Source organism: Macaca nemestrina, chromosome 15 (genome assembly GCF_043159975.1).
Source record: "Macaca nemestrina isolate mMacNem1 chromosome 15, mMacNem.hap1, whole genome shotgun sequence".
Taxonomy (NCBI): domain Eukaryota; kingdom Metazoa; phylum Chordata; class Mammalia; order Primates; family Cercopithecidae; genus Macaca; species Macaca nemestrina.
In genome coordinates, this window is record NC_092139.1 from 97194113 (window position 1) to 97327726 (window position 133614).

Here is a 133614-nt window from a genome sequence, read left to right on the forward strand (position 1 = left end):
AGAGTTCAAGACCAGCCTGGGTGACACAGGAAGACCCCATCTCTACAAAAATAATTTTAAAATATTAGCTGGGCATGGTGTTGTGTGCTTGTAGTCCCAGCTACTCGGGAGGCTGAGGCCAGAGTATCGCCTAAGCCCAAGAAGTCAAGGCTTCAGTGAGCCATGATCATGCCACTGTCCTCTGTCCTAGGACCTCTCTCTCTCTCTCTGAAGTTCCTTTCTGCCCACCACTACGTCTGTGACATCTTTTTCTCCTGAACATGTCTCCCACCCGCCCCTCCTCTCCCTGCAGAGAGCTGACCCCTCATCTCCTGCCCTCCTCCCTTCCCAAAGCTGCCCTCATGGAATCCACCTTCATAACTCTTTGCCAAGGTCTGTTATCCAATATGCGAAGTGAAATGAGAGGAGCCAGGGACAAAGACAGATGGGCAGAGCCAGGCAGAGAGGAACAGGCAGGTTCATAAGTGTAAAATATGGACAAACCTGCCATCATCCATTCCCTGGGACAAATAGATCATCACCAAATGGGCTGCAGACGAGCAAAGAGACAAATTACCCAGCTGTGGCAGTGTCACCTGCTCCTTATTGATGGGCTTTTATGCTCAGACCCAACTGTTCTCTGAGAACTGTATCCTTCAGCTCCTATGGGACCCCAAACAGGAGGGAAAGGGACAAGAAAGCTTTTATGTCTCACCTGGGGCAAGAGCCACAGACCTAAATCTCAGCCTTTCTGGACTATGCATCATATGCAGATATATGAATCATGTGCCTTTGACAGAGTGCCACATAAAAACATTAACATGCGCGGTGGCTCAAGCCTGTAATCCCAGCACTTTGGGAGGCCGAGGCGGGCGGATCATGAGGTCAGGAGATCGAGACCATCCTGGCTAACACGGTGAAACCCCGTCTCTACTAAAAAATACAAAAAAAAAAAAAAAGAAGAAAACTAGCCGGGCGAGGTGGTGGGCACCTGTAGTCTCAGCTGCTCGGGAGGCTGAGGCAGGAGAATGGTGTGAACCTGGGAGGCAGAGCTTGCAGTGAGCTGAGATCCGGCCACTGCACTCCAGCCTGGGCGACAGAGTGAGACTCCGTCTCAAAAACAAACAAACAAACAAACAAAAAAACATTAACAGGCCAGGCAAGGTGGCTCACGCCTGTAATCCTGGCACTTTGGGAGGCCAAGGCAGGAGGATCACTTGAGGTCAGGAGTTCAAGACCAGCCTGACTAACATGGTGAAACTCCATCTCTACTAAAAATACAAAAATTAGCTGGGTGTGGTGGTGCACTCCTGTAATCCCAGCTACTCCGGAGGCTGAGGGAGGAGAATCGCTTGAACCTGGAAGGCAGAGGTTGCAGTGAGCCGAGATTGCGCCACTGTACTCCAGCCTGGGCAACAAAGCGAGACTCCGGCTCAAAAAAAAAAAAAGAACAAAAAGTGCTACTCCGCATATAGATTATAAATAATACAAATACTAGGGGGAAAAAATTAACTTGTTAAATATAGAACAATTTCAAAGCTGGTGGAGTGGATTATAAACTGTTTATGCTATTGCCACAAGGTGGCGCCACTTTAGCAAGGAAGTAAATGCCCACATCCTGTCATTACTGAGCAAATTACACGGTTGTTGACTTGCTTGGGACACTAGCAATTGCTTTTTGTGCTATTATTTGGACAGGCACTGTTATTATAAACATCTTAAAAAGGCTATAACAAGACCGGGTGCAGTGGCTCATGCCTGTCATCCCAGCACTTTGGGAGGTCGAGAGAGGCAGATCATGAGGTCAGGAGTTTGAGAACGGCCTGGCCAACATGGTGAAACCCTATCTCTACTAAAAATACAAAAATTAGCCGGGTGTGGTGGCATATGCCTGTAATCCTAGCTACTCAGGAGGCTGAGGCAGGATAATTGCTTGAACCCAGGAGACGGAGGTTGCAGTGAGCTGAGATTGTGCCACTGCACTCCAGCCTGGGTGACAGAACAAGACTCTATCTCAGAAAAAACAAAAACAAACAAACAAGAAAAAGGCTATAATAACATCATTCAAGCATTCCTGAAGGAGAGGGGCTAGTGCTGAAAAGCATGTCCTCAAATCAACACCTTTGGAGTGGATATTGGACATGATGAGATACTGTGAAGAAGACCAAACCACCTCCATGACAGGTGGTGCTGTTAATTTAGTAGACTGCCCGGAGGTACAGATAATGCTGCAAAGACACAAAGCAGGATCAAAAGCAAAAATGTGGTCAGATGGTTGTGCAGATTTATGAGTTATGTGAGTGCATTTCATCTCCTACTCGTATTCTTGGAACACAAAGTTTTGAATCATGTTAAGTTTACAGCAGGCATCCTTCTTGTAAAATATGACATTTAAACTAGGGAGGTTGGCCAGGCGTGGTGGCTCACGCCTGTGATCCCAGCACTTTGGGAGGCCAGGGCGAGTTTGAAACCAGCCTGGACAACATGGTGAAACCCAGTCTCTACTAAAAATACAAATATTATCCAGGGTTGGTGGCCCATGCCTATAATCCCAGCTGCTCCGGAGGCTGAGGCAGGAGAAGCACTTGAACCTGGGAGGCAGAGGTTGCAGTGAGCCGAGATGGTGCCACTGCACTCCAGCCTGGGTGACAGAGCTAGACTCTGTCTCAAAAAATAATAAATAAATAAATAAATAAATAAATAAATAAATAAATAAATAAAGTATGACATTCCTGGTCCTCCCCAGCATAAATCTGGCCACTTGAGTCCACTCCTGGAAGCAGGGAGCTATGAGTCGAATTGTGTTTCCTCAAAAAAAGATGTTGAAGTCCAGGCCGGGCGCGGTGGCTCAAGCCTGTAATCCCAGCACTTTGGGAGGCCGAGACGGGCGGATCACGAGGTCAGGAGATCGAGACCATCCTGGCTAACACGGTGAAACCCCGTCTCTACTAAAAATATAAGAAAATTAGCCGGGCGAGGTGGCGGGCGCCTGTAGTCCCATCTACTCGGGAGGCTGAGGCAGGAGAATGGCGTGAACCTGGGGGGGGGCGGAGCTTGCAGTGAGCCGAGATCGCGCCACTGCACTCCAGCAAGACTCCATCTCAAAAAAAAAAAAAAAAAAAAAAAAAAAGATGTTGAAGTCCTAACCCCTAGTACCTCAGAATGTGACCTTATTTGGAAATAGGGTCTTGACAGAAGTAATAAAATTAAAATTAGGTCATTAGGGTGAGCTCTAATCCAGCATGACTAATGTCCTTGTGAACAGGGGACATTTAGGCTGGGCACAGTGGCTCTTACCTGTAATCTTAGCCCTGTAGGAGGCCGAGGTGGGCAGATCATTTGAACCCAAGAGTTCAAGACCAGCCTAGGCAACATGGCAAAACTCCATCTCTATAAAAATGCAAAAATTGCCGGGCGCGGTGGCTCATGCCTGTAATCCCAGCACTTCGGGAGGCCAAGGCGGGTGGATCACCTGAGGCTGGGAGTTCGAGACCAGCCTGACCGACGTGGAAAAACCCATCTGTACTAAAAATACAAAATTAGCCGGGCATGGTGGCGCATGCCTGTAATCCCAGCTACTTGGGAGGCTGAAGCGGGAGAATTGCTTGAACCCGGAAGGCGGGTTGCGGTGAGCCGAGATTGTGCCACTGCACTCCAGCCTGAGCAACAAGAGCGAAACTCCGTCTCAAAAAAAAAAAAAAAAAAGAGCATTCAGTAACAATTCAATAAATTTGTGCTTTTAGGATGGATTTGCTATTTGCAATTCCATTTCTTTTTTTCTTTTTTTTTTTTGAGATGGAGTCTTGCTCTGTTGCCCAGGCTGGAGTGCAACGGCACAGTCTCGGCTCACTGCAACCTCTGCCTCCCAGGTTCAAGCGATTCTCCTGCCTCAGCCTCCTGAGTAGCTGAGATTACAGGCATGTGCCACCACACCTGGCCTCCATTTCTTTTTTAAAATTATTTTTATTTCTTTGGCTGGGCAAGGTAGCTCATGCCTGTAATCCCAGCACTTTGGGAGGTGGAGGCAGGCAGATCATTTGAGGTCAGGAGTTTGAGACCAGCCTGGCCAACATGGTGAAACCCAGGGTCTATTAAAAATACGAAAATTAGCCAGGCGTGGTGGTGCACACTTGTAGTCCCAGCTACTTGGGAGGCTGAGGCAGGAGAATTACTTGAAACTAGGAGGCAGAGGTTGCAGCGAGCTGAGATCATGCCACTGCACTCCAGCCTGAGTGACAAAAGGAGATGCCATCTCAAAAAAAAAAAAATAATAATAATAATTGTTTTTTTCGAAACCGGGTCTCACTCCCATTGCTCAGGCTGAAGCGTAGTGGTGTGATCTCAGCTCACTGCAGCCTGGACTTCTTGGGCTCAAGCGATCCTCCCACCTCAGCCTCCAGAGTAGCTGGGACTGCAGGCCCGCACCACCATGTCCAGCTAATTTTGTTGTTGTTGTTGAGACAGAGTTTTGCTCTTATTGCCCAGGCTGAAGTACAATAGTGCGATCTGAGCTCGCTGCAATCTCTGCCTCCCAGGTACAAGTGATTCTCCTGTCTCAGCCTCCTAAATAGCTCAGATTACAGGCATGCACCACCATGCCTGGCTAATTTTTTTTGTATTTAGTAAAGATGAGGTTTCACCATGTTGGTCAGGCTGGTCTCAAACTCCTGACCTCAGGTAATCCACCTGGCTCAGCTTCCCAAAGTGCTGGGATTACAGGTGTGCGCCACTGCATCTGGCCTAATTTTTTTATATTTTTAATAGAAACGGAGTTTTGCCATATTGCCCAGGCTCGTCTCGAACTGCTGGCCTCAAGTAATTCTCCCTCCTTGGCCTCCCAAAGTGCAGGGATTACAGGGGAGCCACTGTGCCTCGCCCCCATTTCTTATTCTCTCCTTTTTTTTTTTTTTGAGACAGAGTCTCGCTCTGTCGCCCATGCTGGAGTGCAGTGGCCGGATCTCAGCTCACTGCAAGCTCCGCCTCCCGAGTTTACGCCATTCTCCTGCCTCAGCCTCCCGAGTAGCTGGGACTACAGGCGCCCGCCACCTAGCCCGGCTAGTTTTTTTTGGTATTTTTTAGTAAAGACGGGGTTTCACCGTGTTAGCCAGGATAGTCTCGATCTCCTGACCTCGTGATCCTCCCGTCTCAGCCTCCCAAAGTGGTGGGATTACAGGCTTGAGGCACCGCGCCTGGCCTATTCTCTCCTTTTTAAGTGATGATGAAATGAAGGCCAGGAAGTGGTAAAAATCTTTTTGAGGTAACACAGCACCTTGGACATAGGAGGTGCTCGATAAATTTTTTTTGCTTTTTTTGTTTTTTTTTAGACGGAGTTTCTCTCTTGTTGCCCAGGCTGGAGTGCAATGGCGCAATCTTGGCTCACCGCAACCTCCGCCTCCCAGGTTCAAGCAATTTTCCTGCCTCAGCCTCCCTAGTGGCATGTGCCACCACGCCCGGCTAATTTTGTACTTTTAGTAGAGACGGAGTTTCTCCATGTTGGTCAGGCTGGTCTCGAACGCCCAACCTCAGGTGATCCACCCGCCTCGGTCTCCCAAAGTGCTAGGATTAGAGGCGTGAGTCACCGCTCCTGGCTAATAAATATTAATTACTGTTTGTGAGGGGCTTTTAAACTTGTCATACCATTTATTATTACAGTATTCCCATTTTTACAAATGGGGTAACTGAAGCTTAGAGAAGTTAAATTGCCCAAGGTCACAGAGAAGTAGAAATTCTACCTCAGGCCTGTCTGCCTCCACCATCAAGTGACATGCTAGAGAAATTCAAATCTCTGCAGTCTGGCCTGAAGAGAACAGAGAACAGGAGGAGTACTACTTATTTCCAAAGGTGTTCTAGGTCCAGATAGGAGTTATTACCTGCAGACTGCTTTCATTCAGGTTCAGTACTCCAGTGTGGTGCCTTGGCTGAGCCTCTGACCATGCAAGGTCACCTGGGCCAGGTGATGTTTAATGAGTAGGGCGACAGAGCAAGACTCCATCTCAAAAAACAAACAAACGAACAAACAAAACAACTGTGTTATATAAGGTCTTGTCCCAATAAGAATAAATAAACAAGAACAAAACCTTTAAATAAGAGATCTATAACTGTATAAAAATAAATAAAGCTAATGCAACAAATAAATAGTAAGTGGGTAGGAAAAAATTCACTGCAAAGTAAGCAAGAGCAGGAAGAATAAAAGAAAGCCAAAAATAAGGCAAGGTCAAGTACAATTGCCAGAGGCAGACATACAATTTGGCTCTGAGCTTCTGAAGAGCAAGAAGAAAACCTGGCCGGGCGCAGTGGCTCAAGCCTGTAATCCCAGCACTTTGGGAGGCCGAGGCGGGCGGATCACAAGGTCAGGAGATCGAGACCACAGTGAAACCCCGTCTCTACTAAAAATACAAAAAATTAGCCGGGCGCGGTGGCGGGCCCCTGTAGTCCCAGCTACTCAGGAGGCTGAGGCAGGAGAATGGCGGGAACCCGGGAGGCGGAGCTTGCAGTGAGCCGAGATCGCGCCACTGCACTCCAGCCTGGGCAACAGCATGAGACTCCGTCTCAAAAAAAAAAAAAAAAAAAAAAAAGAAGAAAACCTGATTACTTGAGTTACAATCTGTGTAAGAGAAAAAAAGTTAAAATTTACATCCAGCCGGGCGCGGTGGCTCAAGCCTGTAATCCCAGCACTTTGGGAGGCCGAGGCGGGTGGATCACGAGGTCAGGAGATCGAGACTATCCTGGCTAACACGGTGAAACCCCGTCTCTACTAAAAAATACAAAAAACTAGCCGGGCGAGGTGGCAGGCGCCTGTAGTCCCAGCTACTCGGGAGGCTGAGGTGGGAGAATGGCGTGAACCCGGGAGGCGGAGCTTGCAGTGAGCTGAGATCCGGCCACTGCACTCCAGCCTGGGCGACAGAGCAAGACTCCGTCTCAAAAAAAAAAAAAAAAAAATTTACATCCATACATGGAGTTCTGTGCATTTCTTAGAAAATTGTATTATAAAATATTTAGTGATGGGTGAGAGAGTCATAATATATTAATGAAAGAAAAATTAACAAATTGGCCAGGTGTGGTGGTTCACACCTGTAATCCCAGCACTTTGGGAGGCGGAGGTGGGTGAATCAGGAGGTCAGGAGTTCAAGATCAACCAGGCCAAGATGGTGAAACCCCATCTCTACTAAAAATACAAAAAAATTAGCCAGGCGTGGTGGCGTGCGCCTGTAATCTCAGCTACTTAGGAGGCTGAGGCAGAGAACTGCTTGAACCCGGGAGGCAGAGGTTGCAGTGAACCAAGATTGCGCCACTGCACTCCAGGCCACAGAGCAAGACTCTGTATCAAATAGAATAAAATAAATCATAAAACAATAAGTAGTATGTGAAAGCAATGGGTCAGTGGATTATGCAAGTTAAAAATTGTTTTTCTTTCTTTTTTTATTTTTGAGACGGAGTCTCGCTCTGTCGCCCAGGCTGGATTGCAGTAGTGCCATCTCAGCTCACTGCAACTTCCGCTTCCTGGGTTCAAGCGATTCTCTTGCCTCAGCCTTCCCAGTAGCTAGAACTATAGGCACACATCACTGCGCTCAGCTAAATTTTGTATTTCTTTTAGGGATGGGGTTTCACCATGTTGGTCAGGCTGGTCTCGAACTCCTGATCTGCTGATCTGCCCGCCTCAGCCTCCCAAAGTACTGGAATTACAGGAGTAAGCCACTGCTTGGTCAGGCGAGGTGAGCTTGGTGACTCACACCTGTAATCCCAGCACTTTGGGAGGCCGAGCTGGGAGGACTGCTTGAGACCAGGAGTTTGAGACCAGCCTGGGCAATATAGCAAGATCCTTGTCTCTACAAAAAAAAATTTTTAAATTAGCCTGGCATGGTGGCGCCTTTAGCCCCTGCTACTTGGGAGGCTGAGGTGCGAGGATCTCTTGATCCCAGGAGTTCAAAGCTGCAATTAGATATGATCGTGTCATGGCAGCACTCCAGCTTGGGTGACAGAGTGAGTTCCCATTTCTTTACCAAAAACTGTTTTTCTTTCTAGCTGTTTCAGTTTTCTATTGCTGTGTAATAAATTGCTACACATTTAGTGGCTTAAAATAACATACAGGCCAAGCGCAGTGGCTCACATCTGTAATCCCAGCACTTTGGGAGGCTGAGGCAGGAGAATGGCTTGAGGCCAGGAGTTTAAGACCAGCCTGGGCGACATCCCAAAACTGTGTCTCTACAAAAAGATAAAAAATTAACATGGTGTGATGGTGCACGCCTGTAGTCCCAGCTACTCGGGAGGCTGAGGCGGAGGGATCACTTGATCCAGTGGAGGTTTAGGCTGAACCGTGCTCTTGCTACTGCACGGCAGCCTGGGCGACAAAGGGAGACCTTATCTCAAAAACAAACAAAAATCACTGCTCTACAGCAGAGTTTCTTTATCTTGGCATTATTTACACTTTGGCCTGGATAATTCTTTGTTGTGGGGAGTTGTCCTGTGCATTGTGGAATGTTGAACATTGGCTTTTACTCTTAGAGGCCAGGAACATCCCCCAGTTGTGACAACCAAAAAAAGTCTCCAGGCATTGCCAAATGTCCCCTGTAAGGCAGGGACCACTACCTGAGAACCACTGATCTGTAAGAGCAAAGTGTAAATCAGGTGAGATATGGATGAAACCACTCCTAGATGAAAATTGCAGCTCTACCAGTCATGGCTGTGGGTAAATTACCTCGTTTCAGCCTTATTCAGTTTTCTCAGATATAAACTGAGGATATTATAGCGACCAAATGTGGTTTCGAAAAAGGTCGAAATAGTCTGGGCGCGGTGGCTCATGTCTGTAATCCCAGCACTTTGGAGGCTGAGGCGGGTGGATCACCTGAGGTCAGGAGTTCCAGACCAGCCTGGGCAACATGGTGAAACCTGTCTCTACTAAAATACAAAAAATTATCTGGGCATGGTGGCGTATCTGTAGTCCCATCTACTCGGGAGGCTGAGGCAGGAGAATTGCTTGGGTCCCAGAGGCAGAGGTTGCAGTGAGCCGAGATCGTGCCACTGCGCTACAGCTTGGGCTACAGAGTGAGACTCTGTGTCAAAAAAAAATAAAGATAAATAAAGCATGCAAAGCACTTTGCAGAGTGCTGTACATGGTAAGCATTTAAAATATGGTAGCTACTAATATTGTCCAGACCATAGTTGAGACCATAAGTATTTCCTTATGACCGTCACTCATTCATTCAACAGGTATTTATTAACTGGGGTCTGTGTGCCCGATCATAATGAGCTCTACCTGAAGTCCCCCTCAGACCCTTATTTGGTGCATATAATTATCATCTGTGTTTATTTATTTATTTATTTATTTTTTTTGAGACAGATTTTCACTCGTTGCTCAGGCTGTAGTGCAATGACGCAACCTCGGCTCACTGCAACGTCTGCTTCCCAGGTTCAAGTGATTCTCCTGCCTCAGCCTCCCAAGTAGCTGGGATTACAGGCACCCAGCACCACGCCCAGCTAAGTTTTTGTATTTTTAGTAGAGACAGGGTTTCACCATGTTGTCCAGGCTGGTCTTGAACTCCTGACCTCAGGTGATCCACCCGCCTCAGCCTCCCAAAGTACTGGGATTACAAGCATGAGCCACCGCACCTGGCCGAATTCTTTGTGAATGACATTTTTTGGGAAGCTGGGGGTCTCGCTCTGTCACCCAGGCTGGTATGCAATAGCACCATCATGGTTCACTGTAGACTCCAACTCCTGGTCTGAAGTGATCATCCCGCCTCAGCCCCGGTGAGTAGCTGAGACTGCAGGCACGCTCCACCACAATGGCTAAAATTTTTTTTTTTTTTTTTTTTTTTGAGATGAAGTCTTGCTCTGCCACTTAGGCTGGAGTGCAATGGCACAATCTCAGCTCACTGCAACCCCTGCCTCCAGGGTTCAAGTGATTCTCCTGTCTCAGCCTCTGGAGTAGCTGGGATTATAGGTGTGCGCCACCACGCCTGGTTAATTTTTTTTTTTTTTTAAATTTTTGTAGAGACGGGGTTTCACCATGTTGGCCAGGCTGGTCTTGAACTCCTGACCTCAAGTGATCCACCCGCCTCCGCCTCCCAAAGTGCTGGAATTACAGGTGTGAGCCACCACACCTGGTGCACACTGGCTAAATTTTTAATTTTTTTGTAGAGATGGGGTCTTACTGTGTTGCCCAGGATGGTCTCGAACTCCTGGCCTCATGTGATCCTCCAACCTTGGTCTTCCAAAGTGCTGTGATTACAGGTGTAAGCCACTGTGCCCAGCCTATGAATGGCACTTTTATTATCAGCATAATATTCTATCATATCTACTTTTATTCCTGGTCCTGACCTCCCTTCTGGGATTCAAATCCACATGTCTAGCTATATGTCCTCCTGGGAACATTAAATTTGGCAATTAGCTATATGTCCTTCCGGGAACATTAAATTTGGCAATTAGCCCAGTGCCTAGCACCTGGTAGGTAAGTCTTTCCATAAAAATGAGCTATTACCTATCATCGGTGTCACTTTTTAGTCCCTGCTGTCTGATCCACCTCCGTTTGCTACTCCTCACTGGGTTCCCAGTGTCATGTATTTTCTTTTCTTTCTTTCTTTCTTTTTTTTTTTTGAGACGTTGTCTCACATTCTCGCCCAGGCTGGAGTGCAGTGGCGCCATCTCGGCTCACTGCAAGCTCCGCCTTCCGGGTTCACGCCATTCTGCTGCCTCAGCCTCCCGAGTAGCTGGGACTACAGGCGCCCGCCACCACGCCCAGCTAATTTTGTGTATTTTTAGTAGAGACGGGGTTTCACCGTGTTAGCCAGGATGGTCTCGATCACCTGACCTTGTGATCCGCCCGCCTCCGCCTCCCAAAGTGCTGAGATTACAGGCGTCAGCCACCGCGCCCGGCCAATGTCACGTATTTTCTATCAGCAGCCGATTTGTTGTCCCTGTGGGGAGCCCAGAAAACCCAGCCCAGTTCTCTACACCTGAAGCGATGATAATGAAGACACTCTCATGCTAAGCCCATAAGGCCCTAAACAATCAGTTTTGGTGGGGAGAATTTGCTAGCAGAAGGCAGGACATAAAGTTCTCACAGCAGCCTCACTGGTTGTGGCAGAAAACCATTCCTGAGGCCTGGCCGGTGCTTCCTGGCACAGCAGGGGTCCGTGCAGAAGAGCTAGATTTATTCCATTAATATACCGTTACAGCAACAATGTCTTCTGAGTACTCTGGAGCTGTAATTCACATTTCCTGAGGCTGTAGTAGGGATAATTTGGAAGCAGGGCAGCACAGTGCTAACCGGCAGGCTCTGGGTGGGACAGACCTGGGTTTGAGTCCTAGTTTTACCTTTCGCTGTCTGCATTATAGCCAGCCAGTGGCTCTATCATATCTCTCGGTATCTTCACCTGTGGAGTCGGGGTGATTTTAACGCTAGCTAACATTTATGGAGAGATTATTGTTCAGTTAAAACTCAGGGCTGGGCGCGGTGGCTCACGCCTGTAATCCCAGCACTTTGGGAGGCCGAGGCGGGCGGTTCACGAGGTCAGGAGATCAAGAGCATCCTGGCTAAGACCATCCCGTCTCTACTAAAAATACAAAAAAAATTAGCCGGGCATGGTGGCGGGCGCCTGTAGTCCCAGCTACTCGGGAGGCTGAGGCAGGAGAATGGCATGAACCTGGGAGGCAGAGCTTGCAGTGAGCCAAGATTGTGCCACTGCACTCTAGCCTGGGCGACAGAGCAAGACTTCGTCTCAAAAAAACAAAAAAAACAGAAAAAACAAACAAAAAAACAAAACTCAGAAGACGGGGCGAGGTGGCTCACGCCTGTAATTCCAGCACTTTGGGAGGCCAAGGTGGGCAGATCACCTGAGGTCGAAGTTCGAGACCAGCCTGGCCAACATGGTAAAACCCCGTTCCTACTAAAAATACAAAAATTAGCCGGGCGTGGTGGTGGGGGGGCGCCTGTAATCCCAGCTACTGGGGAGGTTGAGGCAGGATAATCGCTTGAACCTGGGAGGCGGAGGTTGCAGTGAGCCGAGACAGCCCCATTGCACTCCAGCCTGGGCAACAAGAGCAAAACTGTCTCAAAACGAAAAACAAAAGAAAAAACACAGTAAATTGTCCCTATTTGACTACTAAGAGCTATTTTAAAATAGAATTTATCTAAGTACAGTAAGGTATAATTATCCCCCTACACCCGTTATAACCCTTGATGACACTAAATAAATAATACACGAATATGGTTCAAAAATGGGCATCGTAGAGTATAAAATGAAGAATGCTTTCATTTCCCACCCAAATTCAGCAATTTCATAGGATGCCAGGCTCCATTCTAAAGCCTTGTATGTATTCAGTGCGCTGAAATTCAACAACCTCACGAGGTAGGTATAACCATTAATATTAATTCTAGGCGGGGCGTGGTGGCTCACGCCTGTAATCCCAGCACTTCGGGAGGCCGAGGCGGGCGGATCACCTGAGGTGGGTAGTTCGAGACCAACCTGACGAACATGGAGAAACCCCGTCTCTACTAAAAATACAAAATTAGCCGGGCGTGGTGGCGCATGCCTGTTATCCCAGCTACTCGGGAGGCTGGCGCAGGAAAACCCGGGAGGCGGAGGTTGCAGTGAGCCGAGATCGCGCCATTGCACTCCAGCCTGGGCAACAACAACGAAACTCCGTCCCCCACCACTCCCCCCCAAAACATAATGATTCTAAAGGGAAGCAGAGGGATCTGGCGGAAAAGTGCCAGCAAATCTAACAGGCCTCCACAAGAGTCTTGAAAGTTTGAGAAGCTTAGGGGTCGCTATATGTGATTAACTGTCAAACAAGAATATTCGCCGGGTGTCCGAAACGCGATCCCCTGGGGCGCCACACTCGGAGCCTACTTGAACCCAAAGAGTCCCTCCCTGGGCCAACGAGGGACCCAATTCCCGCGCCCGGCATCCAGCCTCTACGTGGTTTCCTAGGAAAGGATAGCGGAGGTCCGCCGCCTCAACCAGTCTTGTTAGTGTGGCACAAAAGCGTTCGGAGTGACTGCCACTGTAGCCACTCAACGCCGAGCCCAGGCCTGCTTTTTTGCGGTTAGAGTGAAACTTTCCATTGGTGGAGTCACCCCGAAGGAGGCGGGACGGAGGGGGAAAGTCCTGCCTACCTTGGTCTTCCCAGCCAATCGCAGCATCCAGGTCGCAGAACCCAAGCGGTAGCCTCCGGTTCGGTTGCGCTGTGCGTAGTGGTCTGGGAGACCTGAGGGCGGGGCCGGGAGCAGGCCCCGGACTGCGGGGAGGGTACGCTTCCCGCGGGCGCGCGGAGTGAGGACGGTGACAGCCACGCGCGCGCATACGCGCCCGATTGCAGCGCGGCCCCGCGACCCTAGTCGGCAGCTGAGAGGCGCGCAGAATCTGGGCCGCTGCCGTCTAGGGTTCCCGTCCCGAGGCGTCCCCGGCATCTCCGGCCTGAATCCCGGAGTGCCAGGTCGCGCCTGCACCGACGGTCCCGGCTCCCGTGCCCTCCCAGGAGCCGTCAGGGCCCGCCCCTCAACTCCCCTTTCCGCCCGGGCAGGGTCCTCGCGGCCCATGCTGGCCGCTGGGGACCCGCGCAGCCCAGACCGTTCCCGGGCCGGCCAGCCGGCCACCATGGTGGCCCTGAGGCCTGTGCAGCAACTCCAGGGGGGCTAAAGGGCTCAGAGTGCAGGCCTTGGGGCGCGAGGGTCCCGGGCCTGAGCCCCGAGCCATGGCTGGGGCCATCGCTTCCCGCATGAGCTTCAGCTCTCTCAAGAGGAAGCAACCCAAGACGTTCACCGTGCGGATCGTCACCATGGACGCCGAGATGGAGTTCAATTGCGAGGTAACCGGCCGGCAGCCCCGACTGCTGCGGTGACAGTCGAGGTGGAAACTCGAGAGGTTCTCTTTATATCATCTTAATGGGTGTAGCTAGAGACGGGCAGAACCGGAAGGGGCCAACTAGGCCCAAAACCTCATGTTAAAGATGATTGCTGCTTTTTTTCATAGGGCTTTTGGGTTTTAGCATTTCCTGAAGGTTATTTTCATTCATTGTTATTGGAAGAAGCTGGATGCTCCTGTGATAGAAAATTCCGGATTTCAGTGTCAGGCTTAAGTTAGGCTTACGCTTAAACGCTTGAAAGTTTATTCTTTCATTAGGTAATATTGTTATGTACCCAGGTATTAGAAGTTGCGTCTTGTTTATTGGAAAGCCAATACTTGTTTTCCTTTTCTAAAGCCTACATATTCTGGAAAAAAACCCTTTGAAGAACGATATAATATCTCATACTTACTTTCCACATAGTTTCCAACATGATGATTAACAGCTATCAATTGTTCAGTATTTTCAAAGTGCCAGACATTTGCACATTTAATCCTCAGAACAAACCCATTTATCTAGTAAATGGCAAGGTGGGGTTTTGAACTAAGCTCACAGCCAGTACAGTACTGCTTCTCAAGTAATTTAAGTTCTTGCTACTAAAGGTGTGGTTTGTGGACCAGCAGCATTGGCAGCAGTAACCAAGGGTTGGCAAGCTTTTTCTGTACAGGACCACATAGTAAATATTTTCAACTTTGTAGACTAGAGAATCTCTGTTGGAGCTATTCAGCTCTTCAGCTCTGTCATTGTAACACAAAAGCAGCCTTAGATAAGATCAGCTTCCAGCATGACAGCTTAAGGAACCCATTCCTCTGTAAAACTGGTGAAAATTCTTTTTTGTTTTGTTTCGTTTTGAGACAGAGTCTCACTCTGCCACCCAGGCTGGCATGCAGTAGTGTGATCATGGCTCACTGCAACCCTCACCGACCTCTGTGGCTCAATCAGTCCTCCTGCCTTGGCCTCCTGAGTAACTGGGACCACAGGTGTGTGCACCACACCTGGCTAATTTTTTTTTTTTTTTTTTTGAGATGTCTCGCTCTGTCACCCAGAGTGCACCGGGCTGGAGTGCAATGGCGCGATCTCGGCTCACTGCCACCTCCACCTCCCAGGTTCAAGCAGTTCTCTTGCTTCAGCCTTCCAGGTAGCTGGGATTACAGGCATGTGCCATCACGTCTGGCTAATTTTTCTATTTTTAGTAGAGACAGGGTTTCAACATATTGGGCAGGCTGATCTCGAACTCCTGACCTCATGACCAGCCCACCTGGGCCTCCCAAAGTGGTGGGAAAGTGGTGCTATTACAGGTGTGAGCCACCGCGCCCAGCCTCACCTAGCTAATTTTTGTAGAGACAAGGATTTTGCCATGTTGCCTAGGCTGATCTTGAACTCCTGACCTAAAGCAATCCGCTGGCCTTGGACTCCCAAAGTGATGGGATTACAGACGGAGCCACCATGTCTGGCCCAAAAATTCTTTTTTTAAAATCAACTATTTAAACCCTCCGGCAATGGTCCTGAGGGCAAACAACAAATGAAACACCTATTCAAGAAAATCTACAAATTCGGTAAGAAAGATGAGAGGATATGGTATTTGAACCAAGATCATTCCCTCCTTACCCACTCCTAGCTTAGTGAGGTAGAGCTTCTACTCCAGACTATTGCAAACTGAAACACGGGGCACCGCTCCCTCAGCTCCCAAATCAAATGCTTTCTTCCCAGGAAAAGCTGGACATCAGCATTTCTTATCATACCCAGAGCTACTTGTTGCTGAGGTTAAAACCTGTGTGAGTGCAATTGAAAGTTGGAGCTCCCTTTTTTTTTTCTTTTGAGACGGAGTTTTGCTCTTGTTGCCCAGGCTGGAGTGCAATGGTACGATCTCGCCTCACTGCAACCTCCGCCTCCCAGGTTCAAGCGATTCTCCCACCTTAGCCTCCCGAGTAGCTGGGATTGTAGGCTTGCCCCACCACGTCTGGCTGATTTTGTGTTTTTAGTAGAGATGGGTTTCTCCATGTTGGTCAGGCTGGTCTTGAACTCCTGACCTCAGGTGATCTGCCTGCCTTGGCCTCCCAAAGTGTTGGGATTACAGGCGTGAGCCACCGTGCTTGGCTAAAGTTGGAGCTCCCTTCTTCCACCTAGTCCCTACTTGTGGAACAGGATTGTACCTTGGGCATGGCATACTGAAACTACTGGCGCCCCAATTGCTCATCCACCAGTTCTAGCAGGCTGAGCCTCAGGTTGTTGCGGTCCCCTGCCTCCTTCCACCAAGTGCTCAGTTTCTAGAGTGCGGGTATCTCTCAGAAGCTTTCCACGCTCCTTCCCCCCAGCTCCAGAGCCTTTCTCTGGGATTTTGCCTGAGGAGAGAAGCAGGCCCTAAAACAGATAGCTCCTAATCTCTTTCCAATGGTAGTGACTTCATTTGCAACACTGTGTAGAAATTCATGCCTAAGGGCAATTTGGAGATGTGAAGGTTTTGGTGAGAGGCAATTGGGAGATCTGCGGATTTTTTTTTTTTTTTTTAAGTTAAAAATTTATTGGCCGGGCGCAGTGGCTCAAGCCTGTAATCCCAGCACTTTGGGAGGACGAGACGGGCGGATCACGAGGTCAGGAGATCGAGACCATCCTGGCTGACACGGTGAAACCCCGTCTCTACTAAAAAATACAGAAAACTAGCCAGGCGAGGTGGCGGGCGCCTGTAGTCCCAGCTACTTGGGAGGCTGAGGCAGGAGAATGGCGTGAACCCGGGAGGGGGAGCTTGCAGTGAGCTGAGATCCGGCCACTGCACTCCAGCCTGGGCGGCAGAGCGAGACTCCGTCTCAAAAAAAAAAAAAAAAAAAAAAAAATTTATTGACATTCTGAAAATATAAGGATTGTGAAAAACTATTTAATATTGCTTTTAATTTATCATAGGAGTTACTTCCCAAAAATGTTAATCACAGCTGGATTGAAAGAGTCTTTGGGAAATGTGGCAATGTTGTTTATATAAGTATACCACATTATAAGTCTACTGGAGATCCAAAGGGATTTGCGTTTGTGGAATTTGAAACAAAAGAACAAGCAGCAAAGGCAATTGAGGTAGGTCCAGATCCTGAAGTCAGAACAGGCGAGAGGAAGAGAAGCAGCTCTGAAGATGCAGAGTCCGTTCCTGAATTAGTTGCCAAAGATTCCTGTCCTCCTCCAGAAGGGTAAAAAAAAGAGATCTGCGGATTTAATGGAGATGCAGCCTAGACTGTAGGTCTCCTGGTTTGCTGGAAAGAATTGGGGAATAAGACAGCTGGGAGAAGCCCTTCTAGGATCAGAATAAGGATCAAACATTGACCATAGCATGGTGGCTCACGCCTGTAATCCCAACACTTTGGGAGGCCAAGGCGGGCGGATCATGAGGTCAAGAGATCATGACCATCCTGGCCAATATGGTGAAACCCCGTCTCTACTAAAAATACAAAAATTAGCTGGACATGGTGGCATGCACCTGCAATCCCAGCTATTTGGGAGGCTGAAGCAAGAGAATCACGTAAACCGGGAGGTGGAAGTTGCAGTGAGCCAAGATCACGCCATTGCACTCCAGCGTGGGTGACAGAGTGAAACTCTGTCCTGTCACAAAACAAAACAAAACATGCGCCACAGACCTCTGAGGTGATGGATGTCCCTCCTGCCCTGGTTGTATCATTATACCTTGTATATTAATGAATCAGAATACCGCAGGTACCCCCAACATATGTACAACTATTATGAATCAATAAAAAACAATTTGAAAAGTAAAGTATGTGGCGGAGGTGGAAAAAAATGCTTTCCTCCAAACAGGCACAATTTGATTATATCAGTTTGTAGAGCAAGAGCAAGTTATGCCTCAGTGCATTGTTGAAAATAATAGAACAATATACCCCAATTAGTGGAGCATCATAGCTGGGTGTGGTCAAGGAGAGAAAAGAAGAGAACCCTACCAAAACCACTGTCATCCCAGGGTGACTGTGGGCATACCCAAAGCTGCACCTCCCTGAAGAGCAGTATCATAGGCCTTAACACTCTTCAGGGGAAATGGATTTCACTCAAATAATCCCAGGGTGACTGTGGGCGTACCCAAAGCTGCACCTCCCTGAATAACAATATCATAGGCCTTAACACTCTTTAGGGGAAATGGATTGCACTCAAATAATCCAGCCAGTTACTAAACAAATAACAATTAGCACTGGAGAGGGGGTACCAATCCCCAAAGTTGCTACAGTATATGATCTAAAATGTCGTTTCCAACAAAAAATTAGGAGACATACAAAGAAACAGGAAAATATGACACATACACTGAAAAAAAGCTGGCAACAGAAATTGCCTGTGAGACAAGGGGCCAGAGTTAATGAAAAAGGCTTCAAACTAGCCATTAGTTTCACAGTACTAAAGGAAAATATGATGACAAAGAAGTAAAGGACAGTATGACACTGTTTCATCAATTAAAGAATATCAATAAAGATATAGAAATTATAAAAAAATAAATGAAAATTCTGGAGTTGAAAGTACAATAACAACTGGGCAGGGTGGCTCACGCCTGTAATCCCAGCACTTTGGGAGGCTGAGGCCGGCGGATCACCTGAGGTCAGGAGTTCGAGACCAGCCTGACCAACATGGTGAAACCCCGTCTTTACTAAAAATACAAAAATTAGCTGTGCGTGGTGGCCGGCACCTGTAGTCCCAGCTACTCGGGAGGTTGAGGCAGGAGAATTGCATGAACCTGGGAGGTGGAGGTTGCAGTGAGCCGAGATTGCGCCACTGCACTCCAGCCTGGGTGACAAAGCGAGACTCCATCTCAGAAAAAGAAAAAAAAAAAGGAAGTACAATAACAAATTTTAAAATGCACTAGAGGGACTCAATAATAGATTTGAACTGGGTGAAGAAAGAATTAGTGATTTTTTTTTTTTTTCTTGAGACGGAGTCTCGCTCTTTTGCCTAGGCTGGAGTGCAGTGGTGCAATCTCGGCTTACTGCAACATCTGCCTCCCCGGTTCAAGCAATTCTCCTGCCTCAGTCACTGCACAGTGGCTTTGGGAGCACTTTGGGGGACTGAGGCGGGTGGATCACCTGAGGTCAGGAGTTCAAGACCAGCCTGGCCGACATGCTGAAACCTTGTCTCTACAAAAATACAAAAATTAGTGGGGCATGATGGCGGGTACGTGTAATCCTAGCTACTCCGGAGGTTGAAGCAGGAGAATTGCTTGAATCCGGGAGGCAGAGGTTGCGGTGAGCAGAGATTGTACCACTGCACTCTAGCCTGGGCGACAGAGTGAGACTCTATCTCAAAAAAAAAAAAAAAAAAAAAAAAAAAAAAAAAAAAGAAAATAGATTGATAGAGATTACGCATGCTGAAGATTAGAAGAAAAGAATGAAGAAAAATGAGCAGAGCCTCAGAAATGTGGGAGATCACTAAACATGCCAACATATGCATAATGGGAATACCAGAAGAGGATAGAAAAGGAAGCAGAAAAAATCTTTGGGAAAAAAAAGGCTGAAACTTCCCAAATTTTTTGAAAAACATTAACCTATACATTTAGAAAGCTTAATGAACTCCAAGTAAGATAAATACAGAGATCCACAAAAAGACGTATCATGCTAAAAATGCTGACAGTCAGACAAGAAGAAAATCTTGAAAACAAAAAGAGAAAAAGGATTCATCACTTTCAAGGGAGCCCCAATAATATTAACAGCAGATTTCTCAGTAGAAACCATAAGGGCCATAGGCAGTGGGATAACATCTTCAAAATACTCAAAGAAAAATCCCATCAACTAAGAATCCTGTATTTAGCAAAGCTGGATATAGATGAACTGGACATTTCAAAATGAAGATGATGGCTGGGCGCAGTGGCTCATACCTGTAATCCCAGCACATTGGGAGGTTGAGGTGGGTGGGTCACCTGAGGTCAGGAGTTCAAGACCAGCCTGAACAACATGATGAAACCCTGTCTCTACTAAAAATAGAAAGATTAGCCGGGCGTGGTGTTGCACACCTGTAATCCCAGCTAGTTGGGAGGCTGAGGCAGGAGAATTGCATGAACCCAGGAGGTAGAGGTTGCAGTGAGTCAAGATCGCACCATTGCACTCTAGCCTGGGCAATAGAGTGAGACTCCATCTCAAAAAGAAAAAAATAAATAAAAGTTGAAATTTCTCAGATAAACAAAAGCCAAAAGCTGAGAGGATTTATTGCTTGAAGACCTGCCCTAGAGGAAATACTGAAGTAAATTCTTCAGGCTGAAAGCAAGAGACACCAGACAGTAATTTAAATCCATACAAATAAACAAAGAACACTGGTAAAGGTAATTATGTAATTATAAAAGACAGTATAAATGCATATTTTTTTCCTCTTAACTGATAAACAATCATATAAAACAGTATGTATATAATATTTTGTTGGGCTTACAAAAAATGTATGTGTAATACATTTGCCAATAACAGCACAAAGGAGCTGGGTGGGAGCAAAGCTCTATGGGCTAAGGAAATGGCTACAGATCTTAAAATAACAACTACAACAACATTTTGACCGTGCTAGGATTACACCTGTAATCCCAGCACTTTGGGAAGCCGAGGCAAGTGAATCACCTGAAGTCAGGAGATCGAGAACAGCCTGACCAACATGGAGAAACCCCGTCTCTACTAAAAATAACAAAATTAGCTAGGCGTGATGACTCATGCCTATAATCCCAGCTACTCAGGAGGCTGAGGCAGGAGAATCGCTTGAACTGGGGAGGTAGACGTTGCAGTGGGCCAAGATGGTACCATTGCACTCCAGCCTGGGCAACAGGAGTGAAACTCCCATCTCAAAAAACAAAACAGAACAAAAATCTTTTATTGGGTATGTAAGTTTAATAGATGGATATGTAATAGATGTATGTATAACAATAAGGCCATGAAAAAGGGGGAAAAGGAATGGAGTTATATATGAATAACTCCTATGTAAATATGACTATATATCACTGGAATTAAGCTAGTATAAACCTGAAGCTGATTCTTTCTTTTTTTTGTGAGACGGAGTCTTGCTCTATTGGCCAGGCTGGAGTCCAGTGCCATGATCTTGGTTCACTGCAACCTCCGCCTTCTGGGTTCAAGTGATTCTCCTGCCTCAGCCTTCTGAATAGCTGGGGTTACAGGCATGCGCCACCACACCCGGCTAATTTTTGTATTTTTTTAGTAGAGACAGGGTTTCACTATGTTGGCTAGGCTGATCTTGAACTCCTAAACTCAGGTGATCCGCCCGCCTTGGACTCCCAAAGTGCTGGGATTACGGGCATGAGCCACCATGCACAGCCAATCTGAAGCTCATTCTGATATGTTGAGATTACATAGTAAATCCCAGAGCAACCACTAAAAAACAAAAGCCTGAAAAACTAGTGAAATAATTGTTAAATAAATTTAAATGTTTCATTAGAAAATATGCACTTAAATTAATAGAAAGTAGTAAAGGAGGAACAGAGAAATAAAAATAATGTGAAATACGTCAGGTGCAGTGGCTCACACCTCTAATCCCAGCACTTTGGGAGGCTGAGGTGGGCAGGTCACCTGAGGTCAGGAGTTTGAGATTAGCCTGGCCAACATGGTGAAACCCTGTCTCTACTAAAAATACAAAAATTAGCCGTGCATGGTGGCACATGCCTGTAATCCCAGCTACTTGGGAGGCTGAGGCAGGAGGTCACTTGAACCCAGGAGGCAGAGTTTGCAGTGAGCCGAGATCATGCCACTGCACTCCAACCTGGGTGACAGAGCAAGACTCCATCCCCCCTACCTGAAAAAAAAAAAAAAAAAAAAAAGATGTGAAACACATACCAAAAAAAAAAAGTAAAATGGCAGTTGAATGCCAAGTAATTAGATAACTTCAATGAAATGAAATGGACAAACTCCTAGAAAGACATAAACCACCAAGATTGACCCAAGAAGAGACACCATCTGAATAAACCTATAACAAGTAAAGATATTAAATTAGTAATTAAGGGGACTTGTGGAGTAACTTGCTCTTGGGAACCAGTGTATGGCATCGGGCTGCAAGATTGGCCCGTCCATCCTCAACACTACCTGGCCAATTTAGGGGCCCAGTACCTCTGGATGCTAGACTCTGGGGTCGATTATCTCCACCTGGATGTAATGGACGAACATGTACATGATGGTGTCCAAGCCAGAACAGTGGGTAAAGCCAGTGACTATAAGAGGAGCCAATCAGTACATCTTTCAGCTCGAGGCTACTGAGAACCCAGGGACTTTGATTAAAGACAATTGGGAGAATGGGATGAAGGTTGGCCTTGCCATCAAACCAGGAACCTCAATTCAGTATTTGGCACCGTGGAGTAATCAACTAGATATGGCCTTGGTTATGACAGTGGAACCAGGGTTTGGAGGGCATAAATTCATGGAAGATATGATGCCAAAGGTTCACTGGTTGAGGATCCAGTTCCCATCTTAGGTTATAGAGGTCGCTGGTGGAATAGATCCTGACGCTGTCCATAGGTGTGCAGAGGCAGGAGCTAACATGATTGTGTCTGGCAGTGCTATTGTGAGGAGGCAAGACCCCAGATCTGTGATCAACCTGTTAAGAAATGTTTGCGGGCCGGGCGCGGTGGCTCACGCCTGTAATCCCAGCACTTTGGGAGGCCGAGGCAGGCGGATCACAAGGTCAGGAGATTGAGACCATGGTGAAACCCCGTCTCTACTAAAAATAGAAAAAATTAGCCGGGCACAGTGGCGGGCGCCTGTAGTCCCAGCTAATCGGGAGGCTGAGGCCGGAGAATGGCGTGAACCCGGGAGTCGGAGCTTGCAGTGAGCCGAGATTGTGCCACTGCACTCCAGCCTGGGCGACAGAGCGAGACTCCGTCTCAAAAAAAAAAAAAAAAAAAAAAAAAAAAAAAAAGAAATGTTTGCTCAGAAGCTGCTCAGAAACATTCTCTTGATTGATGAAACCATAAGGAGCCCAGTGTTTCTGTTTACGAAATCTCCTTTTTACTGGAAAACAGAAATATCGACTACCAAATCATAATGCAGTTGAAGCCATTCTGCTTTTTTGAGCAGTTATTCATTTCGGTGATTATGATTGATTGTACAGAGTATTATAAGAAGTTAGGGCCGGGCGCAGTGGCTCAAGACTGTAATCCCAGCACTTTGGGAGGCCGAGACGGGCGGATCACGAGGTCAGGAGATCGAGACCATCCTGGCTAACACGGTGAAACCCCATCTCTACTAAAAAAATACAAAAAACTAGCTGCGCGAAGTGGCGGGCGCCTGTGGTCCCAGCTACTCGGGAGGCTGAGGCAGGAGAATGGCGTAAACCCAGGAGGCGGAGCTTGCAGTGAGCTGAGATCCGGCCACTGCACTCCAGCCTGGGCGACAGAGCCAGACTCAGTCTCAAAAAAAAAAAAAATAGGCCGGGCGCGGTGGCTCAAGCCTGTAATCCCAGCACTTTGGGAGGCCGAGGCGGGCGGATCACAAGGTCAGGAGATCGAGACCACAGTGAAACCCCGTCTCTACTAAAAATACAAAAAAAATTAGCCGGGCGCGGTGGCGGGCGCCTGTAGTCCCAGCTACTCAGGAGGCTGAGGCAGGAGAATGACGTGAACCCAGGAGGCGGAGCTTGCAGTGAGCCGAGATCGCGCCACTGCACTCCAGCCTGGGCAACAGCGTGAGACTCCGTCTAAAAAAAAAAAAAATAAAATAAAATAAAAAATAAAAAAAATAAAATAAATAAAATAAATAAAAAAAGAAGTTAGAAATTGGTGTGTATGACTACATTTTCAGTGAAGCACTTTATTAGTGAATGAGATACTGTTTTTATTGAGAGCCTTGATTTTTTTTTTTTTTTTTTTTTTTTTTTTTTGAGACGGAGTCTCACGCTGTTGCCCAGGCTGGAGTGCAGTGGCGCGATCTCGGCTCACTGCAAGCTCCGCCTCCCGGGTTCCCGCCATTCTCCTGCCTCAGCCTCCTGAGTAGCTGGGACTACAGGCGCCCGCCACCGCGCCCGGCTAATTTTTTGTATTTTTAGTAGAGACGGGGTTTCACTGTGGTCTCGATCTCCTGACCTTGTGATCCGCCCGCCTCGGCCTCCCAAAGTGCTGGGATTACAGGCTTGAGCCACCGCGCCCGGCCTGAGAGCCTTGATTTTTATAAAGAGTAAAAATATGGCTGCATTAAGGTTACAAACAGAAAAGTGTCTTAATGTCTAAGGAGGGCATATTAGCTACACTACAAAAACAATTTTTTTCTGTATTTCTGAAAAGAATTTTGTTGTTTCTCAGCTGTTTTCCAAAAGCAAAGGAAGTTTTCATGTTTTTTTCTATTTTGTGTTATGTGTGATTTGTTTATATGCTTGGTAATATGAGTCGAATGGAATTTAAAAATATAAGTTTGGGTACGATAGTGTACCATTAAAAAATAAATAAATAGTTAGAGATACCTGGGCACAGTGGCTGTTGCCTGTAATCTCAGCACTTTGGGAGGTCAAGGCAGGAGGATCCTTTGAGGCCAGGAGCTTGAGAACAACCTGGGCAACATAGTGAGACCCCAACTCTAAGATATACATAATATATATGAAATCAGCTAGGCATGGTGGTATGAGCCTGGAGTCCCAGCTACTCAGGAGGTTAAGTTGTGAGGATCACTTGATCCTAGGAGGTTGAGGAGATAGTGAGCTATGATTGTGCCACAGTACTTCAGCCAGGATGACAGAGTAAGACCCTGTCTCTTAAAAAAAAGAAAAGAGGCTGGGCGCAGTGGCTCATGCCTGTAATCCCAGTACTTTGGGAAGCCGAGGCGGGCAGATCACGAGGTCAGGAATTCAAGACCGGCCTGTCCAATATGGTGAAACCTTGTCTCTACTAAAAATACAAAAATTAGCCAAGCATAGTGGTGTGCACCTGTAGTCCCAGCTATTCAGGAGGCTGAGGCAGGAGAATCACTTGAACCCAGGAGTTGGAGATTGTGGTGAGCTGAGATCGCACCACTGCGCTCCAGCCTGGGTGACAGAGCAAGATTCTATCTCAAAAAAAAAAAAAAAAGAAAAGAAAAGCAAATCCTAGGCTTTACCTACTAGAGGTCCTGATAGCTTCACCACTGAATTCTACCAAACATTTCAAGAAAAATTACTACAGTTCTTCACATTCTTCACAAATTCTTCAAAAATGAAAAAGAGGAGAAAATACTTATAAATGAATTTTATGAGACTGGTATTACCCTGTTGCCAAAACCAGACAAAGACATTACAAGAAAATAAAACTATAGACAAATATATCTTACAAATGTGGAAGCAAAAATCCTCAACAAAAATACTAGCAAACTGAATCCAGTAACATATAAAAAGAATTATATACCATAAACAACCAGGATTTATTCTAGGAGTGCAAAGTTGGTTTAACATCCAAAAATGAATTAATGTAAATAATGTAATGCATAATATCAATAGAATAAAAAACAAAAATCACATTGTCATCTCAGTAGACACAGAAAAAGCATTTGACAAAATTCAGCCTGTTTTTCATGATAAAAACACTAAATAAACTAAGAAGAGAAGAAGAGTTCCTCAACGTGATAAACAGCAGTTATGAAAAACCCACAGCTAACTTCATAATAGTGAAAGACTGAGGCCAGGCACGGTGGGTCACGCCTGTAATCCTAGCACTTTGGGAGGCCAAGTTGGGCAGATCACTTGAGGTCAGGAGTTCAAGAACAGCCTGGCCAACATGGTGAAACCCTGTCTCCACTAAAAATACAAAAAAAAAAAAAAAAAAAAATTAGCCAGATGTGGTGGTGCATACCTGTAATCGTAGCTACTCTGGAGGCTTACGTGGGAGGATTGCTTGAACCTGGGAGGCAGAGGTTGCAGTGAGCTGAGATAGCACCACAGCACACTCCAGGCTGGGCAACGGAGCGAGACTCCGTCTCAAAACAAGCAAACAAACAAACAAACAAACAAAATAGTGAAATACTGTATGCTTATCCTTTTTTTTTTTTTTTTTTTTTTTTTTTTTTTTTTTGAGACGGAGTCTCGCTCTGTCGCCAGGCTGGAGTGCAGTGGCCGGATCTCAGCTCACTGCAAGCTCCGCCTCCCGGGTTCATGCCATTCTCCGGCCTCAGCCTCCCGAGTAGCTGGGACTACAGGCGCCCGCCACCTCGCCCGGCTAGTTTTTTGTATTTCTTAATAGAGACGGGGTTTCACCGTGTTAGCCAGGATGGTTTCGATCTCCTGACCTCGTGATCCTCCCGTCTCGGCCTCCCAAAGTGCTGGGATTACAGGCTTGAGCCACCGCGCCCGGCCGCTTATCCTTAAGATTAGGAATAAGATACCTACTTTCATCACTTCTATTCAGCATTGTGTTGGAGGTTCTAGCCAGGGCAATTAGGCAAGAAAATGCAATAAAAGACATCTATATTGGAAGGGAACTAGTAAGATCATTTCTGTTTGCAGATGACGTGATCTTGCATATAGACCCTGAGGAATCCACTAAAAAAGTATTGGAGCTAATAAATTATTAGCTTAGTAATGTTGTAGGATACAAGGTCATTATGCAAAAGTCAGTTGTAAATGTATCCACTTGGAATGAACAACCTGAAAATGAAATTAAGAAAATTCCATTTGTTATAACCTAAAAAATAAAAATACTTATAACACGAAAAGTATCTTTTTTTTCCATCCTCTGACAGTTGTGTAAAAGAAAGTATAAAACTTATACTCTAAAAGCTGTAAAACATTTTTGGTTTTGTTTTTTAAATTAATTTTATTTTTTTTTGAAACAGTCTCACTCAGTCGTCCAGGCTGGAGTGTAGTGGTGTGATCTCAGCTCACTGCAACCTCTGCCTCCCAGGTTAAAGCGATTCTCCTGCCTCAACCTCCCACGTAGCTGGGACTACAGGTGTGTGCCACCACACCCAGCTAATTTTTTGTTTTTTTTTAGTAGAGACAGGGTTTCACCGTGTTAGCCAGGATGGTCTCAATCTCCTGACTTTGTGATCCGCCTGCCTTGGCCTCCCAAAGTGCTGGGATTACAGGCGTGAGCCACCGCGCCTGCCTTAATTAATTAATTAATTAATTTTTTTGAGATGGAGTGTTGCTCTGTTGCCCAGGCTGGAGCATAGTGGTATGATCTTAGCTCACTGCAGCCTCTGAGTCCTAGGTTCAAGAGATTCTCCTGCCTCAGCCTCCTGAGTAGCTGGGACTACAGGTGTGCACCACCAAGCCTGGCTAATTTTTATATTTTTAGTATAGACAGGGTTTCCCCTTGTTGGCCAGGCCGGTCTCCAACTCCTGACCTCAGGTGATCCACCCACCTCAGCCTCCCAAAGTGCTGGGATTACAGGCATGAGCCAATGCGCCCAGCCTGGCCTTTTAAATGATTTAATTGATTTTTTTTTTCTCGGGCTTGCACTGAAGTGAGAACAAGTGCAGTGGTGCAATCATAGCTCAGTGCAGCCTAGACCTTCCAGGCTCAAGTGATCCTCCTACGTCAGCCTCCCAAGCAGCTTGGACCACAGGCATGCACGATCATCCCTAGCTATTTTTTTTTTAATTTCTTTTTTTTTTTTTGTTGAGACAGAGTCTCGCTCTGCCGCCCAGGCTGGAGTGCAGTGGCCGGATCTCAGCTCACTGCAAGCTCCGCCTCCCGGGTTCACGCCATTCTCCTGCCTCAGCCTCCCGAGTAGCTGGGACTATAGGCGCCCGCCACCTCGCCTGGCTAGTTTTTTGTATTTTTAAAGTAGAGACGGGGTTTCACCGTGTCAGCCAGGATGGTCTTGATCTCCTGACCTCGTGATCCGCCCGTCTCGGCCTCCCAAAGTGCTGGGATTACAGGCTTGAGCCACCGCGCCCGGCCCTTTTTTTTAATTTCTTGTAGAGACAGAGTCTCCCTGTGTTACCCACACTGGTCTTGAACCTGACCTCAAGCAATCCTTCCATGTTGGCCCTTCAAAGTGCTGGGATTACAAGTGTGAGCCACCATGCCTGGCCTATAAAACATTTTTAAAAGAAGGAAGATATAAATAAGTAGAAAATAGCTCTTGTTCATGGATAAGACGTAACATTGTCAAGTTGGCAGTACTTTGGAGATTGATCTACACGTTCGACATAATCCCTGTCAGAATCCCAGTTCATTTCATTGTAGAAATTGACAAGTCGCCAAGTGTGGTGGCTCATGCATGTAATCCCAGCACTTTGGGAGGCCGAGACAGGCGGATCACTTGAGACCAGCCTGGCCAACATGAAAAAACTCCGTCTCTACTAAAAGTACAAAATTAGCCAGGTGTGGTGGTGCATGCCTGTAATCCCAACTACTTGGGAGGCTGAGGCAGGAGAATCGCTTGAACCTGGGAGGCGGAGTTTGTGGTGAGCCGAGATTACGCGCCATTGCACTCCAGCTTGGGCAACAAGAGCGAAATTCCGTCTCAAAAAAAAAAAAAAAGAAAAGAAAGAAATTGACAAGTCAATTCAGAAATTCATATGGAATCATAAGGGACCCACATTAGCTAAATCTTGAAAAAGAAGCAAGCAGAAAGACTCACACTTTGCGATTTCAAGACATACTATAAAACAACTATAATCAAGACAATGTCACCAGGCACAGTGGCTCATACCTATAATCCCAACACTTTGAGAGGCCAAGACGGGCAGATCACTTGAGGTCAGGAGTTCGGGACCAGACTGGGCAATATGGCAACATGAGCTGAGATCGCAGCACTGCACTCCATTCTGGGTAACAGAGCGAGACTCTGTCTCAAAAAAATAAAATAAAATAAAATAAATAATAATTAGCTGGGCGTGGTGGCAGGCACCTGTAATCGCAGCTACTCGGGAGGCTGAGGCAGGAGAGTCACTTGAACCCAGGAGGTTGTAGTGAGCTGAGAAATCTTGTCTCTACCAAAAATACAAAAATTAGCTGGGCATGGGGGTGCACCCTTGTAGTCCAAGCTACTTGGGAGGACTGAGGCACAAGAATCCCTTGAACCCAGGAGGTGGAGATCGCAGAGAGTCGAGATCGTGCTACTGCACTCTAGCCTGGGGGACAGAGCGAGACTCCATTTCAAAAAAAAAAAGACAGTGTGGTACTGGTGTAAGGATAAATGTATAGATCAGCGGGATAGAATTGAGAGTCCAGAAATAAACCCAGTAGAATAGAGTTGAGAGTTCATGGTCACCTGATTCTTGACAAGGGTGCCAAGACCATTCAGCGAGGGAGAATTGTCTTGTCTTGTCTTGTCTTTTCTTGCTACATGCCACAGACTGTGAGAAGGAATAGTCCTTTCTTTCTTTCTTTTTTTGAGATGGAGTCTCACTCTGTCATCTAGGCTGGAGTGCAGTGGTGCAATCTTGGCTCACTGCAACCTCCACCTCCTGGGTTCAAGTGATTTTCCTCCCTCAGCCTCCTGAATACCTGGACTACAGGCACCTGCCACAACGCCCGACTAATTTTTGTATTTTTAGTACAGACAGGGTTTCACTATGTTGGCCAGGCTAGTCTTGAACTCCTGACCTCATGATCCGCCTGCATCAGCCTCCCAAAGTGCTGGGATTACAGGTGTGAGCCACTGCACGTGGCTGGAATAGTCCTTTGAACAAATGGATCTGAGACAACTGGATAGCCACATGCAAAAAAAATTGAATTAAACCCCTACTTCACACCATACACAAAAATTAACTCATGGCTGGGCGTGGTGGCTCACGCCTGTAATCCCAGCATTTTGGGAGGCTGAGGCGGGTGGATCATGAGGTCAGGAGTTCAAGACGAACCTGGTCAACATGGTGAAACCCCGTCTCTACTAAAAATAAATTAGGCCGGACGTGGTGATTCATGCCTGTAATCCCAGCACTTTGGAAGGCCAAGGCGGGTGGATCACGAGGTCAGGAGATCAAGACCATCCTGGCTAAGACAGTGAAACCCCACCTTTACTAAAAATACAAAAACAAAAATAGCCGGGCATGGTGGCGGGCACCTATAGTCCTAGCTACTTTGGAGGCTGAGGCGGGAGAATGACATGAATCCAGGAGGTGGAGCTTGCAGTGAGCTGAGATCACAGCACTGCACTCCGGTCTGGGTAACAGAGCGAGACTCCGTCTCAAAAAAATAAAATAAAATAAAATAAAATAAATAATAATTAGCTGGGCATGGTGGCAGGCACCTGTAATCACAGCTACTCGGGAGGCTGAGGCAGGAGAATCACTTGAACCCAGGAGGTTGTAGTGAGCTGAGATCATGCCATTGCGCTCTAGCCTGGGTGACAGGGCAAGTCTCCGTCCCCCCCCCCAAAAAAAAAAAAAACTTAAAATGGATCAAAGGGCCAGGTGAGGTGGCTCACTCTAGTAATCTGAGCACTTTAGGATGCTGAGGTGGATGGATTACTTGAGGCCAGGAGTTCGAGACCCGTCCGGCCAACATGGTGAAACCCTGTCTATATTAAAAATACAAAAATTAGGCTGGGTGTGGTGGCTCATGCCTGTAATCCTAGCACTTTGGGAGGCTGAGGCAGGTGGATTGCTTGAGGCCAGGGGTTCAAGACTACCTTGGCCAATATAGCAAAACCCCATCTCTACTAAAAATACAAAAATTAGCTAGCCGTGGTGGCATGCACTTGTAGTCCCGGCTACTCTGGAGGCTGAGACATGAGAATCACTTGAACTCGGGAGGTGGAGGTTGCAGTGAGCTGAGATTGTGCTACTGCACTCCAGCCTGGGGTGGAGAAAAAAAAAAACAAACGAATATGGAGAAATTTGAACCCTTTTAAACTGCTGGTAAGAACATAAAATGGTGCAGCCAGTTTGAAAAGCAAACTAGTTAGCCAGGCATGGTGGGTCATACCTGTAATCCCTGCACTTTGGGAGACCAAGGTGGGAGGATCACTTGAAGCTGAATTTCGAGAGCAGCCTGGGCAACAAAGTAAGACCCTTTCTTTACAGAAAATTTAAAAATTAGCCAGGTGTGGTGGCTCGCACCTGTAGTCTCAGTTACTTGGGAGGTTGAGGTGGAAGGATCGCTTGAGGCCGGGAGAGGCTGTAGTGAGGCATGACTGCACCACTGCGCTGCCAGCCTGGTAATCAAAGCGAGGCCCTGTCTCAAAAAAAGAAAAGAAGAAAATTAGCTGGGTATGGTAGCGTTCTTCTATAGTCACAGCTACTTGAGAGGCCAAGGTGGTAGGATTCCTTGAGCCCACAATTTTGAGGTTGCGGTTAGCTGTGATTGTGGCACTATACTCCAGGCTGGGTGACAGAGTGAGACCCAGTCTCAAAAAAGATGAAAAGAAAAACATTGTGGCAGTTCCTCAAACAATTAAACAGAGTTAACCATATGACCCAGCAATTCAACTTACAGATGTCTTCTCAAGAGAAATGAAAGCATAAGTCTACAAGAAAAACTTATATGTGAATGTTTATAGTAGTAGTATTCATAATAGCCAGGAGGTAGAAACAGTTCAAATGTACATCAGCTGATGAATGGATGAACAAAATGTGGTCTATCCATACTATGGAATTATTTGGCAATAAAATAGAATGAAGTACCAGCACGTGCTGCAACATGGATGGACCTCGAAAACGCTATGCTAAGTGAAAGAAACCAGCCACAAAAGGACACATATGATTCCATTCATATGCAAGTCTAGAATAGGCATATCTACAGAGACAAAGTAAATCAGTAGTTGCTCAGGGCTGGCAAAAGTGGATGGGGTAGAGGGTGTGATAGCTGAAATATATAAGATTTTATTTATGAAGTGATGAAAATATTCTAAAACTGGTGATGATTGTACACACTGTGAATATACTAAAAACTACTGAATTGTGCAATTTAAATGGGTGAATTTTAGGGTATATGAATTATATATCAAGCTGTTTAAAAAAAAAAACCTTAGGCAAAATGTAAACAATGGGCATGACTGTTGAAAGAAAACTTTATCGACACAGAAATTTGAATTTCACATAATTTTCACAAGAAAATTTAAAAACATTAAAAAATATAACAGGCTGGGCATGGTGGCTCATATATGTAATCCCAGCACTTTGGGAGGCTGAACTGGATGGATCACAAGGTCAGGAGTTTCAGACCAGCTTGGCCAATATGTAAAACCCCGTCTCTACTGAAAATACAAAAATTAGCCCGGCATGGTGGCATGCACCTGTAATCCCAGCTACTCGGGAGGCTGAGGCAGGAGAATCACTTGAACCCGGAAGGCGGAGGTTGCAGTGAGCCAAGATAACGCCATTGCACTCCAGCCTGGGCAACAAGAGCGAAACTCCATCTCGAAAAAAAAAAAAAAAAGTAAAAATCGTTCTTAGCTCTCAGGCCACACAAAAATAGGTGGTGGGTTGGATTTGTCCTGTGGGCCATAGTTTGCTGACCTCTGAGCTAAGTTGCTATTTGATAGATGTTAGATGTTGTGAGAGGTTAAGAGAGACTAGCCTGTAAGGGAAGGGATTTTAGTTTTTGGGGGGGTCTTTTTTGAGACAGAGTCTCGCTCTGTCACCCAGGTTGGAGTGTAATGGTGCGATCTCATCTCACTGCAATCTCCGCCACCCGGGCTCAAGTGATTCTTTTGCCTCAGCCTCCCAAGTGGCTGGGATTACAGGCGCATGCCACCGTGCCCGGCTAATTTTTGTATTTTTAGTAGAGACGGGTTTTCACCACGTTAGCCAGGCTGATCTTGAACTCCTGACTTCAGGTGATCTGCCCGCCTTGGTCTCCCAAAGTGCTGGGATTACAGGTGTGAACCACCATGTCGGTCCAGGAAAGGGATTTTGTATGACATTTTTTCAGCCATAATTTTGCCAGGAAAAGCTCTTCTTTTTCCTTCATTAAGTAGATTCCAGACCCAAAGATGTTGGACAGTATTATCAGCTAGAGCAAGGTTTTTCAACCCTGGCACGATTGACATTTTGGCTGGATAATTCTTTGTTGTGGGGTATGTCTTGTGTGTTCTAGGATGTTTAGCAGGATCTCTGGCCTCTACCTACTAGATGCCAGTAGCATTTCCCCACCCCATCCCAGTTGTTGTGATAACCAAAAATGTCTTCAGACATTGTCAGGTGTCCCTGGGTTAGGGAGGACACCCTCCAATCTCCTCTTTCTCCCTACCCAACCTCCATGACCACATTGAGAACCACTGATCTATAGAAAAGGATAATAGTAGTGACGTTCAGAGAGGCTGGATGGTATGGTACAAAGCTTGCCAAACTTTAATTTTACATAAATGACCTGGGAAATCTTTGACAAATGTAGGTTCTGATTCAGTAGTTCTGGGATGGAACTGAGAATTCTGTATTAATAACAAACTCAGGTGATGATGCCTGTGCCACCAGCCCAAGGACCACACTTTGAGTAGCAGAGCATTAGTAGAAAGTGCATGGGCTTCGAAAGAAGACAGACCTGGGCTTGAATTCTAGCTAAACTACTTCTACCTTGGACAAGATATGTAGCTCTCTGGACCTTATTTTCTCATCGGTAAAATGGGACTAATAATGCTGAACCTGCAGAGTTCTTACAAGGATTCATGGAATGCATAGTCACTGGCAGAAAGGAAGATAAGGAAGGGACTATAATTGGCCTAAAGTAGGAGGCTCTGGTTACCATGGGCACTGCCCTGTTGTGATTTATCAAGCCATTACACCTCTCCGAACCTCAGATTTCCAGTGGAAAAACCTGTTTGTAAACCATGTTCACATATTCTGTTGAAAGTAATCATAGTTTGATCTATGATGATAGGACTCAGATAAGTGATTAGTTTTACTCTCCTGCCTGCTTTTTATGTTGTCCATTAACTGAGCAAGGTGCTGATGCAAGGAGATGGCAGATGCATTTTGAAAAAAAAGGAGAGAGAGAGTACTTGTAGAATTATTGACTTTATTGAAGTCAAATGTAGGTGGCTTTTCAAGAAGGACTCAAGTTCAGAACCGGTGGCAGTTAACATATGAGTCAAGTTACCTCATGCTAAGTTCAGACTTTTTTTCTTTTTACTGCAGAGATGGGGGAAAAATCTCCTGCACTACTTGCTGCATTGCACAATTGGCTGGATGCTTTGGAAGATTTTTCCACTTGAAAGATTTGTTGTCATTTTGAGAAAGTGGGTGCCGAGTGTAATTTGCCAGGAGGCTAAATGGCTATGTTATTTCTTATCTAGGCTGGAATTTTACTCTAATAATTCAATCTCTCAGTAAGAAAAACCAAACAGGAAGTTGTGAGAGATCCTAATACTATCTCATATTGAAAACAAAGCCTCCTTCTCCTGTTGTTTGGCATTCTAAATGTTTTCACATACCTAAGTGGGATTATGATTGGATTAAATACCAACATTACAGATCATTCCAGCATACAAGTAGACATAAGTTGTCCATAATGGAAGGAACTTTCAAAGGGGGAAGACAGAACAATTCTGGCATTTTCAGTAAAATCTTAAATCCTAGACTCCCTAGGACCAGGCAAACCATCCCCTTCAAGGATGTAAACTCTGGAGGGCAGTGTAATTGTACAGGGTATTAGTTCTATACTCTATATTAGTGCACCAAGAAACTTTTTTGTGTTTCAGAAGTAAGACTGTTATCTACCTTTTTTTTTTTTTTTGAGACAGAGTTTCACTCTTGTTACCCAGACTGGAGTGCAATGGCACGATCTTGGCTCGCCACAACCTCTGCCTCCTGGGTTCAAGTGATTCTCCAGCCTCAGCCTCCCGAGTAGCTGGGATTACAGGCATGCACCACCACGCCCTGCAAATTTTTGTATTTTTAGTAAAGACGGGGTTTCTCCATGTTGGTCAGGCTGGTCTTGAACTCCCCACCTCAGGTGATCCGCCCACCTTGGACTTCCAAAGTGCTGGGATTACAGGCATGAGCCACCATGCCTGGCCTGTTACCTACCTTTTTACTGCTGTGCTCTCCCATGGGTTTTTTTCTTTTTTTTGAGATGGAGTCTCGCTCTGTCGCCCAGGCTGGAGTGCAGTGACGTGATCTCAGCTCACTTCAACCTCCGTCTCCCAGGTTCAAGCGATTCTCCTGCCTCAGCCTCCACAGTAGCTGGGATTACAGGCACCCGCCATCATGCCAGGCTAATTTTTGTATTTTTAGTAGAGACGGGGTTTTACCATGTTTGTCAGGCTGGTGAACTCCTGACCTCGTGATCTGCCCGACTCGGCCTCCCAAAGTGCTGGGATTACAGGCATGAGCCATCATGCCCAGCCTCTCCCATGGGTTTTAAGCAGTGCCTGTGGATGGCATGGGTGCCACTACTGAGGTCTAGGACATGGACAGGCAGGGGTGAGTGATGAATGCATGAGTGCTGATGAAAGGGTGTGAAGAAGGAAGGAGGACAGATGCTGGCTAGTGCTGCCCTCCACTAGACCCCATTCTGTCTTTGTGTGGGACAAAGGGCTAGGGACTAGCTGTTACTTTGTGCTGGGTACCATGCTAAATGCTTTAAATACACACTACCTCATTTGATGTAACAGGGACTCATTTATTCATTCAAGAGATATTATAAAATAGGCTGGGCAAGGTGGCTCACACCTGTAATCCCGGTGGGAGGCTGAGGCGGCCAGATTACTTGAGGCCAGGAGTTCGAGACCAGTCTGGGCACATGGTGAAACCCTGTCTCTACTAAAAATATGAAAATTAGCTGGGCGTGGTGGCTTATGCCTGTAGTCCCAGCTACTCCGGAGGCTGAGGCAGGAGAACTGCTTGAACCTGGGAGACAAGGGTTGTAGTGAGCCGAGATTATGCCACTGCACTCCAGCCTGGGCAACAAGAGTGAGACTCTGTCTCAAAAAAAAACAAAAACAAAAACATAGTAATTAGGCGTGGTTGTGCACACCTGTAGTCGTAGCTAATTGGGAGGCTGAGACAGGAGGATCACTTGAGCCCAGGAGTTGGAGGCTGCAGTCAGCTATGTTCGTACCACTGCATGAAGCCTGTAGTGAGACTCTGTCTCTTTTATGTATTTGTTTTTAAAAATAGAGACAGGGTCGGCCAGACGTGGTGGCTCATTCCTGTAATCCCAGCACTTTGGAAGGCTGAGGCGGGTGGATACCTGAGGTCAGGAGTTCAAGACTAGCCTGGCCAACATGGGAAAAACCCGTCTCTACTAAAAATAGAAAAATTAGCTGGGGGCAGTGGCATGTGCCTGTAATCCCAGCTACTTGGGAGGCTGAGGCAGGATAATTGCCTGAGGTGGAGGTTGCCCAAGATTGAGCCACTGCACTCCAGCCTGGATGACAGGGAGAGACTCCGTCTCCAAAAAAAAAAAGGGTCTTCCTACATTGGTTGGTCTCAAACTCCTGGGCTCAAGGGATCCTCCTGCCTCAGCCTCCCAAAGTGCTAGGATTATAGGTGTGAGCCACCACACCCAGCTCTGTGATTTACTGGGTGCCCACATGGACCAGGAAGGGAACACCTCCTAGCAGTGATCAATGGCTACTTTGGACCTAGGTTCTGTAATTGGCTTCATCTTTAAGTGGGGAAATGGGGGCTCAGACAGGATACATAGCATGCTTAAAGGCTCAGGGAAGCCACCATCTATACTGAAAGAGGCAGAATAGGACAGGGACAGGTAGGTAGTGAGAGACTAGGGAGAATAGATGGGCACACCCTTTCACTTAATATTGACCAGTAAAGCCTGCAGTTGCTTTTTTGAACCTCACATTGAGGCTCTCATGTAAGTTGAGCAAGTCTTAGCTCAAGCTTCAGTTTCCTTGTTGGGGCTGCTGAGGCAGCATAGCCTAGAGATTACAAGCATAGACTTCAGAGTTTGATTCCTGGCTCTGCCTCTAACCAGCTTTGCAACCTTAAAGCTCTGTAACCCCCTCACATGCCTCTGTTCCCTATCTGTAAAATGGTGATTGTAATTAATTCTTCCCTCATGGTGTTACAAGAATTAAATTTGAGTAATTTCTGGTAAAGTACTTAGAATAGTACCTAACACAAGGTAAGTACTATATATAATGGTTGTTACCTAAAAGAAATAATAGCCTGGGCAACACGGCGAAACCCTGTCTCTACAAAAAGTACAAAAATTAGCCGGTTGTGGTGGTGTGCCCCTGTGGTCCTAGCGTCTCGGGAGGCTGAGGTGGGAGGATCACATGAACCTGGGAGGGCGAGGCTGCCATGAGCTTCCTGATTGCACCACTGCACTCCAGCCTGGGTGACAGAATGAGACCTTGTCTCAAAAAATAAATAAATAAATAAATTAAATAAATTTAAAAAAATAAAAAGGAAATAAGTTCAGTGCCTGTCGTCAGCTTGCTCACCTTCTCAGCCTCTCCTCCACTTCCTCACGTACCCTCTTGCTCTGGGCCTGTTGTCCTGGTCCCTCCTTCACTCTGCCACACCTTTGCATAGGCTGTTCTCTTTGCCTGGAATGCCATTCTCACTTGTTGTCTGGCAGAACTACATTCATTCTCCTTCTAGGCTATGCTCAAGAGTTTCCTCCTCTTTGTGCCCAAGGTCACCACAAAGCTTCTAAGTGATGGGACTGAGATTTGAAGCTAGATCATCTGTCTTTCAGGCCAGCCCTCTTTCCACTATCCTATGCTACCCAAATAGGAAGTGTAAAAGAGGAGTAGGAGAGAAAAGGTTAGAAACCTGGAGAGAACTTAGGTATTTTGGTAAACAGGAAAAAGAAGAGATCCTTTGAAGGACTTCCTCAACTTAACAACTATTTGTCTATGGCATTATTTTATTGCATTTGGTGTATGATACTATCTCAAAAGCATTTTGTAAGCTTGCCAGTGGCTTACATTTTTGCCGGGTGAATGACATGACTAATGATCCCTACTACATTGCCTCAGTGTCTAGTTTGTCATTTTGAATCAAGTGGACATTTTCTGTAAGTGAGTCATTTTCAATTGCCCATGATATAATGAGAATTCCTTACCTTTGGCTTAAAATGAGGCTTATTTTATAAGAGTTAAGCATTGTCCAGTTGCATCTTTAACATAGTCAGAATGCTCCTGCCTGTATTCAGCCTGGTGTCTTCTCATAACATTTGGTATGCCCACCTAGATAGCAATTGGTAACATCTTTATTCTGAGACTCTTTCATGTACAGATTTGGAAAAGTTAGTTATCTGTTCAGACGACACTATTTCTTTAACTTTTAAAATCTGCTTCCCTCTCACTGACAGTTCAGTTTTGGAAGAGCCTGTATTTTTTTTCTTTTTTCTTTTTTTTTGAGATGGAGTCTCGCTCTGTCACCCAGGCTGGAGTGCAGTGGCGTGATCTCTGCTCACTGCAACGTCCACCTCCCAGGTTCAAGCAATTCTCTTGCCTCAGCCTCCCGTAGCTGGGATTATGGGCGTGTGCCACCACACTCGGCTAATTTTTGTATTTTTAGTAGAGACGAAGTTTCACCATGTTGGCCAGGATGGTCTCGATATCCTGACCTTGTGATCCGCCCGCCTCGGCCTCCCAAAGTGCTGGGATTACAGGCGTGAACCACCGTGCCTGGCCTTTTTTTTTTCTTTTTTTTTTTTTTGAAATGGAGTCTCACCCAGACTGGAGTGCAGTGGTGCTATCACAGCTCACTATAGACTTGACCTGCTGGGCTCAAGTGATCCTCCTGCCTAAGCCTCCCAAGTAGCTGGGACTACAGGCAAGAGGCACCGTGCCCAGCTAGAGATGTGTGTGAATTGGTAGGTTCAAGCTAGATATTGGAGGCTCATGAAGCCCAGGTTAAAGAGGCTTGTATTCATCAGATGCGATGAAGAGCTTTGAAGTGTTTACTAGGAGTGTGATTTAAAATGGTTGGCATGCAAAATGATTTGGAATGTTTGGGGTTTGGGGTGGGGAGAGAGAGGTTGGAAATTGGAAACAATTAGAAGGCAAATGCTTTGGGCAAGGTATCACATTGAAACCTGAACAGCAGTGGGACTCACTAGGGGCTGGGACAAAACTAGGCAGATGTAAGCGTTGAGTGAATCCAGGGATCAGGCTGTTCTGTGACCAAGAATGAGCAGAAGACCTTCTAGGCTCAAGATTCAGGAGGTTCTGAGGTCTAAAGCCTGTCCTCAGTCTCCGAGGTCAGCCAGGCAGAAGGGAATTTGGGTCAAGCCTGGCCAGAGTTGAGCTCAGGAAGTCAGTGCACTTTCTCTTGTCTAGTTCCTGCATGCAATCAGGGTGTTACTTGTGTAAAACGATCAAGATCCCTAAACTGATGTCTGAACACCAGGCTTCTAGACAGAGCTCCACCATGTGACCGTGTGACATCACTTATTTCCCCCAGGCCTCAGTTCTTCTGAAAGATGAGGGGAAGAACTCACTTTCAAAGGCCTTCAGCTTTAGCATCTTATTTTTAGGTGATCTGGGCAGAAGAGGCTCACGGTGCTCCTCTCCCTTTCATGTTTTCTTCTTTGGTAGGAAGTCGTCTCAAGACTTGAGTGTATAGGCATGAGAAAATCTGCTAGAGGACAGGAAGAATATTGCTTAAAGCATAAGAGCTACAGCCCTGATGGAAGGGGTAAATTGGCCTGGGAAAAGCCCTGCTGCTGCTACCTGCTTCCCAAGTGACCTTGAACTTAACTCTTTAAACCTCAGTTGCTGCATCTATAAAATGAGAATAATAGTATCTTTTTTATAGGGTTTTTTGTTTTGTTTGTTTGTTTTGAGACGGATTCTCCCTCTGTCGCCCAGGCTGGAGTACAGTGGCACCATCTCGGCTCACTGCAACCTTTGCCTCCTGGGTTCAAGCGATTCTCATGCCTCAGTCTCCTGAATAGCTGGGGTTATAGGAGCGCACCACCACACCTAGCTGATTTTTGTATTTTTAGTAGAGATGGAGTTTCGCCATCTTAGGCTGGCCTTGAATTCCTAACCTCAAGTGATCCTCCTGCCTTGGCCTCCCTAAGTGCTGGGATTACAGGTGTGAGCAACCGTGCGGCCAGGGTTGTTTTGAGACATGAATGAGGTGGACCTTTACAGGCACTTGGTCCAGGGCCTGACCCGTAGTAAGCATTTGAGAAATATTACCTATTTATGTTGTCATGGGCTGGGAGTGTGGGAACAGGAAGTGTCTCATGCCAGAAACACTGTGAATTTTCTCCTTTAATCATTGACTTCATTTTCTTTGAACCTTATTCAGATTATCCATGCCTTTATAATTGTAGACCCTCTATTAGTCCATATAAAGTGAACTCACCTTATGCCATATTCTTGTTGAAGGATCTTCTTTTCTTTCTTTCTTTATTTTTTTGAGACAGAATCTCGCTCTGTTGCCAGAGCGAGTGGAGTGCAGTGGCGAGATCTCGGCTCACTGCAACCTCCGCTTCTCGGATTTGAGCGATTCTCCTGCCTCAGCCTTCCGAGTAGCTGGGACTACAGGCGTGCGCCACCACGCCCAGCTAATTTTTGTATTTTTAGTAGAGACGGGGTTTCACCATGTTGGCCAGGATGGTCATGATCTCTTGACCTCTTGATCCGCCCGCCTTGGCCTCCCAAAGTGTTGGGATTACAGGCGCGAGCCATTGCACCTGGCTGCGTCTTCTTTTTTGTAATGTGCTATGTAATACATCTCTATTTAGCTTGATGTCCACGGTGATAGCAGGATTTTTTTCGGATTTCTGCCATAGTTAATTGTTCTGCATTCTTTTGTCCCTAGTGTGTCATTTTGAAATTTTTCTTTTTTCTTTGTTTTTGATGACTTCTCCAATTATTCATGCTAGTTTTGCATTCCTGTCCAAAGAACATTTTTGGTGCTTGTTTATTTTTAATTTCATAAACTAAAGTGCTGGGTTTTAAAAACCCAGAATTGAGTTTTCTCCGAGCTGCTAATCTTTCTAGCCAGCTGGTGATGAGGCTTCTCAATTCTTGTTACAGGATGATGTGTTCTGTCCTCCTGTCTGTGCTTTGTCTAATTTAGATTCTAAATCCACATGTTTTAGGACATTTTTAGCGCATCAAAATTTATTACCAAAGTAGTGCTGACTTAAGGGAAAGAAATTTTGATGAAATCTTTAGTCACTCGTGTTGACTCAAGGCGCTTGTCCTAGTGCGGGAATCTCGTGGCACCACTAGGTGGTGCCAGACTGCATCATTTCTAAAGACACAGCCTTTTCTCTTCCAACTCTTTCGCTACTGTTCTCTCTTTTGCTTCTTTGCCAAATTTGAACCTAGCTTTGAAAAATTCATATAAACTTTCTCTTAGTGAGTTATGTTGCTTATAGCTTTTCCCTCCACCTTGCCTGTTTTAGCCTTGTTTCTATAGTTTCAATAGTTGGACATTCAGATAAACTTAAAACTGAAGCCTGGAGTAATTACTAAATGTATCTCGACTGATCTGTGGTTTTAAATTCACCAACAGTGCATCTCCCTACTATCTTAATCATATTGATTTTGAGATTAAATCAGTCTCATAAATATGTTAGTGTTCAGCCCACAGTAGTTCTTATCCATCTGCAGACTTTTTTTTTTTTTTTTGAGACAGGGTCTTACTCTGTCACCAGGCTGGAGTACAGTGGCTCCCTCTCAGCTCATGGCAACCTCTGCCTCCTGGGTTCAAGTGATTCTCCTGCCTCCACCTCCCGAGTAGCTGGGACTACAGGCGCATGCCACCACGCCCAGCTAATTTTTGTATTTTTAGTAGAGACGGAGTTTCACCATGTTGGCCAGGATGGTCTCAATCTCTTGACTTCGTGATCCGCCTGCCTCGGCCTCCCAAAGTGCTGGGATTACAGGTGTGAGCCACCATGCCTGGCCCCATCTGCAGATATTTTTACCAGTCCTACCCACTCATGCCTATATCTTCTAATGTTATTAAAGTCAGTTTTATTATCATTGGTGACCATGAAACTTAATCAAAAGGTCAAGCTAGAAACAGAATATTCAAAATTTATTTCCAGGCAAATGTCTGGGTTCTATAGAAGCTGGTTCACGTGAATAGATCATGCTGTAGCTCTGTTGTGCTGGGAGTTTTTTGAAGGAATGCGTTGTTACATACTAACCACAATTTTTACATTGTCCAGGGCAGGAGTGATCAGTTGGTTGATACTTAGTCAGGAGTTGTGTTTCATAGTCTGGTAGTTGTTACCTGATGTTTAGGCATTTGAAATTTAACCTTTTGCCTTATTTGTGCTGAATTTACTATTGTTTCCTATTTGTAGTGCTCTGCAAAATTATTCTCAGTATATCACACATTTGTAATTATTGCCAATTACTGAATATCAATAACATGCTAGGTGATAAAAACTTCTATTTTTCAGCAGCATTATCATTCCCAATTTTACTACATCAGAGAGTTCATTATTATACAGTCAACTCATGATTATTAGGAGTAAGGAATATAATAGCAGACGCTGAATGAGGGAAAAGAATGTGAAACCACACATAAACTAAAGGTGAAGTCATTTACATCCCTGAAAATGATTTTAAGATACAGAATGAGATGTTAAAGGATTAAAAGAAAATTATTGTAGCAATGAAAAAGTGCTGCATGGTTTATACAAAGTCATGCCAAGCTCATAGACTCAGAGAGTGGTATTAATCCTGAAAGATCACTTGATGATTATGGAAGCCAAGACCCAAAGAGGTTAAGTGACTTACCCAGCAAAGCCGGTTTGGGTGTTTTATAGCTATTTGACAGAGCTATGATTGCTCTCATGTTGTGAGCTAAATTCCAAAGATGGAGATTGTTGTGTTTGCTTTTGTGGGGACTGTATTGCTTTTATAGCACCATGGTTGTATTGTTTCTTTTTGCTTTGTCATCTGTCAGTCAACTTGGAAGCGAATCTTCTTTGTTTACAGCATAGTAAAATATGGTGATTGCATGGCTCATAAGAGATTTACAAATGAAGAAACTGAGACCTGGTTGAGCTGCATGGTACACCCAAGTCATAGACTTGTGTGTGGTTGAGGCAGAGAATCTAGGATATAGACCTCCCTGTTGGGTTTCTGCCGCTCCCATAACTGCTCTGCACTTCAGCGGGAAAGATGCCAGAAACTGCAAGCATAAGGCCTTTTTTCCCCCTAAAAAACTGTAATTCATTTGGTTTTGAAAGACTTATCAGAGTTTAAAAGCTCCATTTTGTGGCTTCCCAAGGTGCTGTGATTTGTATCTTACTAGTCTCCTTTGTTCTGTGGAAAATTTTCTTCTTTGGTTCTTTGAGATTTAGATTTCCTTGCCGAAGTATTTTTAGAGAGAGGAAATCAGTATGTGTCATCAAAGGGGTAAAATATATACCTTAAGGCCTAATTATGCAGTTACATTTTTAATAACGAATGTCATAAATTCTTGCTTCATTGCAGTCAATACTTAGAAGACTGTTCTGCTCAGAAGGCTCATCTAGTTATCATGATTATCATCAACATCATCAGCCAACCACAAGCATCAAGCATTTATGGAGTATCCACAGATTATGCAGCACTTGCCAGGGTTCTGGGAGACTTAATCTGTGTGTGTGTGTGTGTGTGTGTGTGTGTGTATGTGTATACCCTTCCCTTCAAGGAGTTTGTGATCTGCAGAATTGGAGGAAAGACAGAAAACTTGGGGAAAGACAAGTACCTCATTTTTCAATACATGTAAAGCCCGTAGTGATTCATGTATGTGGTATTGGGGGGTGTGGACGGCAGGGAGACAAAGGGATGGATCTTAGAAAGGTCTGGTTACAAATAAGTGGAAGCACATAAGTTTGCTGACGTGGGAGGACATAGGCTGGGTTGTAATAAGGTAGAGTAATTGATTGAAGGAGGGAGGAAGCAATTGATGAAGAGTTGAAGGTAATAATTTAAATAGATTTGGCATAATAACAGATGATTGGAGAACTGGGAGAAGAAAATTACTTGCTGTAGTTGATTATGGCAGAAACTGACAGGGCAAGAGATTAGAGTTGGGATTTTTGCAAAGAGGAGGTTTCAAGTTTGTGATATCTTTTTTTTTTTTTTTTGAGATAGTCTTGTCTGTCACCCCAGCTGGAGTGCAGTGGCGTGATCTTGGCTCACTGCAACCTTTGCCTCCCAGGTTCAAGCAACTTCTCCTGCCTCAGCTTCCCAAGTAGCTGGGACTACAAGTGTGCGCCACCATGCCCAGCTAATTTTTATATTTTTAGTAGAGATGGGGTTTCACCATGTTGGCCAGGCTGGTCTCGAACTCCTGACCTCAGGTGATCCACCTTCCTTGGCCTCCCAAAGTGCTGGGATTACAGGTGTGAGCCACTGCGCCCAGCCTCCACGTATGTGAGATCTTGCCCAGATTTAAATGAAGGATGTAGGGTTCAAGATTGGTAGAGCAGAGGACAAAAGTCTCCCTCTCTTCCTCTCTCTCTCTTTTTGCTATGATCTATTTTTTTCCCTGCACTTCTTTTTTTTTTTTTTTTTTTTTTGAGATGGAGTCTCGCTGTGTCTCCCAGGCTGAAGTGCAGTGGCGTGATCTCGGCTCACTACAAGCTCCGCCTCCCGGGTTCACGCCATTCTCCCGCCTCAGCCTCCCAAGTAGCTGAGACTACAGGCGCCCGCCACCACGCCCGGCTAGTTTTTTGTATTTTTAGTAGAGACGGGGTTTCACCATGTTAGCCAGGATAGTCTCGAACTCCTGACCTCGTGATCCACCCGCCTCGGCCTCCCAAAGTGCTGGGATTACAGGCTTGAGCCACCGCGCCCGGCCTCTGCACTTCTTTTCACAGGTGTTGACCTATGATCTATTTCTATTTGGAGGATCTCTTTTTCCCTCATGTTGAGAATAATGGTTGAGGTGTGGTATATCCTTTAATTATGAAAGGAAATGGCATGGTGGTTTTGCGGTTTAATCATGAGACACAAGAACAGCTTTTGTTGTGTGGTGATACCATACCCTGAATTGAGAGTATCAGTGTTAGATGTACGTTACTGCAGTTTTGTATCTTCTTCGCTTAATCAGAATAGATTTTAATGGAATTTATTATTCACTTACTGCACAGCAAAATTACTTTTATAACTTTCCATTGTGTTTTTCTTGTAAATTGAGGTATTTGGCATCTATTTTTTTTTTTTTTTTTTTTTTTGAGATAGAGTCTTGCTGTGTCCCCCAGGCTGGAGTGCAGTGGTGCAATCTCAGCTCACTGCAAGGTCCGCCTCCCGGGTTCACGCCATTCTCCTGCCTCAGCCTCCCGACTAGCTGGGACTACAGGCACCCGCCACAACGCCTGGCTCATTTTTTGTATTTTTAGTAGAGATGGGGTTTCAACGTGGTCTCCATCTCCTGACCTTGTGATCCGCCCACTTTGGCCTTCCAAAGTGCTGGGATTACAGGTGTGAGCCACCGTGCCCGGCCTGGCATCTATTTTTCAAAACGGACAAAAGTTGTATTCAGGTTTGGATCTGGTACATTAGCATCTTAAATTCTCAAGTCTCCTATAAACCTGTTCTCTTAGGCCACCTATGACTGCAGAAGTCAGTTATGGATAAACATTGAGAGGGGAAATCACATCATCCTTTGTTTTCTGTTTCTGAAATAATGGCAGACATGTGGCACATGTCCTGAGCCTGGGGAGGTGCCGTTCCTTTTGTTGCTCTATCTGTATGGGAGCTAACCTTTTGACAATTTTTATGGTAAATGCTAGGGCAGCTTGTGGGCTAATTAGAAGAAACTGTTAAGTGAATGCTGAGTTCGTCGGTTCTCTTTCATTTTCTGCAGAGGAGACAGCCAGTCAAACAGCATTCTTTGTGTGGCTGATAATTTAGCCCACCAGACCTCTATGAAATGGAATATTGCTTCTCTTTTAGCTTTTTCCATATTTTAGTCTTCTCTTTAAAGTCGACATTTCTCCATAGGTTCTAATACTTAGGCATTTCATATATAGTAGCCAAATTCAGTTCACTTTCTTCAAGAAAGTTGTCCTTTTCAAACTGTGGCCTTTTCCTGTCCCATGGGTCTGGTTTCTTACTCACCCCGCACTGTTGTATCAGCAGGTACCAGGATTCGTTTGTTGATGGCTGTATGTCTCAAAGAAAGCAGAGGGAGAAATGCAGCTGTCAAAGCAAAAAACAAATGGCAGTTTTAGGGTTGAGTCTCAACCTGGCCAGTTGCAAGATGGCTGTTCAGTAGATGTTATTCCTAATGCTTCCCTGGTAAATAGACCTCAATCAGTCCTGCAGGTTATTGGTGCTGGTTGCTTCCTATAACAGAAGAGTACTGCATTCCAGTTGTGTTCCTGCTGTGGAACATAAGTGCTTAGTGCTATTTACTTAAAACATTCTAGGTTGATAAATTACGAGCACTTCACTCTGGGTAAAGCTCATAAATTCAGCTCCTACAAAAAAATAGCAAGCTGACAGCACTTAGTCCTGTTTATAAAGTTCATACACATCTATCTATGATACAGGCACAAGTATATATCTATGAAATAGCACTGCAGCCTGTTAAAGTAATGGGTGAGCACAGCCACAAAGGTGAGAAGCATCGGACTTCCAGACTCCTCCCGTTAGCCTCTGCCTGAAGGGCACCTTGAGGAGGAGGTCTGTGGAAGGGAGCTTCCAGGCATTGGAGTCCACATTTGTGCTTTCTGCCTTTCTTCTTACCGCAAGTCACCTTTCCACTTCTCTCTTTCCTTCTGCAAAATGAGCATCTGCCTTTTAGCCTCCCTCTTCTTCTAGGCTGAGATGAGGCAGGGAACTGTGGTGGATCCAGAGTAGTTTGAACACTTTGGCTGGGTGGAAAGCGATGGGGTTAAATAAACATTTAATCAGAACCAGGAGCTGTTCTTTTGGCAACCTGTTGAGGAAAAATGATAAACCCTAACAAAAAGGCCCTCAAGTGGCATGAGTGCAGGACCTGAAAGCCTTACGTGCCATCAGGTATCCAAAAAGGACATTTTTTAACCAGAAAATAAACATGAAACTCATCCGGCTAGTCCTAGGTTCTTGGAGCCCCGCAGGTATTGTTACAGGATGCATCACTGCTTCGAATCGGTGACTGAACAACCTGGTTCCTAATCAGCGTGGAGAGTCAGAGCTGTCACACGCACTGGGCCGAAGCTGCATATTCAGTACTGCATTGAACATTCAGTACTGCAGATAGGATAATTATGCTGTTTGTCTGATACTAGAAAAGTGCAAAGAACATTCCTTCACTTTGCAACAGCTTGGACCCAAGTGGCAGACCTGCTGTTCCCTCCGGCTGGCGTGACCTCCCTATTGGCAGCCCCTTCACCACAGCTCAGCTACCCCCTGGCTTTCAAGACACAGCTCAGACAGCATCTCCTCAGGAAAGACCTTACTCCCGGAGACCCATGCCTGAGTTGTGTTGCCACAGCACCCTGTTCTGTTAGCACTTACCAGGTTGCATTTTTTGTGATCCATTTACCTGTCTTCCTGTCAGACATGAACAGGGACAGTGTCTTGTCCTCAATTCATCATTTATCTCCTGTTTTGAGCACAATGACCGGGACGTAGTGGATGCTCAATAAAGGTTTGTCAAATGAGTGATAGTATGGTTAGCTCAGTGAGAATTGATGGTGCCCTTTATGATCTGTCATCCATCATCCTAGGTGTGAAGCTGGGCTGGGAGGCTTTAAACAGTGCCACTTGAGAATCTAAGGAGAGGAGGCAGAGTTACAATGAACAATAACTACCCCTTACTGAGTATTTATTTGCTATGGGCCAAGCACTGTCTTAGGGTTTTTAAATGTATCAGTGCACTTAATCCTTTGATCAATCTGCTAAGATGGGTTCTGTTTATTATCCCCATTGCAAAGCACAAGGAAGTTCAGTCACTTGCCCAAGGTCACACAGTGACAGTGCAGAGATTCATACCAGTGGTAGATAACCATCACTTATCTATATTCCTTTTAGACTAGTTCCTGGAATGATTAAGCCCTCATGTCCTGAGGCATCCATCTTAGGTAACAATTTAACTTCTTTCTTATTTCTAGAATGGTACTAGTGTGTTCCATACTTGGGAGAATGGAGAAAATGGTCACCAGACATTCTCTGTTTTTTGGTTCAGATGAGAGAGGTAGATTTAGCTGACAAAGAATTGATGTTATGTATTTTTATTTTATTTTATTATTATTTTTTGTTCTTGATTTTAGATGGTAGTTTTGGTCCTTTTGGAAACACAGCATTATCCTCCAGCCAGACTGAACTATCCTACTCTCATTTCCTGTAAGGACGACTGACCTCTTTTTTTGCCTCTAGACCTGTGCATATGCTATTCCCTCTGCCTGGAACATACTTACCTGCTTGCTCCTCCTTCCCCAAGCCTAGTCTTCACTTGGTTCCTCTTTTCTACCAGGAACCAGTTTAGATGTCATTTCCCTACCCGTCTAGGATAGGAGGTTCCCACAGCCCCTGAGTGTCCCTGTGGTGGCACTCACAAGTGTTGTAGTGCTGAAAGCCCACTCCTGGGGTTTTATGTGTGCAGTGAAGGGGGTGATTATCTGTTCCCAGCCAGTTCATATCCTAGTCCGTTGAGAGTAGAGACTTGTTTCTTATTCTCTATTTGTCCCCTGCACCTTGGGCAGTGCTTGGACACAATGTGTGTGTTCACTATTTGTGGAAGAAGTGGGTGAGCGGGAGTTAACTGGCTTTAAGTCTTTGAATTTTGAGTTTTTGAAGTAGTCAAGTCCATCCTGTGGACAGCCATTGTTTGCCATGTCTTGTATGTACACAGTTGCCTGGGCACTGTGGGGAGCAGAAAGAGGACTAATACTGCCCTTGTGCTGAGGCACCTACAGTCTCAGGAGATGTTCAGAGGACAGTGAGTCACTTCACAGCATCAGCATGGTGTAGTGAACGAGTGATGACACTGAAGATGAGCTTGGTCATATTCTGGCAAGTTGGCCGACACCTGGACGCCCCGTCCACACCCCAAGACCTCTTTCCCCAGGGTGACCTGAGAACCACCCAGAGCAACTGTGACCAATGGTGCTTGTTTTTTATTTTTTTTTTGAGACGGAGTCTCAGTCTGTCGCCCAGGCTGGAATGCAGTGGCATGATCTCGGCTCACTGCAAGCTCTGCCTTCTGGGTTCACACCATTCTCCTGCCTCAGCCTCCCGAGTAGCTGGGACTACAGGTGCCCGCCACCACACCAGGCTAGTTTTTTGTATTTTTAGTAGAGACGGGGTTTCACCGTGTTAGCCAAGATAGTCTCGATCTCCTGACCTCGTGATCCGCCTGCAATGGTGCTTGTTTTTTAAGGAAGTAGAAACCCAAATTAGGAAGACTGAGCAAACCTCATGCATTTGGGGAAGGGCTTGTTGAAAAGTGGAACCTGATGTAGGTAACAACATGTTGAAGTTAGATGTAACCAAACAGGAACACTTCTTAATTGCTTAAAGACAACATTTTATTTTATAAGTGGAATTAGGGCTTTAAATCAAATATGTTTGGCTGTCTTTACTTGGTTTCCTCAGGCACCTTCACTCATCTTGTCTAAAACTTAATTGCTTGTCTATCCCTGCCAGATTTGCTGCTTCTCTTGATTCCATCTCTCCTTTAGTGGAACCACCTGGTACTCAAGCCAGACACACAGGTGTCCCTCTTAATTCTGTCTCCTCTGGTCCTGTTCAGGCACCTGTTCTGTGACTCTGCCTCTTTTCCATTTCTCAGGCAGCCTTCTCTCCCTTCTACTGCCTTCCTTATGTCAGGGATTGGCCTACTTTCTGGCCTTCTTGATCCAGGGCACCTTTCCTTCAACGCATACACCAACCTGTTGTCAGAGCCCATCCAGGATGCAGATTGGAGCCTATGACTCCTCTGCCCAAAGGCCTTCAAAGACTTCGTGGCTTTTGGCTGAAGTCGAGCCACCTGGTCCCACATGGAGCCCCATTCCCGCCATGTACCTCCTGTCTGTTTCAGTTCTACCAGATGACTAGCAGTTTCCTGTAGAAAGCATGACTTTTAAAAAAGACTTACTTCCTTCTCTCCTGCATCTAACTCTCATTTGCTCTTTAAAGCCTTCTCTGACCTAGGTCTTGCCTATTTCTCCTGGAAAACACTGCTTCCACCATTTTGTAGCATCAGTGTCTAACATTGGTTGGCATGTAGAGTGTGCTCTATAATCCTTGTTGAAAGACTAAGTGGGTGGTAACAGAGGCTTAATTCACATTGAGCTGTAAATGAGCAATATTTGACTCTTCTGAGAATGGATTTTGTTTCAAACACTAGTTACTTACTGGAAAAAGTGTCTGGGGAGTGCTGGACAGCAAGAACAAAGGGACCCCACAGAACAGGAAAAGAGGCACTCTAGGGTCTGTGGTTTGCCTATGTTAGATCACCATGAAAAAGGCCAGTGTGTGCTTTGTCAGCTGGCAAAGAATCCTGTGACTCAGTTTCCTTATTTGCACAAAAACGGGATGAGTCTGCCTTAGGTAATTGCTCATGCTCATTTCCAACTCTTGACAGTCTACGATCCTTTGTGTCAAAGTTAAAAATCTAAGTAGGGCATTCTGAATTGGTGTCAGAGTTGATGCACTTCTCCTCACTGTGTTGCAAGTGCCAAGGGGGACAAGTACATTGTCTTTTTGCATTCAACAAAGACAGTTTTGCATTTTAAAAACCAGGTAGAAGAGAATACAGGAAAACTGCATTAACACAATTTTATGCTGGAGAATTTAAACTCCCAAGTCAGGAAATTCACTCATCATTCCCGTGGCAGCTTTTGTGTCTATGCACTGCACACCCCCCTTGCAGACAGCCCCATCTTGCCAAAGCCCGGCCCCGCCATGAACATGAGTTACGGCAGATTGGGAATCGTTACCTTGATCTTCTCAACCCTGGGGTGTTTAACTTTTCCAAGTTAATGCCTGTTCTTTAATGTTACATTATCTTGTAGTAAGGTAGTCATTTATAATTTATATACTAGAGCTGCCTTAAAATAGAGACAAGAGGATAATCAGCATCCTGAAGCTTCTAGTTTTCCAAAATAACATTGCTTCAGTGAAATCTGCCTATAGAAATTAAAACTTTTGGTGAATTAAAAAGCCCTTTGTCCTATTGTCAGACTGGGAAATGGATGTGCCCATTACTCAGCCTTAAAAAGGAGGGAGATCATCTGTTAAAAATATAACTCATCATTTTCTTTTATTCTTCTCAAAATAATCCCTAAAGATCTCAATTTTTATAGTGTTGCAGTGGCCCCACTATAGTCAGGGAGGAGACAGGGCAGAAGCTGAAGGGTAGGAGAAACGGCGCTGCTAAAAGATAAAAACCAGTATGCATCTCAACTACTTGTCTGCTGCGGTCCTGATATTCTTCCATCTAGGTTGCTGCTTTGCTTGACTTTGACTGCAAACACAGGAGAAGGAATGGGATTTCCTGTTGAGTACCTTGTAGAGAACCCACTGTTCATTCATATGTGTTAAAAATAAAAAGCCTACTTGAAAACTTCCCTGTAGAATCAGGTTTTAGCAAAAACCAATCAGGTATTAGAGGTCTAATTTATTTTTCCCTTCTTGGTTTTTTTTTTTTTTTTTTGAGACGGAGTCTTGCTCTGTCCCCCAGGCTGGAGTGCAGTGGCCGGATCTCAGCTCACTGCAAGCTCCTCCTCTCGGGTTCACGCCATTCTCCTGCCTCAGCCTCCCGAGTAGCTGGGACTACAGGCACCCGCCACTTCGCCCGGCTAGTTTTTTGTATTTTTTAGTAGAGACGGGGTTTCACTGTGTTAGCCAGGATGGTCTCGATCTCCTGACCTCATGATCCGCCCGTCTCGGCCTCCCAAAGTGCTGGGATTACAGGCTTGAGCCACCGCGCCCGGCCCTTTCTTGGTTTTATAGCAAGTCTCTATACCCTAATAATTTTTTTTTCTTTTGAGATGGAGTCTTGCTTTGTCGCCAGACTGGAGTGCAGTTGGCGCAGTCTCGGCTCACTGCCATCTCTGCCTCCCGGGTTCGAGCGATTCCGCTGCTTCAGCCTCCCAAGTAGCTGGGACTACAGGCGTGTGCTACCACGCCTACTAATTTTTTGTATTTTACTAGAGACAGGGTTTCACCATGTTGGCCAGGATTGTCTCGATCTCCTGACCTCATGATCCGCCCACCTCAGCCTCCCAAAGTGCTGGGATTACAGGCGTGAACCACCTTCCGGCTGCCTAAGAATTTTTTTCATTCCTTTTCATTAGACATCTTCAGTGTACCAAGACTTTGAGTGGAGATTTCTAATGAGGGCAGGAAGGGATGGATGCTTCCGCAGTTGAGTGGTCTCCTTTTTCCCATGTCTGTTGAAAGATTACTCTTTCATGACCACCATTTCTGTGATGCATCTCATATGATCCTAACGCACTCGAGTTTGTATTTGAATGTCCATCTGATATTTAGTGGTGGTTGGGGCAAGGAGGGGGCAAGCAGCAACTAAGGGGTTGTGTGGGAACATCCTGGGTGGTTTAACTTGAAAACCACTAGGTGGCAACATTTACTAAGCTGCCGGCCATTCTCTTCCCTTAAGACATTGAACTTGCTTTTCCACATAGCAGATGGAATAGCTGAGAAGAGTTTAGTAGCCATTGCTTCAGGTTCTTTTGAAAGTGAGGCTATAGGATAAACACACTACAGTATATTGGTATCTGTTCACCACCTGGATTTAGATACCAGGAGTTTGAAATTGCTCTGGGTGACTGGGTGAGTAGCTTCCCCTTTGGCCTCAGTTAGGCATCCTTGATAGGAGAGACCTGTGATTGGACTATCTGGTCGCTCATGGTTCTTTTTCTCAATGATTTACGACTTTGATTGTAATTTCTTTATATTAAAAAAAAAAAAACTTGTAGTAAAACCAGTCTTATTTAAAGGAATATTAGCGCCGGGCGCGGTGGCTCAAGCCTGTAATCCCAGCACTTTGGGAGGCCGAGACGGGCGGATCACGAGGTCAGGAGATCGAGACCATCCTGGCTAACACGGTGAAACCCCGTCTCTACTAAAAAATACAAAAAACTAGCCGGGCAAGGTGGCGGGCGCCTGTAGTCCCAGCTACTCGGGAGGCTGAGGCAGGAGAACGGGCGTGAACCCGGGAGGCGGAGTTTGCAGTGAGCTGAGATCCGGCCACTGCACTCCAGCCTGGGCGACAGAGCGGGACTCCGTCTCAAAAAAAAAAAAAAGGAATATTAGCCTTTTATCAAGGGCAAAATAATGATTAAAAAAAAAAAAATCAACAAAATTTCAAGGCAATGAATGTCCCTAGAAGCTAGCCATCTCTTCAAGTTAACTCAAGAGGCTAGACTCTCCTAAATGAGGATGCTTATTTACCAGCTTTCCTCAATTAGCAGCTTTGGGGATGTTAAAATCCGTAAGGAACTGTCCAAGGGATGTATTGTGTATGCTTTGCAGTGATTAAGCCATTAAGCTCTAATTGGTATTTTCCCACTCATGGGTTTGTGAAGGAAGCTTTAAAATTATTTAGGAATTCAGTCCTCATCAGCTGTCTTAGTATCATCCCCACGTTTTGGAATCTGAGAGTGGGAGAGTGCAGAGAAAAGGTTTTTGTGCAAGTGGATTATGATTTTTGCTCACAGTGTCCTTCCCCATTGGTTTGTTATTGCAGATGAAGTGGAAAGGGAAGGACCTCTTTGATTTGGTGTGCCGGACTCTGGGGCTTCGAGAAACCTGGTTCTTTGGACTGCAGTACACAATCAAGGACACAGTGGCCTGGCTCAAAATGGACAAGAAGGTTGGGCTAGATCTCGATGAAACTGGTGGGGCTGACGTGTGCTTTCCAGTTTTTCCCTGAGCAGGCGCCTGGCTCATCACTGGGGCGCTGTAACTGTGTAATGGAGAAGGGGGCACATTCCTGAATTAAGTCATGCAGAAAGCAGGACCTGGAGATGCTACTGGTTTCCTACTCCTCGCAGGCTCTCCTGGGCAAGCAGAAGTTACCAGGATTAGACTGCTGCTGGCCCTGGCTTTTTTACCCGTTGTTACCAGCCTGATAGCTTCTGGCTTTATGCCTTTCAGTTTATGAATAAAAACTTTATGAATAAAAATTACTGTTATCTTCTTATACTTAAAAATAACCAATTTGTGTCTTTTGGAGAGTATTGGGGCTTGTGTTCTTTAGGAAATTTTTAAAAGTCTTTTTGAGAAACACCATAGTCTGACATGAATTAATCATTAATATTATCTAAGGAATAGAGAGTGCCTGGTCCCCAGGGTGAAAGAATGTCCGTTTTGTCCTCAGGATTCTCTGGGGCTTCTGAAGCATGGCAAAGCAAGCTGGGCTCCTGGCAATTTTAATGTGGCTTAGAAATGAATATTGCCTAAGGGAACTGCCCTCTGCATGGGTTCATATATTCACACAGAGATACACTTGCTTACTGACCTGCCTACCTAGCCATGAAAAGCAGGTAGGGAGTAGCACTGTATGCTTTTGTCAGTAACTCCTAAAAGACACCTGAACTTCAAAGTAAGTCAATGTCTAATTCTTACTCCAAATGATGCCCCCTCAGTTGCCTACCTGAACATGATAAATAATGAAGGCTTTCTATTTTTTTTTTTTTTTTTTTTTTTACCAGTTTGACTCAAAGCTTAAGTGTTCAAATTGTGTTCACATATGTACACAGTAATCTAAATCATCACGTTAGAATCCCTGCTGGTTGTAAGTTCAATGGTAATTCCCAATAATCATGAGCATCTAAGTGCCACTGGGGGCCATTGTCAGTGAGGGTATCATAGACCAGATTTTGAATCTCCTTGGCATTGCCATCTAGAATTTGGGCAGGAGCATGGAGAGTTATGTGTCAAAGACAGCAAAACTTTTTGTATATTTTTCATGATTCTTAGCAAAGTGAATTTTAATCATAGCTGAGTGTAGGCCAAATGGATATTAGATTGGGGGCACCAGGAGCCATGGAACTTGCTGCTCAAGGGAAATACATTACGACACATGTTAATGGAGCCTTGTAGCCTGTCACATGGCATGTTTGTGTCTTGAAATTCACTCTGGAGAGCAGATGGTTCAGGCTTTACAGGGGTGAATGGAATTGTTAGAAGATTAAAGGCAGCGGTTTACAGACTGTGCTTCAAGTATTTTGTGGGGCATCTCTGGAGGTTCCTTGAAACAAAGGGTTGCCATGATGGACACATTTTGCTTCTGTTGCTCAGTTAATGTTTAGATGATTTCATAATGATCTAGTTCATCATCTCTAAGCTGTATTCTTTTTTTTTTTTAAGACAGAGTTTTGCTCTTGTTGCCCAGGCTAGAGTGCAATGGCACAATCTCGGCTCACTGCAACCTCCACCTTCCGGGTTCAAGAGATTCTCCTGCCTCAGCCTCCTGAGTAGCTGGAATTACAGGCTTCCACCACCACACCTGGCTAATTCTTTTGTATTTTTAGTAGAGGCGGGGTTTCACCGTATTGGCCAGGCTGGTCTTGAACTCCTGACCTTAAGTGATCCACCCGCTTCGGCCTCCCAGAGTGCTGGGATTATAGGTGTGAGCTACCGGCCCGGCCCTCTAAGCCGTATTCTAACCTGGACCTAAATATTGGCAGTAGGCAGCAAGAAAAAAGAATAAAGGAAGATTCCACTACTTCAGATAATTAAAAAACCTTCCACCTACTATAAAGGACAGTGCCCAAGACTACTGAGTGATAAATTTCTAGTTTTTAACTATTCTGTGGCCCTGAGAACATTTATGCCTTAATCCTAGCTCTGCTCACTTCTTGGGGCTATTGATTAATTTGTTTCAGAAACACCATGGGAAGTGAATATTACCTCTTTATGACTTTGTGAATGCTTCAAACTGTAGAATCACAACTTTCAGGAAATGTGATAAATTTAGTGGGAAAAGAATTTAATGCACACCTTGCAAAAGCTTCTTTGAGGGTAGCACAGGAGGAAGAAGTGCCAATATAGTGTGTTTGTCTTTTTCTCTGCAATTCTGCAGGTACTGGATCATGATGTTTCAAAGGAAGAACCAGTCACCTTTCACTTCCTGGCCAAATTTTATCCTGAGAATGCTGAAGAGGAGCTGGTTCAGGAGATCACACAACATTTATTCTTCTTGCAGGTACATCAGTCCAGGCTACCCCCCAGTTCTGAGAGAACTTGCCCAGGAATGGTTGCAGAGTTGGCCTCAGAGTTGACCACAAACACCTTTGTATTGCAAAAATATTCTACCTCTGGAAAGTCAGCTCCTTTGGTTCTGTAATGGAAAAAAGTCTTCAGAACAGAACTATACTTGAGTGATGAAAATTGGTGTCAGATGAAATTGTGAAGGTGTGATGGTGAAGAATGGATACAAGTAGCTACCTAACTTAAAATCTCCTTGAAAATGGATCCTGTTTTCTTCTAGCTAACTTAAAAGTACTCAATCGTTTCAAAGGAAGGCTAAAGAGAGAGTCGTATAAAGCAGTAGTTCTTCCGAAAGTTTAAAATCCGCTCTCATTAAGAGAGAACTTCAGCCGGGCATGGTGGCTCATGCCTGTAATCCCAGCACTTTGGGAAGCTGAGGTGGGCGGATCACGAGGTCAGGAGTTCGAGACCAGCCTGACCAACATAGTGAAACCCCATCTCTACTAAAAATACAAAAATTAGCCAGGCGTGATGGCCCATGCCTGTAATCCCAGCTACTCAGGAGGCTGAGGCAGGAGAATCACTTGAACCCAGGAGGCATAGGTTGCAGTGAACCAAAATTGAGCCACTTCACTCCAGCCTGGGTGACAGAGTGAGACTCTGTCTAAAAAAAAAAAGAGAAAACTTCAGAGTTCTAGTGACACTCAGTTTGTCCCCCATATGTGGTACTTCAGACATCATGCTTCATGCTATGCTGTGTCCTTAATTGTCCTGTTTCTTCCTTACTTCCTCATTAGATTGTAAGCCCCTTAAAGGCAAGGCTCATTAAGTGCACAGTAGGCATTCCATAAGTAATTGTCCAACCGAATTGAAGAAATTAGGAAATTCATAATTACAAGTTGACCATTCAGAGGCACAGGGAGGGGAACTGGTCTGAGGATGAAAACCTTATCAGTTTCACTTATGTTCTTACTGCAGGTCAGAGTGGCCCCCCAGTTTCATGGCCAGTTTCAGTGATTGGCACAGGGGCTATTTGTGTGCTCAAAGGTTTCAGTAATGTAAAAGATGGCAGTAGGGGCGTTAATTACGTGATTTCCCAGAGATAGATGGGTAGTCTGTCACATAGCCCTCCTGTAATTAATTTCAGCCTCAGTATATTGTGTTTAGCAAATATTAAGTTAAATATAATAAGACCCCCTAAATTCTTTTTTAAAAAGGTTTGGGGTGTGTGTGTGTGTGTGCGTGCGCACGCAAAAGAGGTGACAAATTTATTTCAGATGTTTTCAAATCAAAGGGACATTCTTAGGCTGGGCGTGGTGGCTCACGCCTGTAATCCCAATACTTTGGGAAGCCAAGGCGGGCAGATATCTGAGGTCAGGAGTTTGAGACCACCCTGACCAACTTGGAGAAACCCCGCCCTTACTAAAAATACAAAATTAGCCGGGCACGGTGGCACACGCCTGTAATCCCAGCTACTCGGGAGATTGAGGCAGGAGAATTGCTTGAACTCAGGAGGTGGAGGTTGCAGTGAGCTGAGATCGCACCATTGCACTCCAGCCTGGGCAACAAGGGCGAAACTCCTTCTCAAAAAAAAAAAAAGGGACACTCTTTCAGTTTTTCTATAGTGTTGCTTTTTTCCCCCTCTCTTTGGAAATGAAACCAAGGGATTAGAAAGTTTCACTGCTTCAGAAACATCTCAGGTTTCATTTTCTCTCTTAAGAATGTAAAATCGCTTTTAAAACCTGAGAAGAATTTTTGTGTTTGAACGAAAGCACATAACCATCTCCTAGGTCCCAGAATGTCCTAATGTTGTAGAAATGGCTTTCTTGTAAGCACTTGGAAGCACTGCCTGTCTCTTGTGTGACTTTGGCTTGATTTTCCCTATACTGAAATGTTAAGGCATTTTTATGACTGAGCAAGGCAAAATTTACTGCTTTTATGAATCCGGTGACTGTTGATATCTGTGAGAGGAGAGCTGGCTTTCCTGTTGTGTTTATTTCAATGTCCCCCCTACCACGTCATGCCGTTGTCTTGCTTCTGTGTCTGGAACATGCCAAGTTGCACCATTCTAAGAAAATCAAGTGCAATGAAATATGTTAATTAAACATTATGGCTTAAGAATTATATTTCCTGGACCTCACGTGTACTTAAAAGTTGAATCGATCAAATTTTATTGCTTCCTTTTCCCTTAGAGCAGCATGTTGAGAGTGATGGTTTTTTTCTGCAGTCATAACTCAGTGGCCTTGGTGACTTTTGTCTTGTGTTAATACTTAAAAGTAGATCCATTTCCTCTGGGACCGTGTGTATTCAAAGGGACTGAGGCTGCAGTCACCCCCAGAGCTGCTCTTGACACTTCTTGGGTTCATGGTGCTCTGTCACACAGCCTCTATTGTAACTACAGAGACCATTTTTACTCTTCAGCATTGATCATGAAGAGAAGAGGTAAGGGGGTTTTTATGCGTAGCCGTCATACCAGTAACTTCTGTGACTGAACTCTCCACCTGTCTGCATCAGTAAAAAAATATTGTACCCTTTGTCAGAAAATTATTAACAGGCTGCTCTGGCAGCCCTCATTAGAATGCCGTGCAGCCATCTGTTGTGATCAGCCTATACACCTCACTTCCACGCACACAGTATCATGTCCCCCTTGTTGCTCCTTTCAGGTAAAGAAGCAGATTTTAGATGAAAAGATCTACTGCCCTCCCGAGGCTTCTGTGCTCCTGGCTTCTTACGCCGTCCAGGCCAAGGTAGGCTCAAAGAAGGAAAATGTATTCTTCCTGGGGGTTAATTTGGGTTATGGGATCACTCCTATCTTGTCTTTCTTTGGGTTTTCTGTACTTCAGAGAGACTTGCCCCAGAAAGTGAGATGTTATGGGACTTGTGGACTTGGGAGAACCACTGTCGCTGTTCCAGTGTTTGTATGATCGTGTGTGTGTGTGATGTGCACAAATTATAAGTATCATTCTAATGAATTAGAATTCATTCTAAGTGAATTCATTCAGCAAGATGAATTTTCTGTGTAATCTCATTATGTACATGTGGTTTATGACATTTACTGGACAAACCTTTTTTCTTTTTACCATAAACTCAACCATATGATACAACCTTTCTATTAGCCAGGAAAAATTAATTTGTGGTCTCCAGTTTTAGCCAAACATGGCCTTTAAGTCAGAAAGGCCCAGGTCCTCACTCCGAACTCATTTGTGAACCGGCTGCCCTGTGTGACACTACACTACACCCTCAAGAGAATGCCCTGCTTCATCTGCCCCTGATTGACATGCTAGCTGTTCATGTGGCTGAGCACTGCAGGTGCTGTGGCCTACCAGGCCCAATTGAGCTGTCTGGTTAGCTGAAAATCGTTGACTTCCATTAAACCACTGTAGACCTTTTTTTCCCCCTCCCCCCCCAGACGGAGTCTCACTCTGTCACCCTGGCTGGAGTGCAGTGGCGCAATCTCAGCTCACTGCAAGCTCCGCCTCCTGGGTTCCCACCATTCCCCTGCCTCAGCCTCCCAAGAAGCTGGGACTACAGGTGCCCACCACCACACCCAGCTCATTTTTTGTATTTTTCATAGAGACGGGGTTTCACCGTGTTAGCCAGGATGGTCTCGATCTCCTGACCTCATGATCTGCCCACCTCGGCCTCCCAAAGTGCTGGGATTACAGGCGTGAGCCACCGCGCCCGGCCTAGACATTTTTTTTTTTTTTTTTTTTTTTAACAAGACCAATGAGAGAGTCAGCCAGGGTGTTTCATGTCCCTCAGATTTTTCACTTCAGTCATATATCACCTTCTCTTGGTTTCCCTGCTCCCTGCCTTTCACCAGAGCACAAGATGTTGTCCCCAGAATTGGGACTCCTTGATTACTTGTGTGATTTTATTTTATTTATGTTTTATTTTTATTTTTATAGAGATGAGGTCTCACTATGTTGCCCAGGCTGGTCTCAAACTCCTGAGCTCAAGTGATCCTTCTACCTTGGCCTCCCAAAGTGCTGGGATTACAGGTGTGAGTCACCGCGCCTAGCCTTACTTGTGTGATTTTAAAACATAATCTTTTCACTTATTTTTCTTTTTAATTATAGGTGTTCATGAAGTCATTTCCCTATACGGTTAGAAAAATTAATAAAATACTCTTAGCTCACTTTTTGGGGTAGATTAATGCAATTTCAGATGAAAGCCAGGAAGTAACTGTCATTTGTAGGGGGAAAAAGGCTATATGTGCTGGTCAGACCAACAGAAGCACTAAAGTCAATTTAATCATTTGGTGGCTCATGTAATGTTTGCTGAGTATTCACCAGGCCCGGGGTGGGGAGGGAGCATGGGAGTAGTTGACCGTCTCATAGGCAGGCACTAAAGCAAGTATCTGCCGTCAGTGATTTGCCCAAGGTCATTCAGACAATCTTGGGCAAAGCTAAGGGCAGAAGGGCGGAATTCATGGCTTTGGGATTGCATTTTGTGCCTCCCATATTCTACTTCCCTGAAAAATGAGTAATTGAGAAAACAGAAAATGGGCCCTCATTCAACTAAAACATATGCTTCCTTTTATGCTTTGATCAAGAATATTAGCAAGAGGAAAAATGTGTCCTTTCAATCAGTATCACCCCGACAGTGATGAAGCAGTCATTGGCACTTTGATTAAATCCAAGCACTTCCTAGCCTGGAGTTGAGTTCCTTTTCACACACTTTCTCCCCAGTGAGAGTAGACCCGGACTCTCAAGGACACCACCTCTCTTTGAAGGGCTTCCATCTCAAAGGCTATATTTTCTTTCCATGGATTTTTGGGCCACAAATTCAAAGGCCACCTGTAGAAAAAAATCACTTTTCAGGGAACCAGCAGATGTTTGCTTAAACAGATTTCACTGTAGGAAAGCCCTGCTAATTTGGATCCTACTAATTTGGAGATGAAAGTGATTCACAGACAACATATGTGGCTCACATGGAGGAGGATGTTCTAGCTATTTTTTCCGGTGTAAATTTTAAGGATCTTACAAATAAAGGTAATCTATGGCTTAAAGTCTTCATTTGGGAAACTAAGGCTTACTATGACATGCTTCCAGTTTCTAGGACTGCTGATTAATAGTTAAAGGATATCTGATTATAATATTAATAAGATCTCACTTGCCCATAGTGTTTTCTAGTTTTACCAAAGCAATACAAATGAATATTTTGTGTGGCACTCAGTGTAGTCTTTCCGGAAGCCAAGGCTTGAGAGTATTATGCCTGTTTTGCAGATGAGGAATATAAGGCTCAGAAAGGAATTTGTGATTTGTCCAAACTCACAATACTTTTATGTTAAGCCTATTTTGATGAAATTTATAGCCCACTTCTCGATGGAGAGGATTTCAGGCCAAATGGAATGAGTGGAGCTGGGATGGGAACCCTGGTGTCCAGGCTGCCTAAGTTAGCACATTGCACTTGCCTCTCACTGTCTAGCGTGAGGGAGGTCTTTGGGTAGCAAGCCCTGCCTTTCACTAAAGGCTAGTTTCATTTATATGATCACATTTGTCTGAGTTTTTCAGTAAGTCATACTGGTTCCTTCCATTATATTCAGCTTGTTTTCTTCCACAACCTTCTGAAACAGAAAGGAACTTTAGAAGTGTGGAAGGGAAAGCGAATTGAGCTCATTAACACATGGAATGTAATTATGCACAAACGTATTCATTATAGTATTTCAGCTGTTGGAATGATATAGGCACAGTTAATTCCAAAGCATAAAGAAACAATTACCCTCAAAGTATAAATACAAATACTAATCACATGGTTCAGTTAACAAGAACCATATTTGAGTTATACTTGAATAAAAAATGTAGGCAGGGACCGGCATAGTGACTCACACCTATAATCCCAGCACTTTGGGAGGCCAAGGCGGATGGATCACCCGAGGTCAGGAGTTCCAGATCAGCCTGACCAATATGGTGAAAACTCATCTCTACTAAAAATACAAAAATTAGTGAGGTGTGGTGGTGTGTACTTGTAGTTCCAGCTACTTGGGAGGCTGAGACAGGAGAATTGCTTAAACCTGGGAGGCGGAGACTACAGTGAGCTGAGATTGCGCCATTGACCTCCAGCCTAGGCAACAGAGTGAGACTCCATCTCAAAAAAAAAAAAAAAAAATGTAGGCAGGGTTTTTTTGGTGCAATCACATGACACACTAAACCATCTTGCAGTGTTTAAGTCACCTGTTGGATTGTATATTGACCATTTGGTGTTGGAAATGTGTTCTTATTAAAAATGACTTTGGGAGAGAATGGCATATAATGTGTGAATCTTGTGTTGCTGCATGCAGACTCCTAGTGATCAGAAGAGAGAAAAGAATTGTGGGAGGGGAAGCTTAGTTTCTTCGTACTCTTTAATGCAAATCAGGGACAGAGTACCAAAGTGCAATTGAGTTAGAAAATTGAGTATGTGTAAAGTATAGGTAGAGAGTGGCAAGAGTTGAGTCTGGAGAGGTATGCAGGAAATCAGATCATAAAAGGTCTTAACTTTATCCTGTGGGTGATGCAGTGAAGGGTTTATATTTTAGATAGAACCTGTAGTGGCTGTGTGATGGACAGATAGGAGTGAGACAACTTTGGAAACAGGGAGACCCATTAGAAGGCTGTGATAGTTGCCCTGGTGAGAGAATATTAGGTTCACACTTCAGGTGGTTGGTTGGATGGGGGCTGACTGATATAAAAATATCCAGGAGATAAAAAGTTGATTAGATGGTGCTATACTCTGCATATCCCTTTTTTCCATATCCTTTTACAGAATGATATTTTTTCTCCCACTCACCATCTACTTTGAGATGTATCCATGTTGTGTATATAGATGTAGCTCATTGATTTTAACTGCCGTATGGTAACCACTGATAAATATACTTAGTTTATCTGTTCCCCTTCTGAGGGAGTTTCTTTCTACTTTTTCCCTATTATATAAACAGTGCTGAAATGAAGATCCTTTTACGTGATTCCTTATGTACATGTGCAAATGCTTTTTCCCCTTAAGGTAGGTGCCTACAAAAATAAATGCATACATATATACATACATATAAAAGATAGCTGGGTGCAGTGGTGGGCACCTGTAGTCCCAGCTACTTGGGAGACTGAGGCAGAAGAATTGCTTGAATCCAGGAAGCAGAGGTTGCAGAGAACCAAGATCACACCACTGCACTCCAGCCTGGGCAATGAAGTGAGACCGCACCTCAAAAATAAATAAATAAATAAATAAAGTTAAAAAATGTAAAAAGGTAGGTGTCTAGAAGAAGAATTACATAAGAGGTTGACAAAAGAAGTGAACCCAAATATAAAAAAAATCTTAAATTGATAAGAAAAAGACAAATGCTATGAACAAGGCATGAACAGGCACTTTATAGAAGAGAAAACAAGGCCGGGCGCGGTGGCTCACGCCTGTAATCCCAGCACTTTGGGAGGCCGAGGCGGGCGGATCACGAGGTCAGGAGATCGAGACCATCCTGGCTAACACGGTGAAACCCCGTCTCTACTAAAAATGCAAAAAATTAGCCAGGCGAGGCGGCGGGCGCCTGTAGTCCCAGCTACTCGGGAGGCTGAGGCAGGAGAATGGCGTGAACCCGGGAGGCGGAGCTTGCAGTGAGCCGAGATCGCGCCATTGCACTCCAGCCTGGGCGACTAAGCGAGACTCTGTCTCAAAAAAAAAAAAAAAAAAAAAGAAGAGAAAACAAGAATGGTCATAAATACAAAAAGATGTTTCATCTCACATGTAATGTAAAAAAAAAGAATAAGATAATTTAAAATGTAAGTAATGTGAAACAAAAAAAAAAGCCAGACACAAAAGGCCACATACTTTATGCTTCCACTTACCTGCATATGAAATGTCCAGAACAGGCAAATCCATAGAGACAGAAAGTAGATTTAGTGGTTGCCAGGGGAGGGGAGAAGGAGGAAATTAGGAGTGACTGGTATTGGCCAGGCACGGTGGCTCATGCCTGTAATCCCAAAGTTTGGGAGGCTGAAGCGGGTGGATCACTTGAGGCCAGGAGCTTGAGACCAGCTTGGCCAACATGGCGAAACTCCATCTCTACTAAAAAATATACAAAAATTAGCCAGGTGTGGTGGCATATGCCTGTAATCTAGCTACTAGGGAGGCTGAGGCACAAGAATCAGTTGAACCCGGGAAGCAGAGGTTGCAGTGAGCTGAGATTGCACCCCTGCGCTCCAGCCTAGGGTGACAGAGTGAGACTCTGTCTGAAAAATGAAAATAAAAAAGGAGCCACTGGTCCAAAAAAAGAAAGAAAAAATGAGTAAGACCTACTATTTGATAGCACAACAGGGTGGCTATAATCAATAATAATTGTACACTTAAAAATAACTCCAAGAATGTAATTGGATTGTTTGTAACACAAAGGATAAATGCTTGAGGGGATGGACACCCATTCTCCATGATGTGATTATTTCACATTGCCCGCCTGTATCAAAACATCTCATATACCCTGCAAATATATATATACCTACTATGTACCCACAAAAATTAAAAATTAAAAATTAAATTACAACTTACAAAGGTTAAAAAACGAAATTAGGAGTGATGGCCAGTGGGTACAGGATTTCTTTTTGGGGTAATGGAAATGTTCTGGAATTAGGTAGTGGTGATGGTTGCACAACATTCTGAATATACTAAAAAACACTGAATTGTATACTTAATGTGGTAAATTTATGTATATAAATTTTGTCTCAATAAAAAATTTAAATAGATACAGCCAGATCACCCTCCAAAAGTGATGTCATGATTTAACTTTCAATAACAGTGTGTGAGAATACCTGTTTTTCCACATCCTTTCCAACAGGAGATACTATCAGTCTTTAAAATTTTTGCTGATTGATAGAAAAATATTTTTTTAAATTTGCACTTCCTTGATTGCTATTGGGACTGAACATCTTTTCATAAACTTACTGGCCATTTGTATTTCTTTGTTCTGTGAATCAACCATTTGTGACTTGCCTACTATTGTATTGTTTGTTTCTTTTCTTCTTTCCTTCTTTCTTTCTTTCTCTTTCTTTCTTTTTTTCTTTCTCTCGCCTGCCTGCCTGCCTGCCTGCCTGCCTGCCTGCCTGCCTTCCTTCCTTCCTTCCTTCCTTCCTTCCTTCCTTCCTTCCTTCCTTCCTTCCCTCCCTCCCTCCCTCCCTCCCTCCCTTCTTCCTTCCCTCCTTCCCTCCTTTCCCTCCCTTTCTTTCCTTTTCTTTTCTTTCTTCCTTTCTTCCTTTCCCAGGTTCAAGTGATCCTTCTGCCTCAGCTGGGACTATAGGCATGCACAACCACGCCCAGCTAATTTTTTTATTTTTAGTACAGATGGGGTTTCACCATGTTGGCCAGACTGGTCTGAAGTTGCTGATCTCAGGTGATCCACCCGCCTTGGCCTCCGAAAGTGCTGGGATTACAGGCATGAGCCACTGCACTCAACCTGTTTATCTTTTTCTGATTGATTTGTAGACGTTCCATGTATTACGGGTTACCAACCTTTTGTCTATTTTACATATCAGACTGGTCAATCTTTTTCTTTGTATGTTTTGAGTGACCTTTAAAATGCCTTTACCAACCATTATTATATCCATACTCTGTTATGTTTTCTGGTATTTTTATGGATTTTTGTTTGTAGGTTTAAGAATTTATTGACTGGTGTGTGGGTATAGTAGGTAGGGGGTCTGTCTTTTTTCTATACATGTAGTAATCTAACCTTCATGCTTTTGAAATCCTACTCAGAGCATTTTATTTCATTTCTCATAGTTATAGACAGAGGAAATTATTTCATATCCAGATAGAGGCTCCATTTAACCTAAGTATTGGCTCCACAAGTCTTTTAAATGGTAAACTCCTTGAATTTAAATTCAATTAGTTTATGTCAGGAGTAGGTCCAGGTTTTCTGGGTCTGAATTTTAATAATTTAGGGGAGTGTCTTCAATGCAAGAGTACCAAATTAGGTGCAGGCCTATGAAAGTGCAGAGACCTGAAGTCCAAGCTTCCCTAGCTTCCCAGTAAATTCACCCCAGTTACATTATCAGAATGCATCTGTTACATAAAAGGATGAGGAGCAGCCATCTCCATCCCTGGAGTGGTATGACTTTCTTTTATATTCACCAGCTACCCTACCACAACTTCAGGATTTTTTTCTTCCCTTGTTGTTTAAAGGGACATTTAAGAGCAGACACATACATCAAGGTGGCTTTAATGTTGGAAGCGGAGTTAGTCCAGTGGAGAAGTTCTTTCAGCAGGGTCTTTGCCACCTCTGCATTGCTCGAATGTGATGTATTTGATCAGTGGACTAGCTGAGAGCTTGGTAGAGTAATGGGGATTGTTAATCTTGCATGCCTTTGGAACCTGAATTTACAACTTTAGCTTTGCATATCTGCTTGCTTTTGCATTAGAGCTTGGTCAGCACTATTGAGAGATTTGCAGATAGATGCAACTAACAGGGCTTTCTTTAGGATCCTACCCTTTCAGAAATCCAGGAGGCAAACAATGATCAATGTTGTCATAAGTAATGCAGAGGATGGCAATAATAATAATACCTGACTTTCACCACGAGCCATGTGCTGTGCTAAATGCTTACCTGTGTGTATTGTTTTACTTCATCCTCATCATCCCCTGTAAGGCAGATGCTCTTATGACCCTCACTCTACAGATGAGGAAGTTGAGGCTTAGAGAGAGGATGCCTTACTCAAGCCCTCAGAAGGGGTACTCCAGCACCCCCCCACTTCCCTTCAAGATCCTCTAAGGCCAGTACTCTCATCTGACAAATAAGAAGACAGATTTGGAGAGACCTGAGATCTTTTGGACATCAGGTTGTATGTATCAAGCATAGTTTTATTTATTTTATTTTATTATTTTTATTATTATTATTTTTTGAGATGGAGTTTCGCTCTTGTTGCCTAGGCTGGAGTGCAATGGCATGATCTTGGCTCACTGCAACCTCCGCCTCCCAGGTTCAAGTGATTCTTCTGCCTCAGCCTCCCAAGTAGCTGGGATTACAGGCATGTACCACCACGCCTGGCTAATTTTGTATTTTTAGTAGACAGGGTTTCTCCATTTGGTCAGGTTGGTCTCGAACTCTCAACCTCAGGTGATCTACCTGCTTAGGTCTCCCAAAAGTGCTGGGATTACAGGCGTGAGCCACCGCGCCCGGCCAAGCATAGTTTTAAAAACTTTGCTGGTCTTATTTAATTCAATCCCTGTAAGAGTCCTGCAAGATAAATACTATTATTCCTGTTTTACAGATGAGAAAGCTGAGACACAAAAATTTCCAGGGTCACATAGCTACTATGTGAAAGATGTAGGATAAAACCTTAGGCAGCCTGCCTGCAGAGCCAGGCTCCTACCCTCACTCTACAGCTGCCTTGCAGGGAGTACTGTTAAAGCTTAGTACAGTTACGACTTACTACATCACGTCTCTGAGCCTCCCAGAAGCAGAGAGATACCAAGGCCTTTCATTTATAATTTCTAAGTTATTATTATTATTATTATTATTATTATTATTATTATTTTTGAGGTGGTGTCTCGCTCTATCGCCCAGGCTGGAGTGCAGTGGCCAGATCTCAGCTCACTGCAAGCTCCGCCTCCGGGTTTACGCCATTCTCCTGCCTCAGCCTCCCAAGTAGCTGGGACTACAGGCGCCCGCCACCTCGCCCGGCTAGTTTTTTGTATTTTTTAGTAGAGACGGGGTTTCACCATGTTAGCCAGGATGATCTCGATCTCCTGACCTCGTGATCCACCTGTCTCAGCCTCCCAAAGTGCTGGGATTACAGGCTTGAGCCACCGCGCCCGGCCATTTTTGTTTTTATAGACAGGGTCTTCCACTGTCACTCAGGCTGGAGTGTAGTGGCACAATCACAGCTCACTGCAGCCTTAACCCCTGGGCTCAAGTGATTCTCCCATTTTGGCCTCCCAAAGTCCTAGGATTACAGGCATGAGCCATGGTGCCCAGCCTAGTTTTTTAAATGAAGAAATGCCTAAACTGTGTTACAAAAACTGTGGCATATTTAAAATGTTTAAATTTGACAAATTAGGTCAGATGCGGTGGCTCACGCCTGTAATCTCAGCACTTTGGGAGGCCAAGGTGGGTAGATCCCAAGGTCAGAAGCTCGAGACCAGCCTGGCCAACATGGTGAAACCCCATCTCTACTAAAAGTACAGAAATTAACCCGGCGTGGTGGCGTGTGCCTGTAATCCCAGCTACTCAGAAGACTGAAGCAGGAGAATCGCTTTAACCTGGGAGGTGGAGGTTGTGGTGAGCTGAGATCGTGCCATTGCACTCCAGCCTGGGTGACAGAGTGAGACTGTCTCAAAAAAAAAGAAAAAAATTGACAAATTAATTCCCTTAAGATTCAAAAAAATAATGCAATACAATTCTGCTACTTGAAAGATAATTATGAGATTCAAAAGAAATATTAATTCATGGGACTTTTACAGTTAAGGTGATATGGGAATGAGGCATGATTTAAAGTTAATGATGAATATCTTCTTTCACTCCTGTGTCTATAGTTTTAGGCCACTTCATTTGGAGAACACACCAGAAATCTTAACTTGAGGCTTTTTGAGAATGAAAGGACAGAATGAAATAATTAGAAATTTGGTGGTATATAGAACCAGCAGCCTTGTGCCTGATCCTTTGTTTTTTCACTGTTGATGGCTAAAAGAATAAATGTTTATAGAAGATTTTACTGAAGTACTGAGCTTTGTTGTTTTTGGTAAAACGAAGAGCCACTGTATGCTGATTTATAAGAGATAGGCTTTGATTTTATATTCTACTGTATGTTTCAGTTAGTTTCTTTTTAAACATTCTTTAACATTTATTTCCTGATCAGACTTGAGTTTTCTAGGAAAGAAAGGAGTTGTTTTTTTTTTCAAATCAGAGAATAAATGTCCAAGTCATTGTCCCCAGAGGGATAAATTAAAACGCAGGGCCTATTTCCAACCCCATTAGTGACTTCTCTGTAGCTTTAGGAAGATCAATTAACCTTTTACTCACTTCTTTGTCTGTACAATAGGAATGGCAGTGTTGTCATCAGATTTTTCCAAAGTATTTTTCAGAGATTTGAGTGAAAGGTATTAAAAATACTGCCTGCATTATTCCTGGATCCCCCTAGTAATGGGCTCCAATTACCAGTCACTTAGAAGAATGTATAGGTAGGACTCTTATCATATGTTGCTAATCACAACTTTCACAGTTATGATTTGGTGTTTTAATTGAAAAGCTACTGTTTTGGAAGTGACTGCTTTCTTTGAGGGTTAGAAAACATGCCCACATTTCCATACAAATGTCACATTCTTATTAGCACATCACCCATCCATCCCTTACAGGATTATGCAACTCTGTTCATAGATATAATCAGCTTTGTATTTTCATTCAAGGATAACAAACTAGCAAGGTTGAAATCTTGACTTGTCATCGGAATTGAATTGCTCCCTGGAGCTGGGAGGGAATGAGATTGGTCTAGCTCTTTTCAGAAATGGCAATTGTCTTTAGAATCTCAATCGCCTGCTCTCCCTTTCTTCTTTCCAGTATGGCGACTATGACCCCAGTGTTCACAAGCGGGGATTTTTGGCCCAAGAGGAATTGCTTCCAAAAAGGGTAAGAGATTACCTTCCCTTTTCGGGAAGACATAGCAGATATGTGGTCTAAAAGAAAGCTAACCAAAGGACTTGAAGGAATATTGGAAGTACATAGCAATTTAATTTTAATAAATATTTTATAATCTCCAGTGAAGAGTGTGGGATCTCTGTTAAGAATATTAAAAAGCAAAGGTTTGTGGAGTTAGTTTGGGGTCACCAGGAGTAGCATGGCCTGTAAATGTTTTTTCTAGCATGGTTGTTTTTTAAATGCAGTTGAGCATCATTGATTCCCAAAGAGTAGGCTGGAGCAGAGTGTATTCAGCTCGGGGAATTGAGCTGTTTGCAGTGGCGAGAGGTGGATAGAGGAGATGAGGTAGGGGTGGGCATTGTGGTTTTTAATCCTCAGCGTTGTTCATCTTATTCATTAGCCACAGACGCAGGCCCGCCCTCACTTTTGCTCCTGCCGATTTTATAGCCCCACTCATCTGTCACTGGGTAATAAAGGCCCGTTCCTCACCTCTTGCTGCCTCTACCTGTCCCTCGATGGCTTCTGAGCATGTGAAGGTCTGAGAAGAGTAAGCATTGCTTCTGACTGAGCTCAGCTGTCAGAGGTGGTCTCTGGGATGTACCACCCAGGCAGGGAACAGGAGCACTGCCAGATTAGGGATGCACCTAGGTCTGAGTTATCATGCAACTTTCTTGAGTTGCTCCTCCAATAATATGGTGCCTTATTTACACGCCCTCTTTGTGTGTGACTGTCTCCCTGGGTGTAGCTCTTTAAAAATAGCTTTACTGTTTTGTAAAAATGATGCATAATTATAAAAGTGGCAAAAATACCAAATTTACTTCATGTGTAGGTTTTTTATTTTGCTCTGTTTTTTGGTAGGTAATAAATCTGTATCAGATGACTCCGGAAATGTGGGAGGAGAGAATTACTGCCTGGTACGCAGAGCACCGAGGCCGAGCCAGGTGAGGCCCATTCATTGTTGGTTTACATTCCTTTATGGGCTTTTTTATTTTCATTTTTTGCCTTAAAGAAATGCAAAACTAGGGCATGCTTGTTGAACAAAATGCAGTACTGAAGTCTATAAAAGAAAAAGGGAGAGCTGGGAGTAACCTTGGTCTTCAGTTTTGTGTGTGTCCTTTTCTAGTACGTGTGACATAAAGTAGGTATGTGTACTGCCTATCAAGATATATAGACCTGTACTCATTGGTAATTAAGTTTACTTTTTTTTTTTTTTTTTTTTTTTTGAGACGGAGTTTTACTCTTGTTGCCCAGGCTGGAATACAATGATGTAATATCGGCTCACCACAACCTCTGCCTCCCGGATTCAAGCGATTCTCCTGCCTCAGCCTCCCAAGTAGCTGAGATTACAGGCATGAGCCACCATGCCTGGCTAATTTTGTATTTTTAGTAGAGACAGGGTTTCTCCATGTTGTTCAGGCTGGTCTCGAACTCCCGACCTCAGGTGATCCGCCCACCTCCACCTCCCAAAGTGCTGGGATTACAGGCATGAGCCACCGTGCCTGGCCCGGTAATTAAGTTTAATTTTAATATTTTTTATTTTTTTTTTTTGAGACAGAGTCTTGCTCTGCTGTCCAGGCTGAAATGCAGTGGCGCCATCTCAGCTCACTGCAGCCTTAACCTCCTGGGTTCAAGCAAACCTGCCTCAGCGCCCCCAGTAACTGGCGCTACAGGCACACGCCACCATGCCCAGCTAACTTTTCTGTTTTTAGTAGAGATGGGGTTTCACCATGTTGCCCAAGCTGGTCTTGAACTCCTGGGCTCAAAGCAATTCGCCCACCTCGGCCTCCCAAAGTGCTGGGATTAGAGGCGTGAGCTGAGCCACTGTGCCCACCCTTAATTTTAAGAATTCTATTGTATGGCTATCCCATTGCTTTTGCATCCATCCCTTTATTGATGGCATTTGAGTATCTGTAGGTTTTTCACTTTTACAGAAATTTCTGCAGTGCACAATCTTCTATTTTTATACAATTGTATGAGTAGTTCTGAGGATATATTCTTTTTTTTTTTTTTTTTTTTTTTTGAGACGGAGTCTCGCGCTCTGTCACCCAGGCTGGAGTGCAGTGGCACGATCTCGGCTCACTGCAAGCTCCGCCTCCCAGGTTCACGCCATTCTCCTGCCTCAGCCTCTGAGTAGCTGGGACTACAGGCGCCCGCCACCACGCCCGGCTAGTTTTTTGTTTTTTTAGTAGAGACGGGGTTTCACCATGTTAGCCAGGATGGTCTCGATCTCCTGACCTCGTGATCCACCCACCTCGGCCTCCCAAAGTGCTGGGATTACAGGCTTGAGCCACCGCGCCCGGCCGAGGATATATTCTTTAAAACAAGGGTTGTTAGGTCAAAGGATGTGAGCATTTTGCATTTTGACAGGTACCACCAAATTGTTCTCCAAAAAGGCTATACCTGTTTATACATGCCTGTCGAGAAGTGTTATGAGAGTGTCCCACCCCCCACCCCAGTCTATCCTCAACACTTGTTTTTATCAATCTAATTTTTGTCATCTAAAAAGTGAAAACTTTTATCTCATGTTAGAATTGTCATTCCCTTGATTAGGAATTGATCATGTTTTCATTAGCCTTCAATGTTTTTTTTCTCTTCTTCAAATCAGTTTCCTAACACTTTTTTTTTTTTAAACTTAAGTGCAACATGCATATGGAAAAGTAGACAAATTATAAGTATACAACTTGATCAATTATCGTAAGGTGAAAACACCATGTAACACCGGAGGAAGAAATAACCTTTGTCTTCCCACCCCCAATTCCCCTTTCTTCCTCCCCAAAGGTAACCAGTCTCCTGATTTTTAATTCCAGATTGGTGTTGCCCATTTTAAACTTTGTATTCTGTTTTTTGTGTCTCCTTTTACTCAACATCATATCGTCAGATATGGGTTTGTGGCATGTGGCAATAGTTTTTTCATTTTCATTGCTGTATAGACTTCCACTGTATTAGTATACTACAAATTATTTATTCATTCTACTAATGATGGACATTTAGGTTGTTGGGTTGTCTCCTGGTTTTTGCTATTACAATAGTGTCAATTTCCCAAAGTAATTGTACCAATTTACATCAACGTGTGTGATTTCTGATTTCTCCACCTGTTCACCAACACTTGGCGTTCTCTCAGGATGGATTTTTAATATTCACTTGAGAGCATTTGGAGATTGGAGAGAGAAGGAAGAGGACAAGGTCATAGGAAGTCTTGAGTTAAAATATTTCAGTATGATACCTGTTTGAGAGTTTTCTGCAAGTTATTGCTACTTCAATAGCTTACTTTAAATTATAACTTAGATGAAGGTGATCTGACTTGGGTTTTACAACCCAGATAACTCTTGCCCTAACCTCCAACAATGCTCAGGAAGCTTGCAGAGAGAGAGAGCTGTTTCACTTCCAAAACCTTCCAGGTAAAGAAAGTACACAAAGGAAAAGCAAGAACTTAAATAAAATTCAAACACCCAAATCTGTTTGAGGGTAAAAGGTAACATACCGCATACTCTTCTTGAATTACTTGAGATGAGTTTACTGTTTACCAAGGGCAAGGTGGGAAACTAAGGCCAAGAAACACCGTGATGAGTCTGTTCTCTGACTCTCTTTTGATGGGGATGGGAAATTCTGCTCGACCTCAGTGTGTTTAATAGACTCAGGGCCAGGCAGAGCTTTGCTGGTATCTGCTGTGGCTTTTGTCTTCTGGCAGCGACGTGGCTCTAGAGGAATGGCAGGGCCAGAATGCCTGGTTTGGTGCCCACCCACTCTCCACCCATCTCACTTAGCTCCGATGACAGTGTCCTCCATTCTCCCCACAGGGATGAAGCTGAAATGGAATATCTGAAGATAGCTCAGGACCTGGAGATGTATGGTGTGAACTACTTTGCAATCCGGGTGTGTTGAAACCTCTCTGAGCTCCTTGTGTAGTAGAATGAGGGCCAGACTGCTAAAATGGTTACTTCTTCATTCCAAGGTGATAGACTCTTTCATGGTTCTATGGTAAAGAAGAAAAGAGGAAGGAGGCCGGGCGCGGTGGCTCAAGCCTGTAATCCCAGCACTTTGGGAGGCCGAGGCGGGCGGATCACAAGGTCAGGAGATCGAGACCACAGTGAAACCCCGTCTCTACTAAAAATACAAAAAAATTAGCCGGGCGCGGTGGCGGGCGCCTGTAGTCCTAGCTACTCAGGAGGCTGAGGCAGGAGAATGGCGTGAACCCAGGAGGCGGAGCTTGCAGTGAGCCGAGATCGCGCCACTGCACTCCAGCCTGGGCAACAGCGTGAGACTCCGTCTCAAAAAAAAAAAAAAAAAAAAAAAAAAAAAAAAAGAAAAGAGGAAGGAAAGATAGGTCTTAGTGCCTAACTTTCTATTTTTGGACTTCAGTTAGATCATAGGTAATTAAGTGTCACTTGAGCCTTGGGGGACTTAGACCTGATTCTGCTCTCAGCAGAAACCTGTTTGAATGCTCTGAGTGTAAGATTTGATTATTTCTGGCTCTGTGAGATCTCAGTCCACAGGGAACACCGGTAAGTACTTTCCCCCTCCCCCATACAACAACCCCCTGCACCCCCACCCCGGCCCCAGGCACTAGGAGAGTAGATCTGCCTTTATAGATTACTGATTTGTTTGGGATTCTCACTATGAGGCTAATTGGTTTTCTATTCAAACCATTAATAGTCTGCTGTCTGCTGGGAACCCACTGCTTCTGCGGGGAGAGGCATTTGTGTGCGGCCCAGATATGGGCCTTTGGAATGTCTTTCTCCTGTGGGTCAGTATCTGGATGCAGTGTATAAGCAGCTTCTTCCAAAGGGATGCATGCGATTTGCCAAAGCATTTCACTATGGACTCCAAACTGCAGATGAGTAGATGTTAAAACAATCAGGCGGGTCCACCTTTATTTTCATCGTCATGCTTTGCTTTCCCTTATTGGGTTCCTACAGTTGTTGTATTAAATTCAGGTAAATTGAAATACATTTTAAATATTCTAGGATAGCTTTCTACTTAATTTGTATTTTGTAAATATGGATTTGTATGGATTACTCTGCATAAGAAAATAAGGCACACTTAAAGTGCCTAAAAGGTGCTCCATCATAGTACAGGAAGTTCTCTTCTAAAGTTCTATCAGTTTGTATTTGCTAATTGCTTGGTTTCTTTAAGGTCAAACTAATGTAACACATTTCTGTGGTTTTGTCAACTCAACTCCTCTTGCTCCATGTGCTGGCCACCTAGATTCTAGAAAACTAAAGTTTTATAATCCTCAGAAAACAGTTTTTTGGTTTTTAAAAATCTTTTTTGTTTTTTAGAGGTGGAGTTTTGCTATATCACCCAGGCCTGCTAGGCTCAAGTGATCCTTCCACCCCAGCCTTCCAAGTAGCTGGGGTGTGTACCACTGTGCCTGGCTGAAAAAGTTTCTCATTAGGGAATATTTCTACATCAGTCAGACTAATGGATACTGTTTTTTGTGTATGTTTCCTATATCGAGCAATAGACAAAGCTACTAGCTATTTTAGTGTCTTTTATGTTTTGTTTTTTTTTTTTTTTTGAGACGGAGTCTCGCTCTGTAGCCCAGGCTGGAGTGCAGTGGCCAGATCTCAGCTCACTGCAAGCTCTGCCTCCCGGGTTCACGCCATTCTCCGGCCTCAGCCTCCCGAGTAGCTGGGACTACAGGCGCCCGCCACCTCGCCCGGCTAGTTTTTTGTATTTCTTAGTAGAGACGGGGTTTCACCGTGTTAGCCAGGATGGTCTCGATCTCCTGACCTCGTGATCCACCCGTCTCGGCCTCCCAAAGTGCTGGGATTACAGGCTTGAGCCACCGCGCCCGGCCGTCTTTTATGTTAAATTAGTTTTAAAAGGGGCTGCTTGAGTCTCCACCTCTCTCTGTTTAATCTCTAGAAGTGTTGGAGTCATAATGGTAGGAGGTAGAAGCCTTAATCTTTTTTAAAAAATTTAAACTAGATAGTCAGAACACAATGAAATATCTCATTTTCCAAAATGTACTGCAGATTTAAAAGTACAAAGCCTCACTTCTATTAATGCAGTAGCTTTCTTAGCTTTGCGGACAAGCAGAAGAATCTTTCGTGGTTTGATGATAGCGTCTGACTTTGGGATGTTAGGAGTAAAAAGATTTACGCTGGAGTACTCACTCCTCCATCTGATGTCTGCTGTTAGATTGGTACTTCTCTTCACAGTCCCAGTACCTTCTCAGTTTACAGATCTGTTTTTCTGCCCTTGAGTCTTGGTTCAATTTCCATTATCAGCAAGGAGTCAGGAGCTGTAGTATCCTTGTGCAGCAAGTTTCCTTCCACTCTGTCCTTATCAGGGTCAGTGCTGTGGGAGCCCAGGGCACCCACCGTGGGCTACTTTGACTGCTGGCCAGGACCGCTGTCAGGGGCAGAGCATAGGTACGGCTTTTAGACAGCTTTGTTGATGAATAGAATTCCTTTTGATAATGTATTTCCCAACATGCAATCATTAAAAATTTCAAACTTAAAGGAAAATTGAAAGAATTTTTCAGTGAACACCCATATATATGCACAACCTAGATTCTACAGTTAACATTTTACCAGACTTGCTTTATCACATGAAGACTACATTATATCATAAAATGAGACCATCCAGTCCCAGGCACTGAAAATTTTCTTTCTAGTAATCCAACAATGGTTTCTTTAAATACAAGAAATCATTAAACCTATAGGTTTTTTTAATTTGTTTGTTTTAAGTCTCTCTCTGTCGCCCAGGCTGGAGTGCAGGGGCGCCATCTCGGCTCACTGCAACCTCCACCTCCCGGGTTCATCCAGTTCTCCTACTCAGCCTCCTACTAGCTGGGATTACAGGTGTGTGTCACCATGCCCGGCTAATTTTTTTTTTTTTTTTAAATTTTTAGTAGAGATGGTGTTTCACCATGCTGGCCAGGCTGGTCTCAAACTCCTGACCTCGTGATCCACCCACCTCGGCCTCACAAAGTGCTGAGATTACAGGCATGAGTCACTGCTCCCGGCCTAAACCTATGGGCTTTAATTCTAAACCTATGATAGCCTGGTTATTTAACTAGAGGGAACAACACTTACGTTACTCCTCCTTTAGCCATTGAGCCAGTGACAGAAGCCCTGAGTGATTGTTCTGGGGGACCCAGAAGTCACAAGAATGGAACAGTTTTGCTTCTGCCTGCCCCAATTCAGAAAGCTGAAATCTTCTTGGTTTATAAGATAGCTGTGACTTCTGTTGGGACCTGCTGAAACTTGTCACATGTGACAGTGTGTGCCAGATTCTTTGGAAGGTTGAATAAAATTTTGAGCCTCAGCTGGAGCTTACAGTGGCTGTTCTTATTGGATCCACAGAATAAAAAGGGCACAGAGCTGCTGCTTGGAGTGGATGCCCTGGGGCTTCACATCTATGACCCTGAGAACAGACTGACCCCCAAGATCTCCTTCCCGTGGAATGAAATCCGAAACATCTCGTACAGTGACAAGGAGGTAGGACATGTCTGTACTGCAGATGCCACTAGTGGCCCAGGGGTCCAGCAAAAGATCTTTCCCCATCTGCCCCGCTCGCTGGAGCCTCCCCAGCCAGGGCATCTCCTTGTTATTCATAGAATCCTTTAATTCCCAGGCTTTGAGGATGTGGTTGTTGATTTTCGAAGTATTTACAGAACAGTATTGGCATCAATAACCCCACTATGACTAATAGGAAGCTGGGAAGCTCAACTTGCCAGGGAGAAACCCCAAAGAATAGTAAACGAAAACAGTAACATTTTTCTCATTACTTGGCTTTGTATTTCTGTCAATAAATTCTCTTTGTATTTTTTTTTTTCTTTTTTAGAGACAGGATTTCATTATGTATGCCCAGACTGGATTTGAATCCTGGGCTCAAGCAATCCTTCTACCTCATCCTCCTGAGTAGCTGCTATAGGTGTGCGCCACAGCACCTGGCTTAAATTCTCTTTGTATTTTAAGTGTGGTCTTTATTGAGCTTTCTTTCTGTGTCTGGTGCTTGATACATGTGGCAGAGAAATATATATATACACATATACACATATGGACATATATGTGTTTTGTGTGTGTCTCAGTAATGATATAAATATGTATATTAGGTTAATATGCTTACAAGAATTCCAAAATAATTAAGGTTGAATAACTTAGACAAATGCTCTTAGAATTCAAATATTTCCATATAGGGTGGTGACTTTTACCAAAAAGGTCCCATAATGTATAATCTTATGTTTATTCATCCATTCATTCATTCATTCACTCATCCATTCATTCATTCTTCATTCATTTTATTTTATTATTATTATTTTTTGAGACAGGCTCTCATTCTGTCACTGAGGCTGGAATGCAGTGGCACATGATCAAAGCTCACTGCAGCCTGGACCTCCCTGGGCTCAGGTGATCCTCTCACCTTAGCCTCCCAGGTAGCTGAGACTACAGGCATGTGCCACCACACCTGGCTAATTTTTTGTAGAGATGGGGTTTTGCCACATTGCCCAGGCTGGTCTTGAACTTCTGGGCTCGAGCAATCCTCCCACCTCCGCCTCCCAAAGTGCTGGAATTATAGGTGTGAGCCACCGTGCTCACCTATTCTGCATTAATTTTAAAGGAATCATTGAACATCTGCTTTGTGTTAGATTTCATGGGGGAAACAAAGATGTAGAAGATCCAGTCTTAGCCTTCAAGGAAGTCAAGTAACTACTCACCTGCTATCATAAATAAGTGCTGTGGAAGAGACATGATGTTGTCTTCCATATACAAGCACTTTCACCCTGACCCTCTGAATTTAATCTGTCTAAGAACACTGCTGTAAAGGCAGGGGCTGTGTTGTCATTATCTCTGTGTCACATCAGGAAGCAGAGACACAGAAGGATCCAGTGACCTGTGTCTGAGTGAAGTAGCAGAGGGTAGGAGCTGGAGTTGCTGATGCCACAGCCCCTGCCTTTCAGGGAGGCCCAGAGGCTGAGCCCTGAGAGCACAGGGGCACCAGGGAGAGGGAGGCTCCACTCAGTGACCTCCTGGTACCTGCACAGCCAGGACACAGAGTAGAGAGTGAAGAATAGGAACAGCTTTTGTTGCTGCCTGCAGAGCCCCAAACCTGAGCGTATTTCCTATTTTCTCTTTCTTCATGACAACTCAAGGAAGGGAACACAGGCCCCTGGTTTCCAGTATGTGGTTTTGATCTACTCAACCATGCTTGATAAGACAGACTGAGCCCCTTAATTCAGAACATTCTGACTTTGAAGTTTTTGTAAGTATTTAGCCCAGGAGATAAGCAGATAGGTATTGCTTTTTTAAAATACTTAAACTGAAAGTTCCACATGACATAAAGCTGTATGTGTGCCACCCTATGGTAGTTTTCCATCTCCCAATTTCAGAAAGTCTGTGTATTGCCCATCCACACATTTGTGCGCTAAAGACTCCCCAAACACCCGTTCTTCAAAGAAGCCAAGGATTGAAGTCTCCCGTAGTATGGCCTGACACAGTAAACTCTAATATGCCCTCTCTGGGGGCCAGGCGCCATCATGTTCCATCATGTCAGTAACTCATGCAGTAAGCAGAACCCAAGCTGATTTGACATAAAAGAAGTAGTCTTGGTAGTTAGGCATGACAGCCGTGCTGTCAAAACAGAAATGTTAGTTTATTTTAAGTGATCCGTTGATTCTTTGTGTACGCCCTGGCGTGGTGCAGAGCCTGCAGTTTCCCCACTACTTGTGGTTTCCCACTGACAGCTCCAGGGTTTGACAGCAAAGCCAAAAATAAGCTCACAAAATTCATGAATAGCAGCCTACACAAGAGCAACACTGCTTCGAAGTTAACTTGGCCGAAAGCTAAACAAAGGATCGTTTTCTGTCCTCAGTGTACTAACCCCTTCTTGGGCAATAGAACATGTGAAAGAAATATTATCTTCCCAAACATATTTATCTGCTTAGCAAGTGTTTCTTGGGAATGGATATCCATTTTGTAAGTGCATCTTGGAAATCTAGAATCTATTTGGTCTTATCTGGAGCGGTTGAGAACAGCAGCCATTTGTTACTTGCAGGCTTTCCCGCTAGTGGTCTAACCCTAGGTTCTCCTACCAAGTCACCACCCTGTCCTTATCATTCATCTTTCTCTCCATTTTGATTTCAGAATCAAGGACTGTTTTCCCTTCTACTATAGTCCTTTTTTCCCCATTTGATTCTATTAACAGCTTTTATCAAATTATTCCCATGTTCAGAAACCTGTGGTGAGCACAGGTATCCTGTCACATCAAACCTAAACCCTCTTTTTTTTTTTTTTGAAATAGGGGTCTACTCTACTGTCCAGTCTGGAGTGCAGTTGTGCAGTTACAACTCACTGCAGCCTTGAACTCCTGACCTCAAGCGATCCTCCCACCTCGGCCTTCCAAAGTGTTAGGATTACAGGTGTGAGCCACCATATCTGGCCACCTCTGACTTTTGTTCTCACTGCCAGCCCCTACGCCCACCTCTTCCTCCCTCCCAGGCTAAGCCTATTATATCATCTTAGTCACCAAAAAGCTAATACCACACACACACACATGCGCGCGCGCACACACACACACACACACACACACAGCTCATTTCCCCATCTCTACCTTATTTCTGGTTTTGCTCTGTGCAGAATGCCCCTTCAGCCTGCCTTTTAGCTACCCTGTTGGATTCTTCTTCTAAGATCAGCTTCACTCTCTCTTGCTTCTGGTGGATCTACTCTGAACCTCCACACATTTGTGATTTGCACCACCCAATGAAGCACCAATATATGATGTGATTTCTTGAATAATTGGCTGTTGTTAGCCTAGTTCCAACTAGATGGTGAGCTTCACAAAGGCAGGCCCATGCCCTAGACTATAGTAGCCCTCCAGTGTTGGCCTCAGGGGTGGGCCCGTTAAGGATGCTTATTTTAGGTTGTCAAGAATCCCTTCCCACACTCATGCCTAAGACGGCCTAGAGAGCACACCTTTAGGGTCCTGAGCTTCCACAGCCCGAGACTTGGTGCTCCTAATTCCCCGAGGTTTAGTGCCTGGACACTGGGAAGCCAGGACAAGGCATAGCTTCATGCTGGTCTGTGGCCAGTGTGGTTGCTGCATTTGTGGAATTTCCAATTGGTGGTAACATTCCAGGCTGTCGGACTGAAACTGTGTTCTGCTTCATTCTTCCAGTTTACTATTAAACCACTGGATAAGAAAATTGATGTCTTCAAGTTTAACTCCTCAAAGCTTCGTGTTAATAAGCTGGTAAGTTGAGATCCTGGTTTTCATTACTGATAATGGTAGCTTTTCTGAGAATTGAATACTTCTTTTTAAAGAATATCAGAGTGACATCTTGTGAAGTGTAGAATGGTATCTCACTTGGCACATACTTTCTCTTTAGCTTAGAGTTAAAACTAAATTATATCATGAGGAAGGTTTTTTTTTTTTGAGACAGAGTCTCGCTCTGTCGCCCAGGCTGGAGTGCAGTGGCAGTGCCATCTCGGCTCACTGCAACCTCCGCCTCCCAGGTTCAAGAGATTCTCCTGCCTCAGCCTCCCGAGAGGATTACAGACATGAGACACCATGCCCAGCTAATTTTTGTATTTTCAGTAGAGACAGGGTTTCACCATATTGGTAAGGCTGGTGTTGAACTCCTGACCTCAGGTGACCCATCCAACCTTGGCCTCCCAAAGTGCTGGGATTACAGGTGTGAGCCATTGTGCCCAGTCATTTCTATACTGTTTTAACAGGCTGTTTTGAAAACTTTTGTATCTGCCTCCTGGTGTACATAGGCAATAGTTCCTTTGGAGTCTTGAGTATACTGGGCTAGGTGGGGTGGCTCATGCCTGTAATCTCAGCACTTGGGGAGGTCAAAGCGGGATAATTGTTTGAGGCCAGGAGTTTGAGACCAGCCTGGGCAGCATAGCAAGACCCTGTCCCCCCAAAAATGAAAATGAATAAAATTTAAAAAAAATAAAAAATAGGGCCAGGCACAGTGGCTCAATGCCTGTAATCCCAGCACTTTGGGAGGCTGAGGCAGGTGGATCACCTGAGGTCAGGAGTTCGAGACCAACCTGATCAACATGGAGAAACCCTATCTCTACTAAAAATATAAAATTAGTCAGGCGTGGTGGCACATGCCTATAAATCCCAGCTACTTAGGAGGCTGAGGCAGGAGAATCGCTCGAACCCAGGAGGTGGAGGTTGCGGTGAGCCGAGATCATGCCATTGCACTCCAGCTTGGGCAACAAGAGCAAAACTTCATCTCAAAAAACATAAATACATAAAAATAAATAAAAAATAGAATTTAGGAGTAGGGGTACAGGGCTCAGTATATGTTCAAATTTCAAAATTGTGACACATTGTTTTCTAAAGAAGGTGAATTGATTTTTACAGAGCCAACAGTAGTGGGTGAAATTTCTTTTTTGCTATCCTTAATACTTGTATTATCAGCCTTTAAAAATTTTTGCCAATCTTGTGCATCTAAAATGGTATCTCATTATCATATTAACTTTTTTTGTTTGAGATTTTGAAATAGGGTCTCACTCTGTTGCCCAGGCTGAAATGTAATGACACGATCATGGCTCACTGCAGCATGGACCTCCCCAGGCTCAGGTGATCCTTCCACCTCAGCCTCCCCAGTAGCTGGGACTACAGGCACACACCGCCATGCCCAGCTAATTTTTTGTGTTTTTCATAGAGACGAGGTTTTGCCATGTTGTCCAGGCTTATCTTAAACTCTAGGCTCAAGCAATCTGCTGGCCTCCACTTCCCAAAGTACTAGGATTACACTTCCCAAAGTGCTGGGCCACCATGTCTGGCCAAATTTTTTGATGTTTTTGTAGAGATGGCATCTCACTATGTCACCCAGGCTGGTCTTGAACTCCTGGGCTCAAGGATCCTCCCACCTTGGCCTCCAAAAGTGCTGGGATTACAGGTGTGAGCTACTGCACCTAAGCTGTTTTCTTTATTGGCTATATCTTCCAGTTGGTGGCTCTGTTTTTCTTTTTTTATGTCTTGACAATAAAAATGTTTAATTTTAATGTAGACAAATATATAATTTTTTTTCTTAATCACTTTTTGCGTCTTACTTGGCATCTTCTCTTATCCTGTGATCATTAAGATATTCTTCTATATTGTCTTCTGAAAGTTTCAAGGGCTTAATCTTTGCATTTAAGTCTTCAATCCTTCTGGAGTTGATTTTTGTGTAAGGTGTGAGGGAGGGATCCAACTTATTTTTTTCCACATGCACCCTGTTGCCTTAGCCCAGCTTACTGAATGAGCTTTCCTATCCTCCCTGGTCTGCAGAACCACATCTTGATGTAGGAGAGTAAGGTGCACCCAGAAGACATGGTGAAGTGTCCTCTAGTGCTCTCTTCATTTGTGATTTTTACCTCCTGGCATATCTGAGGCACCTTCATTTTGCATGTTTCCACAGCTGAGAGCACTAGAGGCCCCTAGCAGGGCGTTAGTGTTTCACTCCATGCGTTCATCTTCACGTTTACTGCTACCTGCAAGAGCTCAAACTGCTATAGCACTAGTGAGCCGGCAGGCAGTGAAGTAAATTTGTGGATATTAACCTTTTTGTCTGCTTCTGTGGCCACAGATTCTCCAGCTATGTATCGGGAACCATGATCTATTTATGAGGAGGAGGAAAGCCGATTCTTTGGAAGTTCAGCAGATGAAAGCCCAGGCCAGGGAGGAGAAGGCTAGAAAGCAGGTGAGCATGACTTTGTTTTAACTGATGATGTCACTGTGTGATCAGTCCTGGCCTGGGAGGTGAGGAGTGGTTGTGGGCTCGCAGGAGTCTTTTGGCCATGGACATACCTGCTCTTGTTTTATCCCTGTTGGATCTTCATTTGCTGATGCCTACCTGGTGGGATGTCAGCTCTGGAAATGAGGAATAAACCCTAATAGCATATCTAAAAGAAATATCTCTAGTAATTTCTACACTTGGAGAAATTAAGTGTGATTAACACCGGTTTGGGACAAAATAGCCAAGAGTGCATGCATCTATCTGTCCAGCTAGCTAGCTTGCTTGCTTTTTTTGCCTGTCTGCCTCCTTGTGCAGCCTTCTCCTTTTCTAATTAGATGGTGATAGAATGCAGGGTGGCATTTCAGTGCTTGCTGCTGGAATGCTAATTGGACTCTGGCCGCAATTCCCCACTGCAGGTGAGACCTCATGGCATGTCACCTGCCCCAGGAGGTGGCAGGAGCACCTATCAGCAGACTGGATGATCTGCATCATTGTTTTCTACTCATAAACCTTCTCTACTCATGGAAATCCACACAACTAATTTGGGCCTTACTGCTGAGAATATCAGTTGTGTTTTTGGATGAACTACTAGATAGAGTAGCAGCGGCTGCAGTTGGCTGCCCTCAGGACTTGGAAGCTCAGAGGTGTAATAATTAGTCTGTGTGCACCTTTCTGATTTTGATACAATGGAGAGGCTGGCTCCCAGCCCTAGGATTTAGAGTGAAATGCCCAGTGTGCTTCCAGCTCTTCATCTCTTTGCTTTCTGAGGTGGCAGGCCACACATGTGTTGTTTGGGATGCTTTGGGGGTGATGGGATGGATTTGTTGGACAAAGAAATCCTACTGAGCCAGCATGGGGTCATAGTGGCAGTTTCATGAAGAGCTCTTGGCAGTGGCTCATCCCTATAACTCCAGCACTTTGGGAGGCCAACGCAGGAGGATCACTTGCCTAGGAATTTGAGGCTGCAGTGAGCTATGATTGCACCACTACATTCCAGCCTGGGTGACCAAGCAAGACCCTGTTTCAAAACAGAAGCAAAACAAAATACCAAAATAAATACATAAGAAGAAGGAGGAGAGCTCTCTTTGACCTTTTTCTTAGCAGAGCAAAGCTTAGAAGTAAGAAATCTGAAAGTGTCAAGGAATATGTAGCCTGTGGGCCCCGGCAGAGAATAGCAGGAACACTGCGATCGGCACTGCCTACAGCACAGCAGAACCACAAACCTGGCATCTGGGCAACCACAGATCAAGGTCAGACACTGACCTTGGAGCCAGATCTGAAATTTAGAATGTGACTAAGTCAATGACTTACCTTCCAGACCTCAGTTTTCTCATCCATCAGGTGAAACTAATGATGTACCTTCTCCATCTCGGATGAAGGGATGTATATTACACCTTACAGTCTTTGTAAGCAGCAAACTGATTTTGTGAATAGGAGGTCCTTTATATTGGGGTAGAGGTCTCCGGGAAAGTACAGTGCCAAGAACTGAAGGAGATTACCTGACTTTTTTTTTTTTTTTTTTTTTGAGACGGAGTCTTGCTCTGTCACCCAGGCTGGAGTGCAGTGGCCGGATCTCAGCTCACTGCAAGCTCCGCCTCCTGGGTTTACGCCGTTCTCCTGCCTCAGCCTCCCGAGTAGCTGGGACTACAGGCGCCCGCCACCTCGACCGGCTAGTTTTTTTGTATTTTTTTAGTAGAGACGGGGTTTCACCATGTTAGCCGGGATCGTCTCTCGATCTCCTGGCCTCGTGATCCGCCCGTCTCGGCCTCCCAAAGTGCTGGGATTACAGGCTTGAGCCACCGCGCCCGGCCTTTTTTTTTTTTTTTTAAAATAAGAGACTGGGTCTTGTTCTGTCACGAAGACTGGAGTGCAGTAGTGCCATCATAGCTCACTGTAACCTCGAGCTCCTGGGCTTGAGCAATCCTTCTGCCTCAGCCCCTCAAGTAGCTGGGACTACAAGTGCATGCTACCACACCTAGTTAATTTTAATTGTTTTGTAGAGATCAGCTCTTTCTATGTTACCCAGGCTGATCTCAAACTCCTGGGCTCAAGCATTCCTCCCGCTTTGGCCCCCCAAAGTGCTAGGAAGACAGGCATGAGCTGCTGTGCCTGCCTGGCCTAACTGGGCTCTCTTCTCTTGTCTTGTCTTGTCTTGTCTTGTCTTGTCTTGTCTTGTCTTGTCTTGTCTTGTCTTCTCTTCTCTTCTCTTCTCTTCTCTTCTCTTCTCTCTTTCTTTAAGAATTATAGGGGGAAGTGGGGAGGGATAGCATTAGGAGATATACCTAATGTAAATGACGAGTTAATGGGTGCAGCACACCAACATGACACATGTATACATATGTAACAAACCTGCACATTGTGCACATGTACCCTAGAACTTAAAGCATAAAAAAAAAAAAAGAATTATAGATATGTAGTAAGCCACCTTATGGAAATTGTAATATGATGGAAATTAGAGAACAAATTGGCCAAGCTTTTCACTGACTTGCAAGAAAATTGGAGAACAACTTTCACCGTTTTATTGCTTGTCTTTGCATTATCTTTTCAAGCTCCAATGTATGTAATGTGTGTATAATATGTGTGTGTGTGTGTATATATATATATATATATATATATTTTTTTTTTTTTTTTTTTTACTTAGGATTTAGAAAAAGCAGCAGTCTTAGAAACCTTGTATGACCAGAGTGTGGGATAAGATTGAAGCAAGAAGTAATTAAATGTGCTTTAAATTATTTAAGGCAGAAAATAATGCAGTGGCCACTTCTGGATTCTGCTTTCTGAACTCAGTTAGTACCCCAGGATCACAGAGGAATGGCACTGTCTTGTACTTGTTCCCCTTATTAAGCTCAGCATGTGGTCCAATTAATGCAGTGATCCAGAAGGCAAGGGAGGTAGTGGTGGCTTTGTACTGTTGCCTTAAGGACAGGGGGCTGTGTTCCCTGCCTGGCTCCCTCCTGTCATAGGCCTGGCTCAGGAGTTGTCTCTGCATGAGGCTGTGCAAGTCTGTGCTGTGGCTGTTGCAGCTCCCCCCTATGAAATACAATGTGTGAACTATTGATGCATCACGTAGAATGATTCCATCTTCTCTGTGGGTCAGAGGCAAGAGTGGAGCTATTGTTGATGAAATCAGAGATGTGAGAGGGGTCCATGTGGATTAGAAATGGTGAGATGACTTGCCTGCCCAGATGAGAAAGCTGCTTATTTCTGGGGCTCTATCTGAGGGAGGAGGTCCTGCATTGTGTCCCATCAGCCACGGGGCAGAGCCACCTGAGGTTTCCCAACAAAAAGCAGCATTGGCAAGGTAGCCATTTCAGTGCACCATGTATAAGAATGCCTCCGTCTGCTGGGCACGGTGGCTCATGCCTGTAAATCCAGCACTTTGGGAGGCCAAGGCGGGTGGATCACAAGGTCAGGAGTTCAAGACCAGCCTGGCCAATATGGTGAAACCTTGTCTCTACTAAAAAATACAAAAATTAGCCGGGCATGGTTGCAGGCGCCTACAGTCCCAGCTACTGGAGAGGCTGATGCAGGAGAATTGATTGAACCTGGGAGGCAGAGGTTGCAGTGAGCCGAGGTCATGCCACTGCACTCCAACCTGGGCGACAGAGGAAGACTCTGTCTCAAAAAAAAAAAAAAAAAAAAAAAAAAGAATGCCTCTTTCTATCCAGGTCGAGACTCGGTTTGGTTTTTTGTTGGTTGTTCGTTTGTTCATTCACTACTAGAATTTTTTTTAAGTGGCTCAGCTTTCAACTCTGCAACTGGTTTAGAAGAATGGGGTGGGGAGCAATAAGAATGACCCTGGTTACCTAAAGGAAAGGGAAGGAAAAAGGTCCCAAAAGGGGAGACTCTGGAGATGGGGCATCTTTGGGCACCCTAGGTCTCGAGCCCTGTGATTCAGTGACTTTTTCTTCACCCCCCGCAGATGGAGCGGCAGCGCCTCGCTCGAGAGAAGCAGATGAGGGAGGAGGCTGAACGCACGAGGGATGAGTTGGAGAGGAGGCTGCTGCAGATGAAAGAAGAAGCAACTATGGCCAACGAAGCACTGGTGATTTCTGAGGGACCGGGGTTCCAGGAGGCTACCTGGGGGCTTCCTTGGCTTTTCTGGAGCTCGGCCTCCTGAAGACCATGAGTTAGCAGCGTTTGCTTTGAAAGACTTAATTTCAGCTTTAAAAAAGATCAGTGCCTTTTCTTTCCACCTGTGTTGGCAGAAGCAGATTTAGTTTGAGCTTATGTGCAGCCAAATTCCACTTTCACCACGAGGTTGCCTTTACAGCAGGGCTTCTCAGCCTGTGCACTACTGACATTTGGGGCTGACCATCCTTTGCTGTAGGCACTAGATCCCAGTAGCAGCACCTCACCTTCCATTTGTAACAATCCAAAACATCTTCAGACATTGCCGTATGTCTCTTTTTTTTTGAGAGACGGAGTCTTGCTCTGTTGCACAGGCTGGAGTGCACAGTGGCACGATCTTGGCTTACTGCAATCTTCGCCTCCCAGGTTCAAGCGATTCTCCTGCCTCAGTCTCCCGAGCAGCTGGGATTACAGTCACACGCCACCATGCCCAGCTAATTTTTGTATTTTTAGTAGAGACAAAGTTTCACCATGTTGGTCAGGCTGGTTTTGAATTCCTGACCTCGTGATCTGCCTGCCTCAACCTCCCAAAGTGCTATGATTATAGGTGTGAGCCACCGCGCCCAGCCATACTTTTTTTTTCTTCTGAGATGGAGTTTCGCTCTTGTTGCCCAAACTGGAGTGCAATGGCATGATCTCGGCTGACTGCAACCTCCACCTCCCGGGTTCAAGTGATTCTCCTGCCTCAGCCTCCTGAGTAGCTGGGATTACAGGCGCCTGCCACCACACCCGGCTCATTTTTTGTATTTTTAGTAGAAATGGGTTTTCACCATGTTAGCCAGACTGGTCTTGAACTCCTGACCTCAGGTGATCCGTCCGCTTTGGCCTCCCAAAGTGCTGGGATTATAGGCGTGAGCCACCGTGCCCGGCCTGCCACATGTCTCTTGCAGGGGGCAAAAAGCTCCTCTGGTTTGAACCACTGATTTAAAGGGAAAGAGCAGAGTTTAAGTTGTTTTTCTCCACATGCAGCAGAAGCCTGGGCTGAAGTGGGTACTCAGAGAAGGTGCTCTTGTTACTCCCCATGGGTGCAGCCCAAAGGACCCTTCTGAAAAGCTGGGGAAAGGGGCTTGTCATCTCTTGTCAGAGAGTCATGGAGGGCACTCAGCAGCAGGACCCCAGGAGTCCGAGACTCTGGTTTGTCGCATCTCAGTGTTCAAGGCAGATCTGGGCGGGAGAATAACACATGATCCAGCTTCAGCTAAGAGCACCGTGCCCTCCAGATGCGGTCTGAGGAGACAGCCGACCTTTTGGCTGAAAAGGCCCAGATCACTGAGGAGGAGGCAAAACTTCTGGCCCAGAAGGCCGCAGAGGCTGAGCAGGAAATGCAACGCATCAAGGCCACAGCCATTCGCACGGAGGAGGAGAAGCGCCTGATGGAGCAGAAGGTGCTGGAAGCCGAGGTGCTGGCACTGAAGATGGCTGAGGAGTCAGAGAGGAGGTGAGGGGGCACTGGGCACCAGACTGGTGAGGAGGCTGGTGAAGGGCCGTAGACCAGCCTTCCCTGAGGCTGAGCTCTACAGCAGCTGTCCTCAAGCTGCTTCCCCATCTTCTGGGCGGGGGGAGGCTCCTCCTTGGCTGATGGTGACTGGTGCTTCATCCATTTTGGGGTTGGCGCTACTGGTTGGGCACAGGAACTCAGTTCTCCTGCTAGGTGGGCCCCTCTGTTGTGTCTCTTTGATAAGCCCCTGTCTCTCTGATGGCCGTGTGTGCAGGAAAACCCCTGAGCATATCCACAGACCGCTTTCAGCTAAAGAGATGTGAGGAGGCTCTTTGTGCATAAAAAAAGCAAAAACAAAACGTGGTTCTTTTCTGCTTTCATTCGGTGGGTCTGCAGGAGAACAGCAGCTGCTCACCTTTAAAGGGGAACTAGTGCCTGCATTCCCCAGCCTTCCTTGGCACATGGGGAAGGGGGGCTAGGATGGTCTCTGTGACTGGGACGTCCCACTCATGGCCAGGTTGAAGGATGGAACTGTTGTCTGTACTTTTGAAAGACTATTATAGGCCTGTAGCCTTCAGATAAACACTGACACATTCCCCACAGCTTTTGGCTCTGTTGATTTAGAGCACTTGAATTTGGCTTTTAGCTACCAAGGTGCAGTCACTACAGTTTTCCTCACCACCCTTTGCATGTCGTTCTGGGAATATGGTTCCCTTTTGCCTGCCCTGCTTCAGGCCCCTTGCTGTATGCGGGTCACACTCGCTGTGCATGATGCAGGTCGGGCCAGGCCTCACATGCCGTGTCCACCCTGAGCCCCATAGGGTGACGATCTGCACCAGGGTGCGGGTGCCCTCAGTGACGAGGCTCATCTTCCTGCTGGAGAAAGTGGGCACAAGGCCCACCAGTGTTTTATCCAGAGGCTGTGAAGATGCAGTTCTTGTATATTCTGCCCTTTGTGATCCAATATAAGAACTTTGGGCCGGGCGCAGTGGCTCACGCCTGTAATCCCAACACTTTGGGAGGCCGAGGCGGGCGGATCACAAGGTCAGGAGATCCAGACCACGGTGAAACCCCGTCTCTACTAAAAATACAAAAAATTAGCCGGGCGCGGTTGTGGGCGCCTGTAGTCCCAGCTACTCGGGAGGCTGAGGCAGGAGAATGGCATGAACCCGGGAGGCGGAGCTTGCAGTGAGCCAAGATCGCGCCACTGCACTCCAGCCTGGGCGACAGAGCGAGACTCCGTCTCAAAAAAAAAAAAAAAAAAAAAAAAAAAGAACTTTGATCCTCTGGGCTCTTCCTTTGCCCAGCTCACTCTCACCCAAAAACAAAGCAGAGAAAGCTGCTGGTGCCCCCTCCAGCTCCTCCGTCTCCTGGCTGTAGAAGGCCTGGTTTCTCTCAGTTTTCCTGCTCTTCCAGTTTAGATTTACCAACTCAAATGAAAAATCTCAGGAATGTTGTCCTTGCTTTGGAAGTTCTGATTTCATGTAAATGTCCCTGTCTCACTGTCCTTTTTCACTTCTTCAGGTGCCATCCTCAGGGTTAGGCCAGGTCCCTCCTCTGCAGGGGTGGTGTGGGGTCTTTTCCCACCACCTGCCCTCTTCTGTGAAGCTGACATCTCATCCTTTCCTTGCAGGGCCAAAGAGGCAGATCAGCTGAAGCAGGACCTGCAGGAAGCACGCGAGGCAGAGCGAAGAGCCAAGCAGAAGCTCCTGGAGATTGCCACCAAGCCCACGTACCCGGTGAGCCTGGGGGGCCACCAGCTGGGGCCGCCTTAGTCCTGGTGGGTGATGTTCTCTTTCCTCCCGGCCCTTCAGTTCATCTGGCGGTGCCTTCAGGGTGACCATTCAAGCAAACACATGGCAGGATGAGAGATGCAGAGAGCCTGCAGTTAGGGACCGGGTAGAACATCCTGGTCTGCCATTTGGCTTTGGACTAGTTAGTTGTCTCTTTGGTTGCCTGGATAACAGGCAACAGGGCCTTTTCCAGCTCTGGAATGTTTTTCTTGTTCTAAGTAATATAGTCCCAAATTATCCTCAAGCGAATTTGCTCTCTTGCCTCTTAATGCTGAGCTGAATGTAATCTTCAACTATCAGTATATACCATATATCATAATTATAGTTCTGGGAAGGGATTGGCTGTACACCTCAGAGTGAATTACTGCCATGCAAGAACGAGTAGCCACTCTCAGTTTGGGGACACAGAGGCAGACTTCCATTAAATGGGGTCACAAAATGAATAGAAACCTCTTTCCCTCCTTTCTTCTGTGCATTCAGTTTGGCATTTTATTTTTTATTTATTTTTTTTGTGTATTTGTTCAGTGTCCACATAGTGCCACACAGTTGGAAGTCTCTGTCCTGACAGGTGTTCTCAGGGTGCACAGGTGCCTAGAGGAGGAGGACACAGCCCAGCCTGGAGGGGCAGGAGAGGCTCAATATGGTGTCTACACTGATGCTTGAAGGGGGAGCAGGAAGTAGCCAGGTAGAGAAGAGAACATAGGGTATTTAGGGTGAGGGCACAGATGCACACACATGGCCCAGACTCACACACAGCACAGTCATCTACATGGCACATCCATACACACAGCACAGACACACACATGTAGCCATACATATATTCATGCACATGGCACATCCACACACACAGCACGGACACACACACGTACCCATACTTACATTCAAGCACATGGTACAGGCACATACATGACCCAGATGCACACAGGGCACCAGAGCCACAAGCTGCCCAGGGTTTGAGGTGGGGAAAACGTAAGCAGTTTGCTGTTGCCGTATATCCTGGTTCTCTGTTACTATGTAACAACCCACCCAAGCCAACTGTGTGGCCGAAACAACCCTTTATTATACCTCTGGTGGCTTGTTGGGTTGACTGGGCCAGACAGAGATCCTTGCTGGGGATCTCTCTGGTGGTCACAGTCAGATGGTAGCTGGGACTGGAGTCGTCTGAGCACTCAGCTGGGCTGAACACCTGAGATGTGTGTTTTGTTTTTATTTTTTATTTTGTTTATTATTATTATTATTTTTTGAGAGAGAGAGAGTTTTATTTACTCTGTCACCCAGGCTGGAATGCAGTGGCAAAATCTCGGCTCACTGCAACCTCCGCCTGGTAGGCTCAAGCGATCCTCCCGCCCCAGTCTCCTGAGTAGCTGGGACCACAGGCATGTGCCACCACGCCCAGCTAATTTTTTTTTTTTTTTGGTAGGGACAGGGTTTTGCCATATTGCCCCAGCTGGTCTCAAACTTCAGAGCTTAAGTGATCTGCCTGCCTCAGCTTCCCAAAGTGCTGGGATTATAGGCATGAGCCACTGTGCCCAGCCTCTATGTGTTGTTTTTAAAATATACACTGGAGCAAAGCTTTTTTTTTTTTTTTTTTTTTTTTTTTTTTGAGGCGGAGTCTCGCTCTGTCACCCAGGCTGGAGTGCAGTGGCGCAATCTCGGCTCACTGCAAGCTCCGCCTCCCGGGTTCCCGCCATTCTCCTGCCTCAGCCTCCCGAGTAGCTGGGACTACAGGCGCCGCCACCACGCCCGGCTAATTTTTTTGTATTTTTAGTGGAGACGGGGTTTCATTGTGTTAGCCAGGATGGTCTCGATCTCCTGACCTCGTGATCCGCCCGCCTCGGCCTCCCAAAGTGCTGGGATTACAGGCTTGAGCCACCGCGCCCGGCCTGGAGCAAAGTTTATACACTGCTGTAACTGCTCTCTCCTCTTAGCAGTCAATCCTGGAGGAGATCATCCATATCAGCTTTTTAATCATGTTTTGTTGTGCGGATGGATTGCAGTTCATTTAACCAGTCCCTCACAGATGAGTATTTAGTCTGTTTTCTTTTGCAATTTTGAACAAAATGGCACTGAACATCCCTGAACACAAATCTTGACACACACAAGTGAATATATTGGTAGAATAAATTCTAATAATAGAACCGTGGGGTCAAATTTTCAATTTTGATACTCTTCAAAGCAGTTGTACCAGTTCATGCTCTCACTGATGGTGCAGCAACTAGTACTGGTTTTTGCTGGAAATTTTTATGAAGTATAACATACATGTAGAGAAGTGCCCAGATTACAACTGTACAGCTTGAAGAATTTTCACAAACTGAACATACCTATGTACCCAGCACCCAGATCAGAAAACAGGACATCCCTGGCACCCCAGGAGCTGTCTCTCAGCACCCCTGCAGACAGTCTGCCTCAGGCCTTGAGAATGTCTCAAATGAATGTTCCAAGCCTCTGCTCTTTCCCAGACAGTGTCCTAGACTCAGTACGGGATCCAAGGATGAAAAAGAGGCAGATTGTTTGCAGGAAACTTGCAAATAGTAGAAAGAAGATACAGCCAAAAAGAAATCTTTTACAGGGTGGAATTGCAGAAGAACCATTAGAGAACTGTAAACACAGCATTAAGGGACAGTAAAGAAAAGGGTTGCCGGCTGGCTGGGAGGGGCTAGAAAGGCTTTGGTGAGAGATCATGGTGTTTGAGAAGGGCCTTGAAAGAGCGATGGAGCATAGGGAGGAGAAATGGGATAGGCAGGGGTACAGAGATGGGAAGGCAGTAGTCCAGGGGATAATAAACAATACTGACTGTGACTTAGTAGGGCAAATAGTAGGAGAAGCCAGGGAGCTAGATTGGGGCCCTCTTTAGATGACCCTTTGTTCTGGGATGAAAGTCAGAAACAAAAACCAAAAAAAACTACACCACCCCTGCTTCAAGACCTACTCCGGTTCCATTGTCCAATCCCAAGCCCCTTGGTGGGCAGGTGGAGCCCTTTGTGGTGGTGCCCATCTCCCACCCCACCTCTCCACACTGTATGGCAGACTCCTGGCACCCTCGCTGGGCAGTGCCCCACCCATTGCCATACCTCCCACCTGGCAAACCTTCTCGTGGCACTGTCTTGGATCCCAGCAAAAGCAGCATCTCTTCTAGCCTCTGTTCGCTCCCTGGCTACAGTGTTTACCTTTTTTAACAGTGATGATCTGTGAACACATCTATTTCCTGAACACAACTTTCAGCTGCTCAAAGCCAAGGATGCTGTCTTGTTTTCTGCATCTCCAGCCCCTCTCACAGGGCCCGGGAGTTTCCTAAATGAAAAAGCGAGTGGGAGTTTGTGTTTGATTCAGCTGAGCGTGAAGAACGGTTAGAGATTTGAGGGGTGAGGGATGACTTTCCTGGATTTGTAGTCTTTGGTATTGTTCACCTGGCAGTGGCAAATGTGGAGGGACTGAAGTGGAGGGGCTCATAGTGGCATTGGGAGGTAGGACCTGAGTTGTGCCTATCGCCGCTGTGGCTGATGGAGGATCAGTTGTCAACACAGTAGTGCCCCTCTGTTCTTGTATGACCCAAGCTCCTAATCCGAAATTTCTCATTAATAGCCCATGAACCCAATTCCAGCACCGTTGCCTCCTGACATACCAAGCTTCAACCTCATTGGTGACAGCCTGTCTTTCGACTTCAAGGATACTGACATGAAGCGACTTTCCATGGAGATAGAGAAAGAAAAGTATGTAGCCCCCTGTGCCCTGCTGTGGGCAGCCGTGAACCAGAGTGAGTGATTGGGGCCTTGGGAAGCTGGGGCAGAGGTGAGGGGTTGCTGAAACAGCCTGTCATTAGCTCCTACAAAGGTTTGCTCTGCTCTTACCTGCTGGAGGAAGAATTTCCTTAATTGGAAATTAAGGGACAACAGATCAGCATTCATTCTGAATGAATAAAAATAACACTTGACTAGTGACCTGGAGTTTATGATGGCTCTAAACCTCACTTAAAGTGTAGAACTGGGTTGTTAGCATCTCTGAGTCAGTTCAACTGCTGTTATACTACTGGACTGTAGTCGCCTCCTAGTTGAGTTTTCCAGTGACTGGGATCTACAGTGGTTCCCTTGTCTAGAACAAAGAAAGATTAGAGAAGAGACTCAGGCTCAAGGCTAAGGAAAGCTGACAGCTGGTGGGGCCACTTTGCTGCAGTGGATGGCACTGGGCAGGGCCCCAGCATGGCCTGATCATGGCAGCTTTTGCTGAACTGCCCTCCGTCTTCCCTTTATGGTGGGTAGAAGTGGATCAGAGATGGAAAGGAAAGGATCCCCACTGCAGAGGAAGTCTAAGCAAGGGCCCCTAGTTCCCAGAGCTAGTGGTAAGTTGGTTAACTGCCACTGCTTGCCGGAGGACAACCACAGCAGCTACCATGCATTGAGTGCCTGTGTGTCAGGGTTTTTGGCTTTTGTCTCATTTAATTCCTACTAACTGACAAACATCAAACTGACATCAAAGGTAGGTTTTCATGTTCCCATTTTATAAGGGAGAATTCAGATTTAGAGAGTTTAGTGAACTCCCCCAGCATCACACAGCTGATGCAGAGGAGCCCCTGGGTTGAAACCCCTCACCCATCTGACTCTGCAGCCCATGTGCTTTTACCAAGGGTAGTATCATCAGGAAAAACCTTTGGGGAAAGTGTCTCCATGGAGTCCTCTATGGGCAACCACAATCCAGGCTGTTTTTTCTTTGGGCTTTCACATTGAGGGTATAGCTAAGTAGCCAGTGAACCAGAGCCTCTAGCTGTCATATCTGCTGTCCATGTTCCTTTCACCATTATCCAGACATATATATTTATGTGGTTGGGATCGGGGATCAGGGTGAAGCTATTCTGCTATTTTATAGTTTGTATTTTGTTACTATCTTAGTTTGTTTTGGCTACTGTAACAAAATACCAGTGGCTAGGTAGCTTATAAACAACAGAAATTTATTTCTTGGCCAGGCACAGTGGCTCATGCCTATAATTCCAGCACTTTGGGAGTCCAAGGCAGGCAGATCACTTGAGCCAGGAGTTCACACCAGCCTGGGCAACATGGCGAAGCCCCATTTCTACTAAAAATACAAAAATTAGCTGGGTGTGGTGGCGCATGCCTGTGGTCCCAGCTACTCGGGAGGCTGAGGCAGGAGGATTGCTTGAGCCTGGAAGGCAGAGGTTGCAGTGAGCCCAGATCATACCACTGCACTCCAGCCCAGGCAACAGAGAGACACCCTGTCTCAAAAAAAAAAATAGAAAAGGAAAGAAAGAAATTGATTTCTCACAGTTTGGGAGGCTGGAAAGGCCAAGATCAAGGCACGGGCAGAGGTGGAGTCTGGTGAGGGCATTCTTCCTGGTTCATAGTCAGCCCTTGTCGCTGTGTGCCCACCCAGTGGAAGGGATGAAGGGTCTCTCTGGAGTCTCTTTTATAAGGGCACTAATCCCATTCATGAGGCTCTACCCTCATGACTTCCCAAAGGCCCCATCTCCTGACGCCTGTGGTTTTTTTTTTTTTTTTTTGAGATGGAGTCTCGCTCTGTTGCCCAAGCTGGAGTGTAGTGGTGCGATCTCAGCACACTGTAACCTCTGCCTCCTGGGTTCAAGCAATTCTCCTGCCTCAGCCTCCTGAGTAGCTGGGATTACCGGCCCATGCTACCACGCCCAGCTAACTTTTGTATTTTTAGTAGAGACAGGGTTTCACCATATTGGTCAGGCTGGTCTCAAACTTCTGACCTCATGGTCCGCCCACCTTGGCCTCCCAAAGTGCTGGGATTACAGGCATGAGCCACCACACCCAGCTGGCAATTAGGTTTCCACATATGAATTTTGAAGACACGAACATTCAGACCATAGCACTTCTTACCCTTGCACATATTGGCAGTCTCTATACTAACCATGGCAATCCCTATGGAATGTTTTTGGTATTTGTATTGCACGGTTTTTCTGGCCATGCCTTGTAGTTGGACGCTTTGTGGGTGGTTTCCAGACTTTCACCATCATAGATGCTGTCACTCAGTGTGTCTGTTCTCAGGTGAGGGTAGGGATCTTTTCTTCCTCGCGTTGGGTGAGCTTCTGAGTGAGCTTCTGTCATCTTTAGATGAAGTCTCAGAACAAGTGGGACTGTGGATGTGGCCTATCAAAAGAGATCACGTGAAGCTGGGCGCTGTGGCTTGTGCCTGTAATCCCAGCACTTTGAGGCCAGGGGTTCAAAGCCAGCCTGGGGAGCATAGCAAGATCCTATCAAAAAAAATGAGTTTACTTGAATTACTGCTCCAAGAAGGGTTGAGACAAGGAGATTGTTCTGGGTTCCCAGGAAGCTTGTTTCATGTATTTTTTTTTTTTTTGGTGCAGAACGAAAAGCTGTCTGTGACAGCTAGTATTTGTAGAATCCCCTATGAGAATTTACCAAGGACTTTTCTACTCTTTCTTTTTCTTTTTCTTCTTCTTCTTCTTCTTTTTTTTTAATAGAGGCAGGATCTCGCTATGTTTCCCAAGCTGGTCTCCAACTCCTGGGCTCAAGCAATCCTCCTGCCTCAGCCACCCAAAGTACTGGGATTACAGGTGGAGCCACCATGCCTAGCCTCCACTTTTTAAAAATTTAATCCTGACCACGGCCCTGTGATCATTATCCCAATTTTAATGATGAGGAAACATTCATAGCACTTAAGTGACCAGCCTAAGCTCCACGGCCTGTGAGTGGCCAAGTAAAGATGTGAACCTCAGGCCTCAAACCCTAGATCCTGCACCAAGCAGCTTGTGGGCCACAGAGCACCTGAGCCATATCTCACTGTCGCCCAAGCCCTGATGCATGATACCCTCTTGCCGGCAGAGTGGAATACATGGAAAAGAGCAAGCATCTGCAGGAGCAGCTCAATGAACTCAAGACAGAAATCGAGGCCTTGAAACTGAAAGAGAGGGAGACGGCTCTGGATATTCTGCACAATGAGAACTCCGACAGGGGTGGCAGCAGCAAGCACAATACCATTAAAAAGGTACCCAGGGTCTCTTTCTTGTATTTTGCTGATCAGGACCATCATTAATGAAATATGAGGTTGGCATCTGGTTTTCTCAGTAGCCAAGTCACTAGACTGTTAGCATCTTTTGTATGTACTTAGTTGAGGAAATTTTTAAACTTATGCCAGAAAGGGAATGTAATCTGCCAGTGACTAGGAACCCATTGGCTGGATGGCAGTTGAGCTTGTGTTAAAAGCTCTGACATAATGAACCCCTGTTACACAGGGGTTTTGATTCATCATTTAGCAGTAAAGCATAAAGCCCTTTTAAGCCAAGGGGTGTTATGCCCAGGGAGCTGCCTTACTTTATGAGAAAGCAGAATGAAATGGAGGCTATTGAGAATGCACTTTCCCTCTAGTCTTGTTGTGTCTTTAAGTGGCAAGGACTATAAAACCAAACTGAATTTTTAACTTTTTTCATACTTAAAAGGAAGTGTCTAGGAGAGAACCTCTTTGTTTTGAAAGAGAAGACTTTATTATGTTGCAAATGGTTTCATATCTTTCTCTATTGGTATTTTGAGCTTTCAGCATTGTTGAGTTTCAGAAGCTAAATTTCATACTAATTATCAGCCCAAGAGTATACCTTTTTCATTTGGGCCAAGCAGAAGGGTCCTCTCTTGCCAAATAATGCTCTGCTCTTGACTGATAGCCCAGGATCAGGTTAACACCTATAAAATAGGTGTTATTAAGATAAAACTGGGCTGGGCGTGGTGGCTCACGCCTGTAATCCCAGCACTTTGGGAGGCCGAGGCGGGTGGATCACGAGGTCAGGAGATCGAGACCATCCTGGCTAACACAGTGGAACTCCGCTTCTACTAAAAATACAAAAAAATTAGCCGGGCGTGGTGGCGGCACCTGTAGTCCCAGCTACTCGGGAGGCTGAGGCAGGAGAATGGCGTGAACCTGGGAGGTGGAGCTGGCAGTGAGCCGAGATTGTGTGACTGCACTCCAGTCTGGGAGACACAGCGAGACTGTCTCAAAAACAAACAAACAAACAAAAAGATAAAACTGTCCATTGACTTTAGGTGATACTGATGCAGTTAATTTTTTACTCTTTACCTCAGTCTTTAAAATGGGCTTCCAGTTTTACGGACTGTCTCTGTTTTTAGTGGTTAAGCTGTATCTGAAAACTCCAGGGGATCTGTTTCTACCTGCCATCGTTACTGGATACAGCAGGCAGCCCTGACTTTTACCTCTCGACTCCAGTCAGAACTGGCACTGGGTAGAGAATTCCTTTTAATAGTGCAACCTAGAAGGAAAGGCATTTCCACATTCCACATTCTTCTTTTCTCTGGCTTCTGTAATTTACCAGGCTTCCCTTCCAAAACAAAATTATTAAATAGTAAAGAGAAGTTCAAGGGAGGCCTCAGCCATTAAGGAAAGAGGTAAAACAATGACTGAGCCAGTGAGCCAGTCAGCCCTTAAATGAACTGCCTTAGACACCCCATCTCACCCCTTACCCCCAGCCTTGTCATCTGGGTCCCCGGAACAGTCTCACCATTTCCACTGCGGCTGCAATGAGCAGGGGGGCCTTCAGCCACAGAAACCTGCAGTGTGAAAGCTGAAGAGACCCCGTTCCAAGCCATTAAAACAAACAAGATCACTCGTCACGATTTCAGGCCTATCCAAGCATTTTGCAGATAGCACTTATGGCATTGTTGATATCACAGGGTATGTTTTTGTTTTTCTTCATTTTATTTTGCTGGTTTAGCCTCAAGCCCAAGGCAGAAGACCTATCTGCATTTGAGCCCTCAAAGTAGGTTGTTCCCAGGTATTCTCTCTGTGGTGATGGCACTGCCCTCTGTGATACTAACCCGTGCATGAGCTTGCCTGTCTCTGTCCTCAGGCCACACTGAGCCCTTACGAGGGCAGGTGGTGCCTGGGTACTGGCCGCAGCATGCTTTGAGTCTAAAAGCAGGCACCCGCCCTGTGGAGCCAGACCAGCCTCCAGGGCCCCAGAAGACTGCCTCGTTCCGAAGAGCATGTCATGGGGCTGTAGGACCGGCCGTTCTTCCCATCTCGTGTCATTGTTGGGCTGGGGAAGGTTATGGCTTCTTGTCCAGTCAGGTGTGTCTATAAGTCCTTTGTCTTGGTGGCATACTCCTAGCATGGAAATGGGGTCAATCTGGGCACTTTTGAGACTGATGTCTGTAACTCGAGATCAAGACCTTTTACGCGGTGACAGCCTCTCAAGACCCGTGGTCACTCCTGGCAGCTTCTGGTCGTGGGGCGAAGGGGTTGCCTGTGCTGGCTCATTTTCCTTTAGAGCTTTCCCTTTCTGTACACAGCCCTTTTCCTTTCAAATAAAGCAAACCCAGAGCACAGGGGTCTGATTTGTGAGTCCACGGGGAGTGGACTGTCTGTTCGTCCGTGCTCAGCCGCCTCTGCTTCAGCTTCCACTCCACAGGCTGAGCAGAGATGTGGTCAGAGTGAACTCACATTGGAACAGTACAGTCATGGCACCCCGGAGAGGAGCGGTCACTGGTTGCTGAATGAATTAACTGAATGTTTGCTGCTTTTCTCCTGCAACAGTTCGTTATTATTCCAGCATGCCTAGGCAGTAGAGAGAATGTATTTTGCCCAATAATAAAATGACATCCTGCCTCTACTTCTCACCTAATCCCCAGTAGTACCCATGCCAACAAACTCCACACCACCCGACAGCAGGGTAGGATGTGTCCATTGGAGTCTTCCCCGCAGTTTCTGCTCATAGAGTAGAATAAGCTAATTGGAACCTTCCTACCAAAAAGAGGTCTGGCATAAGATAGATCCTACTTGTGGTCATTATCCCATCAAGAGAGGTCAGCTGTTAAAGTCCCTGATAGATCTTATTAAAAGGTACACTTGAGCCATCAGTGGTTCCAAGAATCCATGACATGAACCCTGTTTTGTATGTGACACTTTCATTTAGCGGGCTCCTGTTTCTTCAGCTTTCATACCCATGTTGGCATTGATACCCTGATACAGAACAGTCCGTGCTCTGAGCAGGGCAGTTATGGCCAGCGTTGTCATGGGCCGGCCAGCTCACAGCACCCAGAGCAGCCAGGTGGACCCACCTTGGTTTACTGAACTTTTTGTAACCACGAGGACAAGCAGAAAACCCCGCTGCATTTCACCCAGTGCTGCCAGGTGTTCCCTCCATGGGAAGGTGCTGCTCAGCCCGAATGTGATTTCTTCTTTCTTCCTTCTATAATGATGCAGAGTGCTGAAATTCTTCAGGGTCCTGATTCTGACTGTCATTTCACACTGAGCTTTTACTGCAGACAAAAGAAGTTTCATTTTTAGTTAAATTTGCACTGCTCCTAGGACATACATGGATGCATTTATTTATTCATTCATTTTAATGTCTTGATGTGAACTTGTTTTTAAAGCAGGCTGCCAGGCAGTTAATCAAACACTCGGGTTAATCAAGGGTTAATAAAAGCATGGACTTGATGTTTAATATGACAAGCGTTCTCTCAGCATCACTAGATTAAATAGTGCTGCACTACTAAATTTTACTGCACATGAAGTTCAGTGCACGTTCCATTTTCTAGACTTTGGCAGTCCCTGTGGTCAGTGACCGGGACTGATGAGCAGCCACATGCCTGCACTAGGGTGGCTCTGGGGTGGTGCATGCTGCAGTCTGGCTGGCACAAGCCTAGCTGAAGAGAAGTGCTGCTTTAGGCTTGGATGTGGGAATACCTAGATGTCAAGGGCAGAACTCCATCTAGAATGCCTGGGGATGAGATGCAAAAGCTGGTAGTGAATGGAACAGTTTCCAGTGTCCAAAAGCTCACTAATCTGGGATCAAACCAGCCTGCATTGATATTAGTTTTATTTTGTTTTGAGACACGATCTCCCTCTGTCACCCAGGCTGGTACGTTCTTGGCTCACTGCAACCTCCACCTCCCAGGCTCAAGTGATCCTCCTGCCTCAGCCTCCCAAGTAGCTGAGACTACTAATTTTTGTATTTTTTGTAGAGATGGGGTTTCACCATGTTGCCCAGGCCGGTCTTGAACTCCTGAGCTCAACCGATCTGCCCAACTCTGCCTCCCAGAGTGCTGGGATTATAAAAGTGAGCCACCGTGCCTGGCCTCTTTTGTTTTTAATGAGGTTTTTTGTTTGTTTTGTTTTGTTGAGACAGGATCTCACTCTGTCACCCACATTGGTGACAGCCTCAACCTCCTGGGCTCAAGCGATCCTCTCACCTCAGCCTCCCAAGTAGCTGGGGCTACAGGCATTTGCCACTACGCTTGACTGATTTTTTAATTTTTATTTTTGTAAAGATGGGTTTCGCCATGTTGTCCAGGCTGGTCTCGAACTCCTAAGCTCAAGTGGATCTTCCCGCCACAGCCTCCCAAAATGCTGGGATTACACACATGAGCCATCTCGCCTGGCCATTGTATTTGTCCTCGGTTTCAGTACTCTTCTGCCTCACTGAGAGGTCTCAGAGTCTGCTGTGTGATTTCAGCAGTACCCATGGGGGCTGTGTAACATTGAAGCTAATTCAAGGAGTTTGCCCTTAGGTTATGAAGGGTTACCACATTTCCTCAGGAATGCTGAGCGGCTATCCAGTCGGATTAACCGAGGTTCCTACTTCTCTGCCACTTCCTTTTTCTATAATTCTTTTTTTTTTTTTTTTTTTTTTTTTGAGACGGAGTCTCGCTCTGTCGCCTAGGCTGGAGTGCAGTGGCACAATCTCGGCTCACTGCAAGCTCCGCCTCCCGGGTTCATGCCATTCTCCTGCCTCAGCCTCCCGAGTAGCTGGGACTACAGGCGCCCGCCCCTGCGCCTGGCTAATTTTTTCTATTTTTAGTAGAGACGGAGTTTCACCATGGTCTCGATCTCCTGACCTTGTGATCTGCCTGCCTCGGCCTCCCAAAGTGCTGGGATTACAGGTGTGAGCCACCGCGCCCGGCCTTCTATAATTCTTATGCTCGCTCGCGCGCTCTCTCTCTCTTTTTTTTTAATTATACTTTAAGTTCTAGGGTACATGTGCACAACGTGCAGGCTTGTTACATATGTATACATGCAGCCATAAAAAAGGATGAATTCTTACTCTCTCAAGGCACAGTGTCCTCACCTTCAAAAGGTGAATAAAAATAGTCTTTGCCCCCAGGACTGTTGTGAGGGATAAATGAGAGAATGTGCATGAAACACTCAGTGCACAGTCAGAGCTCAGTAAGGGGTTAAAACTCTGAAAAGGGAAAATCTGCTTGTGATCCTGCAGCAAAGGGCGAAGGACAGCATGTGGGCCACACCGCCAAATCTAGGTACACAGCTTGTGCTGGGCATCTTCATTCATTGTATTAATTGCTACGTGGCTGGAAGTAAAAACTTTTAAAAAGCCATAATTGGCCAGGCACAGTGGCTCACACCTATAATCCCAGCACTTTGGGAGGCCGAGGCAGGTGAATCACCTGAGGTTGGGAGTTCGAGACCATCCTGACCAACATGGAGAAACCCCATCTCTACCCAAAATACAAAATTTGCCGGGTGTGGTGGCGCATGCCTGTAAACCCAGCTACTTGGGAGGCGGAGGCAGGAGAATCGCTTGAACCTGGGAGGTGGAGGTTGCGGTGAGCCAAGATCATGCCATTGCACTCCAGCCTGGGCAACAAGAGCAAGACTCTGTCTCAAAAATAAATAAATAAATAAATAGCCATAAATAACTTCACTGGTTCCTTGTAATATTTGACTTGGGTTTGCAAGGATATATTTTTCTCCTCTTGCTAATCTTAACTTCCTATATTTCCATTTTTCCCAATTGATGATCAGTACAACTAGTTTGGCATTTGCATCTGAGTCAGAGCAGTGCTAGTGATCAGAAGCCACCCTAGGGAACCTGGAGTTGTTTCATTCTCAGTGGGAGCGACACGTGTCCTGGCATCTGAGCCTTCCAAGTGAGGGGAATGAGTCTGGCAGTCAGGCTGGGGTTGGGGGACACAGGGTGCCTTGAGCCTGACTTTTGTGCCTTCAGAGCCACAGTGCTGATGATGGGAGTGGTGGCTTGGTGTGGCATAACTGTACCACCACACCTTGAAGGTAAAATGCAGTCTTGGAATATATACATTCAGGGTCTTTCTTTCATCCTTTCTCAAAAGAGGGGTTTCAGTCTCCCGATCCTGAGCTGGTCTGAGTGTCAGCAAACAAAGTCATCACTTTTGTGCCTGTGGTCTCCCAGGGAGCACAGGATTTCCAAGGAAATTGATGGATGAGAAATCATGGGGGTGGTGGAGCTTAGAAAGCTTATTTCATTAGTAAATGGTTTGAACCGTCAAGGTCCAGCTGTGGTTTCCACTGATGGAGGAACAGGAAGAAGAGGAGCCTTGACATTTATCTCAAGCGCCAGCAGCTTCTCTTGGATCAGGAAGACATAAAAGTCCAATGTCATCTTCAATTTGTGCGGGCTCCCCTTGGAGTTGCAGAGCCGGTGAAGTGAAGTAGAACAGTTAAAAAAACACCCGGGGAAGTGATAAATCACAGAGAGAGATTGCATATGCGGGAAAGGCGTCTCCCACAATTAAAACAAGTGGCTAGAGCCTCCCTGGCGACCTCTGGTCTGCACTGCCAGCCCTGAAGATGTCTGCTAAATTACTTAAGTTTAATAGGTAGTTAATATAGCCAACCCTCCTTATGACCCCATTGGGCCGAATGGCTCTGCTTGCTCTAGGAACTGGGTGTTGTATGGGTAGAGCATCCTTGGCCTTGACATAAAAGGTAGCATACTGGCTCGCCAGCCCCGAACCTTTCCTTTCTTGTTGCTGGAGCAAGGCAGGGGTGAGAGGGGGAAGGAAAGAAAAAGGAGTAGGGAGTAGGGTGGGTAGCAAGCATTAACAGGGAGCAGTAGCAGCACCAGATGTGGGCGTAGCACACTGCGAAGAAATTGCAGAGGCCATCCAAATTCTTCCTCTCCACTTCCTGGCTCTGTGGAAGCTCAGGGAAGGCTTTAGGAACTGTGGGCTGTTCTTAGTGCTCCTCCCGGCTGGGACACCTTGAGCTCATCCCTGAAGGCCACTCCTACCACTCTCACACACTGAGTTCCTGGTTTCTCGTAACTGTTGAGAGCTTAGTTTTCTTGCTTGTTTCTGGTAGCTCTAGATAGAAGAACTATCAGCCTCTTTTCCAAAAGTCTACAAGCCAATCCTCTTTTTGGTTAAGAGACTTTACCTGGTCAAGCAGTTATTCTTTGGGAGGTGTTGAAGAGCCTACAAACCTGCTTTGCCTGCCTAGGTATTTTATGACCATTTGGAAGTGCCTGAGGATATTACCAGGCCTTATTTGATGCAGTAAAACATCCCGTTTGGCCCCTGGGCACTGAAGATATGTTTCAGTGCAGCTCTCCTCCGCACCGGATTTGTTGCTGCAACAGTGGGAGGGAAGAGCCGGATGCAAACTCATTCTTCGAGCCCGAGGTTCTGTTCTCATGATCCTTGCCGTTCTGTTCTCATGATCCTTGCCGTGATTTCTCTTTTGATGTTGGCAATTTAAAAATGACATCAGTCTATCTGGACCTTTTTCCTAAGGCTCTTGCTCAGATCACTCAGTAGATAGCCGCCACCTGCCCAGTAAGGTGAATCAGGCCCATTAGGCCATTTGTCAGGGGAAGGAACGGAGGAGCAGCGGAGGGCCCCCCCGGCGCCACAGGGCAGCCTGCAAAGCAGGCAGACAGGTTTCCAGGCAGCTTCTGCTGCTTTGGGTCCCTCAGGGATTAATACACAAAAAAGGCCCCTTGGGTATTCAGTGGCAGATTTCTCTTGAGAGCAGATAAAGTCGCTAATACCACATTGGATTTGTTCATTGGGGTGGACTTGGCCTTTCATTCCAGCTCTGTGTAGGATAAGTGTATGGATAGTGCTCCCACTGTGCACATCACTAGATGGCATTTGGGTGCAAACTGTCCCTAGCAAGACTGCAGAAAGGCTTGATCTGGGATGTGGTGGCTCATGCCTGTAATCCCAGCACTTTGGGAGGCCGAGGCGGGCGGATCACGAGGTCAAGAGATCAAGACCATCCTGGCCAACATGGTGAAACCCCGTTTCTACTAAAAATACAAAAATTAGCTGGGCGTGGTGGCACGCGCCTGTAGTCCCAGCTACTCAGGAGGCTGAGACAGGAGAATTGCTTGAACCTGGGAGGCAGAGGTTGCAGTGAGCCGAGATCGCACCACTGCAGTACAGCCTGGCAACAGAGTGAGACTCCGTCTCAAAAAAAAGAAAAAGAAAAAGAAAATCTTGATCTGACCACTTAGTACAGCCATCCCCCTTCACTGGCCCTTCCTCTTGGCTCATTTGGAAGGGGGAAGGTTTCCCACACCCCAAACCAAAGATTCTTTTGGAATTTGCTGCTACTGGATTCAGCTGTCACCTTTCTGCTCTGACTCTGCTTTCTCCCCATGGATCCTCGTGCCAGAGGATCTGCACGTCCTTTTGTGTCTACACCCTCCCCCGCTCCTTCGTTTTCAATATGTAGTAGTGGAGAGGAAGTATAACATGATTTTAGGGCTCACATTTCAATTGCACTGCATTTTTATGGGACAAGCAGAGACCCAGCACCTGGAGTTATTAGGTTAGTATCTAAAATGGGTTCAGCGCTGTGAGTCTTATTGTTTAAAATGAATGAGATGGTCCCCTCCTGCCTTCTTTTCTCCTCCCTTGGGATGAGTGGATTGAGGCAAGGCCCCCAGAGACGAGCTGAAGGAATCCTGGTGCTCTGATTAGTTTTGTTCCCCAGCTTAATTGTACAGCTTCCTTTCTCTCACCACTGATAGCCGAAGTGGCTCTGTGTCTCCCCCCACCTTCCCTTGCTTTAGGAACAAGATGATCACAATGCAGCCTTGTGAATCAATTTTCTCTCTGTGCTGATGAAAGTGTAATTCATTCTTAATCAAGCAGGCTTGCTGCTGCAGGCTCCGTGCCGGAATACATTTAGTTACCCTCCCATCACTTTGGGAAACGATCCCCCAAAAGGACTTTTAGAGGAGAGCTGGAAGGAGAGTTGGCTGTGCGCCTTGTACTGTGGTTTTCCAGCAGGGGGCACTCTCAGGAACGATGCTGGCGGAGGCTTTGTAGCTGGAAGCCTTCCGCTGCTGGCAGGGCAGCAGGGGAATGTTTGTCCCAGGTGCCTTCCAGGCTTGCTTTCTCCAGACCCTGGGGCCATTTCTCAGGAGTACCTTAATGGGCCACCCAAAATCCTCAGGTAGCAGTGAGGAGGAACAGTTGAAGATGCAGATTGCATGCCTGGGTTAGAGAGTGCCAGCCGGGTACCAGGTTCTTTTAGCCAGCCTCCTCTGTCGTTTTAAGTAGACAGATGTGTCTCCTGAATCTGAACTTGTTTAGAGCGGGTGAATGTGCCTGTTTTTGTCACACCACACACAATTTGGGGAGTGTAAGGAGGCCCAGCTCTGCCAGAGTGGAACTCTCCTAAGTTCTCCCCTGCCCTCTCACAGCCTGCTGGCTGTCACAAACAGCTGGCAGTTTTATGGACAAGTGGGCAGGGGGAAAGGGACTCTGCCGGGGCTGAGGGGCTGAGTCTCGATGTTGGGCAGGAAGGAAAAGCCAGGCGCCAACAAGTGGATCAGAGTGGGGATGTGAAGATGAACAGTCAGATAGCAATAAAGCCTCAGAGATCCGCCCCAGAGAAAGAAAAGGAAGTTCGTCTCCTCAGAATGGAATTGGATTAGTGACAGACTTGAGCAGCCGGTTCAGTCTAGAGAGAACTTAATTCCTCCTGTGTTATTCACACGGCTAATTCTAATCAGATGTGAAGAGACAGCTGGAGGAGAGCAGCGGGTCAGCCCATGCCTGGTGCGGAGGCTTCATGTTCTTGTAGGCATCTTCAGGGAACTGGCAGGAGTGATTTGGGTTGGAGATTCTGAGCAGGGCCCTTGGGTTTATAGCCTGCCCAGGGAGCAGGGCCCTGCTGCGGGACTCCCATGGTTGGACCTCGTCTAGATTCAGTGAGAGTTCTGAAGGACAGTGCATGGCAGATGTCACTGGTCACATTCGCCAGAGCTTGGCCCACTTGTCTTCAGAAGGATTCAAAGGCAGTTGACCAGACTTGGCAGGTCCCAGACTGGTGCAGCCACTGTCTTGGAGACCCTGGTTGTACACCCTGAGGTGCTTCTGCTTTGTTACTTGCTGAAATTTGGAGACCTCTTCTCTCTGGATAACCTTCAAGAGACTCATTGTGCATGCGAGGAATTCCCCGCCCTCGTGGGGGACTCCACTCTCCAGGCAGGCAAGGATGGGCGAGGGGTGGGCTGTTGCTGGACTGCCAAAGGGAGCATGGGCATTTTTGTTTGGAATTCAGGGTGGGGATGGGACTCATCAGAGTGGCTTCAGTGCTCAACTCACAGTGCAACATAGGGCAAGGTGAAGGCCTTCGTGGGAGGCCTCTTCTGGCTCTAGCAAGCAGGTAGGTGTTGCTGGGCAGTGTAGAGGGACCCAGGCCGGTTGCTGAGCAGGAAGATGTACCTAACACTGGTGGGCCCGCACACCTTAGGGTATGAGAGCATCGCAGGGGAACCAGGAAACTTGTTCGCTGGTTTTCATGTGTTTAAAAAGAAGACTCGGAGGCAGAGTTTATTTTACGAAGGGCTAGCTTTTTGCCATTTCTTCTGAGCTTTTGCCTTTTCCTTTATGAATACTTCCTGCCTGTGGGTGTACTGTAAATGTGACAGCCAGTGAGCTTTCTAGAAGCAGCATATGGTGAAAGATCCACAGGTGAAGAGCCTGCCCACTGGAGGGGCGAGACAGTGCCCAGGCAGGGCGTGCAGGTGGCAGAGCTGTTTGTGTGCCCGGCAGGGAGGCTTCCCAAGCTCTCTGTAGAAAAACTCCTGCCTGAGGGCAAATGGCTCCCCTGAGCCTCTACCTGCAGGAAAGAAAGCCAAGGGCTCTCCTCGTCTCACTGCCTGCCTTCCTTACCTGCTTGGAGGAGGGCATCCTGGTGTCTGAGATAAAGGATACTGCCGAGGTGGAAGCAGAGCCATGGGGGTGGCTGGGAGGGCCACTCCAGCAGGAGGGAGGAGCACTGTGCAGTAAATTCTGACTCCGGGGTTCCTGTGGGGACTGAAACCCATAGTAACTGCACAGTGAGGGTAAAGGGTGGGGTGGCAGCCAGGTCTGTCTGAGGAGCAAGCAGCAGTGACCAAAGGCTCCCAGGGCCCTCGGGCAGCAGCCCTTGCTGACCAGTGCAGCCAGGTCATGGCTGCCTCCAGCTGGTGGGTCTGCCTTTCCCTCTGACCACCTCAGTGCCTTCTGGAAGACTGCGGCTCTCTGTCCTGCCCAGTGGCTGTGGTGCCTTCCTACTTCTGTGTGCGCAGACTGATGTCCCTCTCTACCTTTACTTGTGGCTGAGGCGAGGCTCCTGCTCTTGCAAAATAAGAGGTGGGGCTGAGGTGCTGCAGTGCAGCTGGGGTGGGGCTCAGGAAGCAGCCCACCCACCCGAGAGCACGCTGCATCCTAATAAGCACATGCTTGAGTCACTGGAATCTGGTGCTGCTGGCACTGCCAGAACCCTCCCCTGGCACCTCGAGGGGACAGCCAGCATGCTCCTCTGGTGGAGGATCCAGGAATTCTTGGAGCCAACATTGCACAAATGGGCAGGAGCCTCTCAAGTCCCCCACAACCTGGGCTCCCTGCCTGGGGAAGTGGCCAGGCTTCATGGGGCATCACTTGGCCCGCCTGGTAGGCGTGGAGGCCAGTGCCATACATGACCTTGCTGTTGCCTGCACCCCTTCTTAACGAGCATCCTGCTCCCCGCTGGAAGGAGAGGAGCCAGGGCTGGGGAGGGGAGAAGCGTGATGCTGCTATTAGCAATAACAGCTGTCGAATTCCCACCACGCGCCAGGCGCAGTGCTGAGCACATCACACACGGTTCCCAATTCCTCTGCCTGTCACCCCATGAGGAAGGGGCTGCCATCACGCCCGATTCACAGTGAGGAACTGAGGCCAGAGGGGAGCAAATGACCTGCCCAGGGCCACACAGCTGGTCAGTGGCCCAGGCGGCTGACTGTGCCTGTGTCTGACTCAAAGTGGCTGTTCTTTTCAGAAACCTGAGCGGAGACACTGGGCTCACATGCTTTCATTTAAACCCTCTCCCATTTTTGCCCCAGTAGTTATCTGGCAGCTAAAGCTCTTCCTCCTTTTTTCCCCAGTGACCATTCTGATTCCCATTATCACAGGGCACATAACTCCTGGCCCTTCTCCTCCCGATTACATTTAGGGAGAAGCCCATCCTGACGCAGCTCCCTTCTAGAGGGAGTTCCATTTAGGCAAAAAAGGGCTCTCCATTCCCATCAGAACCAGGCTTTACAAAGGACTCTGAAATTGGTTCCGCTGAAGAAAGCAGCTGAGCTGCCTCCCCACATTCCGCTTGTTAGTCGGGAACTTCAAGGCCAAAAGATTTGGCAGGATTTAAAGAGTCGCTCTCAAGCTGTCTCATTCTGAGCACACTAGTGCTGTCTTCTGATGGTGAAGTGGTCGGTTTGGAATTTCCCTCCCTTGCCCTTTATGGAGCCGCCGATAGTACTGAGGACTCTTCACATGCAGACTCGAGGGGTCGAGAGAATGGGCCAGACAATCTTGCCTGCCCCATGGCAACCTCCAGAGAAAGGAGGCTCAGAGAGGTCAAGGGTGTCCACAGTGAGCTGGTGATGGCAGAGAGTGAGCTCTCAGACCTTCTCGGCCCCGTGTGGAGCTCTTGCCTCTCCTGCGCACCTCAGTTTAGTTTTCGTCATAGCCCATGTCCTGGTCTCTTAACAAACATTGTTTGAACTCCTGATCAGCACACAGCACTAAGCCAGATATTTGGGGGATATGAAGATGAATGGTACGGACTCCCTGCCCTCCACCCCTGCACTCCTGTGGGAAGTCCCGGAGCTGGAAATGGAACACAGTCACATCCAAGGCATTGATTTCAGGAGTCAGCAGAGAGCAGGGTATAGGGAGAGTGCTGGCTCCAGATGCTTCTGTCCAGGGAGATGCTGGGAAGTGGCCCAGAGTCAGGGGCTTAGGAGGTTGCAAACTTCACCATGCCAAGAGCTCAGTCCCTGATCCACCCCATCCCCTTCCACATCTCCCTGACTGTCCTTTACATTTGCTGGGCAGAATGCCGCCCACATGCACCATCCCTCCCTGCCTACACCAGCCACAGTGAGAAAGGCGTTGCCTCCAGCTCGTGGAGAGAAACCCCTTCTCAGCTGCCAGGTCATGCGTAAGTTTGCTTCGGGACCACCTGGGAAACCAGGAGTAGAATGGGTAAACTCTTCCTCATCTGCCACAGGCCTGCCTTGCCCGAGGCCACGTCACCTTACCGCAATCATGTTGCCAGGGCACGAGGACTAAGATGCTCACCCTGCCAAGCCCCGCAGACAGCACACCACAGAGGTGGCTCAGGGACCTTGGTAGATGGGAATGTGAGAATCTATTAAAATAGCCAGGGATCTCTGGTCCTCTGTCAAGAGGCAATGTTGGCCGGGCGCGGTGGCTCAAGCCTGTAATCCCAGCACTTTGGGAGGCCGAGACGGGCGGATCACGAAGTCAGGAGATCGAGACCATCCTGGCTAACACAGTGAAACCCCGTCTCTACTAAAAATACAAAAACTTAGCCGGGCGAGGTGGCAGGCGCCTGTAGTCCCAGCTACTTGGGAGGCTGAGGCAGGAGAATGGCGTGAACCCGGGAGGCGGAGCTTGCAGTGAGCTGAGATCCGGCCACTGCACTCCAGCCTGGGTGACAGAGCGAGACTCCGTCTCAAAAAAAAAAAAAAAAAAAAAAAAAAGAGGCAATGCTGACGGCTTTTTCCTGATGGTGTGCCTCTGCCCACCAGCCTTCCCTTTGCACGTCCTTATTTGTCACCTCCTAATTTGAATTATTGGGCAAATCTGGCCGCTTATTTGGGACTGACCACCAACTTCTTGAGCATCTATTTGAACAGGCTTCCCTTTCGCTCCCAACCACCTTTGAGGTGAGTCCAAGTGGCAGGACAGGACCCTGTGTGACAGAGCAGAGGTCTCGTGCCCTCTCAAATTCTTCTCTGCTTTCTTACAGCTCACCTTGCAGAGCACCAAGTCTCGAGTGGCCTTCTTTGAAGAGCTCTAGCAGGTGACCCAGCCACCCCAGGACCTGCCACTTCTCCTGCTCCTGGGACCGCAGGATGGACCAGATACCAAGAGAGCCATCCATAGGGAGCTGGCTGGGGGTTTCCGTGGGAGCTCCAGAACTTTCCCCAGCTGAGTGAAGAGCCCAGCCCCTCTTATGTGCAATTGCCTTGAACTACGACCCTGTAGAGATTTCTCTCATGGGATTCTAGTTCTCTGACCTGAGTCTTTGTTTTAAGAAGTATTTGTCTTCCTTTGTCTAATGTGGGATTCCTGACTCCCTTCGTCCAAGGCACCCTGGTGTGTGTGTGTCTTGCACTCCAGAGCTGACCTCCACTGCCCAGCCTGGGAAGTCATTGTGGGGAGTGAGATACTGAAGCCCTGAGAGGCCAGTGCCAGCATCCCCACCCTGCCCAGGGTTCCGGAACATTCATTCCCCCACGGGTGAGGAACTGTCATGCAGCGAAGAAGCCCAGCCCAGCGGATCCCAGGCCCAGCACGCCTGCCGGCTTCTCATCTTTAGGGAGCCCGCCCAGAGCTCGTGATGAGCAAGGGCTGGGTCCCCGCCAGGCACCCCAAGGCGGCGCTCTGGCTGGCAGCTGGTGGGGAATAGGCAGGGCAGCTGTGGCTAGGCAGAGACTTTAGGCAGAAGCTGTGATGCAGGCTGACTGCCAGCCGAGGGGCTGGGTAGTGCCGTGCAGGAACTGATGGTACAGGGCACTCTCTGTCCCCCTCCGGCCACACTAGACCAGGGTCCGAGAGGCAGGCAGGAGCCACTCACGTCTTCCCCATTGCCCAAAGCCCATAGACACCCCTGCCTGTGTGGGGCTGGGGCACTCCCTGGTCATACTGTAGTCAGCATCCGTAACCCGCCTATGACCAGGGATCCATAAGCCCTGTGGCTCTGCAGGTGCTGCTTCTCGCTGACCCAGACTCCGAGCTCCACCGGCCCAGTCTGCACGGCCCCTCTGCTTCACCTTCCCTCCTGGCCACGTGCCAGTGGCCACAGGCCACTTCCCAACCCACTGTTGTACCCAGGCCTCACTTTTTTGTTGCCCTTGTCCCTCTTCGGACCCTGAATTTTCTATTCCCTGGGGGCCAGCAAGGGCCATTTGTGCCCCTCCCAGCACAGGCCTGATGCAGGTGTCCACCCACAGGTGGCACTCACCTAGGCTGTCACAGGACCCACCTCCATGCCAGGCAGCAGAGGGCCACAGAACCACCCCACGGCTCACTCCCTGGGCTGGGGCCACCTTCTTGCCCTTTCTTTCTTTCTTTTTTTCTGAGATGGAGTCTCGCTCTATCACCCAGGTTGGAGTGTGGTGGCGTAATCTCGGCTCACTGCAACCTCCACCTCCTGAGTTCAAGCAATTCTCCTGCCTCAGCCTCCCAAGTAGCTGGGACTACAGGCATGCACCACCACACTTGGCTAATATTTTGTATTGTTAGTAGAGACGGGGTTTTGCCATGTTAGCTAGGCTGGTCTCAAAACTCAAACCTGGGCTTACAGGTGTGAGCCACCACACCCTGCCCCTTCTTGCCCTTTCATTTCTCCATGACTGATGTTGCTGTGGCCGTCCAGGGCCCTTGAGATCCTTCCAGTTTGGCTGTTATGCAAAGCAGGTGATTTGTCTTAATCAGATAAAAGATGCTTAGTAACTGGAGGCTATGGGGGCCTTGAGATTTTTGGAGAGCAGAGGTGGTCTCTGGCAATTCCGTCTGGTTTTGAGAAACTGAGCGGCTCACAGAGATCCTGTCTTCTTCCCACTATCAGGCTGACCTAACGGGGTCGGGCTGCTCAGCACCTGCTTGGGCCACCTTGCCCCAAGGAAACCAGCCCTGGGTGCCGCACAGCCACTTAGGGTCTGCAGGGTGGGACTGCAGACCTAGAGCGCAAGTGTGGATGCTGTGGCCCTGTGGCTTCTCCTAGTCTGGCCCAGCTAGGAGCAGAAGCTTCAGGCGTTTGTAAAGTGAGGTCTGGCTCTGTCTCCTCAGTTTTTTGTTTTTTTTTTTTTCCGTTTCTGTTTGTTTTTTGAGATGGAGTCTTTCTCTGTCGCCCAGGCTGGAGTGCAGTGGCGCAGTCTCAGCTCACTGCAACCTCCGTCTCCCAGGTACAAGAGATTCTCCTGCCTCAGCCTCACGAGTAGCTGGCATTACAGGCGTGTGCCACCACACCTGTCTAATTTTTGTATTTTTAGTAGAGACGGGGTTTCGCCATGTTAGCCAGACTGGTCTGGAATTCCTGACCTCAGGTGATCCGCCCGCCCCGGCTTCCCAAAGTTCTGAGATTATAGGCGTGAGCCACCATGCCTGGCCTCTTCTCAGTCTTCAAGCCCATCCCTGGATTTCCACCGGGAGTTACTTTCCTCCTGACCTGTAAATTTGTTCTTTAACAATGGCTACAGGCGGGAGCATATGGTGGTTTATAAAAACACTGTTGGGCTTTGTTTCCTTCTTTAACTGCCCTGTGTACTTCTGAAGTCTGAGAAGTGCCAAGCCATGCGGCCTCAAGGGAGCTGGCTGGTGTTTGAGCTGTGGCAGAAGCACCTGGGGCTCCAGGGAGCAGGCTGGGGACTGTAGGACCTTGCTCAGCCAGGAGCACTTCCCCCTCCTTGAGGCAGGAATCCGAGGTGCCTCCCCACAGATGGAGAAGGTGGAGAGGAGGATGGGCCTCAGGAGCGTCCCAAGCCCCAGCAGCAGGAGAAAGAATGAAAGAGATGCCTTGTTTTCAGAGACTGGTTCCTGTGGCTGGGATGACTGCATCTTTTTTTTTTTTTGAGACAGAGTTTTTGCTCTTGTTGCCCTGGCTGGAGTGCAATGGCACGATCTTAGCTCACCACAACCTCCACCTCCCAGATTCAAGTGATTCTCCTGCCTCAGCCTGCCGAGTAGCTGGGATTACAGGTACGCACCTCCACGTCTGGCTAATTTTGTATTTTTCGTAGAGATGGGATTTCTCCATGTTGGTCAGGCTGGTCTCAAACTCCCAACCTCAGGTGATCCGCCCGCCTCGGCCCCCCAAAGTGCTAGGATTACAGGCCTGAGCCACCGCACTCGGCCAGACTGCGTCCTTTTTAAGCAAACGTTTTAGGGCCTGGGAGCTTGTCAAGTAAGGAAGTCTCAAGCCCACAGAGCAGCGTCCTGGCCACGGTGATTTCATTATGAGCGCTTCTGCCTAGGCAGAAGCCCCACGGCACCGGGATCATTCATGAGGTCACTGCCCAGCTCATGATGTCCATGAAGCTGCCCTGTTGGCTGGTAGCCGTGTACAGCTGTGCGGCACAGATGGCTTCGTTCATCCTGATCGAGGCCCCACCTCAGCCACAGCAGTCCCCCCGACCTGTGTTGTCCACCCTGTTATTCATGTACCTGCCAGGCCCTGCTAGACAGCACCCTGTGGCATTACATAACACTTCATGAGTGGCTGTGTCTTGTAATTTTAGGGACAGGTTTCTCTCTTTCCCTCTCTTTTTTTTTTCAAGAGCCCAGAGACTGACAACCAGCTGCAGTGTCTAAGTGTTCCTCACTGACAGGGTGGGGCCTCGCCGCCCCTGGAGGGAGCAGCCTTGGCAGGGAGACAGCCTGGCCCAGTGACCCTGGGCCCAAGCCAGCCCCTCCAGGGCTTTCAGGGAAGCGCCATCCATTTTCAAAGATGTCAGACGTCACTTCTTCCTGTAGGGCCCGAGTCCTGCCTCCTGTCAGGGCCAGACCATGGAAGGCTATTTTCTATTCTGGGGAACTATTGTAATTTAAATGATTGTTTTAATAAAAATTCTAAGCTGGAAAATACTTGCCTTGGGCTTCCTCAGTTTGCCTGTTGCTCAGGCCATTGAGGCGTCAAGAATGTGGCTGGGTGGTGGGGCCGTCTTGTGGTTTTGTGGAGAAACGAGCCCGCTGCTGTCCCTGACTGCTCGGGCCTTCACCTCTGGCCCCTTGTCTTTGGTGGCAAAAGAATCACCTCCTTCCACCACACCCCTATTGACACCTTTGCTGGAGAACTCCCTCACTCTTCCTGGGGGCACTTGGGGTGGCGGCAAGGGCCCTGCATGGCGTCCCAGCACCTCCATTTCCTCTCTGTGGTCCCTGCCCATCTGTGATTTCAGACCAGAAAACTAGGGAGCTGGACTGGGTGATCCTTGCAGACATTTCTGCTTTCGGCATTCCGGGCTCTGGGGGTGCATGCAGAGCCCCTGGGGCCCAGGCGCTGTCTGCAGAGTAAATGAGGCACAGCCACTGTCAGGGCTATGCGACATTTGCACTTGAAGTTGGAAAGCACCACTGCAGAGCTTATGGTTTTGGTTTTGCTTCTGTTTTCTTAAGCAACAAAAGTCCTTTATTAAGACCAAAACTTCTATAGGATAACTGTCCCAAAGCACTGAAGCCCCAGTCGGAGATTCAGACAGCACAGTGTGGCTGCCAGGACTTCTAAGGGACCCACTCGACACACTTGTCAGGACATACTTCAGGTTTTCATTGCACAAGCCAGTGAGGAAAACAGCCTATCGGAATACACGAGATCTTCCCAAAATGTTGCAGTTATGCATAACTGTGTTTTTTTTAGAAGGATGTTTGAAGTGAATAAACTAAAGAATATGAAAAAGTTTTTTGTTTGTTTGTTTTTTTTTTTGAGACAGAGTCTCACTGCGTCACCCAGGCTGGAGTGTAGTGGCCTGATCTCAGGTCACTACAACCTCTGCCTCCCCAGTTCAAGTGATTCTCCTGCCTCAGCCTCCCAAGTAGCTGAGATTACAGGCGCCTGCCACCACGCCCAGCTAATTTTTTTGTATTTTTAGTAGAGACGGAGTTTTACCATGTTGGCCAGGCTAGTCTCAAACTCCCGACCTCAAGCAATCTGGCTGCCTCGGCCTCCCAAAGTGCTGGGATTACAGGCGTGAGCCACCATGCCCAGCAAGAATATGAAAAGTTTTAACAATTTGTTGTTAGCTTTGAATATATAGAATTGGTCAACCTGGGCCACATAGAGAGACCCCATGTCTACAAAAAATTTAAAAATTAGCCAGGTGTGGTAGCTGCACCTATAGGCCCAGCTTTTTGGGAGGCTGAGGTAGGAGGATCACTTGAACCTGGGAGCGTGAGGCTGTAGTGAGCCAAGATCATGCCACTGCACTCCAGCCTGGGTAACGTAGCGAGACTGTCTCAAAAAAAAAAAAAAAAAGGGTAACTAATTAGACTTTTTTTTTTTTTTTTCTTGAGACGGCATCTCACTCTGTTGCCCAGGCTGGAGTGCAGTGGTGCGATCACTGCTCACTGCAAGCTCCGCTTCCCGGCTTCACGCCATTCTCCTGCTTCAGCCTCCCGAGTAGCTGGGACTACAGGCACCCACCACCATGCCCGGCTAATTTTTTTGTATTTTTAGTAGAAACGAGGTTTCACTGTATTAGCCAGGATGGTCTCGATCTCCTGACCCTATGATCCACCCACCTCAGCCTCCCAAAATGCTGGGATTACAGGCATGAGACACCACGCCCAGCCTAGACTTTTTATTAGATGAATAATATAAACTCATTTCTCAAATGTAGATTGTTATTTTTAGTAATTGGAAGCAGTTTGATTTCCTATGTAGTCTAAGCCAAAGAAAGCACTTTGAAAATATTGGTCATTTAAAGCCGTTCAGGCAATATTTTCACCTAACCTTTACATTAAAGACAACCCGACTCACCCCCCACCAAAATAGTAAATGTGACCTCACTGAGATCAGAGGTCCCCATTAAGTAGTTAGAATTACTAACACCAGAGTTCCAATGACTGATTCTAATGGTATTTTGGTATCGAGATCGGTTGAATTCTTTGCTGTTTTTTCTAGTCTGTGGTGACCCTGCTGTAAATGCAAAGCGGGGGGCCAGACCTCAGTGCTTCACTGTGGCATTTGCTGCCAGTCCCATTGGAGCCCCAAGTGGCTCATTCTGGCCTCCCTGCTAGCACTTCATTCTTTGCCTTTGGTCTTCGTCTGAGTGGGGAGTACCTGGCAGCTGTTCCCCAGGGCTGCCTACCCCAGAAGCCTTCATGTGGCAGAGAGGATAAGGAGCCACCCACATATAATGAAGAGTTGGCAGCAAAACCCCGGGGGGGAAAGGTATTGGCGAGAAGACTGCTGTGACTGTATCTAATCCAATTTCTTAGCCGTCTGGGGAAGAGAAAGTCGGGCACCCGCATGTTCTCCGTCTCCCTTTCAGACAGCCCAGGCAGCCTCATCTCCGGCAGAGAGAGGCCAAGGGCTCCTCTCCCCCTCCCCGGCCAGGCCGTGCGGGGCTCCCTGGCAGCCTGTCGTTACTGCATTACGGCAGGATCCTGCAGCCGCAGCCCAGCTCCGGTAGGGAGACCACAGCTTGCTCTTCCAGAGAGATGGCTCTGGACCTCTGCGCCGTGGCAGGAGCACCTGGGGAAAATTACAGGGGCCATTAATCTGCCCAGCAAGGACTTGAGCTGGGGCCATGTCCTCTCCTGGTTTCCACTTGATGGTCATTTCTCACCAAGGTGGTGGCCCCAGAATAGCACCTGGCATTTTGCCTCTGAGCTGAAATCAAGACTTCTCCTGAAGGGCTCCGCAGTCAGAGCAGCCAGAGGCACCTCGCATCTCCCATAAGCCACACTCGCCCAGGGCAGAGGTGGAGGGCACCTGGCTCTTCCTTCCCCACAAGGGCCAGACCTTCCACCCCCTGTGAAGACAGCTGACAGGCCTCTGGGTACCCGGGGAATGTTGTCAGGATAAGGTGAAGAACAGGAACAAAAAGTACTCAGGTTTCTAAGAAAAGGGGTGTGGATCTGTCGCAGTGTTACCGTTACTTACAAGTAATAGACACAGCCGGCCTGAGGAAAGGTGAAATATCTACCACTAGCGGCAGGGGGAGCTGGACACAGCTGAGAGGCTAAGAGCCCCTCCCTGCCTCCGAACAGACAAACCTGGGTTCCTGCTCCGCCACTGACCAGCCATGTGAGCCTAGGTAAATTGCCCAGCCTATTGGGCACTGCAGTTTCTTCATCTGTAAAATGGGAATTTTATAGGGTTTTGTGGAGATTATGAATGCCCAGAAAGCTCTAAGCACCTTGCCTAGATGGGCATCACCACTCCATACTCTGTACACAGTGGCTTTTTTTCTGAATACTTCTTTTGGGGGCACAGGGCAGGAGGAAGCAGAGAAAAGAACCATAGTGCCTCAGGGGATGTCACAGCTCAGAGGGATCAGGCCCACTCACGGCTCCCCTGTGGCCTCCATCCCCTCCACCTGCACCCGAACTTAATGAGCCTGCAGCTGCCCTGTTTGTCCGAGCCCATGTTTGCCCAGTGCCAGCTGCAAAGCCCGGGAAATGATAGATAACTCCGGGCTGGAGCTGCCTGCGAGGGATGCTCTTATTTTGTCCCATTAATACTCCTGCTCAGGTCAATAATTGACTGGAGGCTCAGGGTGGGAGAGAACCAGGTGGGTCACAGTGTGCACACGAGCTCTTCCCTGGGCCTGTGAGTACCTGGGCTGTGAAAAGCCGACTGCAGATGCCAGGGAGGCACGGTAGTGACCTGATTTTCTTTTATCAGGCATAGGGAAGAAGTCCCGTGGAGCCTTGCCCATTTCTAATATAAATAATGCCATTCCCCGTCTGCCTGCTCAGGGAGAAAGGGGCAGCCTTTGATCGAAGGAATTAAGTCGGTAAACAAAGCAAAGGCTGCTGAGGTGCCCCAGGTAGGCACCTGCTGTGCCATTCACCCTGAGAGAGAGAGAGGAGTTAAATTTGGACGAGTGGAGTGGACCGACAGGGACAGCCCAGCCTCAGGCTGGCCCTCCCCGGATCTCCCTGAAGTCTCCCTTTATCCCCAGCTGAGCCAGGCAGCGCCTCCCCAGGACCCCTGGCACACCCCTGCTGTGGCGAGCTGCGCATGGTGTCTCCACCCTCCCCAGCAGGGGCCCTGCTCGGGCCCTGGGGATTTTCAGCAGAGGATAATTCCCAGGGAATATATCTGAGAAAGTCAAGTGCTCTGGGATGAACAGCTTAGCCTGGAGCCCGGAGCTGGAGAGGAGCTCCACTCTGGGAGGATGGGGCCCTGTCTGTCCCAGCAGAGGGCAGCTTAAGGGTCCAGTCTGCGCTTCAGGCCAGCTGGCTGTGGGCTCTGATCCCCTGCAGCTCTCCGCCTGTGGCTGTGTGGCCTTGAGTAAGTCCCTTCCACTGTCTGGGCTTCCATGCCTTAGCTATAGAAGGTCAGGTTTGGACCAGCAGAACTTGAGGCCCCCTTAGGTTCCAACTCCACAGACTGGTCCCCTGAGGTCCCCCAAGGCCCTGTCAAGCCAGCTTCACCTTCCAAGGAGCCAAAACAGGAGTGACTGGCCCAGGATCCCGCAGGAGTGGCTACGGCTACGGCCACGGCCGGGAGCCAGAGTGGAACCAGGTGCCTGGGAGGGACCCCAGCCTTGGGCCTGTGTTAGAGCTCCCACCACACCCCTCCTTTCTCTTGGCCCCACGATCCTCTGGCACAAATTCGGGAGGGGCCACCGTGCTGCCAGCCTCCCAGCTCAAGTGAAAGGCAGCAGGCGCCAGCACGGGGGTTGGCATGGCCACTCTGGGCTTTCCTCCTGAGCAACCAGGCCCAGCGCCTGTCAGCCCCGGGGGGTGGAGGGAGGCAGCAGGAGCTGCAGCGTCAGCCGGGCCTGCTGTGACAGTTGCTCTGCCCCGAAACCCATGGGACTTCCCTTCTTTGCCCATGCCTGCATCCTTCCCCCTCCTCACCCCCCAGCCTTCCGCTCCCAGCCCGCGTTCCTGAGTTCCTGAGGCTGAATCTATTAAGTCCTTCATATTAACCAGCAAAGGGGGAAACAGCCCTCTTTCATCTTAACTGGAGTGAATTTGCATTAACACCTGGGGAGTTCTGTTTGCCTTGCGAAGGCGCATTGCTATTCTGAGCCGCACATGCTGTGGGGTTAGTGCAGTATCCTATTCTTTTATTAATACGGCTTTCCTCTCCTCCCTCCTCTTTTCCCATGGAAGGGAGAGAGCGGCTGGGGATGCCAGGGCTCCCCCCATCACGTAGGAAGGGCCCCTGGAAATGCCAAGATGGGAGAGCAACTCCCAGCTGAGGCAGATTCTTCCCCTCAGAAGAATCTAGGCAGCTGGGCAGCTGGGCAGCTCCCAGCCCCAGTCCAGAGTCCCCACCCTGCTGTGTCCAGTGCATGCTGAGTGTAGGGTGGAGAACCCCACGAGGCAGGGCTCAGGGATACACCCCACCCTCAGGAGCTCTTCAGGGCAGGGAAGGTATGGGGAGGGGCACACCAGGGGGCCAGGAGCTGTGGATACTCAACGATGACCCCCACTGGGCTCAGGGGCCCGGCGAGGTCTCTCCCCCAGCGTTACAGAGGGGCCTGACTTGGTGGCTGCTTCATGTCTGCCCCAAGCGTGCTGCTCCTGACCCTCCGGTGACAGGACTGGTATTAGCCACCCTCGGTCCTGTCCAGGCTGGATGCAATTTAGGATGCTCGAGAGTGCCTGGGAAATGCTGAGTCTAGGATGGGGTGGGTTGGGCAAACCTTGGTTTTCAGGACTCAGACCTAGAGATCAAAGTTCTAGAAGGAGAAAAGTTTAAGGCAGGGGAGGGAACAGTGAAGACTGAATGCCTCCCCAGGACCTCTCCCCTAGTGATGGGGCTGCCCCCGCCTCAAGTCTTTCAGGAGGCCCAGCTCCTACCCTGAGGCCAGACCTGGTGTGAATAAGAGCCCGGTCTCCCTTCCTGCAACTCCCCAGGAGGGACAGAGGAAAAGCAGCAGCTCCTGGAGCACCCTCCCCTCCCCTCCCACCTCCTGACCACCCCACCACCCTCCCCTCCTCTCCTGAGTACACCACCACCCTCCCCTCCCCTCCAGACCACCCCGCCACCCTCCCCTCCCCTCCTGACCACCCCACCTCCCTCCCCTCCCCTCCTGACCACCCCACCACCCTCCCTTCACCTCCCACCTCCTGACCACCCCACCACCCTCCCTTCACCTCCCACCTCCTGACCACCCCACCTCCCTCCCCTCCCCTCCTGACCACACCACCACCCTCCCCTCCCCTCCTGACCACCCCACCACCCTCCCTTCACCTCCCACCTCCTGACCACACCGCCACCCTCCCCTCCCCTCACCCCCCCCACCATCCCATAAGATGGCGAAGGGGAGAAAGGTGCAGGGCAGATGGGGGTGGGGAGCTGGAGCAGAGAAGGGGTCCCATGAGGGCCGTGGATGAACTCGGGATGGGGGTGTCCGGGCCCCCCAGTGCTGCTCAGAGTTGAGGACTTGGCCTCTCAGCCTCACGTTCCCCTCCTGAACAATGGAGTGCATTCAGAATCCACAACAGGGTTGCCGTGGGGTTGAATGAGATCACAGGGACCGGTTCAGAGCCAGTACTGGCTGCAGTGAGAGTTTATTAAACCAGGCCTGCCACTGTGTGGTTATGGCTGCTTACTCTTAGCTTGTCCTGAGCCAGTTAGCAAAGGAGACAGCTCAGGGTTGGTAGGGCGGTGGGCCAGGAGGGGTCCTCACACGGCTGCGCCTTGACTCCTGGGCCCTGGGCTGCTGGGCCCATCTCTAGACCACCCTAAACTGCCCCCACAAAAAGAAAGGGGCAACCCTCCCAGCAACTGGCGTCAGTCCATTGTATGTTGATAGCAGGAGAGGGGCTGGTGGTTGCAGATATCCCCAGGGGGGTGACAGCTTCAGCCGACTGGGTACAGCCCCTCTTCAGGGATTGGCGGGAGCGTCTGGAGGCGCTGGAGACCCTGGACTGGTATCAGCATTTCATGGGCATCCCCGGCCCCTCTGGCAACCTGCCAGCTCCCACTCACTACTGGACCCATGCCAGGTGCCACGGCTGCACTCTCCAGTGACATTTACCAGCTGGGACGTGGCCACAGAGACGTGAAATCAATGTGGCCTGCAGCTAGTCCACTTCATTAGAGCGACTCAGCTCCACTGGGTAGCGCAGCCCCCTCTCCAAGTCTCCCAGCTCCTCCGGGACCCACCTGCTTGGCTGACGGGCCCTGTCCCAACCCTAGAACTGATCCGGTGTGTGTGGGGTTGGGGCCACAATGTCTTCTGAATGCCTGCTGTGGCCAGGCCCTAGGGAAGATGAAAAGAACAGCAGCAGTGACCTGAGTGAGCCTCAGCACACTTGGTCTCTCCCTAATCCTCACAGCAGTCCCCAGAGGGGGCCACGACCATTAGGCACAGCAGGGCCCAGTGAATGCCAGCGGCTCCCACTTAGGCCTCACCAGGGACCCCCATGAGAGCCCCATGCAGTTATCATTATCCCCATGTGAGACAGAGGAGGAAACTGAGGCTCAGGGAGGCCAACTGACTTCTCAGAGCTGGGACTTGAATCCTATCCTCCTCATGTGCCTGGCTCATTCAGCAACTCACCCTCAGAGAAGAATCCCCCCAGCCCCCCCCCGCTCAGAGTGGGTGGGACAGGAGACCCTCCCCTCACATTGCCTGGGTGCAGCCCACAACCTTCTGAGGAGGCTCAGCAGTGGGAGGCCCAGGGGGGCTCGGTATGGGCTAAGGAGGGGTGGTCCCGGTCTTGGCCTTCCCCTCCTCACGGCAGGGGAGGAACCCGGGATGGGGGACTGGGCTCAGTGCTCCCTGGTGGGGAGGAAAGAACCCAAGTCTGGGGTGCAGATGCTGCTCTGCCTCCTCTAGCTGGGGGCCCCAAGCAAGACACTTCACCCCTTTGTGCTCCAGTTTGCTCAGCTAGAAAACAGGGTCACCGATGTCTGCCTTGGACAAGTAAGTACAATGATGCACTTACAGTGCTTGCAAGCGCCTGGCACAGAGTGAGGACCCAGAACGCCAGGGCGCTCGAGCCACCAGAAGGGATAATGTCCCGTAACATCTGCGTTTATCTGGCAGGCCTATACGGATGCAAAACTCATACTGAGCCACCTGTAACCTCCAGAGTGCCCGGGGTGAGCAGGTGGCCCAAGTCTGTTTGTCTGGCCCCCATCCCCAGCACCACACCCAGCACAGCACCTGGCACATAGTAGGTGCTCAGGACATATCTACTCAGTGAATGAATGAGTCTCTGTTTACCCATCTTGAGCACCTCAGTGCCTGGAGAAACTCAGCCCACTCGCAGGCTGCTGTGCAATTCAGGTGAAATGATGGCTTGGAAAGGGCTTGTTTTCATAATTAAAATGAAAAGGAGGAAGAGGGAGGCGGTGACTTCCCAGCAATGGGCGTGGGGGCTGGGAAGAGAGTCCAGTGCCTGATGTCCCCCTGGCCAGCTGGTCAGGCCAGCTGAGCTGTAATCACCGCGGGCCCGGTCATCACTCAGCCACCCGCTCCCCACGCCTCTCTGGCCAGGAGGAGCATCCGTCAAAGTCTCCTTCCCCATGACGGCCCAGACAATTAGGCAGTCCCGCCTGAATCTACCGCTTGAAGCCTCTGCCTCCTCCTCCTGCCAGCCCAAGAGGCAGGGGCCAGACGGGGTCACACCCCCAAGCCAGGCCAGCCTGTCCTGAGCCCTGTCTGCGTGCCAGGCACAATGCCTACCTCGGCACATCCTCCTCTCCCTGGGCGGGGGTCACTGCTGCATCCCCAGTCCTTACAGATGAGGACGTGGTCTCCCAGAGACTCACCCGGGTCACACACGTGAGTCCCACAAGAGCTATCACTCTGAGCCCCCACTTTTAACCTCTGCAGCCCTTCTCCAGGCCTCAGTTTCCCTTGTGCACCAGAGAGCAGCAGTTTTCTAAAGGTTCCACCCTGAGGAGCCGGCTGGCCCCCGGCCAGCATCCCAGGGACAGCATGATGGATGAGGATCCCGCAGGGGGCAGGTGTGACACGCACACACACCCGCCAACCGACGGCTGGGTGATGGATCTTTTCCTCTTCTCCCCCTCCCCAGGAGCTCGGCTCCATCTGGTCAGGCACAGCGCCAGACTGATGGATGGGCCACCCACTGGGCCACCCTCGCCGCGGCCACCTCCTGCACTCTGGATACTGCACACCAGGGTCAGCAGGGCAGGTCTGCGGCTGCTCATTCAGTCAACAAACACGTATTCACCAGGGCCTACTATGTGCTAGAACGAAGCAATGAGCAAAACAGACTAGGAAACCAGCCATCACCCTCCATGTGACAAATGTGGTCACAGGGCAAACAGAGGGTGACTGTGCAAGCCAGAGGAAGCATCTGAGCTGACTCAAAGGACCAGGGCAAGGAGTCTTCACAGGACAAAGGGAGCGGCTTCTAGAAAGGCCTGGACGTGAAAAAGGGCAAGGCATGTCTATACAGTAGTGACAAGTTCAGGATGGTGGGGTTGGGACAGGGGCAAGGGCCAGGGCAGGCTGAGATGTGGAACAAGGCCAGTTTGGGCTCACCTGAGGACAGGAGGGTGCTGGGCCAGGTTGGCACTTCCAAAAGACCCTGCTGCTGCCAGGGAAGGAGGCATGCTGAGGGTCTGCTGAAATTCAGGAGCAGGCAAGGCATGGTGCTCTGCACCTGTAATCCTAGCACTTTGGGAGGCTGAGACAGGAGGATTGCTTGAGCCCAGGAGTTTGAGGCTGCAATGAGCCACGATCACCCCACTGCACTCCAGGCTGGGTGACAGAGCGAGACCCTATATCAAAAAAAGAAAAGAAGGCAGGGTACAGTGGCTCACGCCTGTAATCCCAACAATTTGGGAGGCTGAAGCGAGCAGATTACTTGAAGTCAGGAGTTCAAGACCAGCCTGGCCAACATGGTGAAACCTTCATCTCTATTAAAAATTAAAAAATGGCCGGGCGTGGTGGCTCACGCCTGTAATCCCAACACTTTGGGAGGCCGAGGTGGGCAGGAGTTCAAGACCAGCCTGACCAATATGGTGAAACCCCGTCTGTTAAAAATACAAAAATTAGCTGGGCATGGTGGTGTGCGCCTGTAATCCCAGCTACTCAGGAGGCTGAGGCAGGAGAATCGCTTGAACCCGGGAGGTGAAGGTTGCAGTGAGCTGAGATCGTGCCACTGCACTCTGGCCTGGGCGACAGAACGAGACTCCGTCTCAACAAAACAAAACAAAACAAAAATTAGCCAGGTATGGTGCTGCAGCTACTCGGGAGGCTGAGACAGGAGAATCGCTTGAACCCAGGAGGCAGAGGTTGCAAGATCGTGCTATTGCACTCCAGCCTGGGCGACAGAGCGAGACTGTCTCAAAAGAAGAAAAAAAGAAAGAAAAGAAAAGAAAAATGCAGGAGCAGATCAAAGGGCCCTGTTGCAGGGGGTACTGGAAGAGCCAGCAAAGAGAAGGGATATGAAAGCCCGGAACCAACGACGGTCAGTGCCAGAAGCCAGGGGTGGTATCTGTCCCATTTTAAAGATGAGAAACTGAGGCTCGGAGGTGGGGAAGGATTCCCCCAAAAGGTCATGCAGGGCAGAGAAACAGCTGGGCAGGAGGCAATGCTCCATGAGAGCTCTCAGCCCGTTGGACCCCCATGTCCAGGAGTCCTCCCCCTCAGCCTATAGGCTCAGCAGCCTGGGGACACCCCCACCAGCACCAGCACCTCCTCATTCAGGGAGGCAGCTGTCCCCTTCGCGCCGCCACGGACAGGAGCCAGGCAAGAAATATCACATCATTAAAATGACAGATCCCTTCACTAACTGAACCGGAAGGGCTGCCTCTTTGCCTTGGATCCTCTCAGTCCCCCTGTCCCTCCCCCAGGCTCATCTCCCCTCCCAGACTGGCAGGTGGGCACCGGAGCCTGTGCGGGGCATGGCCTGGTGTGGTCAGGACCATCGCCTTACCCCTGAGATGACCTTGGGTCCCAGACCTCTGCTTCATGGCATGGCTGTGGTGTCTGGGATCCCATCAGCACTTTCCAGCAGGAGCCCAGGAGAAGTAGGGGCTCCATTCTACAGGTGTGGAAACTGAGGCTTGGAGAGGCGACCCTCCAGGTAGGACACCCCTCTGCAAATTTCCTGGCTTGGACCTGAGCAGAGGCCCTGCCATCCCTGCCATTCCATAGCCCATGTCCTGCCCCTGCTCAGAAGAACAAGAACAAAGCATGACCCACACCTCAGAATATTTTCCCAACCCATAACCCGCTGCAGAGCCTGTCTTCAGGGTCAACCCTACCCCCTACCAGGGCGGGACTTGATTGTGTCTGAGCCCCACCTTGTCAGGAGGCCAGGGCAGGGGTCATTCTCCTGAATTGACCAGGCAGGAACCTGGCTGCCTTGGGCAGACTGCTGCCCTCAGTTTCCCCATCTGGCAATGGGAGGCTGTCCTGTTCCTTTTTTTTTCTTTGAGACAGAGTTTCACTCTTGTTGCCCAGGCTGGAGTGCAATGGCTCGATCTTGGCTCACCACAACCTCCACCTCCCAGGCTCAAGGGGTTCTCCTGCCTCAGTCTCCTGAGTAGCTGGGATTACAGGCATGTGCCACCACGCCCAGCTAATTTTTGTATTTTTAGTAGATGGGTTTTCTCCATGTTGGTCAGGCTGGTCTCAAAATCCCGACCTCAGGTGATCTGCCCGCCTCAGCCTCCCAAAGTGCTGGGATTACAGGCATGAGCCACCACGCCTGGCCAGCCCCTGTTCCTTTTGATTGAGGCTGAGCTTGTGCAGGGCCTGATGGGTGTGGAGTGAGCACCTGTAACTTGTGCATGGTGCACAGCACATTCGATGCCTGTGAGGTGTGCACACTCGCCACATGTATGTCTCCACCTGCATCTGCCCTGGCCCTGGGTCCTCAGGGTATCAGACCCCTGTGTGTGCATATCCCTCCTGGCACCCAGACACCCAGCCACAGATGCATACATCTACACCAACAGCCCACGTCCACCCAGACCTGTTCGTGCACATCAGTGTCAGATGCCCACAGACATTGAGAGCCCGCGTGAGGTCCCTGTTCCTCTGGGGAGCAGGGCAGGTGAGCAGACGGCAGGAGATGTCACCTGGCCCCGCTGGCAGCCCTGGTTCCCAGAATGACCCCCCTCCCTGCTCTCCCATCCCTCCTCTGGGCCCAGCTAGCAAGGACACACCGTCCGTCCGCCCAGTGTCCTGGTCTCCTTGGACGCAGACAGAGCCCACGGAAGCGTCTGGCGCATCCTGACACGGCCGCAGCAGCTGCACCAGCACCCCCAGCCCCCTTCCCTGTGCCCAGTGCTGTCCTGCCTGTCCTTCCCCACCTGCTGGGCAGCTGAAGCAGCTGCTACTTGCCACCCACCGGGAGGGGGCTTCTTGCAGCAGTTACCACGAGGGGCCTCTGCAGCCCTCCTGCCTGACCTTGGATAGGTCCTTCCTCTCTCGAGGCCTCAGTTTTTCCCATCTGGAAAATCGGAGGGAGGCTGAACTGGCTTTCCAAGGTCCTGTCCACATCTGGCTGTGGGATTCTCCCAAAGGCCAGGACAGGAAGGTGGGGCCAGGGCTCTGGTGGGGAGATACAGGAGGAGGAAGCGGGGATTTAGGGACAGGCCTGCACCGCTGGGTTCAGGGCTCTGCTTCTAGTGCATTCTCTCAGTTCGTCCCCCCACCCCCCGTCTCCCAATGGGGCTTCGTCACCATTTTACAGATGAGGAAACTGAGGCCTGGAGAGATACTACGCAGGGCAAGAACCCCCCGCCTCCAGCTCCCTGCACTCCCGACACCGAGGGCTGGAGCGTGGGAGCCATGCCCAAAACATCCCGCACTCGCTGTCCTGCCCTCAGCCAGGGCGGTGGCGTTCCGGGAACGGCTGTCTCCAGAGCCAGGCCTCTCCCCACCCCCTGCTCCAGGCTCCTGGCTCTGAGCCCGCCCCGGCACTGCCCGTCCATCTGCTGTTGCTTCCTGGCAGGGCGAGTGGGCCATACATCACCTGGCCGTGCCGAGGAGGCTGGGCCAGGCAGCTGGGCAGGGTGTTCCGGGCTCGGGTGCGACCCCTCTGTGGGTGGCAGGCACTGACACCTGCCTGGGAACAGGGGTCTTCTTGGGGCCCCAAACCTCACTCCCACCCTGTAGATGGCAGGAGCCTGAAGGAGGCAGCTGGAGGCCACAGGGTGACCTGGCTGAAGGGGAGTGGAAGTCAGATTGACAGCCAGGAAGGTCCGAGGTGGCGCGGCTCTGTGGCATTTGGCAGGAGGACAGAGATTTTTATCTCCCCAACCCCCCCACCTCGCCATGCAATGTGCTGATGTAGGTCGCTGGGGCGCTGTCTCCTGACTGAGCTGCTGCCAGGGGGTTGCGGGGGGACAGGTGGGAGCCGGGGCAGCTGGAAGAAAAGGGGTCACAGCCAGGGGCGTCTCAGCCACCACTCCTGGCCCCAAACCCACACACCTGCCTCCGACCTGGCCCTGCCTCCCAGGGCTGCTCCCGCAGGCAGCCTCTAGCTCTCCATCCATCCCACAACTAGTACAAGCACCCAGTGTGTGTCCCAACATGAGGGACGAAGCAGTGAGCAAAACCCAGCCCCAGGCAAGGAAGGAGTCTGCGGTGTCACCAGGAGAAGGGCGAGGTTTGTCTTTTATTTATTTATTTTTAAAGCTAGGGTCTCCAGAGAAGACCCAGGGAGAAGGTGAATTTTGAGTAAAGACCTTGACTGGGCATGGTGGCTCCCATTCGGTAATCCTAGCACTTAGCAAGGTTGAGGCAGGAGGATTGCTTGAACCAGGAGTTGGAGACCAGCCTGGGCAACATAGTGAGACTCTGTCTCTATAAAATTTTTTTTTTTAATTAGACCGGTGTGGTGGCACACGCCTGTAGTCCCAGCTACTCGGGAGGCTGAGGCCCAGGAGGTGGAGACTGCAGCGAGCTATGATTGAGTCACTGCACTCCAGCCTCCGCGACAGAGTGAGACCCTGTCTCTAAAAAAGAGAAAAAAAGAAAAAAGAGAAGAAGAAAGAGAGAGAGAGAGAAAGAAAGAAAGAAAGAAAGAGGAAAGAAGAAGGAAGGAAGGAAGGAAGGGAAGAAAAGAGAAAGGAAAGAAAAGAGGGAGGGAGGGAAGGGAGAAGAAAGAAAGAAAAAGAATAGGAAAGAAAGAAAGAAAAAGAAAGCAGGAAGGAAAAGAAAGAAAGAAAGAAAAAGAAAGAAGAAAGAAAGAGAAAAAGATGAAAGAAAGAAAGAAAGAAAGAAAAAAGAAAGAAAGAAAAGAGAGAAAGAAAGAAAGAAAGGCCTGAAAAAGTGAATGTGTTTGGGAGGAGAGCATTCCTGGCAGAGCACACAGCAAGTGCAAGGGCTCTGGGGTGGGACTGTGCCTGCCAGGCGAGGCCAGCAGAGCAGGAGAGCTGGGGGAGAAAATGAGAGTAGAAAGGGGAGGAGGGAGACACTGTGGGTCCTGGGGCAACTTTGCTGACTTCAGCTCTTCCTTGGAATAGGGTGGGAGCCACTGGAGGACTGGGAAGGGGCCGTGCAGTTTGGGGGAGTGATTGGTGGTAGCTTAGGGGCCCAAAGGGAGATGCCGGAGGGTCAATGGGAGGGGCCTAGAGGACCAGGGTCTGAGCACGTGACAGAGGCCCTCTGCCGTCTGTCTGTCCTCCTGCTCTCCCTTCTGCTCCCTTTTTTTTGCTTTCTCTCACTCATTCATCCAGCAGGTATTTGCCGAGTGCAGGCACAGGTCTAGCCTTTTATGAACTCAATCCAAGGGACACTTCGCCCTCCCCACCCCCTAGCAAGGCACCTCCAATGTCCGCCCTGCAGCCTGGGGTGGAGGCCAGGCCGCCTCAGCCCCTCTCCACACTCCAGATGGTCAGCCCAAGTGCCGCCTCCTGTGGGTGTAGAATGAACACCCGTGTACTGGTGTACAGGGCTGTCACACACACGTCTAGGACCAGCCTGGAGCACACAGGATGTCCTCTTCCCTCCTGGGCCTCAGTTTCCTCATCTGAGAAATGATTGGAGGACAGGACCTAAAAGCCTGTCCTATTCTAAAATAAAGACATAGGCCGGGCACGGTGGCTCAAGCCTGTAATCCCAGCACTTTGGGAGGCCGAGGCGGGTGGATCACAAGGTCAGGAGATCGAGACTATCCTGGCTAACATGGTGAAACCCCGTCTCTACTAAAAAATACAAAAAACTAGCCGGGCGTGGTGGCGGGCGCCTGTAGTCTCAGCTACTTGGGAGGCTGAGGTGGGAGAATGGCGTGAACCCGGGAGACGGAGCTTGCAGTGAGCCGAGATCACGCCACTGCACTCCAGCCTGGGAGACACAGCGAGACTCCGTCTCAAAAAAAAAAATAAAATAAAATAAAATAAAATAAAATAAAATAAAATAAAGACATACTGTGGTTACCCAGTGCCCTGGGGGTCACCAGTGCCAGAGGACAGTGCTATGGTTCTGCCTGTGCAGGCTTGGGCACCAGTGCAGGCTGTGGCCATGGGCCAGGCTGCACAGAGCCCTGTGAGCCCCAGAAAGCCCAGGAGACAGGTGTGTGAGGACATGGAGAGGGACTTGGCTGGGGGAGCCCCTCCACCCTGGCCTGTGGGGACCTGGGCAGTGAGCTCTGGAGTCCCTGTGTGAAATGCGCTCATGGCCCTCTTCCTCCTGACCTGATGGGACCCTGAGTCTAGGAGGAGTGGTGTGTAGACCCCTGGCCAGGCCCCCCTCACCCAGCTGCCCCAGGAGTAGCAGGAGAGCAGGAGGTCTTAGCAATGACCCAGTTGTAGCCCGGGAAGGGGCCCCGCCCCTGTTCCCTGCCCTTGGCCCTGCATAGCCCCCCAGCTCACCCGGACCCCTGCAGCTCCTCTAATTACACAGCCATAAAGCACAAATCTCTAACGATCCAATTAGTAACGCTGTTACTGCTCTGTCCAGGACTAAAATTACCAATTAAACTGCTGTCGATTTTATCATCACTTAGACTCGACACAAATGGGGCACTGCAGGCCTCAAAGCCCATCCTCGGACCCTTGGGTGGGGGGCCAGCCAGGGCTGTGGGCCTAGCTTAGTCCCTCCATCCACCAGGGCCCTCATACCCCACTCCAGTCCAGTCCCCAACATCAGGGACTCCACAGGATTAGAGCCCAGTTCCCTGTAGATCCGCTGGTGGCAGTGCCTCCAGTCTGGGCCTCCCTCATGTTCCCTGGGGACAAAACACATCTAGTCTCAGTGTCGGGCTCCTCTCAGCAGCTGAGCCCTGAGACAAGGGATAGGGGTGCTATCTGAAGGCCTGGCCCCACGTCCCCTGCTCTCCTTCCTCTGTTCCTCTCGCTGCCACAGGCTCAGGGTGCCAACCTCACAGGGTGTCCCCCAGTGTGGAGAGAGGTTCCACTCCGATGCGGTGTCACAGGTTAGTATTGTCCTTCTCCCAGTTGATGAGCAGGTGCCCCTGTAGGGGCCCCCAGTGTTTTATCTCAAAACGGGAAATATATTGGAGCAAAAAGGTCAAGCCCAGGGACTCGATGAATACTAGCCTTTGACTTCAGAGGGGTGAGCTCCCTGTCTCTGGAGGTGTGCAAACAGGCTGCACCCAGGCCACATGGTGGCAGGTAAAGACAGCAGGTCATGCACAGGGAAGGGGCAGGGTTGGACTGGATAACTGAAGCCAGATCAATCATTTGGTCCTCTTGGGAAAGAATTCAAGATGTTCAGTCTCCTGCTCTCCATTCCTGCTCTAGAAGTACTTCCACAAAGAGAGAGGGACAGGGGCAGGGCAGGGCAGGGCAGCAGGAAGGGTCCAGTCAGCCAAAGATGGGGAGGCAGCCACAGCGTGAACACTCAGCCCAAGGCAGGTGTGCTAAAGGCTCCTGGTCCATGACATTGCCAGCTGACGCCAGAATATTTGTGCTGTCCTGGGCCCTGGGCTCAGCGTCTCTCATCCCTTACTCATCCTGAGAAACAGGTGCCCTTATTCCCAGGTGAGGCACCAAAACTCAGAGCTCCAATGACTTGCCCAGGGGTTGATAAACCCTTTAATGAAGCCATGCCTGTGCCCCCTAGCAGGACAAGGTGTGCCCGGCGAGGCCACAGAGCTGACCTGGCAGCACCTGTATATTTTAATGAACCCATTGTCCAGAAGAGGAAATCAAAGTGGAGAGGGTGTAACATAGCACCAAGTTCAAGGTCATCGTGGGACCGTTGATCACAGCCCTACTGGAGCTGCCGGTCCTGCTAGGAGAGAAGGAGGAGGGGAATTACCTGTGGTGGGAAGTGGGTATTCAGGGAGGGCAGAATCTATGGCCTCTGCTCCTTGCTAAGGAACAATGTTGTTCCAAGAACCTGCTGGGGACAGTGTCTGGAGGTGAATAAAATATTAATTTACCCGCAAACTCCTGAAGTCTATTTCAACACCTGCGCAGCTCCTGGTTGAAGTGGAAGCTTATGCACAAACCCTTTATGTGACACAGAGAGATGCAGAGAGGAGGGGGACAGGGCCCTGGGGGACTGCAGGGTCCCAGCTTCGTTCTGCTCCAAGACCTGGCAAGGAGAGGTGACTTTCTTCCACCTATCACCTTAGGCTAATGCCCGGGCCGACGGGAGCTGGGGCCTCTTCTCAGGCAGCAGCCGCCCCAGGCAAGTTGGTCTCATCAGAGGCAACAGACTGAGGCAGGGATCTGGGAGCCCAGAGCAATTAGGAGCTGCCTCTCGCCTTGTCTCCCGCCAGCTGCCACAGCTGTCACTCAGGAAGTGGGCCGGCAGCAAGGGCTAGGCCTGCAGTACCCATGGTCCCCCTCCCATCTGTGAAGGTTCTGATCCCTGGGGCAGCCTCCCAGCCAGCAGCCTGGCCAGGCACTGGGCATAGATGGAGGCCCAGAGGACACAAGGGACAGGATCTCTGTGATTTCCTAAGCGGGACATCCCCAGGTTCCTCTCACCCCTATCCAGACTCAGTTTCCCTCTGGAGCATTGGTTCTAACCCTGGCTGTACCCTGGAAGCATGTAGAGGAGCTTTAGAAGAATACTCCTGCAAAGTTCTGCTCCCAGCCCAGACCAACGGAAGCAGAACCTTTCGGGGGGATGCAGGGCCACGGACTTGAATGTGTGGCAGGGCGAGCCAGGATTTTGCAGTTATTGACATCATCCCTGTCCTGAGGCTGGGAGCTTCTTTCCTCTGGAGAACATGTCTCCCCTCCCTTCCAGCTGAACCCAGTGCAGCCAGGGGAGACTGTCCTGGCATGACCTTGAACTTGATGCTTACACCCTCTCCACTTTGATTTCCTTGTCTGGACAATGGGTTCATTGATAGCCTTGGCCAGCTCTCCTAGGTCCCTCCATAGCTTCACCCTCCGCAGCTGGGCCCTTAGCCTGAGAGGGAGGCTCAGAAGGTCCAGTCTCGGACAGCAGCACCAGG

The 133614-nt window shown here is 47.6% G+C and overlaps 1 protein-coding gene and 1 pseudogene across 5 annotated transcripts; both read left to right on the forward strand.

Moving 5' to 3' along the window:
• The first annotated feature begins 13215 nt into the window (after positions 1-13215).
• LOC105487257 (NF2, moesin-ezrin-radixin like (MERLIN) tumor suppressor) lies at positions 13216-115194 on the forward strand. 5 transcript variants are annotated; one of them, XR_011614051.1, is made up of 17 exons: positions 13219-13788; positions 53215-53340; positions 55555-55677; positions 58346-58429; positions 69193-69261; positions 70129-70211; positions 73068-73143; positions 76584-76718; positions 80395-80469; positions 82811-82924; positions 86883-87005; positions 88312-88529; positions 90163-90268; positions 93905-94032; positions 97141-97303; positions 111356-114309; positions 114888-115194. XR_011614051.1 is itself a non-coding variant. In XM_011750670.3 (17 exons), exons 1-16 carry the CDS (start codon positions 13675-13677, stop codon positions 99069-99071), a joined length of 1773 nt encoding a protein of 590 aa, XP_011748972.2. In that variant the 5' UTR covers positions 13219-13674; the 3' UTR covers positions 99072-99080; positions 111356-115194. The 5 variants fall into 5 exon arrangements, 4 of the variants coding, with proteins under 4 accessions (XP_070936468.1, XP_011748974.2, XP_011748972.2 ...); XM_011750670.3 differs by adding an exon at positions 99036-99080 and having other exon boundaries at positions 111356-115194; XM_071080367.1 differs by lacking the exons at positions 111356-114309; positions 114888-115194 and adding an exon at positions 99038-101925 and having other exon boundaries at positions 13216-13788.
• Positions 13795-23198, forward strand: LOC139358707 (ribulose-phosphate 3-epimerase-like; annotated as a pseudogene).
• Positions 115195-133614: the final 18420 nt, after the last annotated feature.

Bases quoted from the DNA above. Each gene is read 5' to 3' on its own strand.
- LOC105487257 (XM_071080367.1), top strand. From the start codon at position 13,675: ATGGCTGGGGCCATCGCTTCCCGCATGAGCTTCAGCTCTCTCAAGAGG. The intron at 69,262-70,128 runs GTAAGAGATTAC...GTTTTTTGGTAG, and splicing joins AGGAATTGCTTCCAAAAAGG to GTAATAAATCTGTATCAGAT. The intron at 82,925-86,882 runs GTGAGCATGACT...CACCCCCCGCAG, and splicing joins AGGAGAAGGCTAGAAAGCAG to ATGGAGCGGCAGCGCCTCGC.